The sequence below is a fragment of the Heptranchias perlo genome, chromosome 26, assembly GCF_035084215.1.
Source record: "Heptranchias perlo isolate sHepPer1 chromosome 26, sHepPer1.hap1, whole genome shotgun sequence".
NCBI lineage: Eukaryota > Metazoa > Chordata > Chondrichthyes > Hexanchiformes > Hexanchidae > Heptranchias > Heptranchias perlo.
The window spans coordinates 25,585,003-25,718,294 of record NC_090350.1 but is presented as its reverse complement, the minus strand read 5'-3'; the positions used below and the strand labels follow the sequence as shown (position 1 = coordinate 25,718,294).

At 42.0% G+C, this 133,292-nt stretch overlaps 1 long non-coding RNA gene across 2 annotated transcripts; it reads left to right on the top strand.

Annotated features, from left to right (window-relative positions):
- The first annotated feature begins 12,194 nt into the window (after positions 1 to 12,194).
- On the top strand, positions 12,195 to 81,490 carry LOC137342827 (uncharacterized). 2 transcript variants are annotated; one of them, XR_010967355.1, is made up of 4 exons: positions 12,195 to 12,598; positions 48,623 to 48,754; positions 56,603 to 58,437; positions 81,154 to 81,490. It is a non-coding gene; the product is annotated as an uncharacterized lncRNA (long non-coding RNA). The 2 variants fall into 2 exon arrangements; XR_010967354.1 differs by lacking the exon at positions 12,195 to 12,598 and adding an exon at positions 28,963 to 29,065.
- The last annotated feature ends 51,802 nt before the right edge of the window (positions 81,491 to 133,292 follow it).

Sequence of the window (133,292 nt, the reverse complement as noted above, 5' to 3'; positions counted from 1 at the left end):
TAAAGATTTTAAATTCGATGCTTGGGGGCCAGAGACCCATTGTATATCAGCAAAGACAGGAGTGCTGGACGAGCGGGACAGATTGCGGGCAGCTGCATTTTGGACAAGTTGGAGTTTATGGAGGGTGGACAATGGAAGGCTACAGAGGACTGCATTGGAGGAAATGAGTCTGGTGGTAACAAAAATGAGGATAAGTGTTTGGGTGGTGAGGGTGCTGAAGTAGTGATGGGCAATGCTGAGGAAGTGGACTTGATGCTAGAGAGAATATGGGTACAAAGTTCGACTCATTGTTAAACATGGCTGCACATGGTTTTATTCAGCCTAAGTAAGGGAGGTTATAGCATCAGTGGCAAGTGAGGGAAATTTATGGTGGGCACCAAAAACGATGACTTCAGCTTTACTGATGTTGATCTGAAGGAAGTTGTAATACATCCAACACCTAACGTTGGGTAGGCAGTCTGACAGCATGGAAGTGGTGGAGAGATCGCACTGGGTGACATCAACATACACATGAAAGCTGACCCTGTGACTGCAGATGATGTCACCAAGAGGCAGCATTTAGACCTGGAGGACTCTGGAGGTGATGGTGTGAGGGCGGGGGGGTGGAAGAGAAGTCATTGCTGGAGATGAGCTGGCTGTATCTGGACAGGTAGGAATGCAAAGCTGTCCTCTGGAGCTAGGCAATGAGGAGAGTATCAGAGGGTTCCTGTCACCTGTGGAAACCTACTCCATCTGAGGGGGTCAATGGCTTTAGGAGAGGAGAGGAATTAGAACATTAGAAAAGAAATTGGAAGGGGAAAAAATGTAAACCAAAAAAAATGATTTCCACAATAAGGTTAGAAGATTCCAGCAGCCTGTAGTGTTGTTTAGCCATGTCAATTGTTGAGAAAAATGGAGCTTTAATTTCAGACACTATATGAGGCAATTTCTTCCCGGTTACTTGGTTGTAATACTGTTGCTTCAAATATTAAGCTATGTACATTAATTCAGTGGTGCAACCATGTAGTTGGTGGCACTGAATAAAATGACATGTAATTGTAGAAATAACATTTTCTCCCTAGTGGTTAAAATACTCAGCTCTTGTGATTGTGGGTTCGTCTGATGGCTGTGTGAGGCTTTAGGTTACTAGCCATTGACAAGCTGTACCACTGCATGTAATGAGTTTGATTGGTTCCTGACTAATTCAGCAAGCAGCGCACTGTATGGAGACAGAATACCACACCTCTATGCTGGGGGAGGGAACAGATTTGATAATATTTTTCTTATTCAACAGTGAAGGTGTTGCTGAAAGGAATTAGACAGGAATTGTGGAAAAATCCACACTTCACCTTTCTGACATATAGAAGAATGTGTAGAAATAAGAGACCTTTTAATGTTTTACTGACAATATTTACCCTTCAAGGAGAGGCATGTATCTTAATTTTCTTCCTGATATTACTACCTCGATACTGTCTGAATCTTATCTTTGCCATTTGAAGAGGAAGGTGGCAGGTCTGCATTCTGACATCTGCCGATGTCCTGTCTGGGCACATGTGGTAGTGACCTGGCAATGTCAACCCTTTCTGATTTTACCTACCTGCAAGGAGTTGCTGTAACCTTTACCTCCCTACCGAGTGTACTGAGCAGAGTTGGGGATTGTACTCGTGCTCTCTCACTCCCTTGTGCTGTGTATCAGTACATCCCCCTGCCACCTTGCAACAATAGACCTCAAACAAGTGCTTCACGATTGAAAATTGACAAATATTTTAATAAAAAGAAAATCTTGATATTGATGGCAAATAAATATTAACGTTCCAGCTATCCCAACAATAGTTCACAAAGCTTCTCTTGCATACCCATCCTTATGTCTGTCTGTCTGAGATTGTTCAGCTGGTTCTGAATTGTGAACAGATTTATTCTCTGAACTTGCAGCCACTGAGACCTGGATGGAGACAGTTCATTTTACTTAAATTCCTTAATGACTGCCAGAGAGGGAAGATTGTTCTTCTCTTTTTCTGAGCTATATTTCAACTTGGGTCCCAGAGGCGAAGCGTATTCTAACCCAGTGAGCTGCCACTAGCCACCAACCTCCAACCTCCCCAACATATAAGTTCTCCTTAAACTGTCACTGAAAAAGATAAACAAAAAGTAAATCTCTCTTTTACTTATAGTAAGCAAAGTTTTACACACAAGAAAATTAGAATGCCTACAACACGAAAAACTCATTAAGCAAAAACAACTCTTTAAGGACTGCATTATATGAAAATATTAACTGTAAAGTTTTTATATGAAATGCGACTAAGATTTTTATTAACAAACACTTGTTGAGCATGCTTCCCTTGTTCACATTTATACCACTTGTCATTAGAAATGTATAGAAGACCATTGTTTTGTAGATGTCGTTACCAAAGGATAAATATACTTTGAAAGCTGAAAAGATTCAAAAAGTTCAATGAGAAGAGGTTAGTGAGAATTGTGAATAGTTTTTCTTACCCGTCTTTAAATCACCAGCAGGAAAGTTCATCACTGTCTGTACAGCTTTTAGAGATCACATATCGTTTCTTGTTAAACTTTTGTCTCACTAATTGTATCCATCAGCAAAGAGATTTATTTGATCACAGTTTATCATGTTAAATAATTCACATAATCTCTCTGGGAGCACGGTGTTGAGGATAATGCTGCTTGTACTAATGTAGGAAATCATTAAAGATCGATAGAGAGATCATTACCAGCATGACTTCCTAACAGAACTGCCTGCGCTACAGATAGCACTTAAATTCAACAGTAAAAATGACAGCATGAGCTCACTTTAATGGGTGCCAGCAAGATTGATTGGGCCGAGGTCAAAGGTTAAGAAAGCAGATTGTGACCCGTCTCTGTAATGTTTTAGCAAATGCACTTGTAATTCTTTTGAAACACTTTAGGGTAAGTTAAACACAGAGCGCCCTGCAGACCTCATCAGATCCTCTGTGCAAAAAAGAAATCACCATCCCAATTAGAGGGCCTTAGGTATACTGTTGCAGCATTAAAATTGGACAACAGCTTGTAGCTGCACAATCAGGTACAATTGAATACGTAACTGATCCAAGAATAAATTCCAATGTAACATTCCCATTTATTAATGCTGTATATAAATTCTGATCCATATAAAAACCTAATCCAAGTATAACATTTTCCCCCATTATTCATGTTTTTAAACACTCTTCTTACTCAATGCTGTCAAATTATTATTGTGTTGACTTAAAGGTAAACATACATACCAACAGTCAGAATTCAAATTAACGCAACTTATATAAAGTATTTTATTAAATTTCTGTTATAAGGCATTTTGTACTGCTTTAAATTACCTTCAGAGACAAGACAACTGATGAAATGTTTGAATGAGAAGTACTGCATTTGTAAACAATGAGCAGTCTGTCATGAACATTTTTATATCCATGAAATAGTATAACATTACTTTGCAAATGGTTAAGCAAAACTGACTTTTTTCCTAATTTGTCATAAAAGTTAATTTGTATTTTTATTGTTCGAAATTAGTCAGCAGATCATTTTAAATTCAAATCGCATTAAAAGATAATAAGTATGAAGATGTGATGACAAAAAGAAACAGCATATCAATAAAGTAGTTACAGTAAAATCTGTTGTACACGTCATGCAGTTATTCAGAGGGTGTGGCTTATGAATTATGATAAATTTGTAGGAACTTTACTAAAATAACAGCCTTAAATAAGGGTGTACTTTACATAACATGTTATGATGTTTATCATTTTTTTAACTATATGTGAGAAAAAATAATCATTTTAAGATTTGACTTCTGATACAAACTGTTTTTTAAAACAAAATTAAATGACAGAGTGACACCATTCAGAATGCTGAACAGTGAAAACATTAATAGCATTACTACACACTTTATGGTTTGGTAAGACTTTGGAGAGAATAGGGGAAATATTTCGAAGGACTGAGACTGTAAAGATAAATTCTCGATTATTTACTGCTTATTCAGATCTTGGCTATTTACTTCAAACAGCCTGAGCACTGTATTTACTGAAACAATAATAGTGCTCTGTTGGGACTTCAAAACATCATCCTGCAGGTTGCCAGGCTCAGACAGAATTTAGGTTTGAATGGTGAAATATCTACATACATTGCATTTCTCCTATGGAAGTGGTTTAAAATTCAATCCAGGCAATTCCTTTCTCTCCAGTGGGAAACAATGGGGGGAATTTTAACCCCCCACGACAGGCAGGTTAGTGGCGGGTGGGTAGGTTAAAATTTCAAAAATCGGAAACCCGACCCCAACCTTTCTCCAACAGAGGCGGGTTTGGGTGCAACCGAGTAACCCATTCTCGAGAGGCAGATCTGACATTATCATATGTTAATGAGGGTCCTTACATGGGATTTTGGCAGTGATTTGAAATTGACGCCTCCAGCACGGGTTACCCGGGACTCGGGGAAACTCTGCAGTAAAACAGAGACGAGATTCATGGGTCAGGTGTCCCGATATGAAGAAAGGCTCGGTGCTCACAGCTGCTTTCTCAGTTCCCTCTGGTAAACGGTTTGCTGAGAGTTCTTGTGCTGACAGACATATTGGTAAAGTTTGAGTTCACACAGAGAACATCAGGATGGGTTGCGCCATGGCTGCTTTAGATTGGACCTCGGACGAGGAAGACAATCGGCATCCACAGCAGCAAGATCGTGGAGAGGCGGGCAACAGAGAGGAGGAGTTCGCAGGAGGCACTACGCACCTAACAGGTTGTACAGACAGAGGCTCAGCTTCCTTGACCTTTCTGTACAGCAGTGCTTCCGGAGGGTCAGATTGATATATCAGGTGGTCACAGACATCTGCAGCCTCCTAGAAGAAGAGCTGCTCCCTGCTGGACTTGGTGGCCACGCATTACCAGTCGCTGTGAAAGTCACCACTTCCCTCAACATTTTTGCCTCTGGCTCCTTGCAGTGTGCCACTGGAGACATATCAAAAGTCTCCCAGTCGGCTGTAGATAAATGCATACAGCAGGTGATGGATGGATTGTTTGCCAGGGCTGTGACATATGTCAACTTCCCCTGCGATGACAATAGCCAGAATGAGCGGGCACTCGGATTTGCATATTGGTGACGCGTTGTAAGGCCACGAATAAGGTACCTGTCATCTTGTTTAAGACGGCAGACATGCTGGCATCCAAAGTCTGCACAGCCGTAGTCATGGCCTCTATGGACTGATTAAATTGCTGCAATTGAAGTTCCACGGAGGAGGCCACTCTGTCCACGGAAGACATTCTCACAATGGCCTGCGACATCAATCCACAAATGTTCAAGGTGGACTCCTCCATCCTCTCTGCTATCATGGACAGTTTCCGAGCCACAACTGCCAGTACTTCGCAAATTTGTTGTTGTCCCTCTATGATTCTCCTTTTCATTGATTGCACCCGGGGTTCAGCATCTGCGTCCAGCTGAGCAGAGCTTGGAGAGGAGTGTGCCCTCCGACACGGACTCTCCATAGCCACCCTGCCACCGCTTTCTGCTCGTGCTCAGTTGTGAACTGTGACTCACCAGGTGAAAACCCAACAAGCTGTCTAACAGGACCCACTGAAGTGCGAGTATTTGCGCTGGTGCTTGGTAATATGTCCTGGGACAGTGCACCCTCAGAAGGAATCAGATCCTCTGAGGAATTGTCGACAGCAAATCGACAGACTGCTGTTCTCTGCATGAAGGCCCTGGAGGAAAGAGGAGACAGATATGAATTAGTATTGGCAATGTAAAAATGTTGCCACTCAGCATAATTAAGCTTATCATATTTCACTCGTTGCTGAAATCAAGTCAACATGACTGAGTCTTGTAAAAGATGTGGGTTGGAGATATTTAATTCTGTCACTAGGCAGCTGTGCAGTCCCAGTCTCTCCATTTCCGATGGTCAGTAATGCAGAGATGCCACTGATCTCAGATGATGTCAGCTGCACAATCTGTGGCAGGCCACCTCCATTCCTTTCCCTGCTTCTCTTGCAACGGGAGAACAACAGACCTATGAGTGACAGCAAGGCATGTGCTCACCCAATGGATGCAGTGCATTCAGTGAGGGTGACTATCAGGCTGATGCATCACATTGCTTAAGGATTGAGTTGTGTGGTAATGGTGGATGGATAAATGGGGAGGTGAAGAAGTGCATAGAAAGTGAACGATGGGTGCTCTTGAAACTCAAGTGGGTGTGAAGAGTGATTCATTGAGTAACCTTGACAAGATAGAGGGGGAGGATGTACACTAAGAGTGTAGATGAATCTGCAACTGTGCTCACCTTTCCTGACCTGGTTAGGTCATTAAAGCGCTTCCTGTTCTGGATCTAGGTATGGGGCACAATACTCCTGCTGCTGACCTTCTGTTGACCTCCTCAGCCACCTCTAACCATGCCTTCTTGATGACAGCAGCAAGTTCCTTCTTCCTGTTGCTGGGGAAGATTATCTCCTTCCTGCTCCTTACCGCACCTAGCAGTACATCAAGTGATGCGCCGTTAAAGCGGGCCGCAGCATTTGAATGTCCTGAGTCCATCTTTAAACTTTGCCGTCTCTTTACAGAACCTCCCAATTCCTCCAAATTCTATCTCTGAATTGCCCCTTTAAATAGTCGAGTTGAGATTGCGTCATGTGGGTGCGCATCATGCCCGCTGTCACGGATTAGAGACGCGAAACCCGGAAGTAAAACTATAATTAGGTAGCCATGTTGAAATCAGACATTCTCAAGTGCCGAAACTTCTTCCGGGTTTTGCGCCCGGCATCCCCTCTCCTCCCCGCACCTTGCTCCGAACCCACCTCTGTGTTATTTTCGGGCCCAGTGAATCACAATGTGTTTGACAACATTCTTTTCACCTGTGGAATCTAGGTTCAAATACAGCCAAAGGAAAGAGAATGAAGATGTATCTTTGACATTGTTGGAAGGATGAATTAAGAATGCATTTTACCAGGATAGTGTAAAACCTTTGTCACTTGGTTTTCAAAACAACACCACAATAGCACAGGCCTTTGAACCCTGGATACAATCCACACAACAAAAAGAATGAACTGTGGTGATGTATTAGTACACAAAGAGCAATTAACTGGTTAGCTGAAAAAGCTTCCTCCATATATTGTAAAATTCTGTGGTCTCGGGCTTCTAATGAAAATCCTTACTATTAGATACAACCATCAGCCATGACCTCATAATACCTCACACCAGCCACATACCACAATCACATGAAGGATGAATTGAACTTTAAGCAGGATCACATGCTATTACAGTTGGTTAGCTAATTAAAGTCTAGCCCTAAACAATAATAGTCGCTATTGAAGTGAGGACAATGACTGGTGCAAAGACAATGATAGGGTTGTGCCATAGGCCAGACCTAAAAGCTATAGCAATCCCAATTGACTCAGTGTTTCAACATAACCCTTTTGCCACTGAGTTCAAGTGTAATCTAGATCAATGAAACAAAAGACTTGTTTCGATGACCTCTGTTCAGGGTCTTAAAAATTTTTTCTGGGATCTTGTTTCAGTTTCTAGCAGATGAGTCCATTGGACAAAATAGCCCCAAGATATTACATTATCAGATTGACTCCAGTCCAGTAATCTAGCTCAGGAGGGTCACAACACCAGCAGAACCTGGATCCGTTGGGTTTCTGTCCCATTTAAAATCTAGCCCAAATTCCAGTTGGAGTGAGCAAGCAAGTTTTCCACCGACCCCATACAGCCAAAGATTGCTTTTGGTTGTGTCTGGGGGTGTTCTCTAGCTACTCTGGGAATTCCACCCATTATGCTCTCCGTAGGCCTCACAGAACTCACACCAGCTGAGTGCTGGCATAAGTTTCATTGCAGCCTAGTATAGGTTTCAAGACTGCCAGAGAGAACAGTAATCAATACCAGAGGGTATCAATTACCTTATTCATTCTGCACATGTCATCCCTGCAGAGAGAAGACTAATTTTAAAATCTTGAATCATCAGCCTGTCATTGGCTTCTTGTTCCATTCATCAGAGGGGCTGAGTGTTGCTCTGATTTTCTGCCTGGCAGTCTAGGCTGTTGATGCTCCTGCACACGCGTGACTTACCCATCCCAACTATATAAATAACCCCCGTCCCTGCAATTTGAAATGGGGCCAACACTCTTGGGTGGCCAAGAGTTCTGCTACATCACCATTCCAGCAACAGGGCTTCACTGTGGTTCCACCCCATGTAAGAATCACAGGAAATTCCAGTGCGGGAGGAGCAGGTGAGTCTTCCACTCAACCATCCTATACTAAGGGGGCATTTCTAGTGCAGCCTGACTTGCCCAGCAGCCCTCCATAAGTTCTTTTCATCTTCTACTCATATATTAGATAGGGGGATTTCCATCAGGAAACCCATTGGTGCCAGTTGTGGTGTTGAGTGCAAAAAATAAATCATTTTTAACAATTGTTGGGGGAGGAGTGGGTGAGTCTTCCACTCAGCCCTCCTGCTTCAAGGGGGTGTTTTTCGGGCAATCACCGACCATCCTGAGAATTCTTCCATTTATATCGCCCCCCCCTCCAAATTAGACCCAACAGAACTCTCACTACCCAAAGGATACCAGGCAAGTCAAACTGGGCTGGGCTGAAATTCCGGAAGCCCTGTTTGGCCGGCAGAAGTGGGGTGGAACAGGACATCCTCAGTCACCAGCAGGAAAATCAAACATGAAGAAAAGCACTTACAAAAGAGCAGAAATACATTTACCTTAATATTACTGTGCTCTTTCCATGACCTTCGGGGTACTTACCTTTGTGTAGCAATCCTAAATGCTCATTTCACATGAGCATGATATACCTCTGACATCCTGCACACGTGCACAGCGGCAAATAGTGTGTAGGACCAACATTCCCCTCAACCCCTCAAATTAACATTTAAATGAAGTGATTGCTTGTTTGAGGTGGGTGTTCCCTCCAATACCAGTTCAACCCGCCAGAAGCTGTGTTGGGGTACTGCTGGGTTTCTGGTAGGGTGGGGCTTGCTCCCACTTTATGTTCCCAGCCATCTGATTTATGATGCTATAACAAATGGCCAGGAAAGGAAAAGCTAAGCCACAATGTTCAATTAATGCAGGATTACTAAATGTGATCCATGTTTCTGACCTTGGCTAGATGGACAAGGCAGTCTAGTCACTGATGCTGTTTATCATCTTGGGAACATTTTTTTTTGAAGAATCTTCTGACCTTTTCTATAAGGGTTTATATCCATCTCAGATACAGCAAATGAAAGCCTCCTCCCTTCATAAGGTTGCCAACCCTCCAGAATTGTTCTGGAGTCTCCAGCAATTAATTATTAGCTGAATCTCCTGGACATTGCTGCAAGCATCCTGGGAGAAAAATCACTGGGGACGTTAAAAAATGGTGTGTTTTTTTACATTTTCTTTGAACACTTTCATGTACTAGTGATAAAAATATTGGTGATGGTTTTAATAAAAAGCTGTCTGACTGGGAGGGGCAGTTGGAGGTGGGAGGTCATGTGATGAAACCTCCAGGAATATGTCCAACCAGAGTTGACAACTTTATATGGGAGTTGAATAGCTAAAATAAAGGGTCTCCACTTTCTATAGGAATGGAAATTGGGTATAGTTGTATGCTACAGTACCATTCTTCCAGCTCTGGAACAAGAGCTTAAATCCGTTCCAGATAGTCATAAGGAGAGTGACCTCTCTAATGTCTATTGAGGACACTAATTGTAATGTAATTGAATAGTCTCAAACCAATTTTTTGGGGGACATAAATCCACAACACAGTTTGAACATTATAGTCTACAATTTGGGAGGAAAAAAGTACTGCTAGATAACTCGATTAAAATTATTTAAAGGGTGATTTTTATTGCAAATAATTTTAGAAGGCTTTCCTGGAGGTTTTATCACATGACCTCCCACCTCCAACTGCCCCTCCCAGTCGGACAGCTTTTTATTAAAACCATCACCAATATTTTTCATAGTACTGCTTCATTGACTTCAGCAAGTGTTGTAAAGTGTATTGCTGTGACAGCATAAATATGGCTTTGTGGCTTCTATGTGCATGGCACTTGTGGGTAGAAGTACTTTGGAACTTACTTGAAACCAATCATACCTCACGCTACAACCAGTCACTCCATGTTCCATTCCAAATCACAAAGGTATTGACCACAGCCCTTAACCACCTTTCTACAAAGCATGAAGAATTGCTTTCTAGCAAATAAGCATGTTTTTCATAAATGCAACTCCCAGTTCTACCAATCAAGTGTCAAATTATTTATCATGTAATAGCCAGTTAGCTTCCAAAATTGACTTCTTGCTTGTTATGTTAGAATTAATGCACTTCATGATACAGTGACCTTTTAGGAGTATTTATTTGTTAGTGACTCATTTCTATTTGGTGCTGAATGGATAATGTATAAATTCATTTCACCGAGGACACTTAACAACTGTCAAAGAGATGAAGCCTTGAATCTCTTTATCTAGATTATAGTTGTGCACTGGATTACAATTATGTAGAGGTAAAATGGTAATAATCTAATATACTGTACCACTCTAAGATCTCTAACAGAGAGTAAAGGCCATCGGGAATCTGGGCTAGAGCAAAGCCCGTTGGTATGTTTTTTCCTACGTTAAAGGTGCCATATAAATGCAACATGTTGCTGTTGAAACTACGTGTCAGAAGTGAAAGGAATGCGTTTTAACATAGTGTCACTATGAGCAACTGGAGAACACAAGTTTCATGTCAAATCACACCAAAAGCTTATGTTATGATGGGTGGGCAATGGCACTGCAACTTCAGCATGATTGAAAGGAAAGACAATGGAAGTTACTGAAGTAAATAGTGCTTCAGATTTCTCAGTGTAACAGTGGTATTGGTTCACGATGAGTGCAGGCTTACTGTGATTGTCCCAGACTGAATCTACTGGCTATAGTCCAAAGTGATATTGCGGAAAAGGAGATGAGTGGCAATTCTGAGGTAGTTTATCTCTCCCCTTAGCTTCTGATAGTAATTCAGTTAGTCATAGCACTTGATTTGCTGTTCTGAGGCTCTATATAAGGTAATAGGTTTACCAGCCAGTAATAAACTAGAAGAGCTGGGGTCTGTTTAGTAATTTAACGCATTTCTTATTCCATCATTAACTTAGCGGTTTACTTCCATTTAGGACATAGACTGGTTTAAAATAGTTAATAGTGTTATTTATATTATTGAAATCAATATTACAACATCCAAATGTAATTTTGGCGAGTTGTTGAATTTTTTTATGCTTTAATTTGTGTATAATTACTATTTTCCGATTTTGGCTACACCTATGATTTCAGTGTACAATTTACGTGAGTGTTGTCATATTTAAAGCTGCAGTGCCCCACAGCTTAAAAAGTAAATTTAAATGTAGAAAAGGTAGAAAAAAAGGCCAACTGGAAAGGCCGGAAACAAGATAAATCAGAAGTACATAAAAGCTTCTGAAGGAGTATCTGTGGAAGTAGCCGGCATAAAAAGCAGTGATTCTAAATACCTGTGATTCAAGCTACATGATTATATTCAAGTTATTTTCACAATTGCCGCCTGTCATTACTGAGGTGAGATTTATGATACTGGATAAAAATTAAAACAAGTCAACTTTAGGAAGTTAACACATTATTTGGTAATTTTTAGGTCCAGGACAATGGTAAATACATTTTGGGGACCAACCTGAAACTGTTTAAAATGGACCATTGAATACTGAATTGCTGTGTAGTGATTGCTTATATACAGACAGTATAATATGGGTGTAAAGAAGGAGATGTTCTATTACTGGGCTAGCTGGACAGCCTGACACGGTGAATACAACAATATGTAGAAGTCTAAACAAAAAGTATAAAAAACTGCAGATGCTGGAAATCTAAACAAAAACAAAAAATGCTAGAAACACCCAGCGTGCCAAGCAGCACCTGCGGAGAGAACAGACACGCCAACGCCTCGGGTGTGGACTCTTTGTTTTGAGGAAGGGTTCACACCTAAGGTGTTGACTTGTCTGTTCTCTTCTCGGATGCTGCCCGGCTTGCTGGGTGTTTCCAGCATTTTTTGTTTTTGTAACATGTACAAGTCTATTAATTTCATTTATTGTTAGCAGAACAGCAAACAGACAGCTTGTAAGCAGCAGGTGTCAGCCTTGGCTCAGTGGTAGCACTCCTGTCTCTGAGTCAGAAGGTTGTGGGTTTAAACCCCAATCCAGAGAATTCAGTGCATAATCTAAGCTGAGGCTTCAGTGGAGTGCTGCACTGTTGGAGGCGCCGCCTTTTGGATGAGATATCACTGACTTGCTGTTCTTTTAAACACACTTTTGTGCGTTCACTTGTTAAAAACTGTGGCTTGTGTTTCGGAATGAATTATTCTGACCAAAAAAGAGAATCTAAGAACATTTTTAATGTGAAAAAGGGGTTTGTCCAGTGGGCCAGGAAAGAAACTGAAGGATTAAAAAAAGGAGTGAACACATTGAGTGAGAAATTTCTTCTGGTTGCTACTTGTTAGTAAAAATGTCAACATTGTGGGGCAATTTCCTATGTTCTCCGTTTCTAACAAATGGCGATCGGCGATATCTTCCTGCTCTGTTTACCATGTCACTAACACACAGTGGCCAGAGAAACCTCCCTTTATTGATGCTACTTGGTAGAACGTGAGTTATTTTATTTTTTAGTTCATTAAAGTTACAAAGTAATTCAGCCAAAACCCTATTGTTATAGTTACTGTTTAAATACAATCAAAAAATAAGAACAGAAAACAAAAATTAAGATCATTCCTTTTAATGGTTGAGTCTCCATCCTTACAGTGCCACTATATCATGAGCAATTCTCACCAAATTATACTAAAATATAACTAATAGTGAGATAGATATCAAAATAACACTGTACATCAGCAATTGAAACATAAGATTTACCTGATATCAAAGAATTAGATCCTTTGTACTTGTCTCACAGAGTATCTTTAAATAACGGAACACAATGCAGGGCCATAAACAAGTTTTGAGTTTGTTGGTTCATATCGAAAACTGATGGCCCTGAAAGTAACTTGTCTGGATATTGTAACCACAAGAAAAGTACTGAACTTTTCTGGTGCTATCAGGACTCTAATTTTTGGTACATTTTCCTTTGTATTTGTTCATTTTTTAATATTTTTTTTGCTTCTTTAGGTCAGTACTTGTTAATTTTGGACATAAATGAATAAAAACAAATTCATTAAACATCTCTGCACATTGAATTTGATTGCCTCTGTTGTTTGTTGGCCTGGACCTGTACTTAGCAGATCCAGGCCTTGGACGATTGGAAGTCAAAACCAATTCCTGCAATGTTTAAAAATACTATCTTAAAAATAACACGATTACTAAGAAGAAAAGTTATCTTTTAACTTTATTCATTTTATTCTATTATTATCATAAGATGTTAGCTGGGTTCATTACTATCTCAGTTAATACTGTATCTTGGTATGAGCTCATTTGAGGTGAAAAACTCCTCTGAGCCAGTTCCATCACCTTCACCTGTACTATCTACAGGATGCACTGCAGCAACTTGTCAAGGCTCCTTCGGCAGCACCTCCCAAACCCACGACCTTCACCACCTAGAAGGACAAGGGCAGCAGGTGCATGAGAACACCATTACCACCAAGTCCTGGCCAATATTTATCCCTTAACTTTCAGTGGCTGTATCCCTTTAATTTTACCCATTATCCTTTGTAAGGGCTGCTTACATCTGATTGCCCACCATTTCTCTGGTGAGCTCCCAATGCCCAGGCCCAATACGGGCTGGGAGATCATCCACATTATATGAACGAAGCTAACAATGCGAATTTATAACATGATGTAGGGTCATTGACCTAAAACGTTAACTCTGACGTTAAGTAACAGTGACTACACTTCAAAAGTACTTCATTGGCTGTAAATCGCTTTGGGGCATCCTGAGGTGGTGAAAGATGCTATAAAAATGCAACTCTTTTAAATCTGACTTGCACACAATTATTCCTCTCATGGCTAGGCAGCTCATTAGATCTGTTCAAACTCATGCCTGAACTTATGGCAATGAACTGATGGAGGAAAATTGAGTGTTATCAGCGCACTTCGAGTTTGGTCTGTCTAAAATCACTAACAGTCATTTTGACACAAATTACTTCAAAAGAGGAAAATCTATCCTCCCAGGCTGTCATTACGTGAAAATCAAGGGCTCTAACTAGACTACAAACATTGACCCACTCATTGGGCACGATTTTAATAAGGCGGCGGGATTGCAGCGGGGGGTCAACGGTTGCGCGGCAAATGTGAATAATAAAAACTTACTGTTTCCCACGCGATTGCGACTTAATTGGTGGCCATTAATCTTGTTTCCGGGTTTGCCGTCCAAAAGCTGTGCAGCGGGCAGACTGCTCATCGATAATACAGGCTGTCAGTTGAAGTGTCTAGATTTAAAGGGCCATTGCTCCAATGGATTTTGTTGGAGCAAAGAGCAAGAAGACCCAATGGAGCAGCACAGGGCAAGACTGCTCAAAGATTCAATTATGCCTCACTTCAGCTGCTACTGGCCGGGATGAGGAGGAGGAGGGAACTATTTTACCTGGCTGACAGGAGGAAGCGCCCTGCCTCTGCCACCAAGAAGGCCTGGCTCGAGGTGGCAGAGGAAGTCACGAGCAGGAGCAACATCTCCCGCACTTGAGTCCAGTGCAGGAAGCGTTTCAATGACCTTAAGTAGGTCAGCAAAAGTGAGTACACTTACTGATTCTCCTGCATTCCGTGGTGCTCATCAACCAACCCCCCCACCCCCCTCAACTCATTCTGCTCTGCCAAGGCTACTCCATCACATCACTCCTCACACCCACTTAAGGCTCATCTTCAACTTACCTGCACTTCCTGAGCACTTCCTCACCTCCCCTTTTATGACACCACCACTACCACTCATCCCAATCCTCATCCAATGTGATGTCTCTGTCTGATACTCACCCTCTGATGCACCTCTTTCACAGTCAGCCTCACCCAAAGCAATGCATTCATCAGTTGGCCACTTCACTATCACTCACTCACTGTACTTTCTCCCCTTCTAGGAGAAGAGAGCGCAAAATGCACGGGAGAGGGCGAGGACTGGAGGGGGGCCACAACAAATAGTGGTCCTCACAGAGGCGGAGGCGGAGGCCCTGCAGATCAGCCTCACCCTCGAGTGCCTGTCCATCGGGGGCGCCGCGACAGGCACCCCACAAACGTCTGGTGACACAACTTTAACATTCATCACACACAACATGAGTTGATGTTAAGAATGATTGCCATGTTGAACACCTCAGTATGTTCATCGTAACATGACAGATCTGTGATGATGCTTAATATTGCCTTCTATTCTCTTACAGGCCGTTCAGTGACCGCAGTGACGGGAGAGGGCGATTTCTCCAAGGATCTGCCAACCTCTGAGGGTGCACCGTCACATCTTAGCGAGCCATCCACCAGCGCAGGTACTCACGCCTCGGTGGGTCCTAGTGGTCAGTTACTTGGGTTGGCACCTGGTGAGTCACCACACACAAGTGAGCATGAGCAGAGACTGGGGACAGGGGCAGCTGTGGAGAGTCCGCGTCGGTAGGCGCACTCCTCTCCAGGCTCTGCTCAGCTGGACGCAGATGCTGAACCCTGGGGGCCATTGTTTAAAAGGAGAGCACCACATTTGCGAGGTACTGGAACAGGTGCCACTCTCCACAAAAGCGCAGAGGATGGAGGAGTCCAACTCCTGCATTAGTAGAATGGTGGCACGGGTACATGAGAGAATCTCTGAGATAGTGTCACAGGGACGTGAGGAACTGTCTGAGATAGTGTCGCACATAACTGCGCAAATGTCTGAGATAGTGTCGCAGGTAAGTGCGGGAATGTCTGCGATGGAGAGAAGGCTAGCCTCCATTGTGCTTCAAGCACGGCTCACAAATGAGTCCATTCAGGCCCTGACAACGGCCATTCGGTCTCACGGTGAACAACATTCTACCGCCTTAAACAGGCAGACAGAAACTTTACAACTGGACTTCCAAGGCATCATACATGTCCTCCAAACTGTTCTCCAGCAGAGTGAAAGGAGTGATGTGGGCCTGGTCCAGGAGAGGGATGATAACGAAAGGGGACATGGAAGTGGGCACGCCACTCAAAGCGCTCCCACATCTCACCCGTTGCCCCCCTCTCAACCAGTACCTGCAATGCTGCCTCCTCTCCACGTGGCTGAGTCTGCCACTACACAGGTGCAGGTGGAGCAGTTTTTGGAGGGGCCCTCACGGACTCCAAAACCCAGAGGGCCCAAAAGCATCTCAGCAGTCCCGCCATGGACATGAGCAACCTGCCACTACCTCTGCTGCAGCCACAGGGGATGCACCCACGTAGAAGCAGTAGGAAGAGAAAGGCTAAGGATTTGTGATCACGATGGGGATGCACAAGGGTGTCTGATGGACTGTCATGTTTTTCATTTATATTTGGTTTTTGTTAAAGTCACATTAAATGTTATCATTCTCACCACTACTGCCACGTTGTGCCCATTCTTGACTGCCTTTTGTGATAGCGCCCCTTCATGTGGTTCACCATGAATGGCGACACTTGATGCCACCCAGTGGATGACTTTACAATGCGTGTAAGTGTAGTTGCAGGACTGTTTTGTGCAGGGCGGGGGGTGGGAGGGTGTGTTGGTGTTGGCGCTGCTCTTACCAGGTGGCGTGAGGACTGGACTATTCTCACTTTCCGATGTTATGAAAACCATGCGCAAATCAGTGACTCTCTGGCCTCACGAGCAGCCAGGTGAGCTGCTGCTCTGCCCATGGGTTCATCGTCCTCCTCCTCCTCCTCCTCCTCCTGCTGCTGCTGCTCTTGCTCCTCCTCAAAGTTGATTGCAGATATGGATGCTGGATGAGGGCATGGGGCCTTATCAGCCGGTACCCCTCTCTGTTGTGCCATGTTGTGCAGGACACAACACACTACTATAATGCGACTCATTCTCGCTGGTATTGAAGTGCTCCCTCAGAACGATCAAGGCACCAAGATCGCAATTTCAGCAGTCCTATCGCATGTTCAATTACAGGCTGTTGCTCGCTGATGGGATTCTTCAGAGGTGTCATGAGCCACGTGTGCAGGGGGTATCCCTTGTCCCCTTAAGGCTGTTTGGTGTGCGGAAGAGGTCCGGGCTGTTGGATTCCCTTAGAATGAACGATTCATGGCAGCTGCCAGGGAATCTGGCGTGCACCAGAGGAAATCTTTTGCGGTGGTCACAAACGAGCTGAGCGTTAATGGAGTGATAACCCTTTCTGTTGATGAACAGTCCTGGCTCGTGTGAAGGTGCTCGGATTGCTATATGCATGCAATCGATTGCACCCTGTATACATGGGAAGCCAGCCACAGAGTGGAATCCCACTGCCCTCTCTGTCTGGCTGAGGTCGTCCATGGGGAAGTTGGCATATTTCGAGGCCCTGTGAAACAAGCCGTTGGTGACCTGCCTTATGCAATTGTGTGCAGACAACTGAGAGACCCCGGCGATGTCACCGGTGGCACCCTGGAATGATCCGGAGGCAAAGAAGTTGAGGACAGTGGTCACTTTAGCTGCGACGGGTAATGAGATGCTGTCAGGCCTAGTTGGGAGCAGCTCGGCATGAAGGAGCTGGCAGATGTCTGCGACCACCTGGCGACTCACTCTAAGCCTCCGTATGCTCTGCTGCTCAGAGAGGTTCAGGAAGCTGAGCCTCAGTCTGTAGACCCTCTGACAAGGGTAGTGCCTCCTGCGACGTCGGTCCCTCTGTCGCTCCTCCCTGTGCTCTTGTGCAGATGTCTGTGGCGCAGCCCTGTGTTGTGGAGCTACAAGTGGCGGAAGTGCACACTGTGCCTGGCAAGGATGGTGATGTTCCTCATCCTCGGATGTAATGGTGAATGCAACCATCGCGCCCCCCATCCCGATGGTGTCAGTTTGAGGGGGTCCGAAAAGTTGGCAAATATGTGTAAACAGAACAATTCTGAGTGAAACCAAGAAATTTCAGTCTGAACACAAAGATCTCCCAGTCAAAGGTTTGCCTGAGAGAACTGAGTGCCCTGCTGCAATAACATACCTTTTATCCCAATCTGTCAAACAGGGATTTAAATGTCCAATTGGCTGCCGGCTGAAACCCAAAGACTTCCAAATGCTGTGTTTCACACAACATGGGAAACACGTTGAGGCAGCATTGAAATCACTTGCCTTCATTCTCAATTACATTTATTCCTTTTTTAACGACTTTAATTAGGTGAATCGCTGGTTTACATATCATCCTGTCGGCTTTAATTGCCGGGGGCCTTCTGGGTTCGGGAACGGCGCGCGCACCCAAATGGTTCTGGGACATACGCGTTCTTCGGCATCTTGGAGCCGCTCCTCGCAAAGCCGATTTTCTTTGCCCTCCCCACCATCCCAATGCACCCGGACTTTTGTTTTAAAATCGAGCCCATTGTTTTCCAAAGTTTGTAAAATAAAATCAAGAAAAGTGCTCTATGGTTAAATATTTATTAGTGATTATGCAGGTTAAAAAGAAACGTTTCAAATATCGGATATCTCTGGAAATACACGGTAGGCTAGTCAGCACCAGAAAGTGAAAGGTGGGTTGTTCTTTTAGATGTTACTCCTTACCAAAAGGTTCGGATGCAGAACTACATCCAAAATTGTTGATTGTTGTGCTGTGTACTTCCAGCAATCTCTGTTTTTATATCAGTGATAGTAGTTGTCAACGCAGCTGCCTTCTTTAAACATAATTTGTGGTACTGATAGAGAATCAGTGATGACATTCTTTATGATTCACTTGTAGCCTTCCCACGTATGAGTTTTATGGTCTTTCTTGGTTACTGAGTAAATTCCTTCCATGTTTTTCCTTTGTATTAGGTACACAGTTTCTGGACTGCATTAGATGAAGCAGACTGCTCAGTGATAACTGCAGTTAGTTATTTCTATCTTCAATATAGTTGTCACACTAAAGTGCAGTAAAGATAACAAAAATGGTTTTAATAGAAATATTTTCCATTACCCACCTTACCGACCTTATAAACTATGCTTGCTTTTGAAGTTTTAATTATATATAATAATATAAGAACTGAAATGAATTACAACATAAAGTAAAAACCACATTAAGTGGGAGGAGGGAAAGAAAAGCACACGAGCACAGGGAGCCTGGAATCTAATGGAAATCAGATTAAATGTAGCAATAATTAATTATTGTTTAATTGTCTTTTTTAAATCCATTTGGTGATTTTAGTTTTAACAATCTCTTATCCTTCTCTTTCTGCACACTTCTCAGATATTTTTGTTGCCTTTTTATTTATTATCTTTAATTTCCTTTTTATTTTTAATTTTTTAACAAATCCTTTTTTTTATTATCACTATTTTACCATCATGTCACTTTTTGGTTGCTAAGCCATAACTTCTTTATTTGATTACTGTGCCATTATTTCTGTTATAAATTTGAGTCTACCATGGATTACTTCTTGGATTTAGTGGCATCAGTCACTCCCATAAGCAGCCCAAGTATCTATCCTTTATGGGAGCTGACTCACATTGCCCTACATCTACTTGTATGATACCATGTTTGGGATATAACCATGAAACTCCCATGTGACCTGAACTGGATAGCCATATCTTTCACCTGTATTTCTTCAATCTTTCTGAAGGCAGATCAAGCAAGCACTTGGTGATATTTGATATGAAAAGCTGTTTTTTTCCTATCGAATGGATATACAGAACAACAGTTATAATTGGGTTCGCTTATTTCAATCAATACAACTTGTCTTTACATAATAATATAAAAATAACAAATATGCGATACTACCCCACTTCATGTGGGTCACATTGCTTGATTTGAAGCTAATTTCCTAAGCCCCCATTTATGTTTAATTCTTCGCACAGCCCTTTGCTGCCTGACCACCCCCCTGCTTTCTTTAAAACCAAACCTCCAGTATCTGTTTTTAGTCAAACTAATTCCTCCCCCCACCACCAATGAGTGTAATCCACCTGCCGAACTTGATAATGATTGTTGTTGAGTTCAAATGAATAAAATTTTCAGAGGACCAATGAATGTAAATGATCATCGGAATGTCGAAGTATCTTTCATTGTTTCTAGGACGCTGGTCCAGGAGCCTAATCTGAAACCCAACGTAGACCTGCCAGGCCTGCTGTCCTGTAAATTTAACCCATTGAGAGCTAAGCTTAGCTTAATGGTAGCATTTTTTACATATATTGCAGCTAGGTTTCCCTCACTATGTGACATAGTCTGAAATCCTGAAATGTGACAATTTCATTATTTGGTAACTATGCCATCATTTCATTATTTGGTGACTATGCCATCATTTCATTATTTGGTTACTGTGCCATCATTTCATTATTTGGTGACTGTGCCAACATTTCATTATTTGGTTACTCGGCCATTATTTCATTATTTGGTTACTGTGCCATCATTTCATTATTTGGTTACTGTGCCATCATTTCATTATTTGGTTACTGTGCCATTATTTCATTATTTGGTTACTATGCCATCATTCCATTATTTGGTTACTATGCCATCATTTCATTATTTGGTAACTATGCCATCATTCCATTATTTGGTTACTATGCCATCATTTCATTATTTGGTAACTATGCCATCATTCCATTATTTGGTAACTATGCCATCATTTCATTATTTGGTGACTATGCCATCATTTCATTATTTGGTTACTGTGCCATCATTTCATTATTTGGTTACTATGCCATCATTTCATTATTTGGTTACTATGCCATCATTTCATTATTTGGTGACTATGCCATCATTTCATGATTTGGTGACTATGCCATTGTTTGATTATGTGGTGACTATGCCATTATTTCATTATTTGGTGACTATGCCATCATTTCATTGTTTGGTTACTGTGTCATTATTGCAGTATATGATTCCTGTGCATTTCCTTTATTCTTTGGGTACTGTGCCATCATTTCTTTAATTGTTTATTGTGCCCTTATTTCATTGTTTGATTATTGTGCTATTTTATCACTTTTTGTTTCTTATTTTCCTGTATTTTTTGCATTCATTTCTCATGTTATTTAGCTCCATTCTTGCCTTGTCTTACTGGAGACAGGAGAATTGAACTTGATGTGGGTAATTTTAAGAGTCAGTTTAGGATGAGGTAATGTGATGTGAACAGACCTCCCAATGCTCCCTCAGTTTCATCAGCTTTTAGTTGCAGTTACCCAGTTACTTCTTGCTCCATTTGCACTGAGATTATTACCTTTCATCTCACCTATTCCCCTCTATTTAACCCTGTTGGTTATTTTCTTCTTAAGACCCTCTATTCACATTTGAATATCTACATTTTCTGCTTAATTTTCTTGCATCCTGGCTTATTTCATTCATGCTGTTTCCATACTTTTGTCTCTCATCTTTTTTTTATCCATTCTGTTTCCCTCAGCTTGCACTCTGCCTCCCTCCATTTGCATCCTAGCTAGTTTTAGTTCGCACCTGATTTCTTCCATATGCTCCTTGGCTGGCTTTCTTTCACCCTGACTCTTTCCATGTGCTTCTAGCTGAATTTTCCTCCTTATGGTTGCTTTTCCTTCCTACTGATTGCTTTTTCTTCCTGACAGGACCAAAACCCAAGATCACTCTACCAGTCCTAAAAAAATGGAACAAAAAACAACTGTAAAAGTGTAAAAATATACACAGGAAAGATAAGTTAAAGTGAAGCAAAGTAAGGAGGTAATGAAGAAAACAAGAGAAATGCAATAAATAAAGTGAAAGTATTAATCCAATTAAAATAGTGGCTATAAAAAGTTAAGATGCTTTTAAAATAGATAAGTGCCTGGTGCAGATAAACATGAATCTTAAAGGAAGTGGGGGCTGAAATTAATGATGCTTCAACTATGTAAGTTTACCAAATTTAGGAGAGATTTTTAAAGACTGAAAACTGGCTAATTTTAAAAATGGCCGAGAGACAGACCTGGAAATTTTAGAGTAATAAGGTTAACATTTTTTTAGGGAATGCCTTCAAAATGATTTTGAGAACTCTAACAGGCGAGTATTTAAACATAACTTGTTACCACACAGTCAGCATGATTTAGGAAAGGAAGATCATGTTTAATTGACCTGCCAGAGTTTTCCAAAGACATCTGGGACCTGATGGGCAGGGAAAATGCAGCCAATGCTGTGTACTTGGATTTTTAGAAGGCTTTTGATAAGACTCCACATGCTCCAGACTGTTTTTTTCCTTCTTTACAGCAGCCTCCAATTTCTTCCCATTGATTGCTTTTTTATCTCCACATGACCACTACCACCAGTGATTCATGGCTAAAGTGCGGAATAAGAGGCAAAGTATAGGATTGGATAGAAAACTGTCCTAAAAGGAGCAAGACAAAGGCCCCAAAAATCCATAGAAACGCCCCGCCATTGTAAGTGCTGAGACCCTTCTGGCCCTGACCTCCATTCCTGACCTCAAGAAAACATCCAGTGTCAGGGGGAGGTCCATCAGCATATGGTTGGTGGGCACCCATGCACTATTAGTGTACCTTGGGCTTGGGTGCCCACCCGACACAAAAGCACAGAAAGCCCAGTAGACCTCATTTCAAAGGGGTTGATGTAACTGAGATGCAGACAATCTTTTGCAGGGTTCCAAGCCAGGATCCAGGGCTGGACCATCAGATGGGCCCCATCGAATTGGATAAATACTTAAAGGGGAAAAAAAAATTACAGGACTATGGGGAAAGAGCAGGGGGATGGGACTAATTGGATAGCTCTTTCAAAGAGCCAACACAGGCAGGATGGGCTGAATGGTCTCCTCCTGTGCTGTGCCTACTATGATACATACACTGATCTGAGTGCTGGTATGGTTCATCTCGGTGTACAGGGTGCTGGGTGGAAAGCAGTCCAGATATAAGGAAATTTCGGCATTGTAATTCCCTCCCTCAGCCCTACCCCTTCCAATGTAATAGGTCATGTTTAGGGTGGGGGAAAATTCTGCCCAAACACTGGAAGTTCGCAGTGTGGCCGGGACCTGGCATATCAGGGACCTGGCCAATTTCCTGCCTCCTTCACTACACACCTGTTAGACTTACTCTAGGAGTGTGCCATTAGGCCCCATAGATTTTTGGGACCACAGTATCCATAAATTTTCAGTCTCAAAACAGGTTACAAGCAGGGTACTTCAGGGGTCAACCTTGTTACTGTGCTTTTTAAACTGTGTGTTGGGGATATCATGATCAAATTCTCCAAGTTTGCACGTGACCCAAAAGTAAAGGGCAGGACAAACAATGGGCATACAAAGTAACCAGATTTAGAAAGATTTAAGTATTTTAGGTAAGCGGGCCAATAGATGGTAGGTGGAGTTCAGTATGGATCAATATAAAATAATTAATATGGGAGCAAAGAACCAAAAGAGGGAGTAAGTGTTAAATGGAACAGTGATACAGTGCATTGATCAGAAAGGAGATCTAAAGGTTATAGCAGAACAATCTGTGAGACCACTGTGCTAAACTTCACTAAAAAAGACGAATAAGGTACTAGTTTAATTAGCAGAGAGTTAAAGGACAACACAAACAAGGTTGTATCAGAGCTGTATAAGGCATTAGCCATACTCCATCTGGAATACAGGCCCCGAGAGGAAAGTCCGAGAGGTGAGCTCAGTGTAATAGGAGGCTCCGAGAGTAGAGTCCGAGAGGTGAGTGCAGTGTAATAGGAGGCCCCGAGAGGAGAGTCTGACAGGTGAGTGCAGTATAATAGGAGGCCCCGAAAGGAAAGTCCAACAGGTGAGTGCAGTGTAATAGGAGGCCCCGAGAGGAGAGTCCGACAGGTGAGTGCAGTGTAATAGGAGGCCCCGAGAGGAGAGTCCGAGAGGTGAGCTCAGTGTAATAGGAGGCCCCGAGAGGAGAGTCTGACAGGTGAGTGCAGTGTAATAGGAGGCCCCGAGAGGAGTGTCCGAGAGGTGAGTGCAGTGTAATAGGAGGCCCCGAGAGGAGAGTCCGAGAGGTGAGCTCAGTGTAATAGGAGGCCCCGAGAGGAGAGTCCGAGAGGTGAGTGCAGTGTAATAGGAGGCCCCGAGAGGAGAGTCCGACAGGTGAGTGCAGTGTAATAGGAGGCCCCGAGAGGAGAGTCCGAGAGGTGAGTGCAGTGTAATAGGAGGCCCCGAGAGGAGAGTCCGAGAGGTGAGCTCAGTGTAACAGGAGGCCCCGAGAGGAAAGTCCGAGAGGTGAGCTCAGTGTAATAGGAGGCCCCGAGAGGAGAGTCCGAGAGGTGAGCTCAGTGTAATAGGAGGCCCCGAGAGGAGAGTCCGAGAGGTGAGTGCAGTGTAATAGGAGGCCCCGAGAGGAGAGTCCGAGAGGTGAGCTCAGTGTAATAGGAGGCCCCGAGAGGAGAGTCCGACAGGTGAGTGCAGTGTAATAGGAGGCCCCGAGAGGAGAGTCCGAGAGGTGAGTGCAGTGTAATAGGAGGCCCCGAGAGGAGAGTCCGAGAGGTGAGCTCAGTGTAATAGGAGGCCCCGAGAGGAGGGTCCGAGAGGTGAGCTCAGTGTAATAGGAGGCCCCGAGAGGAGAGTGCAAGAGGTGAGTGCAGTGTAATAGGAGGCCCCGAGAGGAGAGTCCGACAGGTGAGTGCAGTGCAATAGGAGGCCCCGAGAGGAGAGTCCGAGAGGTGAGTGCAGTGTAATAGGAGGCCCCGAGAGGAGAGTGCAAGAGGTTAGCTCAGTGTAATAGGAGGCCCCGAGAGGAGAGTCCGAGAGGTGAGCTCAGTGTAATAGGAGGCCCCGAGAGGAGAGTCCGACAGGTGAGTGCAGTGTAATAGGAGGCCCCGAGAGGAGAGTCCGAGAGGTGAGCTCAGTGTAATAGGAGGCCCTGAGAGGAGAGTCCGAGAGGTGAGCTCAGTGTAACAGGAGGCCACGACAGCAAGAGGAGCATGAGCGTCAGGGCGAGAGGTGAAAAAAACATTTGAAGTGATGTCAGCACAAGGCAAGGAGCTGATTGGTGAATAACTGGTGAGTGTTCTTTTTCTGGTGAGTGTTCTTTTTAAGCCTTTAAGTTTATTTTTCCTAAGTTTAGTTAATAATATAATAAATAGAGGCATGGTAGGGCACCTCAGTCCCGTCGAATGCACATCCTATGCTATGTGGGAACTCCAGGACGCTTCCCGTGTCCTGGACAACCACAGGTGTAGGAAGTGTCGTCAGCTGGAGGAGCTCGAGCTCCAGATAGCGGAGCTTGAGCAGCAGCTGGCATCACTACAGTGCATTCGAGAGGCCGAGAGCTACGTGGCTGGCAAGTTTCAGGAGGTGGTCATCCCACAGCTTAAGGGAGTGCAGGCAGAGAGGGACTGGGTGACTGCCAGACAGACAAGGAGGACCAGGCAGGTCGTGCAGGAGTCCCCTGAGTGCAGGAGTCCCCTGAGGGATGAGGTCCTGCAGGCAGATGTTAAGGAGTTAGAAAAGAGATTAAGAAGCAGGACCTCAAATCTCCAGATTACTGTCGGTGCCACACGCTAGCGAGTATAGAAATAGGAGGATAGAGCAGATGAATGCGTGGCTGAAGAGATGGTGCAGGAGGGAGGGCTTTAGATTCCTGGGGCATTGGGACCAGTTCTGGGGGTGGTGGGACCTGTACAGGCCTGACGGGTTGCACCTCAACAGAGCTGGGACCAATGTCCTAGCGAGGAGGTTTGCTAGTGCTGTGGCGGGGGGGTTTAAATAATTTGGCAGGGGGATGGGCACCAGGATGTAGCATTGGAAAGGAGAAGCAAAGTGCACAAAGGATTGGGAGAGAAAGTTAGCACCAGAGCAAGAAATAGTATGGTAGTAGATGGGACCAAACTAAGTGGGATGAGAACAGATCTGGCCCGGGTAAATTGGAATCAAAGATTGGCAGGCAAAACTGTAATTGAACAATGGGCGGCCTTTAAGGAGATGGTTCAGGTACAGTCCAGGTACATTCCCATGCGGGAGAAAGGTAGGGCAACTAAAGCCAGAGCTACCTTGATGACAAAAGAGATTGAGAGTAAGATGAAGCAGAAAAAGGACCGTATGACAGATATCAGGTTGATGACATAAATGAGAACCAGGCTGAATATAGAAAGTTCAGAGAGGAAATGAAAAAGGAAATAAGAGGGGCAAAGAGAGAGTATGAGAATAGACTGGCGGCCAACATAAAAGGGAATCCAAAAGTCTCCTATAGGCATATAAATAGTAAACGGGTGGTAAGGGGTTGGGCTGATCATGGACCAAAAAGCAGGTCTACTCATGGAGGCAGAGGGCATGGTACTGAAGGTACTAAATGAGTACTTTGCATCTGTCTTTACCAAGGAAGAAAGTCAGAAATGGGAATGTTCGCTGATGATTGCACAGTGTTCAGTTCCATTCGCAACCCCTCAGATAATGAAGCAGTCCGAGCCCGCAGGCAGCAAGACCTGGACAACATCCAGGCTTGGGCTGATAAGTGGCAAGTAACATTCGCGCCAGACAAGTGCCAGGCAATGACCATCTCCAACAAGAGGGGGTCTAACCACCTCCCCTTGACATTCAACGGCATTACCATCGCCGAATCTCCCACCATCAACATCCTGGGGGTCACCATTGACCAGAAACTTAACTGGACCAGCCATATAAATACTGTGGCTACAAGAGCAGGTCAGAGGCTGGGTATTCTGCGGCGAGTGACTCACTTCCTGACTCCCCAAAGCCTTTCCACCATCTACAAGGCACAAGTCAGGAGTGTGATGGAATACTCTCCACTTGCCTGGATGCGTGCAGCTCCAACAACAATCAAGAAGCTCGACACCATCCAGGACCAAGCAGCCTGCTTGATTGGCACCCCATCCACCACCCTAAACATTCACTCCCTTCACCACCGGCGCACAGTGGCTGCAGTGTGTACCATCCACAGGATGCACTGCTGCAACTCGCCAAGGCTTCTTCGACAGCACCTCCCAAACCCGCGACCTCTACCACCTAGAAGGACAAGAGCAGCAGGTACATGGGAACAACACCACCTGCACGTTCCCCTCCAAGTCACACACCATCCTGACTTGGAAATATATCACTGTTCCTTCATTGTCGCTGGGTCAAAATCCTGGAACTCCCTTCCTAACAGCGCTGTGGGAGAACCTTCACCACACGGACTGCAGCGGTTCAAGAAGGCGGTTCACCACCACCTTCTCAAGGGCAATTAGGTATGGGCAATAAATGCCGGCCTCACCAGCGATGCCCACATCCCATGAACGAATAAAAAAAAATGCTGCCAGAGTCTCAGTAAAGGAAGATGTAGTTGAGATACTGGATGGGCTAATAATTGATAAAGAGGAGTTACTAGAAAGGCTAGCTGTACTTAAAGTAGATAAATCACCCAGTCTGGATGGGATGCATCCTATGTTGCTGAGGGAAGTAAGGGTGGAAATTGCAGAGGTACTGGCCATAATCTTCCAAACATCCTGAGATACAGGTATGATGCCAGAGGACTGGAGAATTGCAAATGTTACACCCTTGTTCAAAAAAGGGTGTAAGGTTAAACCCAGCAACTACAGGCCAGTTTAACCTCGGTAGTGGGGAAACTTTTAGAAACGATAATCTGGGGCAGAATTAGCAGTCACTTGTACAATTGTGGATTGATTAGGGAAAGCCGGAACGGATTTATTAAAGGCAAATCGTGTTTAACTAACTGGATAGAGTTTTTTGATGAGGTAGCAGAGAGGGTTGATGAGGGCAATGCGGTTGATGTGGTGCATATGGCGTTTGATAAAGTGCCACATAATAGGCTTGTCATCAAGATTGAAGCCCATTAAATAAAGGGAGCAGTAGCAGCATGGATACAAAATTGTCTAAGTACCAGGAAGCAGAGAGTAGTGGTGAACGGTTGTTTTTCGGACTGGAGGGAGGTGTACAGTGGTGTTCCTCAGGGGTCGGTACTAGGACCACTGCTTTTCTTGATATATATTAACGACTTGGACTTGAGTGTACAGGGCACAATTTCAAAAGAACTGGCGAAAGAACCAAAGGTGACATGAGGAAAAACTTTTTTACGCAGCGAGTGGTTATGATCTGGAAAGCACTGCCAGGTGGGGTGGTGGAGGCAGATTCAATCATGGCTTTCAAAAGGGAACTGGATAAGTACTTGAGAGGAAAAAAATTGCAGGGCTCAGGGATAGGGCGGGGAAGTGAGACTAGCTGGATTGCTCTTGCATAGAGCCGGCATGGACTTGATGGGCCAAATGGCCTCCTTCCGTGCTGCAACCTTTCTATGATTCTATGATTCATTCTGGTCACCAAATCATAGGAAGGATGTTATTGATCAATGATACAGAGATAAGCAAGAAAGATGATTCTGGATATCAGGAATTTAAGTTGTGAGGGAAGGTTAAGAAAATTGGGTTTGTTTTCTTTGGGAAAGAAGTGATTTCAAGGTTTTGTAATTAGACTTTCAAGATTTTATGAGGAATCAACAAAATTGATCCAGTTGCTCAATGCTTGCCTGACCCATTTAAATGAGCTGAATTCCGAAAACCAGTCAAAGTCAGGAAGATCAAGTTGGGCACATGGAAAATGCACATTGCCTGACTTATCCTGGGGTGTGCGGGGTGGTAAATTACCCCTCTGTATTTTATGAATACAAATATTTTCATTTGTTCGATTTAGTTTGACTTTCCCATAAGGTTCTGTATGCTTTCTCATTTCCTTTCTTCATTATTTATCTCTTTAACCATTCTTCGGTTTCTTGTCATTATTTTTTGAAAAAGGGGCAACTTTAAATCAGCAGGAAATGTTGCCAAGTTACATTTTTAAATCAACAGTTTATTTAATAAAGTTTATGAAATGAAAAGCAACTTACAGAGCTAAAGGGAAACAAACTACCTTGTAGGCAAAAACGCAGTGAGTGTTGCACCTACAGCATGTTACCAGTTCAGACGATCCAGCCTATCACTTGGTTAAAGTAAATTTATGTTGTGTCGTTTTGTGTATTAGGCAGAATAAATGTGGTTAGTTGATAAACTCCTATCGCTGTGGTTGTTACGGTTACAATTCTTCTGACAGAAAACCCAGAGCTGTTTACAGTTACTGCTCATGTTGTAGTGCAATGCATTTCTAAGGCTTCAAAGCCTCGGACCAATACCACACAAAATGGAGGCTGGTATCTGTGGAGTATAGGTGAGTTCTGTAGAAGATTGATATAGAGTTCATTTTTATTCCTTTGTACTTCCTTTGTGGAAATTACTGTTATTTTATATTCTTACATTTCAGTGTAAGATTATTTTCCTGTCATTTGGAGCTGCACTGTTAGATGTCTGTTGTTATGTCTCGCTCTTTATTGTTCTATGACAATGTTCATCATTCACAATTCACAATGGCCTGCATAGTCATCTCACCTCAACTAAAATTAGACATTTCTCATAAAGAAAGGGAAGAAGGAAAATCACCTTTGCCTGTAGTATTGATGATGAGCATTAAAATCCAGCTCTCAAAATTCAGATTTTATGGATTCAAATCCGAAAGTCATATTATTTCCTGAGCAGGGGGAAAGTCTTTGTCAGCTGTTAGGGAACTGTCCTTTCCCAAGCAAATCACAGTGAAAAGATTGACACAAGTTTACCAAACACAAAAGGCCCTTAATATTAAAATGATGCTTTCAACTGTTTTGCCATTTCTTAATATTATCTGTGATGGTCCAGCATATTTCAGACACTTAAAGAAATCAACTTTGGAATTCCTGGCATGACTATTGATAGTGGGGGCTGGGATCATGTTTTCAAGAGTCAATAGAATCACAAACAGAAAACCCTTTTAAATCTTTAGGACCCAGCTACTTTTTTGCAAATTCAGCAACTGCATATAATAAAAAAAAACTTTGAGGATCATCATTTTAGCTTTAAAAAAAGCCAAATACATTTTTTTTGTAATGAAAGTCAGATGATTCTGTTGAAATGTAATATCCGAGCCAGGAGATCAAAGTTTTATTTCACCAAAAAAACCCTATAATCAAGAGTGGTTTTATTTATATTTGTCTTTAATATGCTGATGAGTTTTGTATAAAGTTTCTGGAGATATAACATCAAAGTTTTACATCGCCACATACTCTGAAACTATTGGAGCCTCTCCCTGCTGTCCTTACTATTAGTAAATTAACAATATTTAAAAGACTTTGCAAAGAAAATGAGGAGGATAAAAAGAATTGCAGAACTCTGGGCAATGTAAAAATAAACTATTCCAGGTTATATTCTGAAGTGTAATTTCCTTCTCCTTATTTTCCTTCTGCAGAACGATAGCTTCTATCAGTTAAGGTTTTATTATAATTTTCTATTACATTCTTTAGCAATGTGCACACTAAGATTTTCTCTTGAACAGCAAAGGGGAATAGCACCTACTACTAACAGTAATGCTATTTTTTACCTAGGTAAAAATAGTTTAGTGGCAGGCTTCTGATTTTCTCTCCCAATCTCAGAACATTAATGGTTAAGGAGCTTGGGGGTTCCCAGAACACAATGGCCCAATTAATAATGAGGGAAGCAATGGATGCACTGATCAATTATTCAGATTTCTTCCATTTTGTTCAGGTTTATTGTTATTGCAGATAAGGCAAGGTAGAAACTAGCTTCATTTTTGTATCATTGATGAATTGAAGTGCAGTCTACATTTGGATGAGGGTCTACCTGTGCATCACTTGCAATGAATGTTTTTCAAATGTTTACATTTAAACAATCCTCTTACTTCACAGTTACAAGGACTACCTGTTGTCTTTAGTACTCTTTTTAGGTTACAAAGAAAATAGCAGTCACAGGACAGAAGGACTGCTTGATTGTTTGTATATTTAAACATGTATGGAAAAAAATAGCCACTGGTGGTAATTTCAGTACTAGAACATGTGGTAAATATATTGCCATTCAGTCAGTGGAAATAATGTACTCAAAAAGTTTCACACTGTGCTACTAACTGATGCCCTCGTTAAATGATGCCAAGGACGAACTCTTATCCAGGTGGAACTACAGTTCAGTGGAAGTATTGGAGCATTTCTTTTACGCCAACAAAAAGTTTTTATGAACAGGGCACGATTTCCAAATTTGCAGATGACACAAAACTTGGAAGTGTAGTGAACAGGCACGATGGGCAGAATGGCCTCCTTCTGTGCTGTAAGATTCTATGAAATGACAACGCAGACTACCATGGTGCCACATTGGGTAAGATGATTTGTGTGCTCAGATGCACGTGAAAATGTTACCCAGCTCATACCAGCACGAGCACTAACGGTGATAATAAAATTCTGTCCTATGTGTGGACGGCAGTCTCTTAGCAGAAGTTCATTCCTCATAGGGCTTGAAGGGCTTCAAAAACTACAATTGAAGAACAAATGTCATCATCAATGCCATTAACATAAACAAGATGTATGATTGATATCTTTCTGGATATGTTCTGCCTTACTGTTAGTTTTGAATATTTTTGTGCAGAAGACATCATTCAGTACATCTGAAGTAATGAGTACAAAAACCTTTTAGAGTGGCAGAAACTTGAGAATAACATTTTTTAAGGTACCATGTTTAAGAGCAGGGAATTTGACAGAATGTACCCTGTGGTAAATGTCGTGGTTGTGCACAAATACTATCTTTGATAAATAAGGGTGTTTCCTTATTAATCTTCCGTTTCTACATTCTTGCTCATTTATAAGTTGTATATTCTTGAAATTATGTGGTGAAATTGTACTATACTTGTTTCTTTTTAATAAAAAAAGTTACATAATCTATATTTTAGTTTAATCCATGAATACCAATCATTAGGGAAACAGCTTAGACAGTCATCTTTAGTGTACTCATTAATGGAGGGTGCAATGTAGATCTTATGATTTCAACCATGTACATTAATTCATTGTCCCATGCTGCTAGGCTCAATAGCCACAATAATCTCCAAGCCAGTTCTCCCATCTCAACAACAGTCCCTGTTTAAGTGAATATGTATACATACTTTTGGGTATGGAAGATTGATGGGTGATCTGATTGAGGAGTTTAAAATGTTAAAAGGATTTGATAGGGTAGATACGGAGAAACTATTTCCTCTGGTGGGGAAATCAAGAACAAGGGGACATAATAAAATTAGAATTAGGCCATTAAGGTGCGAAATCAGGAAACATTTTTTCCATGCAAAGGGTAGTAGAAATCTGAAACTCTCTCCCCCTAAAGGCTGTAGATATTAGGACAATTGGAACTTTCGAGACTGAGATAGATAGAATATTGTTAGGTATGGATAACAAAGGATATGGAGCAGGTAAATGGAGTTGAGGTGCAGGTCAGCCATGATCTAATTGAATGGCAGAGCAGGATCGAGGGGCTGAATAGCCTACTCCTGTTCCTCATGTTCCTGAAATCAATGGAACCAGATAGCTGAAGCCCCAAAGAACAAGATATTTTATCATCATTCTTTGCCACATTTAAAATTCAATCAATGAGCAAAAAAAACTCTTTTAAAATTCCTTTCGATTTCTCCTTCAATATGTTGAAATACGTTGACATGTACAAGACCAGCAGGTGACTCAACCAACAACCTTCCAATCAGCATAATTTTATACTTACTTACCTATTGCTTTGATGGTCAATGAGTTTCCCCCTATTGATGAAATAAATGTTTATTTGGAATTTGGCTTTGATTTCATGCTTCAGGTTTGATATTCCCTTAACTGACGCTATTCTTGAAAGTTGACCGTTTCTATAAAGATGGAATTACTGTTCCCCCACCACACATACTGAGCTATAAACTATCAGGAATTGTATGCAGACCCTGTCAAATTCAAAACCCACCAACACCACTAGAGAAAATGGACACATATTTAGTCTTACCATAGCAAGTCTAGGATAGTCTAACCTATTTTGTTAACCCTAACCTGCATTTTTTAAATGAAGCTTTTCTGTTCATTGAAGTGAAGGAAGTAGAATGGAACATTTTACTTCCGCTAAGTGGACTAGGGCCTGAAGAGGCCCAAAAAGATAAGTTTTACATTTTTTTTTAGCTTTACTTGTGGGGCCAGGAGGAGCAGGAGTGTTTCTCTGGGCGCCACATGGAAAGCTTAGGGCTCCCCTGCCTTGGACTCTTCCCCCCCCAAACCCCCACTCCCGATTGTGGGGGGCCCCCATGGAACAGCCTCCGCAGCCGATCCCACTAGGTACCTGCTGTCAGCAGACATCCTCTGGGCCATGCGATTTTCAGTTGCTTTCTGCCGACTTCCCGCCTGGAACGGGTGGGAAATCAGCTGGCGGAGTTTATATGAGGCCCGGACGTTAAATCCCTGAGGCTTCATTCTGGAGCAATGGGTGCCACACCACTGCTTACCCGCCGAAAACTGGCCCGGGGTTAAAATCAGGCAGTGTAAGGAAGACCCCTATTAGGACTGAGAGGTCGTGGCAGATAATATGAGGAGACAGATGCGCTAAAATATTTAAGAAGCTATTAACAAAAGCAAAACTTTGTAGAAGTAGGAAAGAAGGAGAAAATCACAAAGCCAGGGCTCAAGTGGTGGATGTAGTGCCTCCAAAGTGTTCTGCAGGTGATAGTAAATGATACACTAGAGGGAAGAATTTCCATGGGGTTCTCCCGTTCTCCTACTGTAATTTCAGCAAAAGATCAGCAGAAACTCTGGCGAATTGGCCTAACTGGCCCTTTTTAGCCCATTAAGGGATTCCTCTAGGCATTTCACTGATCCTACAGCAGTAGGTTGGGAGACACCCCATGGAAATTCCCAGGCCTCATCCTTAATTAAAGATTATCTATATATTCTGAAGATTGCAATGTCACATTTTAACTTAAAGGTAGACTATAAGAAGATAAAGTGTGGAATGAGAGAAGGTGTTTTGGTCCATCAAGCTAACTCTTCCCACAAGCCATGTACAAACTATATATCATGGACTTTACCTAAACTATTTAATGATGCCATGTAAGAAGGCAGTCCCAAAATGCCTGCACTCTAAACAGTTGTTGTAAAGCACACTTTAACGTGGGGTGACAGAAATAGGAACATAGATCATAGGAAGATAGGAACAGGAGTAGGCCATTTAGCCCCTCGAGCCTGTTCCGCCATTCAGTGAGATCATGGCTGATCAGTGACCTAACTTCAAATACCCACCTTAGACCCATATGCCTTAATACCTTTGGTTAACAAAAATCTATCAATCTCAGATTTAAAATTAACAATTGAAATAGCATCAACTGCCATTTGTAGAAGAGAGTTCCAAACTTCTACCACCCTTTCCTAACTTCATTCCTGAAAGTCCTGGCTCTAATTTTTAGGCTGTATCCCCTTGTCCTAAACTCCCCAACCAGCAGAAATAGTTTCTTCCTATCAACCCTATCAGTTCCCTTTAATATCATGAAAACTTCGATCAAATCACCCCTTAATCTTCTAGGGAATGCAACCCTAGTTTGTGTAATCTCTCCTCGTAATTTAACCCTTGGAATCCAGGTATCAGTCTAGTAAATCTACGCTGCACTCCCTCCAAGGCTAATATATCCTTCCTAAGGTGCGGTGCCCAGAACTGAACACAGCACTACAGGTGTGGTCTAACAGGGCTTTGTATAGCTGTAGCATAACTTCTACCCCCTTGTATTCTAGTCCTCTAGATATAAAGGCCAGCATTCCATTAGCCTTTTTGATTATTTTCTGTACCTGTCCACGACTATTTAATCTATCTACATGGACCCCTAAGTCTCTTTGGACTTCCACTGTTTTGAGCTTTTCACCATTTAGAAAGTACTCTGATCTATCCTTTTTAGATCCAAAGTGGATGGCCTCACACTTGCCTACATTGAAATCCATTTGCCACAGTTTTGCCAGATCACTTAATCTATTAATATCTCTCTGTAATTTTATGATTCCATCTACACTGTTTACAAAACTGCCTATCTTTGTGCCATCGGCAAACTTGGATATGTGGCTCTCTATCCCATCATCTAAGTCATTAATAAATACAATGAATAGCTGAGGCCTGAACATAGATCCCTGTGGGACACCACTAGTCACAATTTGAGTACCTGCCCATTATCCCTACTCTCTGTCTCCTGCTGCTCAGCCAATTTCCTAACCAGGTCAATAATTTGGCCTCATCAGTAACTATACATGTATCTAACTTTCTCTGATACTTAGGATTATTGGGCAACTCAGTAGAATATAACTGCTTTGCCTTTAAATGTTGAGAGAATATTGCGAATATTTTATTGATCTAAGTCAAAACATTACTTTGCAGTTTAAGATAACGCGTTGGAATATTGCAGTTTTTTTTATTTCATGACATCAGCTGTAGAACGATGGCTATAGTTTCTACTTCCTCCAGCAGCAGTTGCATGCTAGCATTGACTTTGAAAATAGGTGGGGAGCTATTTATATTGCCCGCTACGCACAGTTCAACAATAATGGTTTATTGCGTCTCCAACAAGTCATATTATATTTTCTAAAAGGGAAAGAAACGTAGACGTGCATTTTTGTATATTTTGTTTATGTTGTTGCTTTAACTCAACGTTTCAAAATTAGTCAGGATATTTGGTTTCTCTTTTAAAGTAAGCACGTAGACTACATGTGGGTGAATCTGAGCAGAACAAAGGGAGAACTTTAAAGGTTTTGGAATGACACGAGCCATTTGACTGCTGTGATGCCGGGGGTTGGGGGGGGGGGAGGTCATAGGTTTCTATGGAAGGGTAGCTCAATGGGTTAAATAGCCGCCTTCTTCTGCACTGATCTTTGTGATCTTCGTGAACAACATGAGTTGTCCATGAATATTTCCAGCTAACTTAACCAGTTTACTTCACATGCTGCAAATCTGTTCTGTAAGATTTTCAGCAGAACTTTGCAATATGCTACGTGTCAGCAGACTAGTTTCTTATTGTAACCAAATGGTTGACAGCATGAAAATCAGTAACAATATTAATCCACATAAAAGCATATTTGATTCAAGCAGATCAAATCACAGATCCCATTCCTTCATTCCCATTCTACAGAATTCCTAATTCAAGACCAACGTTCAAATTAAAATTCCTGGTTCATAAAGTAAAAGGTTCCCTAATAATCCTTTTTAATACTCTGCAATTAAATACAATCAGTCAATGTTTACATTTTGTAATCTCACATTATGGAAGTCGAAACACTATTGTATAAAAACGTTTTTGTTGAATGTTTTTGGTTTAAATTCCATTACTGAACGAGTGATTAAATGATTGTGGTACAGTACAAAGATTTCAAAATTGCTTATTTTTTTCCTGCATTTTGAATAAAGCCAATCCATGTATTCATTGCCAAGCTATCCTCGTCATATAGTTTTATCAGGATTTCATTGTGATGTGTTGTTTTTCTATTTAAAAGGATGCTTCAGCAATTTCCTTCAAATTTTTTCCCCTCTCCTGGATGGGGTGACTGCCAGCCCGCTAGTACCTTGTGCTGGTGACCATTCACCATGTGTGAGCCTGCATTGTGAGTGTCAGCATACTATTGGACCATAGGGAAGGGGAGCATCAGAGCTAAGCCTGATTGTGACCTCAAATTGATGTTCATGCTTTATCAGTAGGGATTATTGGACAGGAAATAGGAGAGGAGCTCAATTTGATTTCTTTCCTCCTCCCCTTCTTAGACTGGGGGACATTGAGGTCAAATCTGATTTCCCCCTTCACTGTCACATTGACATCAGCTAGCTCAATACAAACCAAGGTCAAACCTGGAGCCTTCCTGTCTGTATAACTAAATACCAGACAATGAAATATATTGAATACTGAGCTGCGAGGGCAGCCATGTTACTGCAATTGCTAAAAATAGAGAGGATGATTTTCTGCCTGTTGGTAGTTATGATGATTTACTGTCATGCAATAAGTGCAATAATAGTCATAGAGTTCCAGTTGACCATTCTTGTCAAGGATTCTCATTTTTTGATATTGTTTACAACGATGGTAACTGTTCTCCATAAAGCGGTTGAAAACAGCATTTAAGGATGGGGAGATCCAATTGCTTATAGTCATACTGTGGTTTCTCAACAGGCATGTGATGTGCACACATGGAGGTAAACTCTGGAATGTGCAGGCCTGAAAGATAACGTTACACTCCATCAGGCATACTCAGCAGCGCACTACACAGATGCTTCAGGCCCACAGCTTTTTCTAGTTATGTGAGTACTTTTAGCTGCTGTGACCCCTGCCCCCAGCTGGTCCTCGGCCTCCCGAATACTATTGTTTCTTTGCTGGATTTCTTTTCACCATTACATTTTTTTTGGTCTTCTGCCACATCCTTTGGTTAGTGGAGATGGTAATCACCACCTTGCCATTTCCTCCCAGCCCTGCTCCCTGGGCATGAGGCTGCTGAAGATCACTACCCCTTGAACAGTGTGTCATTGATCATGTGAACCTCCTCCAGTTCAGTAAAATGCATTGTCCAAGTTTTCTGCTCTGTTAGACTGCAATTTCTAATCACCACATCGAGAATACCACCCGGCTGGTATGTTTTTGGAGTTAAAGAAACCCAGTTCCTATTCGTTAGGATGCTAAACCATGGTTATCATCTGGCTGTGACTGAGTTCTAATTTGTTGATTAACATACTCGCCAAATGTGCTGATTAGAAAATGTTGCATTTCCATGTCCTTGCTGACCTGATTAACATGGTCCAACCTACAGACATCTCCATGGAAATCATCAATACATCAGGAGGTGTGGTTGGGCTACAGTGGGGTAGAGATCAATGGTAACTGTTGAACAGTCAAGCAGACATGCAGTGATAGTGAAGCAAGAAAATGGCAGCGTTCCCCCACATTTCCTTTTTTTTTATTCATTCATGGGATGTGGGAGTCGCTGGCAATGCCAGCATTTATTGCCTGTCCCTAATTGCCCTTGAGAAGGTGGTGGTGAGCCGCCTTCTTGAACCGCTGCAGTCAGTGTGGTGAAGGTACTTCCACAGTGCTGTTAGGTAGGGAGATACAGTATTTTGACCCAGCGATGATGAAGGAACGGCGATATATTTCCAAGTCAGGATTTCCTGGGACATGCAAGTTGAGGGACACTGGTTGTAAAGCCAGGTGAACAATGGCAGATTTATCCCAAGTTCCATAGCTCAAGTGCTTCAATATAGTGAAGTGCTTCACGTAAGACTGCCGAAAAACTACTGAGACTCATCGAAATGGTAGTTGGCAGTTTGAAGTAACTGACAGCATGAGGCTGTGACTTGTGATGTAAACTGCTCCTTATTCCTATTCTGAGAAGGATCTAAGAATGTAAAAAATCTGAATAAACTTTTCCTACTCCAGAACCAGTAGCCCTATTCATCTCAGCATCTTTAGGGAATCACTTTTGTGACACCAAACTGGTTGTTGATTTTAGTCAACTACTTTGTGGAGTTGTTTATTGCCCTGCAATAGCTGAATTAGTTAACACTTCTTGTGGTTTAATCTGAATTTAGTCTTATGACTGCTTATACTCATAGTGAAATGCTCCCAGGGAGATGGTGATCAGTCTCAGATGACATCAGCCATTCGACCAAAGTAGAGGGGAGCTTGAGGGGAGGGGAAAGGTTGGGGTGTAATTCGCAAATTTCCTTTCCTGGTTTAATTGGGTAGGAAAGTACTCACTATGTCCACTCATGTGATCTGTGCTGCACATGACTGGAGTTTCGTAGATTGCTAAATCTTAATAAAGCGGAATATATGGGGGTGACTCTCCTCTTCGGCGCAGACTTTTGATGGGCGGGACTTCCACCCATCCGTCTTTATCCACCTGATCCTGGTCAGGGCTCATTACATATGCATGTCAGGCTTCTGGTAAGATTCTCACTGTCAAGCGGGAGCCTGCTGGTGCAAGGGTGACGAATCCCACCTTTGATGCAGCGCGCACGAGAAGAGGCAATGAGGGACCTTAAAGAGGCAGAAGCACTCTAAAGATTTGATTCAAGGCTCTGCCCCTTGATGGCCTCAGCCACGACCGAGACTTTCAGCAGGTAGGTCTCTGGACTCTCCTTTTGGAATGTGCCTTTGCAAGGAAGGTCTGGAGAGAAATGCAGTGGTATCTGTCCAGGTTCGTCCCGAGCAGTTCCGTAACACAGGACTCTGTGCTGTACGGGCTGTTCCCGGGGACGCACACAGAGACAGACATCAACTGCTGTTGGAAGACCATCAACTCGGTGAAAGACGCCCTTTGGTCTGCCCGAAACATGCTGGTCTTCCAGTGCACGGAGCTGTCCTCGACCGAGTGTTGCAGACTGGCATATTCCAAGGTCCAGGACTATGTGCTCAGAGACGCATTGAAGCTAGGTGCGGCCACCGCAAAGGCTCTGTGGGGAAAGGCAACCATTTAGAGCCTTCCCGCCATTATATACCGAGGGGCTGCAATCAGGGAAAACCCCCCCCGGGCAGAATGTAAAATTCGAATTGATGTAATGTACCTGTAATGAATCTGTAATGTACCTGTAATGAATCTGTAATCTAAAATCTGTATTGAGTGTAATGCAAAGAGACACCCTAGAGTGTCATGAACTGTAATTATGTACAATGTTTTCGTTGAACTGTTCTTGATGTAACCTGCAAATTGTATAATCTGTATTGTGTATGTTTAGAATGTAATATGACAACTGTTTTGTATGTTTTTGCTATAAATTTTATGAACAAAGTTTATTTTATGAAAAAAAAAGGCCTCTGGAGCCAACTGGACAGAGAGGAAACCAGTACAAGGCCTTCACCCTTCTTTGGGCCTTTACTGCTAAATTCCGGGGCCTACTGCCACCTTCCACATGGCAGCCCTGGGGAATGGTAGAAACTAGAAAAGTCCACCGGGCATCCGGGCCTCAGACCTCACACCCACCAATATCTGCATGTGGCTGACGGGGTTGGTGTGGCCAGTGATGATTCCGATCTAGGGGTGGGGGCGAAGTCCCAGTTGGGGTGGAGAAACTGTGGTAGGCCTCAATACCCAAATTCTTACAACATTTTCCACCACGATCCCACCCAATTCCAGGCATCGATCATAGAAGAGAATTTTCCTTTGACAATGGGACTAGTAAGAAAATAAAACTTCAATTGAAATGTTCTATTTTTTATAATATCATACATTTAACAGTGATTTGAGGTGAAATTGCCAGTGCGTTATGAATAGTATCAGGTTCAAGTCCCATACCAAGACTTGAGCAGATAATCTCGGTTGGCACTTCAGTACAATACTTACGGAGTGCTTCATTGTTAGAGGTGCTATCTTTTAGATAAGACATTAAGTCAAGGCCTTATCCATCTTTTCAGATAGATGTAAAAGATCCCAATAAACAATTTGATGAGTGGGGGGTGTTTTGGCCAACAATCTACCCTCAACCAAGGTCACTAAAGCCGATTAACTGGTCATTGATCTCATTTACTCTTTAGGCGAACCTTGCTCTGCACAAATTGGCTACCATATTTGTGTACATAATTTTCTGACTTTGCACTCCCAGTGGTCAACATTGTCTGGAAGCTTGGGGGATATTTGAACCCTCCCCATCTGGTGGAAACTGGGCGGGAGTCCAGTTAAAATAAGGGCAGCGACATAACCCCCGGGATCCTGCTGCCTTCCTGGATTGGATTTTAACCTGTTTTCAGTAGGCGCATGGAACACCTGCCGGAAGGCAGTGGGGGTCATGCTTTAAATATGCAGATCTGGCCCAGATGACATTATCAAGGCCCGACTGCAATTTTAGTTTCCTCCCACCCCGAAATCCCGCTTCTGGCCACTGGCCAGGTCGTGGCTTCTACCGGGTGTATTGCACCGATAACAGAATACAGGTCTGTCGCCCACCTCATCCCTTCCACCTCACCAATCCAGCCCTGATCTAAGATTGACCCCCATATATTGGAATACCAAGCGCACACTGCGCAAGATTTTTCAACCGTTTAAAGATTTACTAGTGTGAGTGCTAAGTCAGAGAATTATCCCTCTAAAGTAATTCATTGGTTATGAAACAATTTGAGATTTCCCAAGAATGTGAAGGTGCTGTGTAACTGAAACCACTGGTGTCCGACTCAAAGTGAATAAATAGTACCATGATGTTTCCATAGATAATTTGCCGAAAACTCGGTTTTAATGAAGTCTCAAAAACTGACTACTGCCCTCTGGGGATGGGGGAGACGAGCGGGTTGGTGCGAGGGGTGGGGACTTTCAACCCCCTCCTGTCGGAACACTGTGCTGGGGAAAAACGTTTTCACTCTTTTTGAAGGAGGACTCAATTTATGCTGATGTGCAGATCCATTGGTCACAACAGTGCTTCCAAATCTCACACAAATGGGCATTCTTCATGTGTGAGCCTGGACAGTAAAGACTAGATTTTCTGACTTGCCAGAAGCCTAGTATGGAGTCAGCTTGGTGGGCTCTGTTTGCCTGACTAGACCTTGAGCAAATTTTCTGGGTTCAGGCTTCGGTCAAAAATTTCAGTGGGATCCCAGAGAGATTGTCACCTGTGTCGGGAAGCCTGTCTTGGAAGGGGTTGGGGAAGAGAAAATGGCTGCTGCTGTAGTAATGCTGGACATGAGCAACATGCTGGCATTCCTTGTGCTCAGCCTCACTATGAAAGTAATTGCATAGTCTGCTTTCATCCCATCATTATTGCACATTTTGAGTATGTCAGTCCATATTTGTGTAGATGTATTCGTTGCTTGCCGTTACTTCCAGTAAAAAATCTTGGCAGTGACGGCAATCAGCGGGGAACTGGCCTCCCGGATGACTTTCTTTCCATGCCTGCCCCAGATCCACTCAAAATCAGGTGGAAAACCAACGGAAAATCAGGCAAAGTTTCAATAGGCTGTTAATTGTATGCATGTGATTTATATCAATTAGTGTTTATTGTATTCAGGTGGTGCATATCAATTGGGGACTGTCTTGTATCCATTTATGAGAGAGCTTATCGAGGGTGTGGGTTGTGTTGATCTCTGTGAATAAAGGCTTGGAAGCAACTGAAGACCAGGCTCAGTATTCTATCCTTCACCACCTGGCTATCCAATTTTTAAGATAGGCTATTTAATTGTGAAGGATATCACAGCTGAGCTCAATCATGTAATTTTCGACTGGGTCACTGGATTGTAGTCAACCGCTGGGGACCGAGCTGCTTTTTAAAAAAATATTCTCCTCCTACTGATGGATGCAATATTTCCTTATTACATCTGCAGCTGGTGTCCAGAGATTGGACCTGGATTTTCCTGGTAGTCATGCAGAAATGCCTCATTACTGCATGACTACCCCATTGGCTATAAAGTGCTTTGGGGAGCGTTCTGAGGTTGTGAAAGGCGCCTTATAAATGCAAGTCTTTTTTTCTTTTCAAAGGATGCATTTATCCATGAAGTCATCAGGGAGCTCTTCATTTCCCAGTCTAAATAGAATTCAGTGCGAACTGACATGCTGACACCAAGCACGTTTTACTCATTATTGAGCTCAGCTCTGTCCTGCTTTTGTTGTCTGTGGCTTATGTGATAACGCTGCTTGTTGAATATTTTTGGCGCTCACTATTTTCACTGCTCCAATTGTTGGCTTAATCATGGGTTATTCTATTGGCTTCGCAAATAGCTTCTTGTAGTTGCTGTAAAAAAGCTTAGTATATCTTACAGCCAGAAATAGGGCCATGATTATAGGACAGGACAAAGATATAAACATATAACACAAAACTGATGTCCAGGCTTGATAGGGGTTGGGTTAAATGCTGCCTCTTGCGATCCCAGGACTGAGCGTGCAGGTGAATTTGGATCTCCTGAAATCTGGATAATCCAAATCTAAACCTGAAGAAAGCAAAAGAATTTATTAATGTATTATAGATTAGCAATAACATCGTGAGGCCACCAGGCAAACAGATTCCTTGGATAGGGGCCTCCATTAGGCTGGTGGAAAAATGGACTCCTTGAAAAGATGATCAATAAATCCCACACACCATCAGAAAAATAATAATCTGTCAATCAGCTGCATCTTATGAAAGAGTTACTTATTACTATCAACAAGTACTTGCAGATGTAGAAAGTGAATAAAGTGAGAATATCAAAATGCACACTACACATGCATGGTGCTAGTTTCTTAAAGGGTCAAACTTATCCAACTTTAGCCAAAATTCTGTTTTTTTACTAAACCCAAATTTGCCAAAATCCACCGATTTGGATATAAAATTTCGTTATGCCTACTACCCCCCCACCCCTCACCACCAAGACCACCACTACCCAGCTACCATCCTATTTACATTAATAACCTCACAGCCATGGGCTAAGTTCCAATTAAGAGTTTTGCAAGTTCTTGGTGCAGCCACTATATGGGGAGAAAGTGATCCCATCTGCCTCTCCTGTCTACCAATAAAATCAGAGATTAGAGTGATGTAGAGGGGTTAAACTGCTTCACCTTCCGTGTCCTATCACAACCAAAAGGCAACAAGTATGTGAAGAAGAAGAAATGGGAAAAGAAAAAGAATACAAATAAAAACCTCTTGCTGAGTCCCAAAGTATCGGTCTAGATGTTCTGGTTTTTGAGGATTTGGGATGCATCTCCAGTTGGGCAGAATTTCCTCCTGCTCCAAAGATGACCCCAGCTGATCTTCCAATCTGAAGAGCTATTGACATATTGTAGGCGGCTCCCCAGCCTCTGTGAAGGGCATGGCCAGATTGGGGACAGAATTTGGCATCAGTAGGCCTCAAAGCCCAGTTGAGTCCAAATTGCCAGTGAAAGTTATTTAAAATTACAAAAATGTAATAACCCCCCCCCCTCCGCAGCCATCAATCATTCTGGATAATCCAAATGTAAAGCTACAGAAAACAAAAGAATTTATTAATGCAGCATGGGTTAGCAAGAACATCCCAAGACCTTTAAAGTAAATAGATTCCATGGGTGGATGGCCTCCAAAGGCTGGTGGGAAAATGGAATCCTTGGATAGAGGGCCAGGCTTTATAGAGGTAAAAAATGCAACTCCACCCCCACCATCAAAGCGCTGCTGGACGCCAGGGACCAACGGGCTTACTTGGCATGCAGCGTTGCAATGGTGTAAATGACGGGAAATATGTCAAAGAACGCATTCCTCTCGTTTGCATTTGCTTACAAAACACGTGTCCATATATGGGTTGGTGTATTGTACGTCACCAGGCCTGCCTGCAGGAAATTGGATGGTATGTAAAAATGGGTGGGGATGCAATGAGCACATCCCCCTCTCTCCCGGCTCGCTCCAATTATGCTGAAAATCAGCAGTGGTAGGAGTGAGTTTTACCAGGAGCTCTATATTTGCACGGATCAGCCCCTGCTAGGAGAGGCTACCTAAACTCCTTTGCATTAGGCCTCCTACACACAGCAAAGAGAGAAGACTTTAATCTTAATTTTGTCAGTTAAATTGGACTGAAATCTTAGTCCCAGAGGTGAAAGAGGACAATTTGATAGCCACTGGGCCACCTAGCCCTTCACAAGCAAATACTTTAAATACAGCTCAGAGTTCTGCAATGAATGCTACTGTACATTTTACATACCGCACAGACAGTTTAGTACCACAGCATTTTGGTGTTCTGACATTTGAGGCATAGTGTGGCTTAACTCAGTTTGTGCTCACATTTCTCACATCATGAATTCCTGGTCCCAGCTGCAGTAATACAGCAAACCAATTCCCTTAAGGAAAGAAGGAAAAATAGGATCTGAGAGTAGACTGGTATTATTCTTACACATCCCTGAAGGCAAGCGACAGAACCACATTGATGGGACGTTGGAGCCGGACACTATATCAGTGAGGAGCTGGAATGCAATGGAGGATATTTTGTCCAGAGAAGAAAATGGATGGGAGGAGATGGAAGATGATAGCAACTCTTTTTAAAGAGTTACATGTTGCTCAATCTGCTATACTGAACGGCTGAGCTGCTCTCGCAGTTCCGGCCGATGAGAAATCTGAAAACTAAACTCTCAGCGGAAGTAACCATCTCCAGCTACCACTAGCAACTTAGGAGGTGATTTGAGTAGAACAGCCCAATTGGAGCCCGGATAGAAAACATTACAGGTTTCTGACTGTTACTAAGTTCAAATTAACTAATTAAAAAGATTCTGCCTCTTTAAAACTTCAAACGCTGCCTTTTATTATTAGTGACTATTAAAGACTAAGAACAGCTCCCTTAAATGTTTTCATTTACTTTCACACTTTTTTTTTCACATCCTTTCTCACGCATTGACATTAGTGTACAGCACAGTCATGGCGATGTGAGAGAAGTTGAAAACCACTCTGATGGCCATCAAAAACCAATGACTTCCTTATCCCCATTAGACACTTCCGTTTCAGCAGCAGAATAGATGCTTGGTGGCTTTCGAAAGCCTCTTTTACGTGAGAACTACTCTGATTTCTGATACCTTTTGTCTGCTCTTTGCTCCCAAGAAAAGTGGAGTTTCCATCTAAAAAAAAATTCTTACTTCTGCAGTTCACATGAGGAAGAGATGTTCTCTGGTGCCTTTGAAAGAAAATTAACCAAAAAAGGAACTGTTTGTATAACAGAGGAGCATTTATGACATTGAACAATTTTTTAAAAAATCTTGTACAAAGTAAGAGCGTCGTACTTGTAAAGTCATGTCCTGTTCACGGTGATCACATAATGTGCTTTTTCTTGACCTTGTTGGTGCAGTGGTCATTTCTTTTTCTGTCCTAATTACTCTACTGAAGTATAAGTCTTCTAAAGATATATCTAGTTTATGATTTTTTTTTTCTCAGGAGGGCCAAACCCTGCTAATTCATTCTATGGATAACTGTTCTGTTCAATGGCGTGTGTTTCATAGTGTCCCAACAGCCATGTTCTAGAAAACAGTGGGCCATTTTTTTGCTTCTTCCACAATGCTCATTTTTAAAGAGCTTTACTGCACTGAAAAATGATCTTGTGGTTAAGGATGATGAATCTCATTCTGCATAATAACTGCTAATTGAATCTGTGAGTCACACAAGATGGGTTTCATCAGTTACTTGGTGGGATGCTTTATGGAAGTGGTACTTTTCCAATTGGGAGCAAGCCAGCTTTATCTACCTAGTCTGCAAAGAGTGCTTTCCCATCAGCTGAAGACAGAACTACACTGGAGTCTTAGTTATAAGGGATTGTATCGGCTGTCCAAATGAAGGAGGATGAATGTACAATAGTAAATGAGTAGCCTTGCATTCAGAATGGTATACAGCTGCATTCAGAGAGAAGGACTTGTCCTGAGCTTCCAGACTTGCCTGAGTCTTGGAGAGGAGAAAGGGATGAATGGAGAGTAGGTGCTTCTGCACAGAGAGGGAGGAAAGCCCAGACGGTGAGTCATTTCAAACTACAATGTGTAACCTCCAAGCAATTAGCTACAAGAGACTTAGGCCTGCAAATAAGTTACCTATCCAGCCTTTCAAACACAAAATGACCTAAGATGTGGGCAGGATACCGGAAAGAGGGAAAAAAAAATCACTCAGGGAAAAGTCAATTCCCCTCCCACTCTGAAAATGTAACTCAAAATAATAAAGTAAATGGAAAAAGAAAATTAAATTAATGTTGGCTCTCCCTTTTTTTAACCTCATTTCATGCCCCCTGCCCAACACACGAGATAACAAATCATGAGGTTTCATTCAGCCAGAAGGGTAGAATGAGCTGAGCTGCAGTCTTCCCCATTACAGGCATCAACACCATTTCCTGATGAGCTGAACCGTAAGTAAACCACTTTCACTTTGAAAATACATGCACATGCTTAACAAGTTCCTCTGAAATTCCTCTCTCCCCTATTTTTGTGGAGGTATTAATCCATTCATTTCAAATAGTTTAACTACTTAAAATAAGATAGCAGAAAGAGAATTTTCAGATGAACATGTTCGGGCTTTGCGTGTTATTATCCAACAATGAAATTAGAAGGATCTCATTTCTTCCTCTTTCAGGATGAAGCATATATAAAAAGGTATTTTATCTTTCAGTCTCCGCAAAAACTGACAATGCTCAATTCTAACAGCGACTAACTACCCTGGAAATTATCCTGGATCATCTACTTGAGACACAGGTGCCCAGTAGCCTTGCATTCAGAATGGTATACAGCTGCATTCAGAGAGAAGGACTTGTCCTGAGCTTCCAGACTTGCCTGAGTCTTGGAGAGGAGAAAGGGATGAATGGAGAGTAGGTGCTTCTGCACAGAGAGGGAGGAACATAGGAACAGGAATAGGCTTTTTAGCCCCTCGAGCCTGTTCCGCCATTCAATGAGATCATGGCTGATCTGTGACCTAACTCCATATGATCCTCTTAAAAAAATAATGAATCATTGCCTCAACATCCCCATGGTTTAATACAGGGCTGTGACATAGAAGTAGAAACCTTAAAGGTGCTGTGTGATTTTCTGATTGAATGATCCTATCATAATACATCTGCAAGTTTCCCAATGTGATGTTCCTCAGTTACAGTTCTTCTTCATGAATGTTTTTCAGTGATTCCTACTGAAAGTGCAATGCGTGTGGATGTCAGTTGAAAACAGCATCAAGTTGAGATAAAATGGCCCCAGTTGGTGGAAAGCCCACCAGTGTCCACTATCTGGGCTTGTACATGATGAATATCCAGTTCACCAATAACTATCAGCATCCCTGAATTTGTGCCCCAGGATAAGTTATTATCTTTGTGCGATAGTGTAAAACAGGTGATAGCGAGTCAGCAGCCCGTTTTACATCTCTCCCATTTTATATTTCCATTGATTTAAATGTAAAAGTCAAAATCTACCCTATTGACTTCAGAAGAGGAAAACGTAAGATAATTGGAGGGAAAAATTGGAGGAGGAAAATAAAACTGATCAGTTCTCTACAGAATCAGCTTCTAAGATAGCAATTGGTAGCAATACCACATAGATTGTGGTGTATTTAATTATTTTTGTTTCATCCATTCCAGGCAGAACCAATAAAATAGTAATAGGTTATTTTAATCAGTCATATTATTGTAAAGAGAAGTTCATCTGAACATTTAAGAGAAGGAACTATTAAACTTTCTGGGAAAGGTACCACATATAACTCCTTGGAGGATATCACGTGCATCTGTTCTGTTCAGGACAATTATGTTAATTGGCACAATTGAAAGTCAACTTGAACAGAGCAGCTGTGTCCTGAGAGGAATATGTGATTTGTTATGGGCGCTAAGTTTCTTTTTAAAAAAATCGATAATATATTAAAATGCACATCCTGTAAATGTCACACTTTCCCCATCACACCTTGTTGATAACACCCCTGTTGTTAAGAAAACAACATATCCTCTCACTCGCTGTGAGAAACCCCATGGGTTGATCTGCTAGTATTTTTAAATGATCTCCTTATTGGTGTTGCAGAGGGAATTAAAAAAAAGACTAATAACGCTCTTAATTTTAATAGTAGTGCCAATCTTGATTGACCAGTTCTTTTAGCAATCAAAACAACCTGCCATAGAGAACATTGATGCTACAAATAGAATAAATTAAACAAATTTGTTCTTAGTGATCTCTCCGTATTTGGGTAGTCAGCTATAGAACCAGAGAAATCAATAAAAAGAAGTATTAAAACAGCAGATTGGACTCCTGTTAAGGATTTATGGATGGACTCATAGATGATGTAGTGTTATAAGTCATGGGCTATGAGTAAAGTAACCTGAGGATGGACATGGTGGGTGGAGAGGGGAGGTTCATTAAGACCTGAAAATACTAATGCAAGAATAGATTCAAAAGAAGTACTCTCATATCCTAACTGATGGTAAGATCTGCTCTATGATGTGTCAGAAATATCAGTAAGAGAAGTTTTATTTATTTTTATACAGATTTTTAAATATCTCTGGGGGAAAAAAACACTAGCCTTTGAAGACCAGAAAAACCAAGTCTGCTGGTAAATTGGTTGAGCGTACTTCTGAAACCACATCCTTATTTCAGCTTAAAAGCAACATCGACAGCATGTGAGTAAATTTCTGTGTTAAAAGAATCTAAAGCGGACATATTCCTTTAGAACTAAAAAGAATGACCGTAAACGTGGAATCTTTGATATTTCCTGTTCTTATGGCTAAGTCCCAAGTAGTTCTTTTTGTTGAAAATTTTTGAGATCAAAGACCAATTAATCTTTTTTCTAAGTACTAGTGAATCACCAACCATGGGTAGTTGGGGGCATGCTGTACTGAGCTGATGTTGCTGTTTTGTTCCTTGTTGAGGTCTTGCAGTTGTCTCTTTAGGTTTTGCTTTTCTGTGAGGGCAGGCTTGGGGGCTAGGAGCACTCCCTGACCTTTGGGCAATTCAGACTGAAGACTAACTAGTTTTACTGGACAGATACTTGCAGATGAAATTTAAAGCAGTGAAATATGAAGTAATGCATTTTGGTAGGATGAATTAGGAGAAGCAATATAAACAAAATGGTCAATTTTAAAAGGAGTGTAAGAACAGAGAGACCTGGGGGTGCACATACACAAATCTTTGAAGGTGGCAGGACAAGTTGAGAAGGCTGTTAATAAAGCATATGGGATCCTGGGCTTTATTAATAGAGGCACAGAGTACAAAAGCAAGGAAGTTATGTTGAACCTTTATAAAACATTGGTTAGGCCTCAGCTGGACTACTGTGTTTAATTCTGAGCACCACACTTTAGGAAGGATGTCAAGGCCTTAGAGAGGGTGCAGAAGAGATTTACTAGAATGGTGCCAGGGATGAGGGACTTCAGTTATGTGGAGAGACTGGAGAAACTGGGGTTGTTCTCCTTAGAACAGAGAAGGTTAAGGGGAGATTTGGTAGAGGTGTCAAAATCATGAACAGTTTTGACAGAATAAATAAGGAGAAACTGTTTCCAGTGGCAGAAGGGTCGGTAACCAAACGCCACAGATTTAAGGTGATCGGCAATAGAGCCAGAGGCAACAAGAGGAAACATTTTTTTACGCAGTGAGTTGTAATAATCTGGAATGTACTGCCTGAAAGGGTGATGGAAGCAGATTCAATAGTTGTTCAATAATTCAACTTTCAAAAGGGAATTGGATAAATACTTGAGGGTAAAGATTGAAAGGGCTATGGGGAAAGAGCATTGGAATGGGACTAATTAGATAGCTCTTTCAAAGAGCCAGCACAGGCACGATGGGCTGAATGGCCTCCTCTTGTGGTGTACCAACTATGATACTGGTGCTGCTTGGTGCAGCTTCTGAAAAAAGTTCTGATGAAATACCCCACCCTAAGTGTCAACCTATACCCCTCTTTCAGGTGCTGACAGGCCTACCGTATATTTTCAGTTTATAATTTTAGACTTCCAACATTTGCGGTTTTTCTTTTTATCTTTCCTTTTTAAGTGGTGTTTCGTAACTACGATATGTGGTCAATGAGCACAGCACATAGGACAGGGATATCATACTGTAAATCTCTATAAATTTTGGGGTTGAAATAATGAGCAGAGGAACTTCATAATGGATTTATTACTAATATTGGATAGTATGATTTCAACCCATTTTTGTGTCAGCTTGATTGTAAGCTCCCTCACCGATTGTGACCATTCAGATTGCAGAAACAGAAGGCAAACAACCATGACACTGTGGGGAATGGTAACATGGTAGGGAGATTGGAGCAATTGGCAGGGGTTATGTGTTGTGCCTTCAACACGAGCAGTAGTGGCAGGATGTCAACGAGGGGCAGCAGCAAGGGCTGAATGCCCATCAGAGATCTCCACTGCTGTATACATTAGAAACTACACTATAGCCCTCAAAACTATCTGCTGCTATTTCATAACATTTTTTAAAGCTGCAAACAAAAGGACACATCACAAGTTTCACCACAAACAAACCAACATCCATCATAAGGTATGAAAGAAGCATGTGAGTGCAGCACAGTGAGCCAGTGACAAAGACAAGGGATTTCACTGCTAAATGGTCACCATTTTATAAGGCATACCATCAGATTTTGTAATATGATTTACTTCATGTATATTTATGGTTTATTAACCAAGAAATATCATTTTGATTCAAAACTTTGTTTCACAAGTCCTATTTAATGGGCGGTGGGAGAATTAGTCTGTAAAAATCTAGTATTAGATTATATCCTCAAAAAAGTGGTTGATAGAAGATAAAAGATGGTGAGTGTTCTAAGAGTTGCAGCAGGATTAATGCACTTAAGTAAAATCCAAAGCATACAGATTTTTTAGATCAGACTATACTATAAATTTAGGATTCTCTGTGGTTTTAAATGTTTCCCTAATTCTACTTCATAGCATTCAGCCGTAGAAATATAAAGAAAATCACTTGCATGTTACATGAAACGTTAGCACAAAGCACATTCAGTTAAAATTATTAGTGCTTAATTTTAGGGTAGGTTATAACTTTCCGCCAGAAAAACAATCAAATCCTTTCAAGTGGACATATCCTGTACTGTATTAGGAGTTTCAATTTTTTAACTTCATATTGTAGTTTTGAATTTTTAAAAATAGGTTTTAAGAAATAAATGAGGGAAGTTAGATGATCTTTTTAAATGTTATTCTGCAACCTGTACTTTCCTGAGTTATGAAAATGATTTTATGGTATATTGATATACCTTTATCCACTATGGGCTGAGGGTTTTCTGATTTCTCTTACATACACTTTCTGAAATAATATTCCAAAAAGTGTGTCATGTTGTTTATTGCATAACACAGTGGGGTCAATTTCACCAGTCGGGTAACTGACGAGATTGGGTGCAACGCTGGTTTTACACCCCGCCCAATTTTACTCTCTGTTGAAGTCAATGGGGAGTAATATTGGGCGGGGTGTAAAACCAGCATTCCACCCGATTCTGTGGGTTTCCCACCCAGTGTGTTAGGTTAAAATAACCCCCAGTGAGATACAGAAACTCTACAGTGTTCAGTCACTATTTCTCAGGAGGGGGACGGCCACACACAGCATGCTGTACACTGAATTATTTTGTTGTAACGACGTGACTATGTTTCACATATAAATAGAGATCATTTACAAAATTTCACTATTTTGTAGTGTAGATCTTGTTTTTACTCTGAAGAAAATAGAAAGTTTGAATCTTGTATTATTTTGAAATGTGACTGCAACTATCAACACAGAAAGCACAATGTACAGTGCCAGAGACTGGTGGGGCACAGGCTGAATCTCTCTCATAGCTGGTTCCCAGTCCTCACCATGTCTGCAGCAGGCAGATGCTTCTCTACAAGAAAGGAGGGAAAATTAGAAAGACTGATCTGCAGGCTGCTCTCGCATATTTCCAATGGCTAGATCAGACCAACATTGATGAAAGCTTTGAGAGCAGAGTGCCAACCCTTAGGTATAATTGGGGCATCGGTCAGGATGATTAAGGGAGAAAAATAGGGAGGGTTTGGGTCTTTGGAGCTGTGTAAAATTATCATAATCAAAAGAATAGACTTTATGAACAACCATCTTACATACCCATAAGTTGACCTTGCAGAGTCGAAGACTGAGTTGAGGAATTTCTTCACTCAGAGGGTTGTGAATCTTTGAAATCCTCTACCCCAAAGAGCTGTGGATGCTGATTCGTTGAGTATATTCAAGGTTGAGATAGATACATTTTTGGACTCTAAGGAAATCAAGGGATATGGGGAATGGGCAGGAAAGTGGAGTTGAGGCAGAAGATCAGCCATGATCTGATTGAATGGTGGAGCAGGCTCGAGGGACCATATGGCCTACTCCTGCTCCTATTTCTTATGTTCTTATGTTATTTTTCTGATGGTATCTGTCCTGAAAAGTAAAAATATCTTCTCTGTTTGAAGGTGTATGTGTTTATTTTAATTTGATCATTTTTCTTCTGAGCTTTGTTGTAATTGAATGCAACAATTCTCTTCCTACATTAACCGTACATCATTGATGGACAGTCTGAATTTATGGATCAGCCTTGAATTTCACTGCTAGCGATGGATTAAAGGGCAACTAAACTGAAAACAGATTGACGCTATGTTTATTTTTTATAAAATCCTTTATTGATATTTTAAAAGATTTTAAATAAAAGCCCACAATGACTCTGCACTTGGAAAGAATGGTCACATGGTTCCTTGTCATACATTATCATTTGCCGTTTATTTGGAGCTGAGTTTCTGACCCCATATCTTCTCCATCACCAAGACCGCCTGCTTCGACCTCCATAATATTGCCTGTCTCCGCCCCTGCTTTAGCTCATCTGCTGCTGAAACCCTCTTCCATGCCTTTGTTACCTCCAGACTCGACTATTCCAATGCTCTCCTGGACGGCCTCCCGCCTTCCGCTCTCCGTAAACTTGCGCTCATCCAAAACTCTGCTGCCCGTATTTTTACTCAAACCAAGTCCTGTTCACCCATCACCCTTGTGCTCATTGTCCTACATTAGCTCACTGTCTGGCAACGCCTCGATTTTAAAATTCTCATCCTTGTGTTCAAATCCCTCCATGGCCACCCCCTTCATTATCTCTGTAACCTCCTCCAGCCCTACAACCCTCCAGGGCCTCTGTGCTCTTCAATTATGGCCTCTTGTTCATCCCCAATTTTTATTGATCTACCATTGGAAGCCGTGCCTTCAGCTGCCTAGGCCCTAATCTCTGGAATTCCCTTCTTAAACCTCTCCACCTCTCTACCTCTCTCTCCTCCTTTGTCCATCCTTAAAACCTACTTCTTTGACCAAGCTTTGGGCACTTGTCCTAATATCTATTTATGTTGCTCGGTGTCAAATTTTGTCTGATAACGTTCCTGTGAAGCGTGTTGGGATGTTTCTACTATGTTAAAGTTGCTATATAAATGCAAGTTATTGTTTCAAATTCTGATGTTCTGGAACTAATAGTGAGTTTCATGCTCAGTAGTCTTAAAAAAAATTCAAACGGTTACGAAGTGATATATTTTCCTACATTTCTACAGCTCCCTTCATGTACAGATTTTTACAGGGCAATGGAGTGAAATGGAAATCATGCAGGAAGGAGAATGGGAAACAAAGGTTGGGAGAAGGGGGCAAAAGAACAGTTGAAAAGAAGGGTTTCTTAGAGGATTTTGAAAGCAGGGAAAGAGTTCCAAAGGAGCAGGTGTAGTGGCTATAAGAACGGTGGAGCAGAGAGTGTTGGGAATGAGAGTAAATCGGAGTTGGAAGAGCATAGGGTAAGTCTGGGAATGTATAGCAGCAGGAGATAATTGAGGGAGGGTTAGGCCATGGAGAGATTTGAAAGTGAGGACAAGGATCATGAAATCACTTTACTGGGCCTCATATACATATGAATATTTTTGTTTAAATTATGAGCACAAATAATCATTGGGGGAACTGGCTAGAAGAAGTTACTGAGTTCAATAATGAGAGAGTGCCGAATGAAATACAGTCATTACCCTATCATGCAGTTGGACTTTATATGTTACTCTAATTCTCCTCCTATTGTAAGACATAATTATTCACCCGGGCTAACATCAGGAAAGTAATTTAGTAATTGCTGCTTAAACAAAATTATTTAAAACTAAACAGTATATAGAAAGGAGAAGCTTAAAGGATGCTAGTAAATCAAAATTGTTCATAGCTAATTTCTTTAAAAAGATTATTGATGACAAAGTCCTTTGTAAAAAATTCAAATTTCCTTTCTCAAAGATTCAAAGAAAATTGGAAGTTCTCTTGGAGGGGAAGTAGTTTGTTTCTTAAATCCTTTTTTTTCTTGTTACAATGTTACTCATCAAAGTACTTCACAATTTATTTCTGTGACATTTTATGCTCCATTTGAACATTTTCTAAAGGACAATCCAATTTAGATCAATTGCAGAAAATAAAATATATATATATTTGCTCCTGTTACTAATCTTAAGGCCCATTTAGTCTGGACTCTGGTTGAGTCAGTGGGTTCAATGATGGTAAACATCTTCATGGTATATACCAGCACTGATGTTTGACCAACAGATAGTGGGGTGCTGAAATGTGTCCTGAATGAAATCTTTACCATTTCGTTCCTTCGGACTGGCTAACCCTCTTGCTGCCAGCTCTATAGCTGATGACCCCATTGCGATTAGAAACTGGAGTTTGAGTGTGGATTTTAGCTGAAAATTATAGAATAAGTTGTTTGGATGGAGGTCGAGTGAACTTCTGCAGTCAGCTGCAATTTTGTCTGGTGCAGAGCATAGAGATCAGCAAAAGATCTTCCAAATAGCTGATATCTTGGTTTTTTTCAAAAAGATCTGTGATACTTACGCCCTTCTTTTCCAATGGAAAATTTTAAAAAAGCAACAACACATTACAAGAGACTCAGAGACTACTGGATAGTTGAATATCAATTTAGAAAATTGCAAAAACTAACCGTAGCCCGGTAGCTGCTGTGCGTCACTGCATCATGCACTTGCTTGCTATTGCCATGCATGCACAATGCACTTGTTTACATCACACTGTCTCACTGACATCCTCGCTAGGTACACCAACTTGTTTTTCCAACAGTAGTGTTACAAGCAACATCTTTGGCTCCAGTCTCGCACATTTGCACCTAAACCTGCTGAGTTGCTTCAGACCACTCGAGCTCACGGGTATGGTGTAAATTATTTCAGCTTAGTTGAGTTGGTCAGAGTTGACCAGCAATCACTATCTCCATTGCAGTCAACTATATTAATACTGAATTTGTCCATTTTACATTTCTATAGAAAAACAATATTTCATTGCAAATATATATTTAGCGGAGAGATACCACTCATCTCTAGAATTGTGTTATTGGTTTTCATCTTGTGTGGGTTAAGAGCGCTGGTAGCAAATATCATACTATCCCCCAATGATACCGTGTGTTATTTTTATAATTATTGCTGTTGTGTTGCTGTGTCACATCAGTTAATTATATAAATCTGTCAATGTGCCATATCTCCAGTAGAGGAAGAATGGTTGGCCATAGTGGAGGTAAATTTGGGGGCTGCTATTTCCTCTTGGTTTCTTTAAGATTTGCTAACAGATTGAGTAGAATGGGCCTACATTCCCTGGAGTTTAGAAGAATGAGAGGTGATCTCATTGAAACATACTAGATTCTGAGAGGGCTTGATAGGGTAGATGCTGAGAGGTTGTTTCCTGGCTGGAGATTCTAGAACTAGGGGGCATAGTCTCAGGATAAGGGGTTGGACATTTAGGACTGAGGACATTTAGGACTGAGATGACCAGGAATTTCTTCACTCAGAGGGTTGTGAATATTTGGAATTCTCTACCCCAGACGGCTGTGGATGGTGTCGAGCTTCTTGAGTGTTGTTGGAGCTGCACTCATTCAGGCAAGTGGAGAGTATTTCATCACACTCCTGACTTGTGCCTTGTAGATGGTGGAAAGGCTTTGGGGAGTCAGGAGGTGAGTCACTCGCTGCAAAATACCCAGCCTCTGACCTGCTCTTGTAGCCACAGTATTTATATGGCTGGTCCAGTTAAGTTTCTGGTCAATGGTGACCCCCCAGGATGTTGATGGTGGGGGATTCAGCGATGGTAATGCTGTTGAATGTCAGGGGGAGGTGGTTTGACTCTCCCCTGTTGAAGATGGTCATTGCCTGGCACTTGTCTGGGGCGAAGTGTGTGAAGCCCCTGACATCGAAGTAAGCAATAGGTATCAGACATGTTTGTTTGAATATTTTAATATATTTAACATGAATTGATGAAGTTGAAACACAAAGGGAAGTTATCAACATGATTTAAAACTAGTTTAGCAGAGCAAAAAATGTACAACCTCGAAAGATGCAACTGAGAAAGATTGAAGATTCACTGTAATTATGCACACATAATAGTTGACAATTACAATGATCTCAGCTCTGTCGGCAAAATACTTTACTGCTGTTGCCTAAAATATCTGCTCATTCAAACACACATTTTTCCTCTCTTTACAGAAAAGGACCACCTTCAACATAAGATACCAAGCACAATGGGGAGGGGATTGATGGAATTCAAAAACTTTTGAACAAGTGATTATGGAATCATCAGCTGGGAGCCTGTACATGGCATGGATGATGCACAAACCAGGGAGAGGAACACTCTGCTTCTTGTGCTAATATAGATGCACAGCTTATGTGTGCGAATGTGTTTCAGCAAGTGTAAAGCAATGACAATGGTGCATCACAAAATGTGTCCTTTACCCTATGTGCAGCAACAACATGCCTAACAATGCACATGTACTTATTGTGTGCCTTTTTCTTCTTGCTATTTATGCCGTAATCTCTTAAGCAGAGTGTCAGACCCTTTTAGCCACAAACCACGCTGCAGTACTCCACATCATCATCACTTGAAGCAGCTGCCAGCCCAGAGACGCCGATTTCAGCAGGGTTTTGTCATTTAGTACAGAAGGCAAAGTGCGTCACTTTTCATGGGTGTAGAAAGGACGGAGATGGTAATGATGAATTACTAGCTGCTGTTGAGTGGAAGCCTTGTGTCGCCATTGTCCCTGTTGAATTGTGTTGTAATTCTGACCTCAGGGGAAGGGCTGTGAAAAGGAGGATATTTCAGGAGCGTGAATGGGCACACTAGTCACTTGACTCCTTTCATAGCATGCTGCAAACTGGTTCAGTGGAATTGCCAGCTAGTTGGTAGAAACCATGTAGCAAAGGTCTGCTCTGTAGACTCCCATTGAGCAACATTCAGCATCTCCAGGGGAGATCTCAGGCATACGAATGTTGAGCACAGTTGCAGCAATTCTTGGAACAAGGCATTAACACCTTCCGGCAGTGAAACTCTCTGTGTTTGAACAGTTGAATGGCTGACTCGTTCTCCAGGAGGCCACGCAGGCAGAAGCGCGTGTACCGGTGGGTGGCTCTCAAGTTGCTGCCAGTTGCTTGCTTGCACCTGCCAAGTGACAGAAGAATTTCTCTAAAGCAAGCAGGATACCACAGAACATGGGTACAGGCGCTGACTGGTTCCACCGAAGGGGCGCAGGATTCTTCGGGATTCCCATGGAAAAAGGGGGCGTCAATATTGGAACCATAGCGGATGGTGGAACCATTCACAGGGACACTCGGAAAATCTCCCAAATTCCTATATAGCCAGTCCGTCCCTGCATGGGCAGAATGCTTTGGGTCTGCTACATGTCAAAGTAGGAGGCCAATAAATCTCCAGTTGGTCCACAGTAGATGTCGTAGGAAACCTACATCCTACTTCTTCCAGTAGGACATCACTTAGGAGTACAACAGTATTAAGTCCACCAGGTTGCTCTAGTACACACAGCACAAGGAGACAGCACATCACATTACACATACAATGGGGGTTAAATTGTATAACCGCTGAAAACGAGTGCGGGTAGTGCGGTACGCGATTTACTTACGCCCGATTGTTGCGATGCAGGCAGCTTGTTACATTAGCAGGGGGCCCCAATATCATGGGTGGCTCGGTCTTCTTAAAGGCAGCCTGCACCTCATAAAGGGGAGGTGCATTGTGGCTGCAAGAAGTGGTGGGAATCATTTGTGAAGTGATTCGGTGCTGTGGTACTTTGAAGAATGGCTGCATCTGCGCGAGAGCGTCCACCAAGGTTCTCTGATGATGCACTGGAGGCCTTGGTGCAAGAAGTGGAGAGAAGGAGGGGCATCTATATCTACAGGGGGGCAGGAGGCTCTCCAGACATATGCTCAAGAGGCAGTGGGAGAAATTAGTGGAGGAGGTAAATGCCAGGAGCATAGCTCCAAGAACATGGATGCAGTGCAGGAAGAAGTTCAATGATTTAACACGAGTTGTCGAGGTGAGTGAGTTTAAGTTTCAAGCGGCATATCGTACCAGCTGCATCACTTGCTTCATCCACAGCTCAATTCACTACACCCCCATCACCCACCTACCAACAATCTCTTTCAAACAATACTCAACAGTTCAAATCATATACTTTATCTCACCCTCACATACTGAGCACTGTTGCAAGCCTCACACCCACAACTCACAGTTCACACACACTGGCAGCTATTCAACCATGACAGCCACATCACCCAAACATCCTGCAGGACACTCACTGACGCACTTCCCTCTTTCTTGCAGGAGAAGCTGGTGCATAACAGGAGGCAGCAAGTGGCAGTGGCTCCATGGAACACAAACCTGCTGACCTCTCTCAGGATGACAGCATTGCTGCTCCCACCCCTGCCACTCTACCAGTGCCCTTGCTGTTGCCTGTCAGCCAGCTAGCCCACTCCTTGTAGATTTTTAAAACTTTATCCAAAAACATGTACAAATGCACCAGCAGCCAGAAGAAATAATTCAGCAATTAACCTGTAACTCCTGCATAATCCCTTTAAATACTTCATGTCCCTTAAGTCCTGTTCAGCTGTGCGAGGTTATGACAGTGCGTTGGATGAAGTGTGGAGTTCCAAAATAGCAGGCGATCCCTTTAAATCAGCATTTCACATTGATTCACCTCATAATCCCCCTACTCCCCATGCTGCCGGTGGTCGTTAGGTGCACGCATGCAAACCCCTTTACCAAGATGGTGTCCTGCGCACTTCCCTTCGGAAGCGTTCGCACCACTTAGTTGGCCCATAGAGCCTAAAAAATTGGCGCTACACGGCCCAATTTCACCTCCATCTTCACAATCCATCACCTTAAACTATGCAGCCTGTTCTTTTTTTTACTAAGTTTGTTTTCTACCTAAACAGAAGTAATAACGATTGATTTTTTTTTAAGAAAATCACCCCCATAAAAGCATGTCCAACTAACCATAAAGGCAGCTCTCAAGGAAAGAACTTCCCAATCAACCTGGTGAGCTCATGCTGTAGTGGCTGCTCATCTTCTCCTGGGCCTTAGCTTCCTGCTCCACCTCCTCCTCCTCTGCCCCCTGTGCCATAGCTTTTTGCTGCTGCTCAACAAAGAGGTGTACACCTAGTTCCACATCTGAACTTCAAATAGTCAGCAACATAGTAAAACATATATGATGTATTATATTAATAATGCAGTGGTGAACTACAAGCTATCTGATCATTGGCTGTAAAGATCACTGCCGGCACAGACACAATGGTCCAAATGGCCTCCTTCTGTGCCGTAACTTTCTATGATTCTAAGAGCTTGTGACACAAAAGTTGAGTCTCATGGTCAGTGTTAGCTCCATTGGTGGGACAGTGCTTATGTTGTTCCTTGGTTGCAGATCTGGATCACAGGTCTACATGCATGCTAAACAGCAAATCTCTTCTGCGCCCTCTCTAAGGCCTTGACAGCCTTCATAAAGTGTGGTGCCCAAAATTGAACACAATACTCCAGCTGAGGCCTAACCAGTGTTTTATAAAGGCATAGCGCAACTTGCTTTTGTACTCTATGCCTCTACTAATAAAGCCCAGGATCCCATATGCTTTTTTAACAGCTTTCTCAACTTGTCCTACCACCTTCAAAGACTTATGTACATACACCCCCAGGTCTCTGTTCCTGCACCCTTTAAAATTGTACCATTTAGTTTATATTGCCTTTCTTCATTCTTCCTACCAAAATGTATCACTTCACACTCTGCGTTAAATTTCATCTGCCATGTACCATTCCACTAGTCTGTCTGTGACCTCCTGAAGTCTGTTACTATCCTCCACGTTGTTTACTACATTTCCGAGTTTCGTATCAGCTGCAAACATTGAAATTATACCCTGTATACTCAAGTCCAGGTCATTAAAAAAATAACCAAAAGAGCAATGTAGGGAGTTAGTGTCCTATAGTCTGTGTCTGACGTGCTTCAGCTCTCTGGGCATCACGTTAGCAGTGTTTGTATTTCTGTTGAGGTTCTGGTAGAAACTATACTCAAGCAGAAAGCAGAGATCTCCACTGTTTATTGCCCTGATCTCTACTGTTTATCGCCCCTATGTACTTCCAGGTTCATAGAAAGAGGTGTTTTTTTCTGTGCGATTAATTTCCAAATGCCATTCTCAGGATCCATGAAAGTTGGGTTGTGTTTAGAGGCACCAACTTTATACGAGAAAGCAATGCCAACATTGGCAGTACCTCAATAACTGTTAGTGTAGAAGTGCCTTAAAAGTTTCCTGGGGAAGTAGTCACCATTTGATTGCGAGTACGATGGGGGTTGTGTTTTTATAAGGCTTTTACATACCTATAGGAAATTTGTGTTTCAATGGGGCAACAGGGTGGATCGATTAAAAACTTGAGAAAACATTTCTAAAACTCTTCTGACGTGTGCTAATTTTTTTGTTAAAATTGGTACAACTGTATTTAAAAGTCTGTTTAAAATGCAAGGTTTTTGCTACTGCATAAAAAGAATTATCAGGATCATAACACAGAAACAGCAAGTAGGAGTATGTGAGTTTAGAGTTAATGCTGAAGACTTGCGATATAAAAATATTTCTGTTAATCGGTCTTTAAGAACTTTCATTTTTCCATTTTTATAAAAAGTAAATTTAAAAACTGTATCGTGCAATCACTTTTTGCAACTGCTTTAGTCTTGGGACTGTCTATGTAGCAATTAACTATAAAATAACAGAGCCTAATATTCAGATATGGAAAGCAAGTGATTTTCAAATCTCTATCAGTTGAGTCATTTATACCAACTGCTCTACAAATTATTCATCTGATATCTATGGGAAAGTAGAAGACTTTTCAGTTTCAGTCACACTCAAATATCACTCGTTTTTTTTTCTCATTACTGTTGTTTCTGAACTTCTAGAACTCAATCAGCACTTTTCACACATTCCAATGAACCACCTTAATAAAGGGCCTTTCTCCCAGAATCACCTTGGGGATGATATTGGTCTCGGGCAGGAATGCAAATCGAGTGATAGTGAATCAGTAGCCCTCTTCTACATCCCGCGCGGTTTTCTTAAGTCAATGGAAAAGAAAATTTGGCAGGGAGTAAAATGGGCTGCTGATTTGCTATCGTCTGATTTGCACCACCACTCAAGGCCAATTTCACTCCTCCCTTCCCCCGTTTCTCCATCTAATTCTGTCCCTTTTACCCCTCCCACCACCTCCTCCTCTTGACGGTAATGAGCACCAGCAGGCCACCGTTACCCTGTATTAGTGGCCATTCATCATTTATGAACTGAGAAAGTGAATGCTAACAGGCTGTCCGACCATGAGAGCCATCAGAGCTGGGCCTGCTCCTGTCCTCAGCTGCCATTCACATATATGTCAGTTCCCATCAGGATAACATTCAGAAGCAGCAACCCTGGCTGATGCTTTACCAAGTCCAGGGACACTGAGACTAGTTGTTACACTCTGACCACTGCCCCAGTTAAGATCAGCTGACTTAACTCAGAACATGGATTGATCCTGGGACCTGCCTTGGCCTGTATGACTCAGTATCATACCACACAGTTCATCCACTGTCTGCGACATGTGGTTTCTAATCAAATATATCAGCAGCTGACATTACCTGGCATACGCTGCTAGTCTCTACTGCTCTTCGTAGTAATGTGGATGTGTTCGCAAATGATAAAGATTTCACATCTGTGTGAAGCTCTAAAAATTAAATAGATCCAGAGCAGCTGCAGTTTCATGAAAACTTTTTTTTAAAATGTATTTTAAAAATGAAGAATTCTGGATGTAATGAGTGGCGCCAAATCATAAACCCACACTTTAAGTAATCCCAGATCTAGCAAGAATTCCCCTTCAAGAATTTTCAAAATGCATTCAAAAAACAGTTTTAGTTCTGAACGCCTCCCCCACCACCACTTTTTGTTTTATTTAACCATAAAATTCACCCCCACCCCAATAACTGGTCAGTAGAAATGGAAAGGCCGGTTTGAATTCCCCGCGGGAAGCTGATGAAAGCAGACGGCAATCCCGCGTGGGAGTGGGAGTTGGAGGCCTGGCAGATTTTTAATGCCGGGCCTCATTTCAATCCCACTGATCAGCTGCTCAGTGGAAAGAAAATTGGGCTGCCAGGAGGCTGCCCACCAGCAACGGAAGAAGTCCACCAGCAGCAAGGTAAGACGGGAGGGCTGGAGGAGTTTGGAGGGTTTAGGGGCTGGGAGCTGGGGTTGGGGGTGGTGCCGAGTCAGCAGAGGCCCAGATTTTCCTTGTGGGGCCCGGAAGAGCACTCCTACTCCTCTGGGCAACACGAAGGAAAGTTTTTTTTTAAACTTATCTTAGCAGGTTGGCTTCCTGAGAGTTTTGCCTGGCAGGGCGACCGCGGTGGGCACCCCGTTCAGGAGCGGGTTCAATGTCGGGGCCCCATGTACATCATTGGACTGCGATTTGCATTTATTGATGAGACGCCCGCCAGAATGCGGTGGGAACTTCATCTGTCGACAAAATCAACGGTGTTAAAATTGGGGAACGGAGCGGGTAATGGAGCCGCATCATTTTAATTGCTCCCCCTGCTCTGTTCCCGCTGGTCAGGGAGAGTTGAAATCACCCCTCAGGCCTCTGAGCATGTTGAAAGGCCACAGTTTCTTTTACAGAGTTACTGATAGCACAGAATGTCTTTAATAGCAGCGACAAATCCCCACTCCTCCACACAAACTTTACGCTTCTGTGAAACATTTTTTGGCGGAAACACTGGGCCCCATGGAGCATGGTGCAAAATGCAACTAGGTTTTGGTGGTAAAGTAGATGATACATATACTCATTCACAAAGGGGAACTTCAAACAAATTGCTTTACTGCAAACAGAACTTTGTGCCTTGTGAAGGACTTTCCATTAACTCATTCATCAGACATTTTTTGCATTGCCAACAAAGGTTGTTTGTTGCTTGCTTTATGTTACTTTGTTTTTTAATCACAGGTGTTTTACCAAATTTAATGAAATTACTTCATTGTCTGTACATTTAATTCACAGAATGCCTACAAGATGTGAAATTATATTAGCTACATAATAATAAGAAAAGAAAATTGTCTCTTTGAACTACATTTTGAGATTCTTTGTGACCATTTTTCCACAGAAAGAATTTGGAAGTGAATTACATTTGAGTGGTGTGTTTTAAATCAAAGTGAGTCCAGCTAGATCTGGAGGGGAGATTTGCCTCGTGAGGGAAAACTTGCTCACCAAGTGAACAGGAAATTTAAGTGAGCCCACGACTAGGAATAATGCGGCACATTTTTATAATTTTTCTTGTTCAAAAGGAGAGATCTGAAGTAGTTGGATTAAGGTGATATATCATTACAGCTGTTACTCGGTACATTCAGTTGCTGTCTGTAAAATAAAACAGCTCAATGATTTGCATCAGGCCTCATGTCGAGAACGTGCTTTACATAAGAACGTGAGAACATAAGAAATAGGAGCAGGAGTAGGCCTTACAGCCCCCTCAAGCCTGCTCCACCATTCAATAAGATCATGGCTTATCTTCGAACTCACCTCCACTTTCCCGCCCGATCCCCATATCCGTTGATTCCCTTGGAGTCCAAAAATCCAACGATCTCAGTCTTGAATATACTCGACAACTGAGCATCCACAGCCCCCTGGAGTAGAGAATTCCAAATATTCACAACCCTCTGAGTGAAGAAATTCCTCGTCATCTCAGTCCTAAAAGTTCTCAGTCCTAAATGTCCGACCCCTTATCCTGAGACTATGACCCCTAGTCTAGACACTCCAGCCAGGGGAAACATCCTCTCGGCATCTACCCTGTCAAGCCCTCTTAGAATTTTATATGTTTCAATGAGATCACCTCTCATTCTTCTAAACTCCAGAGAGTATAGGCCCATTCTGCTCAATCTTTCCTCATAGGACAACCCTCTCATCCTAGGAATCAATCTAGTGAACCTTGGTTGTACGCCTCTAAGGCAATTATATCCTTCCTTAGGTAAGGAGACCAAAGTTGCACACAAGGTGTGGTCTCACTGTCGACTGAAAAATTTGGGCAGTGCACATAAGGCATTTGTGATAAACAAAATATCCAGTTTAGATCACAGGGGGGTCCTACTGCTACACTGTTAGATTACACAATCACACCATCATAATACAGTAGAGAATCAGGCTGAACACAAAAGGTACAGAGGAGATCTAAAAAAGGGAATAAGAGGGGCAAAGAGAGAGTATGAGCAGTTAACATAAAAGGGAACCCAAAAGTCTTTTACAAACATATAAATAGTGAAAGGGTAGTCAAAGGAAGGGTGGGACAGATTTGGGACAAAAAAGGAGATTTACTTCTGGAGGCAGAGGGCATGGCTGAGGCATTAAATGAATATCCTGCATCGGTCTTCACTAGACAAGACGATGTTGCCATTTAGCAGTAAAGGAGGAGGTAGTAGCGATATTGGATAGGATAAAAATAGAGGAGGTATTTAAAAGATTGGGCTAATAAATGAAAGTCTGCATGGATTAGTTAAAGGAAAATAGTGTTTGACCATCTTGATTGAGTTCTTTGATGAAGTAACGGAAAGAGTTGTGATGAGTAGTGTTGTTGATGTTGTCTACGGACTTTCAAAAGGCATTTGATAAAGTACCACATAATAGACTTGTTAGCAAAATTAAAGACCATGGGATTAAAGGGACAGTGGCAGTGTGGATACAAAATTGGCTAGGGGACAGAAAGCAGTGTGAACGGTTGTTTTTCACATTGGAGGGAAGTATACAGTGGTGTTCCCCAGAGGTCAGTATTAAGACCACTGCTCTTTTTGATATATATTAATGACCTGAACCTGGGTATAGAGGATATAATTTCAAAGTTTGTAGATGACACGAAACTCAGAAATGTAGCAAATAATGTGGAGGATAGTAACAGGAGGAGAAACTGTTTCCAGTGGCAGAAGGGTCGGTAACCAGAGAAGGCAGATTTAAGGTGATTGGCAAAAGAGCCAGAGGCGACATGAGGAAACATTTTTTTACGCAGTGAGTTGTAATGATCTGGAATACATGCCTGAAAGGGTGGTGGAAGCAGATTCAATAGTAAGTTTCAAAAGGGAATTGGATAAATATTGGAGGGAAAAGATTTACAGGGCTATGGGGAAAGAGTAGGGGAATGGGACTAATTGGATAGTTCTTTCAAAGAGCCGGCACAAGGAGCTGTGCTGTACCTACTATGATATATTGGGCAGTTCGGGTGCAGTCCTGAACGTAGGACATTCAGACCACTTTTGGGAGTGACCAGCACTGCTATACCTGAGAGAATATCTAAGGCAGACCTAACATTTTTAACAATTGGTGGAAGCTTCCTGCGATACTGATTAATGCTGGTGATGAATGTAACTCAGAGCATATAAAAGATAAAAGTGAAGACAGCAGAAACTGTGAGATTTAAAAATGTCCAAATCAACTGAGGTCAAACTTGAGTTTGTGAGGTTAGTGGCCAAAGAGAAAACAAATAGAGCATGTTTCAGTTAAAAGAGCATGAGTTTCGACTCGAGCTTGAGCAACATGAACTGGAAGAAGAGCAATGCAAATGGGAAGAGCAGTGAGAACAAGAGCAGTGAAGACTGCAGGAAGAGAGGGAATTACCCAAATTTGAGATCAACATAAAAGAGAAAAAAACATCATTGTGCTCTCAGGCTTCAAACACATAGCTGTCCCTCACTTGAGCTTTCCTCATTAGCTCACCAGGAACCAAAGACATGATTTGTAATTAAAATAATTTTGCTGCTCCCACCATTACATTGTAAATACCAAGATGGAGGGAACCTTTTGGCAAAATGGTGAAAATGGTGTTGCAGATACGGACACATCAACTTTAAGAGGGTAGGCACTTTGGAACCCAACTACGTCTAAACTGGACTAAATTCAGATTTTGATGAATAGATCTGAATTGGTCCAGTTCAGAGAAACTTGGATTTTCAGTATGGGTTCAGTGCTTATCTCCAATTGCTTTGGTCATAAGTGACCCTTGCCCTTATGAGAATGAAGTTACTCTTACAAGCAACATTCCATTCTTATTCCCAATACAGACACTGCTACCTGGAACTGAAACAAAGCACTCTGTTAATAATTGGTTATCGTTTTATACTAAAAGTTTCTATTAAATTCAGAGTTTATACAATTGAGAAAAATGTTTACTTTAAATGTTAAACTCAATTTTTAAAGGTTTTCACAGGGACAAGTGAGAGAGAGTCCCTTTTGAATTTTAAAATACTCATTTCCTTAGTTTGCTAACTTACACATGGGAAGCAGTTCTGCAACAGTGATTTTGAAATGAGATCATCTTGTACAAATGTAGGAAAAGTCACGACTTTGATGCAGCCTTTAAAATATTTAGTTTATTATTAATTGTGTGAACATGAGGGATCTTGGAAAAAGTTCCAGTTGCAATTCAACAGATAATTCAGTATATGAAAACATTCTTTCACAATATAGGCAGTAGAATTGACCCGACATAGCTCCACAATTGGTTTTATTTCCTCCTTTCTACCTCCGAGACAGAAATTACACCACAACTGAAGGCAGTTTGCCCCATTGGAACACATCGGCTATCCACTGCTGGAAGTAATGTTCTCAAATATACCGTGGTGGGTTTTCAAGTGAAACTGAGCGGAAAAGCCGACTGTTGAAAATAAATCTAAAGGAAAGAAAAGCATAAACCTATACAGTGTTGCGATTTGGATTTCAGTAAAGCAGAATGGTTAATGTATGAAATGTTCACACATGCCTACTTGAACTGTGAAAAATACCCAGCACCACAATTATAGATTTTGCCCATCAACTTGGGTTGTGTCTACAGAGAGCATTTTAAACCGTATAACAGGTGAAGCATTAATGGTTACAGGGTGGTATTACTTGTGGTAGTAGTGGTGAGAACATTTTGAGGTAATGAATTAAGAATGTCACACAAAAAGCATATTGGCACAACGTAAAAGTGTACTGGCTTAGGTGCAATCTTTCCCATTGTTTACAGGTATCTATCTATACACGAATAAGTCTCGCCATAACACTACTTACCAGACAGAAAGCCTGTGCAAAACAGCAGCAACAGCTTGACTGTTTTATTCTTTGATATGTGTACATATGTGCGCATAGCATTTTATGTAAATTATCTGCTATGTGCTTTAATTATCTGACAGTTTTCAGGACTGTGTACAAAACAATATCTTCTGGTGTTGTGGGTTTGGTTCAAAACTAAAGTTAAAAGGTAAGGGTAATCACAATAGTAATTACATGGTCATCTCTGTGTTATCAGTCGTTAATAATACAACGACTTCTTTTCACATCAATTACGAGTTGCACAGATCTATTACTCGCTTTTAAGGAAACTGGATTCATTTAATAATTTATATTTCTTGACCCATTTTTAGCATGAACTATCCTGTCTGAATAACATGAGCTCTTCCCTGACACACCACTGAAAGAAGGGCAAGGGATCTCAGTGCTCATTTATACAAGTCACTGGGAGGTACCTGGAACTGATTCACCTCCTCACTGTGAGGCCCATCACAGGGGATAGAACTTTAGCCGTACCACTGCATAGGAAACTCTATTAGTACAGTATTACCATCCCCAACCCAATCCAGGTTGAATAAGAACCTATTGTTTCAGTCCCAAGTTGTATTTAAACCAGGACTACAATTAGACCAACAGGACAGACTTTTGAACAGCAGGGTATTTTCTGCAGTGCTGTGTGACAGTGAAGGGGGTACGCAACAGCGCAGGGTAATATTATATTGAGAGGCTAGGCCCTAAGCCCATTTCCTGCAATTCTGTGATCTGCTGCACTTTGTGAGCTGAAGTGCTTGTACCCATTTGGTGCCTTAGACCCCAGGTTTGTAGCAAAAGTATTTAAATGAGCTACCAGCTCAATTCTGCCGCTTTTGTAGCAGGTTTGCTCTTTTTTCATTGTGTGCACATTCAGATTGGGAACAAGAGAAGTTTCATGTGTAAACAAGTTCTTAACATACAACAGGTTTTGCATGTTTTTTTTGTTGCAATATCTTTTTTAGCTATTTATATTGGAACTTTTTCCACATTTCTGATGATTTTTATTAATATATACTTTTTCAATAATGTTTTAGGGGTCAATTTTATTTACTCCTTAGGGTAAGTTTGTTTTAAAAGTGTCTCAAATACAGTATTTCATAGTTGAAGAGGTACAAGATGAAAGAAGGCATGACAAGAAGATAAACAGGCACCAGAATGTAGGGCTGATCAGGTGCACTCAGTGAGAAGCAACATTCATGGGAAGTGCTTGCCTAGACATCATGAGCCTACAGCTCCTGATTTTCTGCCCATTAATTTAAATAGATGGAAAAGCAGGAGTCATAGGCCTCTCAACCAGCATCCCTTGAAATGAACGCACAAATTAAGAGCAGGAGAAGGCCATTCGGCCCCTCGAGCCTGTTCTGCCATTTGATAAGATCATGGCTGATCTGATTGTGATCTCAACACTACTTTCCCGTCTACCTACTATAACCTTTGACTCCCTTGTTAATCAGGAATCTATCTAACTCAGCCTTAAAAATATTCAATGACCCTGCCTCCACCGCTCTCTGGGGAAGGGAGTTCCACAGACTCACGACCCTCTGAGAGAAAAAAATTCTCCTCATCTCCTCTTATTTTTAAACTGTGGCCCCTAGTTCTAGTCTCTCCCACAAGGGGAAACATCCTCTCAGCATCTACCCCTTCAAGTCCCCTCAGGATCTTATATGTTTCAATAAGATCACCTCTCATTCTTCTAAACTCCAATGTATACAGGCCCAACTTGTCCAACCTTTCCTCATAAGATAACCCCCTCATCCCAGGAATCAGTTGAGTGAACCTTCTCTGAACCGCCTCCAAAGCAATTCTGTCCTTTCTTAAATAAGGAGACCAAAACTGCACACAGTATTCTAGATGTGGTCTCACCAATGCCCTGTACAACTGTAGCAAAACATTTCTACTTTTATATTCCATTCCCCTTGCAATAAATGACAACATTCCATTTACCTTCCTAATCACTTGCTGTACCTGCATACTAACTTTTTGTGATTCATGTACTAGGACACCCAGATCCCTCTGTACCTCAGAGTTCTGCAATCTCTCTCCATTTAAATAATATACTGCTTTTCTATTCCTCTTGCCAAAGTAGACAAGTTCACATTTTCCCACATTATACTCAATCTGCCAAATTTTTGCCCACTCACTTAACCTATCTATATCCCTTTGCAGATTCCTTATGTCCTCTTCACAACTTACTTTTCTACCTACCTTTGTGCCATCAGCAAATTTAGCAACCATACATTCAGTCCCTTCATCCAAGTCGTTGATATAGATTGTAAATAGTTGAGGCCCAAGCACTGATCCCTGTGGCACTCCACTCGTTACATCATGCCAACCTGAAAATGACCCAATTATGCCTACTCTCTGTTTCCTGTTAGCTAATCAATCCTTTATCCTCACCAAGAGAGCCCAATCGGGGAACAAGCCCTTATTCTGCAACTCTTAGTATGCCTATCTGATAGTGACCAAGGACAACTGCCTCAGCTTGCTCTGAGTCAGCAGGGTGCAAATTGTAGAGCTCTGCCATCTACAGCAAGGGCATCTGCTAGCAATTTGCAACATAAGGATGGTACTGCTAGTGGCTGCCAAGGTTACCATTGCCCTTAACTGTTGTGCTGCTGAATCATTTGCAGTTAGTATCATATATCAGCTAATCAGCTCCCTACACATGTATCAAACAAATGGCTGATGTGTTATTCAGCATAGCCAGCACTTTCATTGACTTTCCCAATAAATAGCGTGACATGACTGCATAATATCATCAAACAGCTCATTTCCCAAAGTAAAGGGGGTCATTAATGGCTGTCATATGCCCAAACCACAACCCATCCTGGGTGTGGTTAAATGACCAAGTTTGTGTTACAACGATTTGATTGTGTGAAGCCATTGAAGATGTGAGTATGGCAAGGCCATTCAATTCTGTATTACATCTTGACTGTTCCCTACTGAGGTATGGGTATACATGAGATGTAGTGGAAGAGCTGTAAGGTTGTGTGAGGACTTGGCACGGGTGAGCGGTAAACGTGGAACAAGTTGACAGTCAACATTACGTGGCATGGAATCTCGTGTCACCTAACTGGTATACGGTACTGTAGGTTAATCATATCTTGCCAGATTCAACAAAGTGTGTAATCTTGTCCCACACCTGCTCCTGTGCCTAGTAGGTATTGTAAACAGTGTTGAACCTGGCCACCACCTCCCGCCAGACATAATGCACTGCTATCCTTTGGGGAGGGTGCCTTGGAGTGTCAAACAGGGTATTCTTCATTTCACCATTTCATGCTGCCATATGTCCAGCTTGCCAGCCATTAAAAGGGTCAGCAATGTCTTTTTGGAAAAAAAAATGATAAATGGCAACATAACCAGGAAATTCAATGGACCGTTTACAAATGAACACATTCTTATCTAGAATTAGTACAGGGACGTGAATGCAATTTATACTTCATGTAAAAGGAGAAAGCTAGAGTTTGAAAGATAGAAAATTTACCCTACATTCCAAATTGGTGGGTGAGGCTCTGAGGTGGTAGCATGCAAATGGGAAACTTGCCTTTTAGTTATCAACTTGGCCGTGTATCTCTATGTAATACACTCTGTGGTGCTGCTCCACTACAAACTTCGATTTCTGCCTCCATGTTAGGTTTCCCATCCTTCCGTTCTTGCCTGTCACTTTTTGGTTCTCTCCAGCCTTTACATTTAAAAAAGTTTTGTACCCGTGTGCAACAATTTACCTTAAAGTGGCTGTCTCCCTTTAAGTTCAAATAGCAGCCCTTTAAGGCCTGCCTGGTGTGAGATTTAGCTACCTCCCCGGTCTTGCTCCTAGTGCAAGTGCAGGCAGCACACTTAGATTCGATTCATGAGCTTGCTTCGCAAAACTTTGCCAATGTGCACCTTAAGAAAACTTCATTCAGAACTCAAATTTTACAAATTTAAAACTTTGCTTAGTTTTAAATTAATTTTTAAAAAGTTGTGATTGGCAGTTTTTTTTAGCTTGCAATCTTAGCAGCCATTTTTGATGAAAGTAAGGTTGACACTATTCTTAAAGCAAGGTTGCCAAGTAAAACCCACATGCACGCAATTACTGATAAATACATATATTAATTTAGTGAAAACACACATTTTAAACATAATGGAGAAATAATTGAAACATATCTTTATATTGTATGTTGCGAAAACATGCAGGAGCTGGGAAATTGGGCAGCAATCGGCTTCTCCAGTTTACTACTGAAATTGTGCTGTATTTCCTTTTTAATGGACAAATATATGCTAATAATATGGTGAACATGATTTCTCACTATTTCCAATGGAATCACACAGTGCTCACAGCGTGCCCATATATAGTGGGTGGTAAAGGCCAGCGACGTTCTGACCTTCCAGGAAATGGCTTCTTAAAGGGAAACTGAGCTAATTTTGGTTGCTGCAACAAAACTTGTTGAAATGCATATCGTATCGCGTATAGTGTTTGATTGTTTTTGGAGGAAGAAGAAGAGTAGAGAAGAATGCCAGGGAGATTTGCCTATACCACGGATGGCTCATCCTTACCCATGCAGCCATGTGTATGAACCAGGCACACTTGCCTAGGAATGTCTGAGTAGAACTGCTTTTGCAGATAGTGACAGTTATGCCATCTGCTGGAATCGGACCTGCAGACAAATTTAGCTAGAGAGATGCCACTGCCAGTGGCAGTGAAGGTGACCACCACCCTGAACTTCTATGCCACTGGGTCCTTCCCAAACTACCACAGGGGAGCTGTGCAACAACAGTCATTCCACCATGCACAAGTGCATTAAGCAGGTCACTGATGCTTTGATCATCAGGACAAATATCATTACCAATTTCCCAATGGAAAACCAACAGCCAAATGATTATGTAGAATTCTTCCATATTGCAGGATTCCGCAAAGTCGAGGGTAATTGATCGTCACTCGAGCTTCTAAACAGATCCCTATGGTGTTCATGGGGGGGTGGGGAGAAAGAGCTTGTCTTATCGCATCATTAAGCACTTTACAACCAATTAATTACTTTTTGAAGTATAGCTAAGTCAGGAAATGCAGCAGCCAATTTGCACAGAACAAGGTCCCATTGAATGACTCAATAATCTGTTTTTGGAGGTGCTGGTTGAACGATGACTATTGGCCAGGGCACCAGGAGAGCTCCCTGCTCTTCTTCAGTTAGTGCCATTTAACGTCCACCAACAAGCAGAAATTTCTCAGTGTAATGTCTCATCTGAAAAGCAGCCTCTCAGAATTGCACTCCCTCAATGTTGCACTGAAATGTCAGCCGAGATAAGTGCTCAAGTCTGCAGTGGGGCTTGAAACCACACCTTCTTACTCAGAGACAAGAATGCTACCCTAATCCATGCTGAACCACAAGAGATTCCACTTTATTAATAACCAGGTATTCAGTGACCAGCAGCAAAAGATCATGCAAGTTAATGCCCGGTTCCCAGACAGAACTCACATTTCTTTTATTTTAGGGCAATCCCCTGCACCTGGTTTATTTGAAGGAGAAGCCAGATTTGAAGGTTGATTCCTAGGAGACCAAAACTAAAATATACAACCCTTGTTAATGAAACAATTGCAAGGGTTCATGGACAGAGGTTGAATTGAAAAGCAAGTCCCAAGCATCCAGTAGGATTACAATAGAACAAATTATTGGCATCTTCAGAGGCCTGGACAGGTCAAGGGGCATCTTGCAGTACCAACCCCTAGTTTCTCCAGGATCATCATTGTCTGCAGCACTCTTCATATCTTAGCCATCTAAAGAAGCCTAACCGTACAGGAGGGAGGGCTCATCCACAGCCAAGATTAGAACAGGATAATGATAACTATCATGGTTGCACATCGTTTGACCTATTGCTACATTATTCTGTACCATTCTTCACTTTGACTTTTTTTTACTTTATCTTCTGATGGCAGTTTTTATATGAACAGGGTGCCAGTGAAATGCGTACTTTATGAATCACTTCCAGAGTAAGAAGGATTTGAATCACTCTTGTTTGAACATGTAAATGATTCTAGAGAACAACAACAACTTGCATTCATATAGCAGCTTTAATGTAGAAAAACATCCCAAGGTACTTCACAGAGGCGTACTCAGACAAAAATGACTACGGAGCAAAAGAAGGAGCTATTAGGACAGGTACGCAAAAGCTTGCTCAAAGAAATGGGTTTTAAGGGTGCTGTTAAAGGAGAAAAGGGAGGTGGAGAGACATAAGGGTTTACGGAGGAATTTTCAGAGCATGGGGCTTAGATGGCTGAAGGCATGGCTACCAACGATGGGATGAAAGCACAAGTGGACAGAGTCAAAGGAACAGAGTTTTGGGGGGATGATTGTAGGGCTGGAGGAGGTTACAGAGATAGGGAGAGGCAAGGCCTTGAAGGAATTTAAACATTTCATTAGCCAAACCAGAAACCAATGTATTTAGCAAGTGATGGGTGAGCAGGACTTAGTACAGGATAGGATACGGGCAGCAAAGTTTGGGATGAGCTGAAGTTTACAGATCTTGGAGTATGGGAGACCAGCCAGGAGAGCATTGGACTAGTTGAATCTGGAGATGACAAAGGCATGATTGAACGTTTCAACAGCAGATGGGCTGTGGCAGGGGCAAAGATGGCCGATGCTACGGTTGTGGTGTAGGCAGTTTTTGTGATGTAAAGGTTGTATGGGGAACAAGTAGTGACAGGCAAGAGAACTGCACAAAATCAGAGATTTGTAAATTATTTATAATTTGAGATACACTATGCTGTACATATACATATATATATATGTATTAGAGGTGTGTGTGTGTGTTTAGTAATTGCCGGTCACTATTCATGGCCCTTTAAAAGTCTGTTTTTTTTTAATTCATTCATGAGATGTGGGCGACACTGGCAAAGCCAGCATTTATTGCCCATCCCTAATTGTCCTTGAGAAGGTGGTGGTGAGCCGCCTTCTTGAACTGCTGCAGTCCGTGTGGTGAAGGTTCTCCCACAGTGCTGTTAAGTAGGGAGTTCCAGGATTTTGACCCAGCGACAATGAAGGAACGGCGATATATTTCCAAGTCAGGATGGTGTGTGACTTGGAGGGGAACGTGCAGGTGGTGGTGTTCCCATGCACCTGCTGCCCTTGTCCTTCTAGGTGGTAGAGGTCGTGGGTTTGAGAGGTGCTGTCGAAGAAGCCTTGGCGAGTTGATGCAGTGCGTCATGTAGATGGTACACACTGCAGCCACAGTGCACCAATGGTGGAGGGAGTGAATGTTTAAGGTGGTGGATGGGGTGCCAATCAAGCGGGCTGCTTTGTCCTGGATGGTGTCGAGCTTCTTGAGTGTTGTTGGAGCTGCACTCATCGAGGCAAGTGGAGAGTATTCCATCACACTCCTGACTTGTGCCTTGTAGATGGTGGAAAGGCTTGTGTGGGAAGTTATGTGGGAACATCACCCATTACATACTTGAGGATTGGTATTTTTAGGAGAGACAGGAAGGAATATTCTTTGAACTCTCTGGACCTCTAAACTACTTGATTTGAAATCTATAATGTTTATTTTATTTCTTGCTTTTTTTTTCAAATGAATTACTAATAGATTGATGAAAAACTCCAATACTGAAACTTAAATGGCCAGCTAATCACAATCACTCTTAAATTTCTTATGATATACACCGACAGCTACTAAATTTGCATGCCCTACAGTACACTTCCTACAGATTTCCTGTTTTCTCCTTATTTGTAGTTGAACCAAAGTGACTCAGAGAAATTCTATTACTATTGCTAATAAGAATTGTTTACTAGTACAGCCTACTCCTAATTTAAAGTTGATTTCAGATTTTAAAATATTTCAATTAAGCAATATAACATAGGAAAGTAAGAATTTTGTGCTTAAAAGACTGAATTATGAAATTATTCGAATTGAGTAACTTTGAATTAAGAGAGTACACTGTACCGTTGACAAGGTATGATGTATGACTCTAGAAGGCACAAACAGTTAAAAGATTGCTACAATGGGCTCAATTTTAAAATGAAAGTCCGGGTGCATTGGGCACAAAAGAAATTGTGGTTTTTTTGGAGCGGGCAGAAATCCCGGCTCCAACACCGCTGAAGAACGTGCATGACCCAGAGTCATCTGGGTGCGGGCGCCGTTCCCGAACCCAGAAGTCCCGTCGGCAATTAAAGCCGGCAGGACAGTATTTAAACCAACAATTCAAGTACTAATAGCATTTGAAATGTGCATCAATGTAATTAATTATGCTGGCAAGCAATTTCAACGCTGCCTCAGTGTGTTTCCCGTGCTGTGTGAAACACGCCATGGAGAAGGAGTCGTGTTTCAGCCGGCAGCCATTTGGACATTTAAATCCCTGTTTGACAGATGGGGATAAAAGGTGAGTTATTGCAGCAGGGCACTCAGGCAAACTTTTGGCTGGGAGATTTTTGTGTTTAGACTGAAAATTCTTGGTTTCCACTCAGAATTGTTCTGTTTACACATATTTACCAACTTTTCGGACCCCCTCAAACTGACACCATCAGGATGGGTGGTGGGGGGGCGCGATGGCTGCATTCACCAGTACATCCGAGGATGAGGAACATCAGCATCCTCGCCAGGCACAGCGTGCACTTCCGCCATTTGGAGCTCCACAACACAATGCTGCGCCACAGGCACCCGCACAAGAGCACAGAGGGCAACAACAAAGGGAGCAACATCACAGGAGGCACTACGGGTCCACAGACCGAGGCTCAGCTTCCTGGACCTCTCTGAGGAGCAGTGCATACGGAGGCTCAGAGTGAGTCGCCAGGTGGTTGCAGACATCTGTAGCTTCCTAAGCTGTGGCTGGCTTCCCATGTCTACAGGATGCAATCGATTGCACCCATATAGCAATCTGAGCACGTCCACATGAGCCCGAACTGTTCATCAACAGAAAGGGTTATCACTCCATCAACGCTCAGCTCGTTTGTGACCACCGCAAAAGATTTCTTCACGTGCGCGCCAGATTCCCTGGCAGCTGCCATTAATCGATCATTCTGAGGGAATCCAACATCCCGGGCCTCATCCACTCACCGAACATCCTTAAAGGCTGGCTCATCAGGGACAAGGGATACCCCTTGCACATGTGGCTCGTGACACTTCTGAGGAACCCCGTCAGCGAGCAACAGCGTCGATACAATGACAGCCACATCGCCACCAGGTCTATAATTGAACATGCGATAGGGTTGCTGAAGATGTGTTTTCGGTGCCTCGATCGTTCTGGGGAGCGCTTCAATACGCACCAGTGGGTCGCATTATAGTAGTGTGTTGTGACCTGCGCAACAGAGAGGGGTACTGGTTGAGGAGGCCCCATCCCCTCATTCACCATCCACATCTGCCATCCATATTGAGGAGGAGCAGGAGGAGGAGGAGGAGGAGGAGAACGAACCCATGGGCAGAGCAGCAGCTCACCTGGCTGCTTGTGAGACCAGGGAGTCACTGATATGTGAACGGTTCTCGTAAGATCAGGAAGTGAGAATAGTCCAGTCCTCACACCACCTGGAAAGCGCAGCGCCAACACCAGCACACCCTCCCACCCGCCTTCCCCGCTCCCTGCACAAAACAGTCCTGCAACTACACATACACTCACTGTAAAGTCTCCCAGTGGGTGGATCAAGTGTTGCCGTTCATGGTGAAGAACATTAAAGGGCCCTATCACAAAAGCCAGTCAAGAATGGGCAAGATATGGCAGCTGTGGTGAGAATGATAACATTTAATGTGACTTTATCATAAACCAAATATAAATGAAAAACATGAGTCTGTCTGATACCCTTTTGCAGACCCATCGTGATCACAAATCCTTAGCCTTTCTCTTCCTACCGCTTCTACGTGGTGCATCCCCTGTGGCTGCAGCAGAGGTAGTGGCAGGTTGCTCATGTCCATGGCCGGACTGTTTAGATGCTTTCTGCCTACGCCCTCTGGGATTTGGAGCCCGTGAGGGCCCCTCCAAAGACTGCTCCACCTGCACCTGTGCAGTGGCTGACTCAGCCACCTGGAGAGGAGGCAGCATTGCGGGTACTGGTTGAGAGGGGGCAACAGGTGAGTCGTGGGAGTGCTCTGAGTGCCCCACTTCCATGTCCTCTTTCGCCAGCATCCCTCTCCTAGGCCAAGCCCACACCACTCCTACCACCCTGCTGGACAACAGTTTGGCGGACATATGTGATGCCTTGTAAGGCCACTTCTAAAGTATCTGTCAGCCTGTTTAAGGCGGAAGAATGTTGTTCACCCTGAGTCCGCATGGCCATTGTCAGGGCCTGAATGGACTCATTTGTGAGCCGTGCTTGAAGCTCAACGGAGGCTAGCCTTCTCTCCATCAGAGGCATTCCCGCACTTACTTGTGACATTATCTCAGACATTTCTGCAGTTACCTGCGACACTATCTCATACATTTCAGCAGTTACGTGCGACACTATCTCAGACATGGCTCACATCCCTGCGACAATCTCTCAGAGATTCCCTCCCGTACCTGTGCCACCATTCCACTAATGTAGGAGTTGGACTCCTCCATCCTCTGCACTATTGTGGACAGTGTGCGTGGCACCTGTTCCAGTAATTCATAAATGTGCTGCTGTCCCTCGATCACTCTCCTTTTAAAGGATAGCCCCCGGGGTTCAGCATCTGCATCCAGCTGAGCAGAGCCTGGAGAGGAGTGCGCCCGCCGACGCGGACTCTCCACAGCTGCCCCTGCCACCAGTGTCTGCTCGTGCTCACTTGTGTGTGGTGTCTCACCAGATGCCAACCTAACTAACTGATTACTAGGACCCACTGAGGTGTGAGTATCTGCGCTGTGGATGGCTTGCTAAGATGTGACGGTGTACCCTCAGAGGCCAGGAGCTCCTCTGAGGAATCGCCCTCTCCCATCACTGCAGTCGTTGAAGGGCCTGTAAGAGAACAGAAGGCAATATTAAGCATCATCACAGATGTGTCATATTGAGATGAGGTGTTCAACATACCAATCACTGTTAACATCAACTCATGTTGTGTGTGATGAATGTTAAAGTTGTGTCAGCAGACGTTTGTCGGGTACCAGTCTCAGCGTCCCTGATGGTCAGGCACTTGAGGGTGAGGCTGATCTCCAGGGCTGCCTCCTCCAAGTCTGTAAGGACCACTATTTGTTGTGGCCCCCCCTCCAGTCCTCGTCCTCTCCCGTGCATTTTGCACTCTCTTCTAGCAGGGGAGAAAGTCCAGATGTGTGAGTGAGTGATGGTGAAGTGGCCAAGCGATGAATGCATTGGTTTGGGTGAGGCTGACCGAGAAAGAGGTGCATCAGAGGGTGAGTATGAAACAGAGACATCAAATTGGATCAGGATTGGGGTGAATGGTCGTGGTGGGGTCACAAAAGGGGAGGTGAGGAAGTGCTCAGGAAGTGCAGGTAAGTTGAGGATGAGCCTTAAATGGGTGTGAGGAGTGATGTGATGGAGTAGCCTTGGCTACGGAATGCAAGTGAATCAGTAAGTGTACTCACTTTTGCTAACCTAATTAAGTGATTGAAACGCTTCCTGCACTGGACCCAGGTGCAGGAGATGTTGCTCCTGCTGGTGACCTCCTCTGCCACTTTAAGCCAGGCCTTCTTGGTGGTAGAGGCAGGGCGCTTCCTCCTGCCGGCCGGGCAAAATAGTTCCCTCCTCCTCCTCCTCATCCCAGCCAGTAGCAGCTGAAGTGAGACATCACTGAATCTTGGAGCAGTCTTGCCCCTGTGCTGCTCCATTGGGTCTTCTAGCTCTTTGTTCCAGCAAAATCCATTGGAGCAATGGCCCTTTAAATCCACACGCTCCAGCTGACAGCCTGCCACGCGAGTGCGCAGTCCGCCCACTATGCAGCTTCCGGACGGCAAACCTGGAATCAAGATGAATGGCCACCAATTAAATTGCGATTACGTGGGGACAGGCAAGTTTTTATTATCCGGGTTTGCCGCGTGCCCATTGACCCCCCCCACCTTCGCTGCTGCCATCCTGCTGCCCTTTTAAAACTGAGCCCAATATCTTTGGAATTAGAAACAATAAATCAACATTAAAGAAGACCTCTTTGCTGAAAAATGTTAGACAGCATTTCTTCTGTATTTATTAGACAATATGATATGATATACTTGATAATGGGGCAGATTTAAACTTTCCAAAATCGGCATTAATGGGTAGTAATGACCTAAAAATAGGGTCGGTAGACTTAGCGCCCCGTTATCGGCCCACAATTACTTTCAGAGGGGAACTGCTTGTTCAGGCGGTAATATGCTCTTTTATTATGCAAATTGGGGTCCCGTGAGGTGCATAGGACTCCGATTGCTATTTGAGGTTAGAGTCTGTCAAAGCATGCGCTGTGCACCCACCGACCAGCTTCACTGGAAATCGAGCCAAAGAGGCCCTGGAAAAAGTAATTTTGATATTATTTTTGTGCAACCCGGAGGAGCAGGAGTTCTTATCTGGGCCCCCAAAAGTAATTTGGGCCACGACTGCCTCAGATCCCACCCCCGCTCCCCCAGACTTACCTTGCTGCCTTGAATCTGACAAGTTGCTTCGGGACATCGGATGGTGCCCGCAGCTCACCGGTCACACTTAAAAGCGGCCAGGTTCTCAAAATAGCTTCGTCCTTTTCGTCGCCAGAATGGGCGAGCTGCCAGCACAATTCGCCGGTCGGTCGCCCAAAAGTCAAAATCGAACTGAATGTGCAACCATTCAGTTGTTCTTCCTCTTCAGTGATCAAGACAATATCTCTTTAATTGGTTATCAATTTAAATCTCATGGTTGGGTTTACCGATACACTACTGAGATCATTGTGGAAAGATTTAAGCAATGGTTTCAATTTTGACTTGTTGTTTTGTGTGTTTCTTTGAGGAGAGAGGTTAGGCTGGTTGGTGGCTTCATGCCACTGATCCTTTTAACAGGCTGATTGTAAGATACTCCTCTTACAGCTGTGGCCACATTTCTGCCTCTCTCAGGGACTCTGAGGCTTGAGGTTATCTCTATACCTTTACTCTGTGTACATTAGGTTTTACTGTAAAGAGCTTGTGTTTAAGCCCTATTCCATGTATCCCCAGTGACAAGAGATAGTAAAAGCTTGGATCAGGCAGCCGGTATTGATAGGAAATAACACAAAGGTTAATGGCTTTTTTTTTATTGAGAAACCAGAGTGAAGGGCCGAGGCCCATAGTTCAGGACACCATTAAGGTTGAAAAGAGTAAAAGAGAAGACAAGGTCAATCAGGAAATAGTGATTAAGTGACGCTAAGCTTGTATTTTTAAAAGCTTGAAGATTGTAGGAGTGAGGAAAAACTGAGTGAGGTAATGATTTCCGCTGCTTTCATTACAGTGAGAAATTACGATACGAGAAATGGATCTTATATTTTTAAAATTATGCACCAAGTATTTCCACGTCAGGCATACAACATTGGTCGGAGAGAATTCAGAACTTTCCTTGAATTACCCTGGCGAGGTGTCTAACCCTCAACCTCAGAAGGCCACAGCCTACTAAACCATTGTAACATTGAAATTCTCCACATCCTCTTATCCCTATGGTTTCTCTAAGCGTGGCTACCTTTGACTTTTTGTGTATTTTGTGCTATGGTTCACTTAGCTTTGGGGTTTGGGTTGAGACTCTGGCCAAACTTATCTCAGGTTTATCTTTGTTCACATTGTTTTTCCTGAGTGTGTTGTCTTTTCTTCCTCTAGGTTGCTAATCTTGTTTCAGCCAGAAGATTGGAGTGAAGAGAGGGAGGAATTCTCTGTGAAATCACCACCAGCGAGTGATGTTTTTGTTAACCACGTTAAGTGCTCCTCATGTTCGAAATACATTTAAATAGCATTTGTTTAAAAATTTTATATGCTAAGTGATTCCAAACATACAAATGAAGATGGTAAATTCATTTTCTTCGCAAATGTTATGAAGCAGAAGCCAGCTGCAGGCACCACACAGGCACAATAACCGAAGATCATTGAAGTTACCTACATTAATGCGTGCTTATATAAAGAGATACTTATGATTATTCAGGTAATAGAAACTGCAAGAAACCTACTTATGAGAGATATAAGGAGGTATTGTCACTTCTATGAAATAAAGAATTGACTTGAAAATCTACCTCAGTGTTGTTAGTGCAGAATGGAAGTCTGATACTTATTTTGGCTCTTAGTGGTTTGCAATACCTTCAAAATAAATAATAAAGTTTAAGGTCTTTTTGCTTGTTGAGCCACCCCATAACCTGACCGTTAGCAGCAATTCAGTCTTTTCTGTAAATCTCTAAAATCACTGCCAGTGGCAATTGGGTGCTTTCTACCTGGAACCCAAAGCCCCATAACTGTGGCATCTGTCTCAAGATGGTAACGTTAACTCAGGTCGTTTTTTTTATAAAAGATAAAGTCCCTGATGGCAGAGAAAATACTTCATTGGAATTTGTTTCACTGAGCACAAGAATCAGCCATTTTGAGGGGGAGAGGTGGAGTTTTAAAAGATCAAAGTAAGTGGAGCAGTGTGTAGTCCTGAATTCAAATCAGCCTTAATGCTACAATGAAACTAAGGTGAAAATAAAACCAAACTTGTTTATGCTACTTATCTTTCAAAGAAGTTCACCTTTGCATCTGAAATAGTATAAATTACTTTTGCTAATTATTACAAATGAACATTAGAAATATACATCAAATTTCAAAACAGTTCTTAATTAAGAATTAGCATAAAACTAAAAAAGTACATCTGTAATTTTATTTCAGTATTGAAACCTGCCCACAGTACCGAAAAGGGTAAGGCTGCCACGTTGTGGTATTGTTTGCAAGTTTTCATTTTTGGCATGAAGACAACTCAATCTGTAAAGAAATGATCAATTTTTTTTTAAACGTAGGCCAGGCCAGATCGGTCCAAGTGATGACTCACCCTTTGTTACAACTCTCTTACATTTTTTTCATGAGTGGGTTAAGGTAGTGAATTCGAAAACCAAAATATTTTGAGAAATGTGTATTCCAGGATGGTACTACTCTCTGGGGAAAAGAAGTAATGGTCCACTTACAGATATGGAATTGGCAAAAGATATAGGGGACAAATATTTCCCTATAGTCTCCCAGCACAGAACTTGATGCAGCAGGAGGGCATATTGGGAATTCAGACACAGCCCAATTTATGGGCCCATGGTTTTCCATCTATTAAAGTGAATGGAAAATCATGGGCCCATAAATCGAGGTGGCTGGGAGGGGGGTTGCACCTGATTTCCTGATATGCACTCCCAGCCAACAAAGCTCTGCCCCAAGAGCAGTAAGGATTAACATTTACCTCAGTGCATTGAATATCAGGATCAGGCTCTGTACTTAGTAATAGGAGTGGGATCAGAGTACAAAACTGCTCACAATTCAACACAAACTGGTAATCTCACTTGAGTCCTTAAGGCTGCCTGGTGTGGGAGAACTGAAAATATTTGCTTAGTGTAGTAGGGACTGTTCTTCCGAGGTTCAGGTTAAAGCTTTGCTCTGCATGTGGCGTATGCAACAGCTGACCTTGGACTGCTTTAATGCTGACGCTGGGTGCCCAAAGTGGAAAAGAATTCCATTTCCATCCCCTTGAGAAATTATAACATGAAGTTTAACTGAATTGAATATGTTGTGGAGTCTAGAAATACTATAAGATATAAGGGTAGGCCTGCCAATTGGCCAAGTTCACATATGAATACTTAATGCTTAAATTGGTTAACATCTATGTTAGAATTGCATACGCAGTAATGTAATATGAATGCATTAAAAACTATTATGTGAACTTTGCCGATCAGAAGGTCTAATCTATAGTTTTAAACAAACTGGAACAGAAAGATCTTTAATATGTAATTAAAGAATAATGAATCACCAGGAATAAATTCAAGGCAGAAATCTCATCCAGTGAATCACATTAGCTGAACCCCAAGATTAGGCTGTAGCCTTGAAACTACTGTCAAGTATCCACTACAATATACTGTTAATATTGTTTATAATATATCATTAGGATTACAGGCACATATTCTGCTTTGAGTTTATTTTGTTGTTTCCGTTGATAGTCGATATCTTTACCAGCCAGATTCTCTGTGTCTCATTGTTATAATGATATCCACTCCGAATGAGTTATAATTCTTACGTAAACACTGCAAATTTATTAAATGATAATCAGCAGTTGGTCTATAGGACCAATTTTAACCAGGAGTGAGAATGTACAATTTTGAGGTTAACAGATACACCTGGAATGAAGACCCAGTACATTGTGAACTTTATGATGTGTATATATACAGATAAAACTTCAATTTGGAATTATTTAAAAGAATAATGCAGTCTCTAACTAATACTGGTAAAGATGTCTTTTTCAGTAAAGTTCTCAATCTGAGGAATTTTACCCCCCTCCCCACCAAAAAAAAATCATGTGTTACGGTCATGGCTTTGAAAGAAATTAAAGTTTGAAGAAATTAAATATTTCAAAATAGTGAAGTTCTAAAGTATTCAAATTGACCAACTGCTAATAGGTTTAATGGCTCAGGAACCCTATTTTACTCTCTGTACTGAGACATCTGAAGGGCTAATAGTTCTCTGGTGACCCTGCTCATAGAGAAGCAGGAGGAGCTGTCCTGACAATCTGATTGATAACCTACAGGGACAGCCTGCTGGGGAAAAAATATTTAAGGAGGCAGTTTCAAACTTGGTCTTTTCATTTCTTCTGCAGCCAGTCCAGGCTGCTCCAATCTTTAGTTCTCAATGGCTGCTGGGAAAATCAGTGACTATAATGTTAACCTCTTATGTAGCTTCAGTAAAGTACAAATTACTTGATTTAAAAAAAAAATCCAGTCCAGTTTTCTCCCCATATCTCCTGAAGGTGTTGATGCTTGCTGGGGTATGGTTCCATGGCTGGCCACATTTCAATGCTCAAATAAACATTGTTCATATGTAAGTCTAGAGAGCCTCTATTTGCACTGTAAAGTTCATTTGAGATAGATATTGCTAAGAAACCATAATGAATGTTCATGTGCAAACTCTAGTGCCCTGAGTACTAAAACATCCCTGCTCACCTACTGGCTCAAATCTTTCATTGTAAACAGTTTTATGGTATGATTCTGGTTTTCTTATCTCATAAATCTTCTTGGGAAATGCTACTGGGAGTCAAATCAAGCCTGGTCAACAAGCACAGAGTCCTCCGGTCAAGATTGGGATGACTTGAAACAGTTTTACCTCATTTGCAAGTTCCAAGTTTCACCTGGGACTTTGTTTTTAAGAGATTTATTTAAAAATGTATAAAAATTAAATTTTTAATATATTTTTATAATTCTCGACGCAGCAACTCTTTATCCAAAATATTGAGTTCACGCTGTCAGCAGTGCAAGTATGAGTGAACTTTTGGGAGGGTAACGTGGGTTTTAGAGGCCACGCCTGTTCTATTATGTGGTTTGGTTTTGCGTTATCAGAATATAACAGTATTTTTTTAATTGCTGTTTGTGATTGTAATCAGAGCAGGTTTAGTCTACTTACTGTTCAGCAGATGTTGAACAAATTTTCATGACTTGATTTATAATCCATTATGTTCATGCGTTTATAATCATTGCTTTTATTTTAACACTTCTGCATCTTTACCATATTTCCTGCATTGTTACAGAAACTGTATCCAACCAAGGCAGAAATACATATATGGTGTATGTACGTATGTCTGGCAAGGAATGACATCTGCTTGACTTAGCGCTTGAAAAACAACCAACCGAAGGAATGATCAGGGATGTGACACACGTGTCTAGATTTTTGGATCAAGCACAGTCCTGACCAGAAGTGGGGCAGTGGGAGAAGAGCACCCACCTGACCAATAGTATGCTGACCTCGTGCATATTTTGGAGTCAGTATCATTTCATAATCTCAGGGAGCTCCCAGCATGGGAAACATCAACGATTGGGACCTTTCCCATTGTTGTGTGAAAAATTGCATGCTGCTGCAGGATTTAAAGGCCTGCAGCAACTTAAAGAATCACGCATGATGACTTGCAAGCACCTAGAACATGGGGCACAGAATACCCCAGTTCTCTGATCTAGCACAAAATGTGTTCCTTCACTCACATCTTTGCATGCATTGAGTCTAAAGTAATTGTTCCATATAAAGGAGTAATATGATGCATGAATGTGCCATCACACCAATAGTGGGTTGCATGCATCATCATGAAAATTTTAGCCTCTCGCTTCTTCTACTCTATTCTGCACCTCTAGCATCTAACATCTTCCGTCACAACCTTTCTTCTATTTTATGTTTCATCAATGTTATTATGGTCAGTGCTCCTCTGAACTTTCTCTTTTGTTTTGCCTAATCTTCAAAAACATCATGCTAAATGGTCTTTCTCCTGACTTACATACTCACTCTGTTAAAATCAAGACTCATCACACAGTCTCCTACTCTAATTAATTTTTTCCTCGGGATCTCAAAACCGTGGAACTCCTTGCCTCCCTCAAGGTTTTCCCTCTTCAACGTTTTTAAAATCCAAGTTCACTGTTGTCTGATCATGAATTCCTGACTTACCTCATCTCTTTTACTTGTTTTCAACCCTGATGGTGTCCTGTACTTGACTCTTCATCTTGTTTTCTCAAGTTAAAAATGCGCCATCCCGTAAGAACCCCTTGTTGCACAGAACATCACCCTTAAGTGCCTCCTTGCAAAATAATTCCAACAAATACAGAATGAAGCAAAACTAATTTTTCAAAATGATTTTCACAAAAGCAACACAATTGAAAGAAAAAAATAGTATAAATAGAATATGTTACAGCAACAAGGGTGAGGCCCATCTATACAACTCACTCATAACGATAACACTCATGTGTTCTGTGTTGCCTGTGTGATAAACGTAATGGGGTAGAATTTTCGATTTTCCACTGTAACTTCCAGCAGGTCAACATGTAGGAAACCATATTGAGTATGAAACTTGAATATTTAAATGCAGTGTTAAAATAGACAATGTTGAAGGATATATTCAAGTACACTGGGGTGGGGTGGTGGTTGATGGCACCAATTATATCATATTAAAATTGGGCCCTGGGTGTCCTCTGGAGCTTTCAACAAATATACATCCTCCCGGCATGTAACATATGCAAAAATCTACTACATTCTAATCCACAGGTTTTCAAACTGGGGTCCCAGTTCCATGAGACAATCCCAGAGGGTCTGTGACGTTATCTTTCTGTCCATCCTTCAGATTTCTGCACTTTTCTGTATTTGTTGACTTACAATGGAAACATTTGCTGTGATGAAAGGACTGTTTTCTTGTCTGAGGCTGTTTCTCGGAAGTTTGGTTTGGAACTGTGTCATTACTTTCCTGGGGTCTCCATCACAGAAACTGCTGGTCTAAGTCACTGAAGTGTAAACATGTAAAGTGTATTTTTTTTAAAGCTTTTCCTTCATTTATTTCTTCAGATGTTCATTCTATTAAGCTTCTAGGAGTAAATGTTAGTAACATGTAGTGCTTTATAATTCATATTCAAAGTTTTCAGCAAAATAGCAGATTAATTGCCCCCACTTTAACCTCTGAAAAAGGTGAACAGTTCACTGTTTATCTAAACCGACTGTCTGATTTGTATTGTCCTACACTTTCCTTTCAAATTGTGCACTGTGTTAGAACATAGAGTTAAAGAAATGCACAGAAGTAGAAAATATTTTTATACTTTGTTGTACACCCCACCCTCATTATCAGGTTTTCAGTTATTTCTGTTATCCACTCCGCCCTCTATTACACCCCTCCCTTTTATAAGGTTCTCAGTTATAATCATATCTAGTATACACTCCAATCTTATTACAAGGCTCTCGATTATATTTACACTGTGGACAGTTCCCTCAGATAAATGCGCATAAAGATAGTGAACTGATCGGAAATATGGGCGGAGATTAGTTACACCAGATCCCCACCTATTTAGCGCCTCACTTAATTTTCTGGTTGGGTTTACAAATGCACCAAAAGCTTCCACTAGTTTCCCAGTTGCAATACTTAAAAGAGATTCCAATTATGTCACTTAGACATCCATGCAATTTCCCAGAGTTTGCACTGGAAAAGCACAGTGAGTCATAAACCCCCTCATATAAAATGGGTGTCCATGGTTGCTGGGAGCTGTACTCTATGCAGAAGTGCATTTAAAGAGGCATATTAGAAGACTTATTGCTGCATTTCGAGTATGGTTTTCCAGATTTTTTTAATAGATTTTTATTCTTTTTTTCCTTGTCAGCATTTAGTGCTCAGGAAGCTTTGTGCCAAATGTTTTGCCACTCTGATTTTTTTTGTAAAAGCTTCACAATATTAGTGCGACAGGTTGCTCATGCAAATCTTCCTTTACTTATGCTTTTTGGAGCAATAGAGGGATGCATCAGAAGCACAGTGGGCTAGAAATTGGACCATGTAGCGCCCGTTTTTCAGGCACTCCGCGGCCGCCTAAGGTCCCAAAATGGACCTCTAGCGTGACGTGCGGCGGTTGCCATTTTGATAAAGGCGTTTGCGCACGCGCAGATAACAAACGCCGGCATCATATAAAGTAGGGAGAATATACATTAGGTCAGTGTGCAAAGCTGATTGAAAGGGATAGACACCAGCTACCAGACAATGATCCAGCCAACGAACTTTCTTAACCACAAACAGCTGAACATGTCTTAGATGGCCTGGAGGACCCCCCCCCACCCCATCAGCGCTATTTAAAGGGATCATGCAGGTGTTGCAGGTTAGTGGCTGGATTACTGCTTCTGGCTGCTGGTGCACTTGTACGTGTTTGTTGAAGCTTTCTATACTTGGATAGGGTTGCTATAGTATATAAAGAATGGTTAGGCAGGTCCTGCATTACTGTTGGTGTCATTTACAACAGTGTGCTGAACAAGATTCCTGACAACCATGGGTGGCTTGCTAGGGCTCCCACTGGGCATAGAACATGACTGGGAGCTTGCTGAGAGGCCACTCAGAGCAGGTCAAGCTGCAAGGAGAGGGAGGAGGAGGAGGTGCAGGGCACTAAGCAAGAGGCTATATCCCATGAGTAACTTCAGGGAACAATACTCGTACCTCAACATGAGCGAAGATCAGTGCATCCGACGGCTGCAGTTCACCAAAGAGGTCGTGACGGAGATATGTCAACTGCTGCAGCCACAACTGCAGCCTCAGAGCGGGGCAAGGACAGCATTGCCTGTGGCTGTCATGGTAATCGTAGCGCTGAACATACGGCTCTGGATCCTTTCATGCCTTTGCTGGCGATATATGTAACATCTCACAGTTTGAAGTGCACTGCTGCATAAGGGAGGTCACAGAGCCATTGTATGAGCTGCACAACAGGTTTATCACGTTCTCTCTTGACAGAGAGAAGCAGAACAAGTGAACACAAGGGTTTCTCGCATTGCAGGCTTCCTCATGGTGCAGCGTGCCATTGAATGCATGCATATAGCCATGCTCCACATCTCAACTCGCCCATCGATGTGAACAGAAAGGGGTTCCACTCCCTCAATGTGCAGCTGGTGTGCGACCACATGCAGCACATCACGCAGATCAATGCCCCGCTATCCTGGCAGCAGTCACGGTGCCTTCATTATGCGGCAGTCCAATGTCCCAACTATCTTTGCACCGGCTCGGCAAGTCGAAGGCTGGCTACTGGGTGACGAGGGCTATCCCCTAATGAGGTGGCTCATGACCCCAGTCAAGCATGCAGGCACACGTGCAGAGCAGGCATACAACGATAGCCGTGCGGCCACACGGAACGTCGTCGAGCACACCGTGGGCCTCTTAAAGCAGTGCTACCGCTGCCTGGACCGTTCTGGTGGATCCCTGCAGTGCTCCGGAGCTGGTGTCAAGATTCGTTATGTTATGCTGCATGCTGTACAACCTCGCCCTTATGAGGGAAACGCCCTTGCCACCGCCCATCCGCCAAGATCCTGAGCCAGAGGAAGAGGCTGAGGAGGAGGACTAGATGGAGGAGGAAGTGGAGGAAGACGCAGGGAGGCAACAAGGTGCACAGGCCCTGTCTGCCAGGGCTCTGCGTGCTCACCTTACTCGTGATCGATATCACTAACCTCAACGACACCTCCCATGTCAACAACAGTCCTACACTCCCCACCTGTCCTCTTCCGCATGACCATCTTATCGCCCTCCATATGATTACACATTGTCTCCTCCCCCAGCTCATCGCATAAATAAAAACCACCATCGACTGCAGGCTTTCCAGTGCACCAAGCAATTGGTGTGGTGTATGCTCATCAGCCATCTTCTGTAGCCTGGCCCATCAAAGTCATCATCTGACGGCTTGGTAGCAGAACCATTGTGTGACCTCGCCCTCTGGCGAGCTGGCACCTGTGCTATCCGTTCCTCCCGCCCCGGCTCCTGCACACATGTGCCCGGTGTCTCACCATGTACAGATCCCTCCTCTAACCTAGCCTCTACAGTATGCACAGTGTCAGTATCTGAGCTCCACCTCGGACGGTGCCGGCTCCAGTTCTTGGGCACCTGCAATGATAAATGGAGACGGGTTGAGTTGTGGAGCAGGGCTAGGAGTAAGACGTGCATGCTAACACCATCTGCAGCACGTGCGTCAGAAAAGATTGTGGGATGAGGGAGTTGTGGGAAACGAGAAGGATAAGGTATGCAGAGACCCCCTCGTCAGGACCTCCAGCGCCGCCAGTGGCCACGGCCGCAGAGACGTCCCACCCAATGATGAATAGTATGATCTCCTCCAGGGAGGTGAGGACGTGTAGGCGTGCCTGTCCTCCTTTGGGTCTTTCGGTTTGCCGGCTGTTATGTGCCACGTTCTCCTGAAAGACAGAGGGAAGTGTGTCAGTGAGTGTCCTGCAATATGTTTGGGTGATGTGCCTGTCATGGTCAAATAGTTGCCAGTGTGTGTGACCTGTAAGTGGTGGGTGTGTGGATTGCAAGTGTGCCACTATGTGAGGGTGAGATACAACATCTGAAGTACAGATGGGCAGTATTTGTTGGTGGGTGGGTGAGGGGGGTATCGTGTGTGGAGCAGTGCTGTAGTTGGTAGAATATGTCACTCGAACTTGCATTCACTCACCTTGACCACTCGTGTCAAATCATTGAACTTTTTCCGGCACTGTACCCACGTGCATGGTGCTATACGCCTGCCATTCACCTGCACAGCCATTTCCTCCCACTGCGTCCACAGCTGGTGTCTGGAGGGTCTCCTGCCACCTTGTGGGTACTGGATGGCTCTCTATTCCTGCACTCCTTCGACTAAGGCCTCCAGTGCACTGTCGGAGAACCTTGGGGCATGCTCCCTTGCCACTTCAGCCATTCTGCCTGCCATCCTGCACTGCTGCCATTGACAGTGCACCTCCCCTTTAAGCGGTGATGGCTGTCTTTACATAGTGCTGGCCACGGCCCATACCGGGCCTCCTGCAGGTGCTTCAGCTACTCAACGGCGCAAGTAGCGCTGGCTGCATGTGGGAATCATGATAATGAGGATGCAGCGTGGACGAATCTCACATGCTGCCCGCATCGCTAACACCAGGCAGGGGTTAACCACAACCCCCGCACCCTGTATCGGGTTTTATCGAATTTAATCCCCAATGTGTCCAGCCAGCGGTATCCATATTTATAGACAGATGCACGTTTATCTGGATTTGGCAGAGAGCTCTGCCTACAGCTGCTCTGAATTATCAGGTAGGCAGTGACATAGCTGTGTCATTTGCTGCAAAGACACTTGCAGTTAGCATGCGCCATAGGACAGGCATTTCCAATGGCAATAATGATCAGCCTTCAAATTCACTACCTCCATCTCCTTCTTCACATGCTTTGGGAAGGGTGCTCTTGTTTGGCAAACAGGGCCACCCACCTCATGAAGCACCATCTTCACCAACCATCAAACTGTGGGTTTGACTATTGTGCTCCTGGAACTCTTGGCCAAAGATTCTGTTTCCTGCCTCTACAATTATTGTGCCAAATATTGGGTTTTACCAGCCATGTTTGTTGCCCAGGCAAAGAAAGAATTTGCATTTATATGGCACCTTTCATGTCCTCTGGACTTCCCAAAGTGCTTTACAGCCAATTAATTACTGTGAAGTGTTGGTAAATGTTTTGTTGGTAAATGCAGCAATTAATTTGCGCACAGCAAGGTTCCACAAATAGTAAATCAATGAATGACCAGATCGTCTGTTTTTGTGATGTGGTTGAAGGATAAATACTGGACAGTGCAACCTCCTCATTTTCCACAAGATTATTTATATCCACCTGAGAGAGCAAAAACACAGGTTAATGTTTTGGGTGTGACCCTTAATCAAAATTTCTAAATCATTGACCCATCTTTGTCTTTCAGGTACTGATTGAACTGCTGTGTATTTTCTGTTTTTAACTCACAGCAATGGATTAAGTGACTAACTGTAAAAAGCAGAATGGGTTAGATGATGACTGAAAACAGGAGTAGAACACACACAGAGATCAGGGGCTTTAATTATATTCACATCACAGCTTTTCACTTCAATGATGAACAACGATTATTCTGGTTGCTTTTTAACATCTCATTCTGTACAATATAGTTTTCTACCTGATTTGATCATTTTTAATCTTTGCAATGACACTGTCCAAAATAGCTCTAATAACTAGTATAAAAAAGTTCCTAACTTCAAACAATTGAGAAAAGAGTGAGAAAATTGAAAATTGATTTAGTTCCAAAAAAATTGATTTTTCTTACGATCAGACCCCAGATTTAAAAATAAAGGTCCTTCAGTTCCAGTTAGATTGGAACATGGGCTCAGTGTTTTCACAAAGCTGGTGGGTTTGATGTATAGTGCTCCAAAAATAGAAAGAACAGGATCGATCAATTGATTACTTACTAATGATGCATGTGAAGAACAGTTAGTCCCTGTTAAATGAATAGCCCGTTTACCACAAATGGTATTTACTTATCAGGAGTTCATCCTCAGAGTGGGGCTTGGTGGGGGGGGGAGGGTTCCTTTTGCTATCATAAACATATTCTTTATTTTAAAAAAAGCTTTGCAATTCCATTACATATGGCATATATCTGCCTCTAGTTTTAGTAAGAATGTTGTATGGTCCTGACTCTTAATTGGAAAGAAAGCCTTTTCTGGAATGTGAGATGTTTCATACTTTGAACCTTATTTCTCATCTTGAGATTGGACAGTTATTTAACAGTAAACATATTCACTTACCACACAGGTGAGAACATTGATAAACAGTATCTGAATTTACTGTCAAAGGCAACTTATCATGCCATCAGATGTCCGGTTGGTATTTACTGGCTGAGTGATGCATTTTATATACGTTCACAATACAAAATGTAAAAAATGATGCGGCAGTATGGAGAAGTAAAGATTAACAATGGAGCCAAAGATGAGATATGTTTTACTGAATCCAGATTGTTTATTATCAAACAATTAATTAAATGCAAAGATCTGTTTTTCAATATAAATCCCTGTTATCAGCTTCAAATGGTGAATGTGTGCATGACCTAGAATATCAAAATAAACTTAATTTCCAAAAAACAGTGTCACAGCATTGAAGAAAGTCAAAATTTATTCACAAAGATCCCAGGAAATTCACAGTGCCTTTTAAAAAAACACTCATGTGGCTAGACCACATTGTTCAAAATAGTCCACGATGATGAATGTTCGTCAATTGAGTCTGAGCAGTCTGAAATACAATGATTGTTTTCCAATCATTATAAATAGTTGGAAAGGACTGTACATAATGTCTGTCTTTGTTAATGTGTTAATATAATTTTGCAAGATCCTTTGTAAATATTCCTCAGCTGGACTTGAACTCCATCAATTATTCTCATTTCTTTCCAGCATCTGGAGCAATTTTTCTTTGCTTCCAGGGGATGTAAGGAGCAATTTTACAAATATTTGCCTGTCGGACATGCATAATGGGAATTATCCCCTTGCCCACCTATGGTTTTTCTGTCTAGTAAAATTAATGGGCAGGCAACCTTGAGGACCATGCAATGTCTTCCAATCTCAGAGCACCAGAGTCTCCAATGCTTGCTAGGCCTTCACACTGGAGAGAGAGAAGTTGAGCCTACACCATAACAAAAATGGATGAAGAACATGTGGAATATGTCTGAATCAGAATGAGTAATGTTCAGCCTCCGCTTGGAATTGGAGAAATACCAAGTAGTCTTGGAGACCCATTCTTGGAGGCACACTCAACACAAACTGCCCACCTCCCAACCAAACAACCCACTCACTGACCAAGAATGGCAATGATTCCAACCGACAAGATCCCTAGTATGTTGGGCGTACTCGCCACTCTCTTCCCCAGAGCTAACTAATCTCCAGAAATCAACACCAAACAAGTTGCTTCACCTGTTGACCCAGATTATTCCCAGTTCAAGCAGTCATACCAGTCTTGAATCAATGCACCCCTCCCGCAAACACCATACAATCAAAATGTACAATGGTTTTATAAAATGTTTGTGTCCCCAATAGCCCCAAATTTGTAAAATTAATCCTGTAGCATAGCTAGTTATCAGAAGTATCATCTTCGCCCAGTTCTGCTGTACTCATCCATAAGGCTATAGCTATGTCAGTGGACAATAATGAGGCGTGGGAATGTGGAGAATTGAAGGGCACACTAGCTAATCAGAGAGGGGAGTTCAATGTACACTGCTGAATGGTGGTAAGGTCTATTACTGGATTCTCCTCAGGACCTTCTCTAGAGTATGATAAACTTGGGAAGGTTTGGGACTGTAGACTAAGGGACATGCAATCAACCATACACTGACATCCTCACCACCATCCATGACCCCTGCAGCTGAAGGTATTTTTTCCTACTTAATTTGGGAATTTCCTTGACAGTGTGAAATCTCTCAACACCCAGATGTATGCTGATATGGTCACACAACATAATGTTATGCAATTGCAATGGACACAATTGGTAGAGTAGGTTGGCTTCCTAGTCAAACTGCTTACCATACGGGTTTAAAACCAGTAACTCCAGCTCCACACTGTTGCAGGATGTTGCCCACTCAGAACTCTTCAACCTCTACTGAAGGCCTCTTGGTTTTACAGAACTACCATCCAGGTCACCTGTGATCCAGAGTTCCACCCAATGAGCACTCACTGACAAATAGGTCATTCAATCATCATCCAGCATGCCTCCTCATCCACTCTTCCTGCTCAACCCTAGATCCCAACTGCCCCCCTCCCCCCACCGCTGAGGGCTGACCCTAGACCTGTCAACCCTCAATACATGGTGTTGTGAAAATGTATAGCGCTATTTTATATCTTCAATTTTGTATCTGGAAATACTTTGTAATGTGTAATGTATCATGACACAAGTACGCATTCAAACATTGCTGAATTCAATAATTTAAAGAAGACTATTTATAGTTAGCAAAGTTAATTGGACCTAATCCTGGATAATTGATTAAACTTGACTGATGTAAAAAGATTTAAACTTGTAAAACTTACATCAGAATTGAAAATCTCCACCTACTCCTCTACACCTGGACTGACATTTGCCACAGAATAGTAAATCAGTGTTAAAATTATTACCAGGTAGAAAATTATTGTCATAGGAAGGTAAGAATGAGAAAGGCCATTCAGCCCATCCTGCTCACCCTGTCATGTAGATAGCGCCGTTTTCATCTCCATACTGCCATATCCCTACATTCAAGTCATTAGGTGGATAATAGAAATAAGAGATGTCATGAAATGCGATATACACAAAGTAAGTAACGTGATCAAATGAATGATTTGGGAAAAAAGGATTGATTTAACAAGAATTGACAGCTTCTGTTATTCTATTAACGGTAATGGAGATAATAAATAGATTTGGATTTTCAGTTTCTATTCACTTAACAGAAGATTTATCAGAAATGTAATTAATTGGAAGTGACCATTATTCTTTGAGTACAGATGGTGCATCATAGATATGCAGTTTACAGCCAAAATGTTTTGCAATAGTAAAAGTCTACGTACTTAAATTTTTTCATATTTATTTATTAGCTCACAAAGCTTTATCGTGCAGCATGCAGCAGTTTTCAGTTTCTCAGACGTGTGTTCGATCTGTTATCACTTGTGATGCACAGCAGCTGTACTCATTTACTGGAAAGGAGCTAAGTGCGCAAGCACTGGTTCCTTTCTCACAGCTCGTTCCGTACTCCGACAGCGTGTACCACGTCATCAGTGCTTCTCGCTCCGGAAACTGGCCCTTGCTGCCTTGTCACGAAACTGGGCCACTAGTATCAGGTGACCTGAATCGAAGATAGCTGAGAAAAAAAAAATACAGCTCAGTACCGAGCTGCTGCACTGCAAAAACGAGCTGCTTCCTTTCTAGTCTGCAAAAACGATCAAGCCTGCATTATAACCACATCCTTGACCGCAGGACTGAAGGCCTGCACGCACCTGGAGGCCCCAGTACACAATAAACAAAACTTCTCTCTGCAATATCTATCTTTTTTGTACCAACCCACAATATTTGTTGAACTCCCAAAGAAATAAATAAAACTACTTTAGTAGCTTTATGTAGGAGAGCTAATTTCAACCTTGTTTTATAAATCGGCCTGTCCATTATAATTAACGATGTGACCAAGATTTTTTGATACACATGGACTCACCGCTGCTACATTGGTCTATTTTAAGTACAGATCATGAGAAACTACCACCATTGCGGTCAGGGACAAAAAGAAGATACCGTTGGTTTTTGGACTATCTGTTGTCTATCAAAGCCTACTAAATAAATTTGCACTGTTTAAGGAATTAACCTCTTCGCCGACATAGCCTTTTACAAAACCCTGCAGTGCATCATTGAAATTCAGGCAGTGTGTGCAGCACACACAAAAAGTGCACTGTATCTGGTTAGACACTAGTCAGTATACTATGAGGCATTAACCATTTTTATTTGGATGAGCAAGGTACAACTCAGCTGGCTGAAAATGAACAGTTTTGCTCAGATATGGGTTGTGTGCAAAGCTCTACAGAGCTAAATAATATTGGGTAATTTTCATTGAAATACGAGCCCCTTTCCTAAAACAATAAATGATAGCTGAAAAAAATCTAGGGTGTACAACCAGAGTCCAAGTAACTTCTCCCAGTCAGAATTTCTTTTCATTATGTTCATGTTGCCCTTTCTCATTTTTGTGCAATAATTAACATTTATAACTGTTACATTCCATGGACAAGGTCAAATACAAGATGCAATTCAAGACCCAAATGGAATGATCTTAAATGTTTAAGGGAAAACATGGGAAACTGGACTTTAGAGACACTTGTTAATCATTGTTTGATAATAGAACTAAGTATCACTGTAGTTGAGCGTGCCCTAAACTATGACCGTGATTGGATGGAGTCATTGTTAACAGGAGAATTTCAATGCAAAGCAATTTGGGGATTGAAAATGCAGTGGTCATGGCACTGGTCACACTTGGGTAAATATGGCCATTATTAGCCTAGCAAGTACTGTTTGCGATATTAATGGACAAAAGTTGAACATTTGACATGTTCATGTGATATTCCTCTGTCTGCCATTTTAATGGGGATGTTAACCCAGTTAAAATAATCAGATTAATATTTGCGATAAAATAGAAGACAGTGAAATATTTCATGAACGCATTTAATATTCATCCAGTACTATTGCCAACTGTACTTCCTCATCTCAATAACTTGCTCCTTAAGCCCAAGTGGCTTATTGTTGGGTAAGGTGATATCATAAAGTCACTGGGCCTGAAATTGCTGCATTGGTGTATTTGGCAGCAAACGCCTTTAATTGGACCTTTGAACTCCCTGTTAAAATCGCACTGCAAATTGCTGGAATGTCGATCTGTTATCGGTTAATGACAAATCAGGGACTTTGTGGACACCATGCCCAATGGCTTGTCTTGCAGACCAACCACATGGCACTCTAAAAATCTGAAAACAGGGGCCATAAGGCAGATTGGGGGAGGTAAACAAGCTGCAACCTCTGAAATCAACCTAAATCAACTTGAAAAAGTTAATAACAGTTAAAAAAAAACGTTTTAAAAGGCTGTAAAAAGTAATCTCTAGTGTCTGCACATCCCCGTCAGGAGCACTTCCCATGAGACTCATGCAGCATCCTCAGTTGGGCATCGCAGACAATTAGTATATTTAGCGAGTGATAACCCTTCCTGTTAATAAATGTGACAGGTTCTTCAAGTGGAGCCTTCATTGGCACGTGGGTCCCATCGATAGACCTCCTGCAACCTGGGGAAGTCAGCAATCCTGTGGAAGTTGATGGCCCTGTCTATTTGCTGCACGGGAGAAATGTTGTATTTAAATGACGTCAGATGCCCTGTGGAAGATAGCATCTGTTGAATGCAGGTCCTCGCAGCTCTTTGGCTGATGTCACAGAGGTCTCCAGTGCCTGACTGGAAGGAACCAGTGCCATAGAAATTGAGGGTCCTTCATCACCTTCAGGGCCACTGACTAAGTGACATCCATTCCCTGTACACTCTCTTTGGGGGGGTAGTGGAGAGATCAGTTCAGTCTCCGACCATGGTGCTAAAGCGACACGTCTGCTCCTTCTGCTCCTCCTCCAGGCCGTCCATAATGATCAGGAACAGGGGAATGCCCAGTGGATAGGCCATAACATTGCTTTCACCTTCCTTACATGTAGAAATAGGTGGAGACCCTGAAAGTAATTGCCTTCAGACACTAACAGCACTCTGGATGGCAAAGCTGGCAGAATAAACTGCCAAATATGAGAGATTTAGGAAAGAAATGCTCAGAACAATTTCCAAACTGCTGGGGTGAGGCTCCACAACTTTAATGGTCCCTTTGTTGGCCTCCCAAGCTGAGAGTCACGTGTTGGTCATAAAGCATGTCATAACCAGGTCACCTGCACCATTATTTTTAAGTCTAACTGGCCACGGTGCAAATAATGGTGTAAATCCAGCAAATTGCCAATTGCCATTAACTACAATGGAGAGCTGAGTGGTGAGAATGGACTTTTATCGGCTTTAGCGAGGCTAACGGAAGAGTGGCATAAATGGTTCAGCAATTTGTGGAGGATTGAAACTCACGGCATATCTCAGTCACTCCGCAAATTGCTGGATTTTTTACGACTTAATAATGGCGTACAACATTAATGCGTCATTCAAATGACAGGACATCCCAGCAATTTCAGGCCCAGCATGTATGTACATATAATTAGTCTTTAGTGTTGGTCCTAAGTTAGGTATTGCTAGCTGGTAAAATCTGTCAAATATTAAATAAAAATTAGAAGACCGCATTCTAGAAATGGTCCTGCTGCAACACATTTAGTACTTGCTGCTATGCTAACTGATCTGAGCAGCAAAGAGCTGGACAATTAACCCAGGGACAGGATGTTCCAGGAAGTGATTTGATCTAAAAACTCTATTGTGAAGTTGGAACATTCCATTAAGATAAAATTAGTTGTATTTTAAATGTTGCAAAGACATTTCAGTATTACCAGTGACCATATGCAGCTTTGCCAGTTAACTCAGCTTAATACACTGTTGTATGTACTTGCAAGCCATTGAACAAATAGGAGTGCACCATTAGCAAACCCAATGTAGTCATACAGAATACTTTTTAAAAGATTTTGTTTAAAAATAAAGTTACGAATCTGATTATATATCAGAGAGCGGGGTAGGGATGTGCAGGTATATACTTATTGCTGAACGTGTCAGCAAAACTATTTTATGTTTCTTTTGTACTTGTTTTCTCCTGCCTCTCCTGAAGGTGCTGGAATATAGTTCTACAGTTATCGGTAGCTTGGCAGCAGTTCAACCAAGCGTTCAGTCTTCATGTGTGAACCTAGACATTAAAAGGGTAAATTTCCAACTTAGTGCTTCTGGCAGAGAGCCTCACCTTCTAGGAGTTCATAATGGAAGTTCAGGTGTGTACTGTGCATGATTTTCCGATCATGTAAAGTTTCCAATATGCACTGCTGTCAGGCAAGACTTCCCACTGGCAGCGTTTTCTGTGGGAATTTCTGTATCCCGTACACGTTGAGTATTGTACTTAATTCTAGGCCGACCTCTTTTTTTGTTTCCATGTTTTGGTTCCTCTTTTGCTCCAAAGGAATGGTCAGTATGTTTCATCCTTCTATACTTTATTACTGTTGTTATTCTGTCTAAGTCTCTATGAAGTATCTCATTGGGGATGTGGTCTTTCCAGCTGACATCTAAGGCTTTCTGAAGTCTTGTGTAGATGCCATCTATTTTCTTTTCCAGTTTCTCAGTAAATGTCCAAGTGTCAGCATTTGTGTTTAGGTACACAAATCTCTAAAAGCTAGTGCACGGGTATAAAAACGAATCAAAAAGACTAATAGAATGTTGGCCTTTATCTCAAGGGATTGGAATACAAAGGGGACGAAGTTATGTTTCAGTTGTAGGGGACCATGGTCAGATCCCATCTGGAGTACTGCGTTCAATTTTGGGCACCACACCTCAGGAAAGATACATTTGCCACGGACAGGGTACAGCGCGGAGTCACCAGAATGATACCAGAGCTTAAAGGGTTAAATTATGAGGACAGGTTGTATAAACTTTAGTTGTATTCCCTTGAGTTTAGACGGTTGAAGGGCGATCTAATTGAGGTGTTTAAAATGATAAAAGGATTCAATAGAGTAGATACAGAGAAGCTATTTCCTCTGGAGGGGAATTCAGAACATGGTAGCACACTTAAAGTTAGAGCTAGGCCATTCAGGAAGCATTTTGTAACACAAAGGGTAGTGGAAATACTCTCCCCCAAAAGGCTGGGTCAACTGAAATTTTCAAGACTGAGGTTGACAGATTTTTATTAGATAAGGATATCAAGGCATACAATCAAAGTCAGGTAAATGGATTTGAGGTACAGATCAGCCATGATCTAATTGAATAGTAGAACAGGCTCAAGTGGCTGAATGGCCTACTCTTGTTCCTAGTTCCTATATATCAACAATGACTCCTCTGTGCTTCTGAATATCTTGATCTTACCCTTCCTGTCCAGCTCTTTGCACTTCCAGATTCTACCAGTTTGATTGAAAGCTGACCAAGCCTTACCTGTTCTAGTGTTAATGTCCTTTTCTGTTGTTCAGGTATTAAACTCATTAAACTCCTCATATACTTCATTTTGCAAACCTCTCAGTTCTCTTTACTTTTAATGGACATAAAATCATGGAGAAGTATACTTGTGATTTCCCAATATTGGGCATTCAGAAAGTCAGCTCTTATAACTTTTTAATGCCATAGTACAAAAATGATACTTTCATTTAATTATATCATTCCATGTCTCTAATGCTGCCATTTTGTTTCAAGGAGTAGGGCCATTTTGGTTGAATTTATTATTGGGTTTTTCTTTTAAAAATGTATAAAGAAATGATGCCACAGAATGTTAATTGGCATGTTATTAATGTTGGCACACAATCCTGGTGAAAATAATCAAAATTTGGCAGTTGGAGCACTGATACTCATTGTCCCATCCCATAAAACATTCCAAACCAGTGAAGAATATTAGTGCCAAGAACAGCAATAACGCATCAAGATAGGGCTTGTGTGGACATAAACAATAAAATGGAACCCTAAAGTCTCAGATTCTTCTGGAGGTGTTATTAAGACTACAAACTACAACCTCCAATTATCCGCTTTCCCAATTATCGACCAGACTTTTCACAGGACAAAGCCTTGTTCAAGATGTTGAAACTACATAATGTTTCTTTTGTTATTTGCATTGTATTTATCTTCATTCCCATGCCTAGGGTGTTGCTGTACCATACATGTAAGATTAAAATTTGGGGAGTCCATTATCTGCCAATTTCTACTATCCTCTGGAGGGTTCCCCTCCTTTATGGTGAATAAAGAAATTCCACTGTACATTGATTGGTTGATTTACTCCTATATATGTGCCTCTTGATGTCATTTCTGTAGAAAGTCACTTTTTCTGAGAAAACCCCATATGTATAGAGTGAATGTGAGCTGTGGCAAGTGAGTCACAATGATATTTTTAGCAGGGTTTGGGTTATAAGCAATATGTGGTTAACAACAAGTTTAATCCATATTATAATTTTTCCTAGTATTCAATGGGACTATATTTCTGATAAGATTGCACAGTTTTACTATGAAACTTTTTTTAAAACTTATTTGTACCACAATTGTGATCTAAGCTGTCTGCACCATGTCCTATGGTCTGCAAATTAATCAACCATGGCCTAATAACAAGTGTCTCAGAATAATGATCTATTCTTAATAGGTGTCATCTTACTTCAATGTTATTCAGTACGTTGGATTTTCCATGATGACTTTTCTAACTTACAATAGAGCATCCTTTGATTTTTCTTCAACTATATTTAAGAAGTTAAATTCTTGGACTAGGCACAATTTCATTTACATTTCAAGTTTAAGTTTTGTTCTTAACAGTGGAAAAATGTCCTGCTTATAATAGCAGTTGATCCTAGCAGTTTGAGGAACTTACTGTGTTAAAACACACCAGTGCAACAATGATCCCTTTAAAACATGCGGGGGTGCGGGGATGGGGAATCATCTTTATGGGGATGCTAAAGCACTTATAGCATTAAATATGGGCTGTTCATGCATGCAATTTATTGCTGAAGAGTACGTTAGCTATTTAATGACACGTTATTTGAAAGTGCACAAACTTACTACCTTAACAGTCAGAAATAAGCCTCATGAATTTTGTTATAATGTCAGCTGTGGTAACACTCTCACCTCACACACATAACTACAGATGAGGAAGGCTATTCATCCCATCTGGCTAATCTTTACATACAAACCTACAGTTCCAGCATCATGGTATCCACTGCTTCGTGAATGATACCAGACGTTTTCCCTCCACTATTCTATCCAAAAGACCACTCATTAATCTGTGAAGAAGTGCTTCCTGACATCATTCTTGAATTTGCCTTTACTATTTTGTACCAATGTTTATAATTTAACTTGAAATAGTGCACAGGATTAAAGTTTTCTATTCCATTTACTATCATATATATTTTTATAAGGTTTCCTCTCATTGGTCTCCTTTCAAGGTGAAAGAGTCTGGTCTTTCCTAACTTTTCCGTAAAACTCAGACAGTAGGGATTAGCCTCATGCACTGCCTTCAAATCTTGAATGTTGACCTTGTGCTTTGGTGATCAAAACTGAACTCAATACTCAAGGTGCTCATTGAGCACTGTACAGCTTCAGTGTGATGACCTGAAAGTTATCTACTGATTTTCCAATGTAGCAGTGTTATGTTTGCTTTTTTGAATTGCTGCTCTACAATAACTGGACACGAAGGGCTCCCAATGGATTCCTGCCAACAAGCAGAAGCTGACCAGTGGTGCTGAGCAAAATCTGAGGGGTGTTGCAGGGGGACTCCCGCTCCAGTAGCAGCATCATGTGCTAGTGTTATGTCTTCTGCCATGTATGCTAGTGTTATATCTTCTACCTTGTACTCTATTCCCATGTGAAAACCTAATGGAAAGGGGAGGTGCTGGGATTATTAGGCACCAAGTAGCTCATTGAAATTCTGCTAGCATGCTACCTTTAGTCATCCGTGCCCTTGAGGATCCAGCAATTGTTTCAGTGTCTGTCTGTCATGTCAGTGCCAGTAACGTGACAGCCAGTAGCTCTATGTATATGCCCACTGATGCTCCCTAAAGCATGCCAAACCTCCTGACAGCAGTGCGGGATATTGCTGCAGCAGATGCTGATTTATTAAGAGAATGAGTAGCATGCCATAAAAAGCACAAATAATGGGAGACAAATCAAAAGGCTCAAAGTATGGAACGGAAGCCTTAATAGATTTTTCATGGCCACTTAACAAGCTAAACAGGCATTTCATCAGAAAAAAAATGTTACTTTGCAGAACCCTTCCTAATGCTAACCAGACTTTCTGTAGAGGTGTAATGAACAGCAGAGAAAAAACTAACCAGTACTCCCCAAATTGTGCAGCAATAAGACCATGTTAAATTGATTGGTACTGATAATGCCTTGGGCAATCTAGACCCTTTATTTTGGTGAGAGGTGCATATCCAGGACTGGAAAATTGAAAAGACATTTCTTAAAAACATGGGAAAGGAGGGATCATTCTATTAAATTTTTATTCTGCATACCATGTCCTTGCCACATTCTAACTCTCAGAAATTGTAGAGAACAGAATGTGACATTAAGAAGGCGACTTTAATATTTGGACTGTTAAATTGGACATACACATGAACCTGATATTTCTTTTCCCATTCAGGAAACCTGCCATTGAATTATTTTCTTTGAGAATCTGAATATCGCACTGTTGACAAAAGGAGGGAAGTAGTAGAAGGGACAAGAGACAATTAATGACTCCTTATAGGGAACTTACTGTGACCAAGCGATCCGAAGGAATGGAGAAAAAAATACAATGAGGGTATTTTACACTGTAGATTAACCAAGAAATGACCTGCTTTGTTTTCTAAAATGATAAGTTGAGATGATTTTTCTGATGTGACCTGATCTAAAGTTGAAAAAAATACATAAGAACATAAGAAATAGGAGCAGGAGTAGGCCAATCGGCCCTTCGAGCCTGCTCCGCCATTCAATAAGATCATGGCTGATCTGATCCTAACCTCAAATCTAAATTCATGTCCAATTTCCTGCCCGCTCCCCGTAACCCCTAATAAGAACATAAGAAATAATAATACAGTATTACCTGTTTGCAATAAAGGAAAGCTCAGTGTAAATACTGGAAACTGGGCTACAAATGAGTCTAGAACCCTTACACCTTTTAAGTGAGGTAGTTGGAGGTCATATGGGTTTAAATTGAGTATCAAGTATAATGCCTAAGGACACCTCTATGGGATAGACTGGGAGTGGTAACCATAGAAAGGGAAGCTGTCCATTGAGGATGAGACGTGTCCACTTTAACAGTCCAAATACTAAAGTTGTCATCTTAGCATCACATTCTAGTCTCCATACTTTATGGGAGTTAGAATATGGCACAGATGTCATATTCAGAATAAAAACTAACAAGATGATCCCTCCCTTTTCTACATTTTTAGGAAAGTTGTGTGTGGCTTTCCAATCCTGGAATTGTGCACCTCTCATCAAAACAAGGGGTCTAAATTGCCCATAGTGTTAGCAGTACCAATCAATTTAATGTGGCTTTATGCTGCACAATCTGTGCGGTTGTGTTTATTTTTTTCTCTCTCTGCTATTCCTACCACCTGTACAAAAATTCTGGTTGGCATTAGGAAGGGCTCTGAAAAGTAACATTTTTTTTCTCTGCTGAATGGCCTATTGAGCTTGTTAAGTGGCTGTGAAATGCATACTTAGGCTCCATTTCTGTACTGGTGTCAGAGGCTGTTGGAGAATTACTTCTAGTAAAAATACATCTGAACAGTGGAGGGCCTTGAAAAGGAACCTTCATAAGGGGAAGAAATTGGATGATAACTGTACAGGGATCACTGGTAATCTGGTGTCAGGTATAGACCATATATCTGAGAATCATTCCTTTACAGTTTGTTCAGCTCATTTGAAAACTCTAATAAGTATTTTTTTTTTAAATGTAGTTATGAGAGAAATAATTATTGGCTAGAACTCAGCCCATCCAGTCTATCAGTTATATGATCTGGGAAATCATATCTCGATTTACTGACAGATAAGTAACAATGCTGGTGAGGTTTTGTGTTATGTCAAATATTAAAGGTTAAAGTAAACTGCCTTTTGATTAAGATGAGATAATACAGAACATGCTGAAAATCAGGCCTTCAGTCATGCAACATCAGGATGAAAAGTCCTTTGTACTAGGTGGGATTCTCTCATAACTTGGATGTTATTTCACCTCTATATCTTAGTTACTTTTTTCTTCTTTAGGATCTACCTTCCCTCTACCCATTCTGCAGCCCAAAGACAAACAATGAACCTCTTCCTAGGCCTCTGCCTATTTGTAGCAGTGGCCAGGCGCTGCAATATGCATGTGAATGAACTTTAGCTATTTGTCCTGTGATTGTTCCGTCCCTCCCCATTGATAAATGCATTCAGTGCTTCCTCCTGATGACTTAGGGAAAATCAGGGCTATGCCATTCAGCAAATGTGGGCACAAATCTATATTCTACATAGTGATACACTAAGGAGCTGCACTACAGACCACTAGGTCATTCCCTTTATAATCAAAAGTCCTGGAATCCTGATGTCTCTGCACAGGTTATCCATTTTTTTTGTGCTTTCACATGATGATTATAACAGAAATTGTGTCATGTTAGAAGTAAACTGACTGTACTCAGTCACAAAGGACTTGCTTCTACTGGTTGGCCATATGGATAGAGATGCCACAGGGGAGGGTTACAGGTGCTCCTTCAGTACATGAAAAACACTTTTAAAGTCTATGTGAATATCAGTTAGACAATTTTATTGTTAATCAACAGCATACGTTACGCTACATATACAGAGACAGTTGTATCAGTCTATGACTGTCTGTTTCCTTTCCTTCCTATCAAGATGTTATCCACTATATCTCTAACTGTCAGTTACTCCTTTTGTTTCAGTTTTATATAGTGCATATATGTCTGTTTAAGAAAGCTTTATAAAGGAAATCGGAATATATATATATAAAATTCTCCTTATTGCACTCTTCCAGAACCATTCAACAGTGATTATAAAGCAGGTAACTTATAAATGTATATCGGCTATTTGAAATTAATTGGGCCAAGAAAGTCCACATTACGTCAATGCTGGTTGTCCATCAGAGACTCTACCATATGCATCCGTGGCAACCTCGTTATAAATCTGTCAATTACGATCCTTTTTGTTCTAAGGCTCCTGAATGTGTGTTCAATGTTATAGGACTTTCATTGTAATACACAACTTGTTATCACACACAAAAATGCCATTGCTCTCAATTACCATGTAATAATGAGCAGAATTTACATACTTATTATTTAAAATTTCAATAAATATGGGGCTGGAGTTTCCTCCACATTTGTGCCCAGAGAGACATGTAACCTGGGCGCAAACCAATTATGTGGCGTAAATATCGCAGAATTTTGGCCATAAGTGACTACAATACAGCCAAGTCTCCTCGATCTTTTACATCCGTCAAACCCTTCATCCAAACGAATCTGCGGCCCACAAAACTGGCCACGCACCCAACTCTCAAATGCGAGTATCCTCCAACTGCACTTGTTTGGAGGGGGTCTCCTAACATTGTGACCAGGTTTTGAGGCACAGCAGGAAAGAAAGTCATTCTTCTGATCTTTAAATTGAAGTTTTTTGAGCGTTTTTTAAAAATAAATTCCTCACTGAGACCTGCTCTGTATATTCTGTTTCTTTGAATGGATTTGTATGGCATAAGTGTAAGTCACATTAAAAATTGAAAAGCTTCCCCGATTGCAGGTTCCTTCCTATACATGCTATGCCTGATGTGCATGAATGATGGTTAAATTAGTTGAAACTTATATTTTAAAACTTAAAGAAGAAATATATGGTGTGGGTTCAATGTTTGCTTGGCATTGTTTATGCTGATTTATGCCCATTTTAAGTTGGATGTATTCTAATGAGATTAAGAGGATACTTGGGTGTAACTTGACATCGGAAAAATGGACATGACATTGGGCGCTTTCTCAGGTCCAACTTTCGGGCTCCGCCCAAAGGAGGAAACTCCAGGCCATGCAGTGTAAAGCCATAATTAAGATTCTTAGGAGGTAAATATTGACATGTCATTTTCCTTTCCTTTATGTGATTTATATATGAACATGGCAGGTTTCCTTGATGTCTGTTTTGTTTTCTTTCTCAGCCCCTTTTGGATTATATCAGTGAGCAATTGTCAGCTCTGGTTACCTAATGCGTATTTATTGAAAACATTAAATAAAGTCTCATATAAAAAAACTTGGAGCTCCACCAGTGGTGCAATTTGTAAAAGCAGCTTGTAACTGAGCCACACAACCCAGAAGATCTTTGGTTCTACTCCCAATCTGTGCTGAATTAAGTCTTAGCAGGGGCGACAGCAGGGGCACTGCAATTGGCCTCTGTGCCCTAGGGAGGGAAAATTGGCAAAGATTTTTTACCATTCAGTCACCCCTGCTGGAAAGCATCAGGTGAGGATAGAATCAAGCTCATCTGTGATGTATGTCATGGCTGGGTTGCTTGCCAACATTCACTGTGTAGGCTCAGACATGAAGAATAGCCAGAAAGCAGCTGACACCCATGGAACTGAACTGCAGCAGGGAGTCAGCATCATTAGGTGAGGAAAATGGGAGCACATTGTGGTTTAAAAACTGTTTCAATCTCATCTTCTCTCTCTCTGTCTGTGATATGCGTATCAGAGTAGATTTAACTCAGTGGGAAATGCCAAGTAGTATATTGTTAATCCGAATGATTCAAGGGTTATACATCTGTGCATGTTGGTTTATTTGCCTATATATGTATATGCTACAGAAGAAGTGCAAGAAATTCCAACAAAAACTAAAGTTCTGCTTTATTGATCTATTACGTTGTCAAATGGTCATAATTGTAGCCTATATTCCACAACTTTCGAACCCTGTACCAAATCATCATCATCACTCTAGAGCTTTGTGGGGTGATCTAGCTCAAGTAAAACCCTGTCAAGAAAGTGGTTGTCAAAGACACCCTTTGTTTCAAACCCTTTCAAACATTTGCGTGATCATGCTAGGCAGGGATAATAGCAACACTGAAGAAAAATGGAATACTTTTAAAACCATCTTTATGCAGAAGAAAGCTTGTATGTCTCTAGGGTTAGAAGAAGTGCACGTGCTAAAACAAAACCTAATTAGCTAACTGGTCATGGCCATAGACCGATTAGACTAAAGCAGAAATATTTTTACAAGTTTAAGGAAAATAACTCTCAGGAGAACAGGAATAGGTAAACTCAGCTGAGGGCAATGAAAGTGCTATCAGAGCTGCCAAAAGGACATTGGAGAAGAGGATAGTGAATCGTTATGGTGGTAATGGCAAGCCCTTTTTCAGCTATGTTAAGCGTTAGAGGGCCATTAAGGACCCAGGATCTTTTATACCCACATGAGAGAGCAGTATTTGCTCTCTCATATGGATTTAAAAGCTCCCACGGCACTATTGGAAGAAAAGCAGGAGATTTCGCTTTTTGGCCTGGCCAACAGTAATTCCTCAATCAACATCAGTAAAACAGATTATCTGATCTTTATCATATTGCAGTTTGTGTGATCTTGTTGTGCCCAAATTGAAATAAACTGTACTTTTAGTTTTAAAAAATTGAGTTGAGCTTCCCCAGTACCTGGTGGGTAAAGGCATGAATAGTATGCCACTATACAGACCAGAAGGTTACAAATCCAACTTCTGGTATGTACTGAATTAGCTGATCTCAGCCAGGGCAGCAATTGGAGAAACACACTGGCCTCATCACTCTTTTTCTAGAGAGAGGAACAATCAGCCAGGGTTCATGCTCCTGTCCAGTCATTCTAGCTGGAAAATGCACTTGTATGGACTTTGGTTGAGGAGAGAATGGGGTCCAGCCATGATGCCCTTCATGATTGAAAAGCTTGCTGATATTTTTTTTATCTCGGTCACATGTGAAAACTGGCCTCACTTGGGTGAGATACTTAAGGGTGACATGAGGAACTATATTCCAGGATAAGTCAGTATCTTCTGCAGGGGAGGAGAGAAAACTGGTTAAAAATCACAAGCTTGGGTTTGATCCAGATTAAATGCACATCAGATCTCTCGAGGAGCACCGCAGTTGCTGTAATGAAAGCAGGCCCGTACCTGGCAGTGCATTTTTATTTAACATGCTTGACTCTGTTTTCCATTTGCAAAGGACTCTGCTCACTTGCAGCCCAATTGCAGTTTGAAGACACCCACGACGGAGCATAAGGTCTCTTACTGCTGAGTGTCTAGAGCAGTACCGGTAGCTGTGTTGTGGAGAAGTCTTGTTCTCACAAACCTTTCTTCTCAACGGCAGTGATCTGTGTAAAAGTGAGACTCTTTGAAGGGAAACATGGGGATAACTCAAGGTAGTAATGGATAGAAAATAAATCACAAATTATTTGAGGTTTTTATTTGAAATATGAATATGATTGCATATTAAAAGCTCAAATAAGACTCCACAAATTCATTTCACTCTTAACTGCTTGAAACAAAGGAAGTCATCACGTCCTCTGCCTGGGTCAAATTCAGGTCTAAGAGGTGAAAAGGACAGTGCGACACATTGCTCCACCCAGTTCCTTATTAGACAGAAGTGATATCTGCCTTATCTGGGTTGGATGAAGAAGTATGAAGAAACCTGTTCCAAAACAGCGTGCTGAAACACACAGAATTGATAAATGTACGTCCCAACTGCCTGGTTCGCACACAAGTGAGAATCAGGCAGAATATAGAAAGTTCAGAGGGGAAGTGAAAAAGGAAATAAGAGGGGCAAAGAGAGAGTATGAGAATAGACTGGCAGCCAACATAAAAGGGAATCCAAAAGTCTTCTATAGGCATGTATACAGTAAACGGGTAGTAAGAGGAGGGGCGGGGCTGATTAGGGACCATAAAGGAGATCTACTCATGGAGACAGAGGGGATGGCCGAGGTACTAAATGAGTCTGTCTTTACCAAAGAAGAAGATGCTGCCAGAGTCTCAGCAAAGGAAGAAATAGTTGAGATACCGGATGGGATAAAAATTGATAAAGAAGAGGTACTTGAAAGGCTAGCTGTACTTAAAGTAGATAAGTCACCCTGTCCAAATGGGATGCATCCTAGGTTGCTGAGGGAAGTAAGGGTGGAAATTGCGGAGGTACTGGCCATAATTTTCCAAACATCCATAGGTACGGGGGTGGTGCCAGAGGACTGGAGAATTGCAAATGTTACACCGTTGCTCAAAAAAGAGTGTAAGGATAAACCCAGCAACTATAGGCCAGTCAGTTTAACCTCAGTGGTGGAGAAACTTTTAGAAACGATAATCCGGGATAGAATTAACAGTCACTTGGACAAGGGTGGATTGATTAGGGAAAGCCAGCATGGATTTGTTAAAGGCAAATCGTGTTTAACTAACTTGATAGACTTTTTTGATGAGGTAACAGAGAGGGGAGATGAGGGCAATGCAGTTGATGTGGTGTATATGGATTTTCAAAAGGCATTTGATAAAGTGCCGCACAGTAGACTTATCATCAAGATTGCAGCCCATGGAATAAAGGGGGCAGTAGCAACGTGGATACAGAATTGGCTAAGGGACAGGAAACAGAGAGTAGTGGTGAACGGTTGTTTTTTGGACTGGAGGGAGGTGTGCAGTGATGTTCCCCAGGGGCCAGAGCTGGGACTGCTGCTTTTCTTGATATATATTAATGAGTTGGACTAGGTGTACAGGGCACAATTTCAAAATTTGCAGATGACACAACAGTGAGGAGGATAGTGATAGACTGAGGATATCGACAGGCTGGTGGCATGGGCGGACATGTGGCAGATGAAATTTAATGCAGAAAAATGCGAAGTGATACATTTTGGTAGGAAGAACGAGGAGAGACAATATAAACTAAAGGGCACAACTCTAAAAGGGGTACAGGAACAGAGAGATCTGGGGGTTTATGTGTACAAATCGTTGAAGGTAGCAGGGCAGGTTGAAAACGTGGTTAAAAAAGCATACGGGATCCTGGGCTTTATAAATAGAGGCATAGAGTACAAAAGTATGGAAGTCATGATGAACCTTTATAAAACACTGGTTCGGCCACAACTGGAGTATGTGTCCAGTTCTGGGCACCGCACTTCAGGAAAGATGTGAAGGCCTTAGAGAGGGTGCAGAGGAGATTTACTAGAATGATTCCAGGGATGAGGGACTTTAGTTACATGGATAGACTGGCGAAGCTGGGGCTGATCTTCTTGGAACAGAGACGGTTGCGAGGAGATTTGATAGAGGTATTCAAAATCACAAAGGGTTTAGACAGAGTAGATAGAGAGAAACTGTTCCCATTGGCAGAAGGGTCAAGAACCAGAGGACATAGATTTAAGGTGATTGGCAAAGGTGACATGAGGAAAAACTTTTTTTACACAGCGAGTGGTTATGATCTGGAATGTACTACCCAAGGGGGTGGTGGAGGCAGATTCAATCATGGCCTTCAAAAGGGAACTGGATAAGTACTTGAAAGGAAAAAATTTGCAGGGCTACAGGGATAGGGCGAGGGAGTGGGACTAAATGGATTGTTCTTGCAAAAGAGCTGGCACGGACTCGATGGACCAAATGGCCTCCCTCCATGCTGTAACCTTTCTATGATTCTATAGAAAAAGATGCTACTAATTTCTTGAGAAGATTAAACATGCACCCTGTTTTTCAAGGCAGCTGATGATAATTAAAGACAATATTGAGATCAAATTATTTTTGGCGGTTACGGAAACCTACATACAGACCAACAAAGTGCACGTTATATTTTTAGATGAAACACAGACCTTTGTAATATTTCAACCTTGCATCCTTACTGAAACCACGTGCTTTGTGTTGGGGCTGACATGGTAAACAATTCAGAGGAGAATTTGGAAATCAGACCCTCTCTCCTGAAATTCTACTGTAAAGTACAGAAAAGCCTTGATGCTAAGAAAAGAACAATATTGCAAATACTAACAAAAGTCAGGTACCAGACCTGGAATATAGGCCAAGACTGTATTCGGTAACCCTCCCAGAATTCTTTTAGCATTTTCACACCAAACTATAAAAGAAGTCATCATTGTTCTGGCTTTCTAAGTTTCTTACATTTCTGTGGTTCATATTTCTATCCCTCGAGGAATAAACCTAGAAATGGCAATATAGATGAACCCACTAGATAATCAACATGCAAGTTCAAATAAAAGGATCACATTCTTATATATAAGGATAAATTCAGAAAGCCAATGCTCCCAACAGGGAGCTTCGCTCAAAGGGAATAATGCTGGAGAATCAGGTAGCAATGTTACATATCTCTTTCACCCTCAATCCTCTTCTCAAAGATATTGATCCAACTTCTTTGCAAAGATAGCAATTGACTCTGAATCAATTCCCTTCTCTGGAATCTGTTCCACTATTCTGCGCAAAAAAATGATTTTCCTAATCTCTATCCTTCCTTGAGGTTTGTGAATTTTGGTACTTGTATTCTTCTGCTTGTCCAAGATAAATAGTGTGTTTATTTCCATTTCACCTATACGTATCATTATTTTGAAAGCCTGCATCATGTCTTCTCTCAGTCTTCTTTTCTCCAACCAAAATAAGTTTAGTTGCTTGAGGTGTCCTTCATAACTTAATCCCTTAAAACCTGGAATAAACCTGCCCACTCTTCCCTGAACCCATTCAAATACATTTATATCCTTCTAGATAGGATGGCCAAAACTACACACCATATTCCAAAATTGCCTCACATTAATCTGTAAAATGTTAGTGTAACTTACTCTGAATTTTAGTCTATTGCCTTCCAGATGCACTCCAGTACTGAATTTGCCTCATTAATAACTGCATCACATTGACCAACTGTTGTTAGACTATGATCAGTGGTCACTTACAAATCCTTCTCCTTTTTAGCCTATGTCAGTAGAAATCTTTTCATGTTATTCCCTGAAATTTGAACAGTATTGCCCCGTGAAGGGGAGGGACATGATGAATCCCTGTGGATTGGGTTTAGCCTAGACATACAATTCCCACTGGACTATCTTAAAATATTATCTTTCTACTCATTATTGGTCCACAGAGCTTTGTGTCATTGGCAAATGTAATAGTGCTATTACTGACACTCTGGGGTAAATTTCATCTTTGTCACCTGAGCAGTAATCTGGCAGAGTGGATTAATGGAATCGGAAAATCAGACCTGTTCTATGATAAGCGTGCGACCCACTCCATCAGATCACGGTCCAGGCAGTGAAGATGAAAATTTACCCTCCCTGGTTCATCTCGTTCTCAAATATTGTAAACAGCAGGGTCTCAGAACAGACCAGTGTAAGATTGCATTGGTTATTTTCTATCAGATTACCCTTGTCCACCAGGTTAGCTGCCTCCTCACTGAATTCCAGTAGGTTTGTAAGGCATGACCTTTTTCTCCTGGAAACACGCTCTCAGGAACCTATGGGACTTTTCTTTCAAAAACTCCCACAACGGTAAACAATCTTTCTATTTCTGATTTTTTAATAAACTCTTTTAAACTGATTCCCTGAGGCCCTGTATCTTATTATTTTAACCACTTCATAAAACATTAGCTGATTGATTACTTTGATTTATTGCAGATTGTTCCCTATTGCTGGCTCACTGAGACTATAAATTTCTGTCAGCATAAAGCATTACATTGGTGGCAATTCAGTGTTACAGGCCAGCAATGACTTTCTGTGCCATTCCTGCTCACTGGAGGCCTGTCAGATAATTGTAATAGCACCTGTATACTGTGTATTGCCTTGTAATGCTAGTGAGTTTCTGAATTATTGCTTCTAAAGGAGAGATCACACAAGATTCCAATCTTCACACATTGCACAGATAATATGCTAAATGAGCATTACAGCTGAGGCACACTCTCCTCTGTCGGAAACTAGAAGGGAACTGTTGCAATTTCATACTGTTCGTGCAGATTGAAAACTCATCACAGTGGCAATTGCTTTCAGTGCTCCTTTGTTACTTGAATTAGTGGGGAAGGATAAGCAAGGGGCAGAGAAGGGCTGCCTGAGGTGTATGGAATCAAAGGTGCACTGTCCAGGCACAGCTACCCAACAATAACAAGAGTATTGCAATTGGAGTCTTAGATTTAGCAGTGTCATCTGTTTGAAAACATGGATGGCACTGCCAGTGGCCATCAAGGTGACCACAGCTGTCAATTTTATGCATCCAGCTCCTTTCAGGCTAGTGTAGGGGCTACTAGCTGTATTAGCCAATTTGCTATCAATAAGTGCATTAAAAAGAAGGGCCAATACCTTCATCTGCTTTCTTACTGACCAGCAACAGTAACATGGCAGGGTTGCCCAATTCTACTGGATTACTGTCTTTCTAAAATTCCAGGGATTGATGATAGCTCACAAGTGGTCAATTAAATGGCCTACCTGAACAGAAAGGGCTTTTATTCTGTCAATGTGCAGCTGGTCAGTCAGATCAAAGATTGTTTCCCAGATAGCATCCACAATGCTTTCATTTTGCACCAATCATCTATGTCAGGTTCCTTTGAAGGCAAAGGGAGACTAAAAGAACAGCTCTTTGGAGACCAAAGCCATCATCTTCATCCCTGGCTAATGACAGTTGTGGCAGCCACAGATAGAGGCACAGTGCGGACATAACAAGGCTCATGCAATTACCAGGATCATGATTGAGTAAGCCAATGCCATTGCTGCATGCTCCACAACTTTATATACAGTGACCTAACAATGGAGGACAAGGAGGAAAATCTAAATCAAGGCTAGAGCAGGAGCCTAACACTGACCAGGAGAATATAGCTTCCAAAGCATCATTGCAGCTAGGATGATTGGTGCTCATCTAAGATACATTTAGCTAAGTGTCCGAACTGCCCCTTTCAAGAACCCGTTCATCAATATGTTACAAAGCACCTTTCGCAACCCTGTTGTTTGCTCCTTCTCAACCACCATTAGTTCGACCGTTGTACTTTCATCTTATTCTGTAATTTTGACTAGACATTTTTGACAACCTACCAAACAATGAGTTGGCGTAACTAACAGCAAGAAATTTCAAGATAAGAGTGGTCAGTGTCGAATCATCAGCAAGAAATCAAGGTGAGAATGATCGTCCATTCCGTATTTATCTGCACAGTCTTGAAACTTGCTAATTAACTCAAATATAAGAGGGCAGTTCCAATCTAATGAGAAGTCAGTTAGAATTTCTGATCCAAGTAAAGCTTTCCTTTATGTACTGTATTTTGATTTACCCATACTAGGTTTAAAACCATATATTCTGCCAGACAGAATTGAAATTTTTTGTTCTGATTAATTAAATTAAGTTGCATTTTTTACATAACTGATAACCTTGAAACATGTAAGTGTGAACAAGAAATATTTGAATGCAGTAATATTATTTAAGGAACCAAAGTGCTGTTGTATACATCATTGCAGCATAAAAGTTGACAATTATGCAACAACAATTTGCATTTATATAGCACCTTTAACAAACGAAAATGTCCCAAGGCGCTTCACCGAAGCATAATCAGACAAAAATTGACACCAAAGAAGGAGAGATTAGGAGGGGATGACGAAAAGCTTGAGTTGCATTCTGGGAGTTGTAGTCCACCAATGTAAAATGCACAGAGTTACACAAGTTCATTGCTTGGTTAAGTCCCCTCATTCAGAGAAAGCCAAAATACACATTGAAAGTTGGAGAAAGCAGTACAACTCAAGTCCCAGGCCATAGAGAGGGGGGCAGACCAGTGCATTTCTAACATACAATGTCTGACTTTATTGGTAGTGTTTTTACAGACTATATTATGTTCTGAATGTTATTTATATGGCTGTTTATTCAGGGGGATCAGAAGTCACAATGGCAGCTGAAACCAATTTGAAAAAATAAATTGAGCTGTGTAATTGGTTACTTTGTTACTGCTGCCAGATTGATACATTTAAAAAAATGTGAGCAACTTAAATGTTTGGTTTTGTGGAGGTTCTTCATTTCTGACTGGTAGCTTTTTGTGCCTGTCTATATTTGAGCAAATCAGCATCATTAACTTAACAGATAACAGTTATTTGAGCCAATTGTAAAGTGTTACAGATGATTTTTTTATGCTACAGACAGATTTAAGTGTTACACACACATTTAACATGTGATGTGTGCTGCCCGCAAGACTTTCAACTATATTGATAGATTGCTGTTGTCTGCAAATGCTGTCCCTGACAACCGTAATCGTATATAGCAACAGTGATCAATAATGCAGTTGTACTCCATAACCAGTCAGGCTGGAAGCAGGTCAGAGGCTGGGTATTCTGTGGCGAGTAACTCACCTCCTGACTCCCCAAAGCCTTTCCACCATCTACAAGGCACAAGTCAGGAGTGTGATGGAATACTCTCCACTTGCCTGGATGAGTGCAGCTCCAACAACATTCAAGAAGCTCGACACCATCCAGGACAAAACAGCTCGCTTGATTGGCACCCCATCCACCACCCCAAACATTCACTCCCTTTACCACCGGCGCACTGTGGCTGCGGTGTGTACTATCCATAGGATGCACTGCAGCAATTTGCCAAGGCTTCTTCGACAGCACCTCCCAAACCCGCGACCTCTACCACCTAGAAGGACAAGGGCAGCAGGCACATGGGAACAACACCAACCCCTCCAAGTCAAACACGATCCCAGTTTAGAAATATATCGCCGTTCCTTCATCGTTGCTGGGTCAAAATCCTGGAACTCCCTTCCTAACAGCACTGTGGGAGAATCTTCACCACATGGACTGCAGCGGTTCAAGAAGGCGGCTCACCACCACCTTCTCAAGGGCAATTAGGGATGGGCAATAAATGCCAGCCTTGCCAGCGACGCCCACATCCCATGAACGAATTTTTAAAAAGCACAGAAACCTGTGACATCAATGAACCATCGAAAGATGAAACTTTCAAATGTTGAGGGGCATTCGGAACCTTTGGGACCAAAACAGTCAAATATTCCAAGAGCCTGTCTACTGCAACCCCTTGCATGAACAACAGGCCTGCAGCTGGCAGTGTTACTGAAGTTTAAGATGAAAAAAAGAACAGAATACCACAATCTACCCACACGCACAGAAACACAAAACTAGAGAAACTTTACTCACACTATCGCAAACTTTTTTTTCTGCACAATTCGACAATTAGCGGCATTGTTCTCAGGCAATTTCCTGTCTCGCTTATCTTTCTCATCTCTGGCTATCTCAGTGCTTATATACAGCTGCCTGGTTTCTCATAAATCATATGTGCATCAGTGCTGTTCATATCTGAGTGACTGGCTCTGTGTGCTCTCCCATCTTTATCATCTTGCTGCCAACAGAAAAAAAATGCACATTGTTATGTGCACTTTTACCTCTTTGAAGAGTGCAGCATGTCTGCAGCTACATGAAAATACAGAGCACGATTAACATATGGAGGTTTATTCTGAGAAAACTTCAGCGGTAATGAACCAGGAGCTGTGCTCACTATGGGGTTTTTGCACAGGACAAAGCCCAAGTGCTAAGGAGGGTCAAATTAAGGTTGCAGTTAAGGTGGAAATGTAACCGTGGCCTTTGTGCTGTGACCCAAGCACACTGCTAGCATCTGCATTTGAGAATTTCAAAATACACAGATCAGTATGAATGCATGACATTGGAATGAAACAGCGTGCATCCTGTGCTTGCCTCCAGAACAATAATCACCGCACTTAAAAACAAATAAAAATAAAATAAGTATGTGTGAGGCACTCTAAGATGTTTTGATTTGACAAGACACTGTATAGATGCAAATATTATCTTTGTAGATCCTTAGCGAAGTATAGTCCTTTGAGTTTGTTACTATCTTTAGGTCATGGATATATTTATCTGTTTATTTTTGTTGGTGTCTGAATAGTTTCGTCCTAGGAAGAACATGCTGTTCTCAACTCAAGAATAGAGTGCAGAATAGGTTATTCTCAGCAATCCTCATACAACATTCTAGCCACCGAGGACTGACCAATCCTTTGCTAATGTAACAATTATGTCTTGCATTCAACTGTTACCATCATGTCTAACCAGTAGTCATGGTAAATAATTCTGAGTCAGACTAATGATCTGTCAACGTAAAAAGAGACTTAGTTACCGAAACAACTCAGAGCATGACCGGCTGGATGTTAAGCAGTGGAAGAAATAATAGGTTGCCTCCTGCCATTAGGCACAGAAGAAAAGAAGGATCTGGTTTATATGGGCTGGTAATGAATTTTGCCACCTGAGCTGCCTTTCAATTGAGGGCCATCCATTAGAATAAAGTCACATTGAAAGTGATTTGTAGTGAAACATTGATTGGAATCAATTTCCTGTTATGAAATCACTATTCCTACGTAGCAAAAATCTGAATGCTAATCTTCCATTGTTTAACCTATAAGGAACAATGGAATGTACCTCATAGCACAATTGAAATTGACACATCCAGGCATTTAGGTGGTCAGTTTGTGTTGGCACGCTTACAGTGGTTCCATTTATCCCAATTCCAGGGCACAAAAGGTGATAAATAAACATAGCCAACAGCATGCTGAGCAGCTGAAGTGTTCCTACCCCTGACCACAAGATAGTTACAAATGGGGAAGGTCATTCTTAGTTTATCAATCCAGAAATACCCTAAAGTCATCCATTGCAGTATCCAATCCCTGTTAGGTAGGGAATTTCAGGATTTTGACCCAGCGACAATGAAGGAACAGCTGTATATGTCCAAGCCAGGATGGTGTGTGACTTGGAGAGGAACTTGGATATGATGGTGTTCCCATGCCCTTGTCCTTCTAGGTGGTGAAGTTCAAGGGTTTGGGAGGTGCTACTGAAGAAGCCTTAGTGAGTTGCTGCAGTGCATCCTGTAGATAGTGCACACTGCAGCCAACGTACGCAGGTGGTGGGAGGAGTGGATATTTAAGCTAATGGATGGGGTGCCAATCAAGCAGACTGCTTTGACTGCTTTGTCTTGGATGGTGTTGAGCTTCTTGAGTGTCGTTGCAGCTGCACACATTCAGGCAAGTGAAGTGTATTCCATCACACTCCTGTGCCTTGTAGGTAGTAGGGAGGCTTTATAAAGTCAGAAAATAAACCACTCACTGCAGAATACCCAACCTCTGACCTGCTTTAGTAGCCATGGCATTTATATGGCTATTTCAGTTGAGTTTCTGGTCAATTGTGACCCCCCCCCACTCCCCCCATGATGGTGGGGGTCTCAGTGATGGTACTGTCATTGAATGTCAAGGGGAGGTGGTTAGGCTCTCTCTTGTTGGAGATAGTCATTGCCTGCCACTTGTGTGGCATGAATGTTACTTGCCACTTATTAGCCCAAACCTGGATGTTGTCCAGGTCTTGCTGCACATGGGCATGTACTGCTTCAAAACACTACTGCCCATTTCTCTCAGGCGGGAGGCCTCAAGATTCAGCCCAACCTCTCAATGATGAAAAGCTAATGTTTCTCCAGTCTTTCCACATCATTCAGACCTTTGACACTATGGATCAGCATTGTGGCTCTTCTCTACACTGGCTCCAGCACTTGAATGTCTTTCTTGTATCTCAGTAACCAGAACTGGATGTCGTGTTCAAGGTGCAGTCTGACCAAAGCATTAAGCAGTTTGATCATGAGTTCCTCTGACTTGTATTCTACTGTTTGGCTACAGAGTTCAACATTCTATTGGTTTTGTTTATTGCTGCTCTGCATTGGTTGGACGTTTGGCCTGCACCTATTGAAACTCCTAAGTTTCTTTCAACGTCACAATCAGCTATTTTGACACCATTCGTAGACTGTATTTTTCCTTTTCTATGTGCAGTACTTTGCACGTCCACATTAAAATTCATTTGCCATTGTTCTGTTCACTTACGTGAGTTGTCCAAATAATTTTTTAAGGAAGTGAAGTGCTTTCACTACCACTCACATGCAGTTTACTAAACCTTGGGGAAATTACAACAGTTTAAGAAAGATTTTAAAATAATTGCACGTGCATAATCAGCATTGCCTTGCACACAGGCACTTATTTTGGACAAGTTTATGAAATTGTTTCCTTTCCCTCTGGTAACTTCCATAATAGCTGAGAACACCCTGTAAACGTAAATGATTGTAAAACTGTTTCACTACCTGTACAGAGGGAAGTGGAGTTATATCAGCTGCTCAAACTCCCATTATCTATATTTATTTGTTGCCTCTAACTGTGAGATCAGTACCATTTTTTGCAGGTAGCAGTAATACTGCCATCAGACGATTGAACAGCTTTGGTGAAGCTTACTACTCTGACTTCCCCTACTTTATATTATATGTTGTTGACTTTAGCAGTGCTGTCCCTGCAGCTCATCATTCAGAAGGTGGCACAGGTTGGTGCCCAGTGCCCTGGACAAGCTCAACTTTTGTACATACTGTTTCTCCAATCAGGATAAATAGCTGCCTCCTGATCTGTTCACACAGCCCTGGAGATAGTTGGTGCTGGTGTTCTGTGAAGCCTTCGCTGCTGTTCTGCTCTTTATACTCTGCAGTGATGCAAAATGGCATATTTTTAGTTCCAAATGGACATCTTGTTTGTAATCATCAATATAATCATAGAATGGTACAGCACAGAAGGAGGCCATTTGGCCCATCGTGCCAGTGCCGGCTCTTTGGTAGAGCTATTCAATTAGTCCCACTCCCCTGCTCTTTCCCCATACCCCTGTAAATGTTTTCCCTTCAAGTATTTATCCAATTCCCTTTTGAAAGTTACTATTGAATCTGCCTCCACCACCCTTTCAGGCAGTGCATTCCAGATCACAACATCTCGCTGCGTCAATTTTTTTTCCCTCATGTCGCCTCTGGTTCTTTTGACAATCATCTTAAATCTGTGTCCTCTGATTACCGACCCTTCTGCCACTGGAAGCAATTTCTCCTTATTTGCTTTATTAAAACCGTTCATGATTTTGAACACCTCTATCAAATATCCTCTTAACCATCTCTGTTCTAAGGCGAACAACCCCAGCTTCCCCAGTACCTCCACATAACTGAAGTCCCTCATCCCTGGTACCATTTTGGTAAATCTCTTCTACACCCTCTCTAAGGTCTTGACATGCTTCTTAAAGTGTGGTGCCCAGAATTGGATACAAGACTCCAGCTGAGGCCTATAAATGTTTAGCATAACTTCCTTGCTTTTGTTTTCTATGCCTCTTTTAATAAAGCCAAGGATCCCATATGCTTTTTTAACCAGCCTTCTCAATTTGTCCTGCCACCTTCAAAGATTTGTGTACATACACTCCCAGGTCTCTGTTCCTGCACCCCCTTTAAAATTGTATCAATTGTATCATCTTTCTTCACAGATGCTACCTGACCTGCTGAGTATTTCCAGCATTTTCTGCTTTTATTTCAGATTTCCAGCATCCGCAATATTTTGTTTTCTGTTTGGTTTATATTGCCTCTCCACATTCTTCCTATCAAAATGTATCACTCCACACTTCTCTGCATTAAATTTCATCTGCCATGTGTCTACCCGTTTCGCCAATCTGTCTATGTCCTCCTGAAGTCTGTTACTATCCTCCTCATTGTTTATTACATTTACATTGCCACCCAACTTCCCTTCCTGGCCCCCATGTTAGCTGACATCAGGTGCCTTCATCCTCCCCTTCAAATCTGCTGGCATCGTCCCCCTCCTCAAAAACCCATCCTTGAACACTCTGTCCTTGCAAACTACCGCCCCATCTCCAACCTCCCTTTCCTCTACAAAGTCCTTGAACGTGTTGTCGCCTCCCAAATCCGTGCCTATCTTTCCCGCAACACCATGTTTGAATCCCTCCAATCAGGTTTCCGTCCCAGCCACAGCAACAGTACTGAAACGGCCCTTATCAAAGTCACAAATGACATCCAACGTGACTGTGACCGTGATAAACTATCCCTCCTCATCCTTCTCGACCTGTCTGCAGACTTTGACACAGTTGACCACGCCACCCTCCTCCAACACCTCTGCTCCGTTGTCCAGTTGGGTGGGACTATGCTTGCCTGGTTCCATTCTTATCTATCCAGTCGTAGCCAGAGAATCACCTGCAATGACTCCTCTTCCCACACCCGCACCGTTACCTCTGGAGTCTCCAAAGGATCTATCCTTGGCCACCTCCTCTTTTTCACCTACATCCTGCCCCTCGGCGACATAATCCGAAAGCACAATGGTTCCACATTATGCTGATGACACCTAGCTCTACCTCAGCACCACCTCCCTCGCCCCCTCCACTGTCTCTGTTTTGTCACACTTCTTGTCCGATGAGCAAAAATTTCCTCCAACTAAATATTGGGAAGACCAAAGGCATTGTCTTCAGTCCCCGCCACAAACTCCATTCCATAGCCACTGACTCCATCTCTCTCCCTGACTAGTGTTTGAGGCTGAACCAGACCGTTCGTGACCTTGGTGTCCTATTTGACCCTTGGCGTCCTATTTGATCCCGAGATGTGCTTCTGACCACATATCCACTCCATCACCAAGATCACTTACTTCCACCTCCATAACATCGCCCGTCTCCGCCTCTGCCTCAGCTCATCTGCTGCTGAAACCCTCATCCATGCCTTTGTTACCTCCAGACTTCATTATTCCAATGCTCTTTGGTCACTTGTCCTAATACCTTCTTGTGTGGCTGGGTGTCAAATTTTGTTTGAAAATTATCCCTGTGAAGCACCATGGGATGTTTTATTACGTTTAAGGTGCTTTGTAAATGCAAATTGTTATTGTTGTTGTTGTTCTTTCTGTCCCTTAGCCAATTTCGTATCCACGCTGTCATTGTCCCTTTAATCCCATGGGCTTTAATTTTGCTAACAAGTGTTATGTGTACTTTATCAAAAGCCTTTTGAAAGTCCATATACATAACATCAACCGTACTACCCTCATCAACCCCCCTCCGTTACTTCATCAAAGAACTCAATCAAGTTAGTCAAACACAATTTGCCTGTAACAAATCTGTGCTGACTTTCATTTATTAGCCCATTAGCCCAAATGCCAATTAATTTTGTCCCGAATTATTGTCGCTTAAAATTTTCCCACCACCGACGTTAGGCTGACTGGCCTGTAATTTCCCATTCATCCCTCTCCCTTTTTTTGAACAGGTGTGTAACATTTGCGATCCTCCAGTTCTCTGGCACTACCCCCAAATCTAAGGAGGATTCAAAGATTGTGGCCAGAGCCTCTGCAATTTCCACCCTTACTTCCCTCAATAACCTAGGATGCATCCCGTCTGCACCAGGTGACTTTTCTACTTTGAGAACTACCAACTTTTTAAGTACCTCCTCTTTATCTATTTTCATCCTATCCAATATAACTACTGCACCCTCCTTTACTGCTACATTGGCAGCATCCTCTTCTCTATAGTGTTTTAGTGGCTCTCCATGAGCATTTTTCAGTGGCTTTAATGCAGTTGCTCATGTCCAGCCTGCCCCATTAGTTGCTTTTCTAAAAGTGTTTGAACTTGAACTTGCCATTTTCACTGTCAGTTAGCATTGTCAGTTGGCTGGCTTCTGATACAGTCAATCTCCTGAGGTAATGTCCATTAAACCTGTTATTTTCATAGATCATGCAAATTCTAACCTATCATGGACTTATCCCATTTATCCAATCTCCTGAGGAAATATTCCCCAAAATATCCATCCAACTCATGAGTCCAGCACGTGAGTGCAAAAGACAAGGCTGAAGCGTTTGCAACCATCTTCAGCCAGAAGTGCCGAGTGGATGATCCATCTCGGCCTCCTCCCGATATCCCCACCATCACAGAAGCCAGTCTTCAGCCAATTCGATTCACTCCACGTGATATCAAGAAACGGCTGAGTGCACTGGATACAGCAAAGGCTATGGGCCCCGACAACATCCTGGCTGTAATGCTGAAGACTTGTGCTCCAGAACTAGCTGCACCTCTAGCCAAGCTGTTCCAGTACAGCTACAACACTGGCATCTACCCGACAATGTGGAAAATTGCCCAGGTATGTCCTGTCCACAAAAAGCAGGACAAATCCAATCCGGCCAATCACCGCCCCATCAGTCCACTCTCAATCATCAGCAAAGTGATGGAAGGTGTCGTCGACAGTGCTATCAAGTGGCACTTACTCACCAATAACCTGCTCACCGATGCTCAGTTTGGGTTCCGTCAGGACCACTCGGCTCCAGACCTCATTACAGCCTTGGTCCAAACTTGGACAAAAGAGCTGAATTCCAGAGATGAGGTGAGAGTGACTGCCCTTGACATCAAGGCAACATTTGACCGAGTGTGGCACCAAGGAGCCTTGTAAAATTGAAGTCAATGGGAATCAGGGGGAAAACTCTCCAGTGGCTGGAGTCATACCAAACACAAAGGAAGATGATAGTGGTTATTTGAGGCTAATCATCTCAGCCCCAGGGCATTGCTGCAGGAGTTCCTCAGGGCAGTGTCATAGGCCCAACCATCATCAGCTGCTTCATCAATGACCTTCCCTCCATCACAAGGTCAGAAATGGGGATGTTCGCTGATGACTGCACAGTGTTCAGTTCCATTCGCAACCCCTCAGATAATGAAGTAGTCTGTGCCCGCATGCAGCAAGACCTGGACAACATCCAGGCTTGGGCTGATAAGTGGCAAGTAGCATTCGCGCCAGATAAGTGCCAGGCAATGACTATCACCAACAAGAGAGAGTCTAACCACCTCCCCTTGACATTCAACGGCATTGCCATCGCCGAATCCCCCACCATCAACATCCTGGGGGTCACCATTGACCAGAAACTTAACTGGACCAGCCACAAAAATACTGTGGCTACGAGAGCAGGTCAGAGGCTGGGTATTCTGCGGCGAGTGACTCACCTCCTGACTCCCCAATGGCTTTCCACCATCTACGAGGCACAATTCAGGAGTTTGATGGAATACTCTCCACTTGCCTGGATGAGTGCAGCTCCAACAACACTCATGAAGCTTGACACCATCCAGGACAAAGCAGCCCGCTTGATTGGCACCCCATCCACCACCCCAAACATTCACTCCCTTCACCACCAGTGCACTGTGGCTGCAGTGTGTACCATCCTCAGGATGCACTGCAGCAACTTGCCAAGGCTTCTTCGACAGCACCTCCCAAACCCGTGACCTCTACCACCTAGAAGGACAAGATCAGCAGGCACATGGGGACAACACCACCTGCACGTTCCCCTCCAAGTCACACACCATCCTGACTTGGAAATATATTGCTGTTCCTTCATTGTCGCTGGGTCAAAATCCTGGAACTCCCTTCCTAACAGCACTGTGGGAGAACCTTCACCACACGGACTGCAGCGGTTCAAGAAGGCGGCTCACCACCACCTTCTCAAGGGCAATTAGGGATGGGCAATAAATGCCAGCCTTGCCAGCGACGCCCACATCCCATGAACGAATTAAAAAAAACTCCACATCTCTTAATTAATCTGGCTGACTACTGGGCATAAATGATGTCTCCGCAGATCTGGTGGTTTTTAAAATACTATCTCCGTAACCTTAGCGACACAGGGACCATCGTGTTTGATTATCTCTGCCCACATTCATTCCCATAACCTTCAATTCCACTCCTCGCCAGATACATATCCGGTTCCTTTTCAAAGGAGTTAGTCAGCATGGCATTATCCCTTTCACTACTCTGTAGGCAGGAAAAATCTTTTTATTTCCAGCAGTTTTATTCTCACTACAGTAGTATTACAGTCAATTATTTGCACATTTTTAAGCTTGGTAATTATGAACAGTGTACAGTAATCTTCTGTGTTGTTGGATATTGTTAGAACGGCTGCAATGCTGCAAACCCTGACATTTGCATTGAACAAACTGCAAACTTTAAGTGAAATACGAGGCGTTAAACTGACACATTTGAAAAGACGAGCATTTGCAAAGGTGAGAACGGGGTTGGTAAACTGCTATTTATTTATGCATTCTACCTATAAATTGCAAAAATACACATTAAACGAGATTAATTAATTGGCATGGATTCAAAAGACATCAATAATCCAATCTTGGGGAAGCAATCCTCACAGGTTAGTGGAAATCAAAATTGGGAGAGATGTAAAATAGGCTGCTGATTCGCTATCGTCCGTTTTATACTATAATCAAAGTCAAAATTACCCCCATCATGTAGAGTTGCCTTGTTTACACTGCTTGTCTATTATACAGACATATTTATTTACTTAAAAACATCAATATGAACGTCAATATGAATGGTTGCACATGTTCACTTCAGATGCTTTTCTCCAACAAAATAACATTCATAACAGCCAAGGCTGAAATCAGGGGATGGGTGGGTGTGCTGGGTGATGACATCGGTTTGAATATTCAAACCGATCTCATCAACCAGCACACCCACCCATCCCCTGAGGCTTATGAATACGTCATGTAGTCAATGTGTAGTATCTTATACAGATCGGATTTTGGAAATAGTGGGCATTAGTTTGACCTCCATTTACCACTATAAATTGGTAGACTGAAGCCTGAAGTTTGATCCTAGTCTTGGCTCACATTTTCGTTGAGGATTATGGCACAGGATGAGCTCAGCAGGTATCAGACAGGCCGTCCAAGAGCAAAAGAGGGAAAACTTTGAGAGGTTCCTTACATTCCTGTTCAACCCAATAGTGAGATGACTGGAGAGTGGCATTCACAGCAACTATTTTACCTGCCATATCAAAGAGAGCTGTATATGTATTGTGTGTTATTTGTGAGGGGGCAGGGTGAAGAGATTCCAAATTATAGCACTGACAAAAAGTGAAGTAGAGTAATTTGGTTTCTTGAAAGAAAAGTCTTACCCATAAACAGGAAACTATATTCACATCAATTATTGAGTAGGTTGTTGTACAAGATATCTATCAGTCTCACTTGTTTTTCACATAAATCAAATGTAAGACTTCAGTGCCACCTCTGTCACAGTCTGTCACAGTGCAATGCAGCAATACCAGTAGGCTGGGCTGCAGCAGTGATACTATGTGATGCAGTAAGCATTTTTCTTGCTCGCTAATTATGTTTTTTTTAAACCAAGCTGTAGGTAAGATACAATTAAGTGGCTAGCCAGAGAACTTGAGGAAACCACCTGCTCAAACCATGCAGAACTCAGCTGGGATTGGAGCTGTGTCAGACACCTCACCGTGGTTCCGAATCTGGTTTTCTGTAATGACAGTGGATTGAGGTCTAAGATTTAGTGGCTTGGACACTGGTATCGAGAGATATTAGGGTTACAAACCAAATGAAAAGCATACTCCCACAAAAAAACTCTCACCTCTGCCCATCAAACACACCAGATTATGCAGTCAGGGCACAAATTCAGCAAAAGCCTTTCTTTCAAAATATTTTTCAGACAGTAACAAAAGGAAATTAGTAAAATTTAAGTGCAACAAATTTTGTACTGATTAAAACATAGCTGTATTATGGGATTCCCATTTTTATTTCATTCGATACGTCTTGTTGCATTTTTTTGCTATTTGATGCATATTTCTAATTTTTTTCTCATTAATATAACTGATAACATTTTTAGCAGACTGTGTGCTGATTATTATCTGCTCAGAGGATGTCTTACAAGATGAAAACATTACACAAGGGCATTAATTGCACAGCAAAGTCTGCACTTTTTTTCTGTCTTTCACTGCTTTTCACTTGAACATTCTTAATAAAATAAAAGATAAATGTCAGGAGCCATTCTGAATTGTGATTCATTGTGACTTGTTAGCAAAATTGAAGCCCTTGGGATTAAAGGGTCAGTGGCAGCGTAGATATGAAATTGGCTAAGAGACAGAAAACTAGGTGGGATTGTAAATTGTAAGGAGGATGCAAAGAGGCTTCAAGGCGATTTAGACAAGTTAAGTGAGTGGGCAAATACATGGCAGATGCAGTATAATGTGGATAAATGTGAAGTTATCCACTTTGGAAGGAAAAACAGAAAGGCAGAGTATTATTTAAATGGTGATAAATTGGGAAATGTTGATGTACAAAGGGACCTGGGTGTCCTTGTACACCAGTCACTGAAAGCAAACATGCAGGTGCAGCAAGCAGTTAGGAAGGCAAATGGTGTGTTGGCCTTCATTGCAAGATGATTTGAGTACAGGAGCAAGGATGTCTACTGTGGCTATACAGGGTCTTGATGAGACCACACCTGGAGTATTGTGTGCAGTTTTGGTCTCTTTACCTAAGAAAGGATATTTCTTGCCAAAGAGGGAGTGCAGCGAAGGTTCACCAGACTGATTCCTGGGATGGCAGGAGGAGAGATTGGGTCGACTTGGCCTGTATTCACTCGAGTTTAGAAGAATGAGAGGGGATCTCATTGAAACATATAAAATTCTGACAGGGCGAGACACACTGGATGCTGGGAGGATGTTTCCCCTGGCTGGGGTGGTCCAGAACAAGGGGTCACAGTCTCAGGATACGGGGTAGGACATTTAGAACTGAGATGAGAAGAAATTTCTTCACTCAGAGGGTGGTGAACCTCTGGAATTCTCCACCACAGAAAGCTGTGGAGGCCAAGTCACTGAATATATTTAAGAAGGAGCTAGATATATTTCTAGACACAAAAGGCATGAAGGGGTATGGGGAGATAGCAGGAATATCGTATTGGGATAGAGGATCAGCCATGATCATATTGAATGCCGGAGCAGGCTTGAAGGTCCGAATGGCCTACACCTGCTCCTATTTTCTATGTTTCTATGAAAGCAGAGAGTAGTGGTAAATGGTTGTTTTTCCCACTGGAGGGAAGTATACTGTAGTGTTCCCCAGGGGTCAGTATTAAGACCACTGCTCTTTTTGATATATATTAATGACCTGGACATGGGTATAGAGGGCACAATTTCAAATTTTGCAGATGACATAAAATTTGGAAATGTAGTAAACAGTGAGAAGCATAGTCGCAGACTTCAGGAGGACATAGGCAGACTGGTGAAATAGGCAGACACATGGCAGATGCAATTTAATGCAGAGAAGTGTGAAGTGAAGCATTTTCGGAGGAAGAATGAGGAGAGGCAATATAAACTCAGTGGTATAATTTTAAAGGGGGTGCAGGAACAGAGAGACCTGGGGGTGTACATACACAAATCTTTGAAGATGGTAGGATGTTGGTAATGCTGTTAAAAAAAAAGCATATGGGATCCTTGGCTTTATTAATAGAAGCATAGAGTATGGAAGCAAGAAAGTCATCCTAAACCTTTATAGGTCACTGGTTAGGCCTCAGCTGGAGTCTTGTGTCCAATTCTGGGCAGCACATTTTAAGAAGGATGTCAAGGCCTTGGAGAGGATGCAGAGGAGATTTACCAGAATTATATCAGGAATGAGGGATCAGTTATTTGGAGAGGCTAGAGAAGCTGGAATTGTTCTCCTTGGAGCAGAGAAGGTTATGAGGAGATTAATAGAGGTGCTCAAAATTATGAGGGGTTTCAACAGGGTAAATAAAGAGACAATGTTTCCAATGGTGAGTGAGTCGAAAACCAGAGAACACAGATCGAAGATAATTGGCAAAAGAACCAGAGGGGAGATGAGGAGAATTTTTTTTACAGAGCAAGTTGTTATGATCTGGAATGCATTGCCTGAAAGGGTGGTGGAAGCAGATTCAATAGTAACTTTCAAAAGAAAATTGGATATATACTTGAAAGGATAAATCTGCATGGCTATGGGGAAAGAGAGGGGGAATGGAACTAATTGGATAGCTCTTTCAAAATGCCAGAAAAGGCACGATGGGCCAAATGGCCTCCTTCTATGCTGTAAGATTCTACGATTCTATGACTCTGCAAATGTCAGCTGCCCTCTGGTACCTCATCCAAGTGGCCATTCTTTATAGGGTGGGAGCACCAGTAAAACAGGAGCACAGCTAGACCGGAGGGAGCGGAGGATTAGGAGTAGAGTCCCAGTGCCAATTCATTTCAGGGCTGCAATTCCTAACTATCCTATTATTAGGGAGCTGAAATGCTTTTTCACGTGAGACTCTTATTAAGGCCCTAGATATGATGCAAAAATATTTAACTAAAAACCACTCACAGTACCCCAGGATTAGTGCCCTGTTTGTTCCTTTTCCTTTGTGTGCCCATTTGGAATGGTTGCAAGGGAAGCTCCATGGTTGCAGGAGCTCTTTAAAATAGCTATTGGAAAGGGTTTTTTTTGTAATTTTTACAGTACCTGTTAGTGCAGTGTTTTTATTGAGACATTTTTCCATATTTTAGACATTTTTAAGCAAATATTAATTTGGGGGGGAAAATGGCAGCCATTTTTGCTCCTTCCTTAAGGTTAAGTTTGCTTTTAAAGCACCTCATTTTCTTGGTAAAGGACGTACAAGATGAATGAAGGTATCCAGGGAGATCACCAGGCACCAGAAAATTCTGCAGCCCTTAGCGCACCAATTACATAGGTCAAACTGCATCAGCTTGCTCCGGGTCAGCAGGATGGAGTCTTGTCATCTCCAACAAGGCTGCCTGCAGCAACATAGGGAAAGCACTACCTGTGGTTGGCAAGATCACCACTACTCTCAATTGTTATGACTAAGGCTCAGTCCTGCCTGGAACTGCAATATCAGCTATTGTGTTGGCTATATGTGCATCAAAATAGTGACTGATACATTGATCACCACAGGCAGCTCTTTTACCTCCTTTCTCACTGAATGACATGACATGCATGCCTAATTTCATCATATTGGTTCAATTCTGAAAGGTCATTGACTGTTGCCACATATCCAAATTGAAGCCTTTGATAGATCTATGTGTGTGGCAGGTTTTTTTGTACATTTCATCTTGACTGTGTGCCCTGATGAGGTATGGGTATGCGTGAGATGCAATGAAAAAGCTATAAGATTGTATGAAGGCTTGGCAAACATGAGCAGTAAACATTGAACAGGTTACACTTTGCAACATGTACCATCTACCTGGTACTTACATAGAATTATATAGAAATTACAACATGGAACTAGGCTGCTCCGCCCAACCAGCCCACGTTGTTGTTTATCATCCATAGGAGCAGTAGTTCCAATCCCATGTGACTGCCCTATTCCTATATCCCTTTATCCCACTTTCCTTCAACCACCTATCTAACCTCGTCTTAAACGTTGACATGGTGTCTGCTTCAATCATTAACTCTGGTAATGCATTCCACAGCCTCACAACCCTCTGTATAAAAATGTTTCTCCTGCTTTCTGTCCTAAATATCTTACATTTAATCTTATATCTATGTCTCCTCATTCTAGATCTCTTAGTCACTCTAATCAGTTTGCTTCTAGCTAGTCTGTCCATCCTTTCATAATTTTAAACACCTCTATCAATTCACCCCTTAATTTCTTTTGTTCTAACTACAACAGCCCCAATTTTTCAAGATGTGGAGATGCCGGTGATGGACTGGGGTTGACAATTGTAAACAATTTTACAACACCAAGTTATAGTCCAGCAATTTTATTTTAAATTCACAAGCTTTCGGAGGCTTCCTCCTTCGTCAGGTGAACGATTTTTCAAGGCTTTCTTATTTGAATTTCCTCATTCCAGGCAGCATCCTAGTGAATCTGCCCTGTACCCTCTCTATTACCTCAACATCCTTCCTATAGTTTGGATCCCAAAACTGCATACTTTACTCCAACTGTGGTCTTACTAAGCTTTTATATAGACTCACCTTTTATATTCTATACCTCTTGCCATAAAACCCAGTATTACATTTTTTTTATGGCCTTATCCCACATGAGGAGCTGCTTTTAATGTTTTGTGAACCAGAACCCCAAATCCCTCTGCTCTTCCACCTCATCTACCCTTCCCTCATTCAAAGTTTACTTTAATTTTTTTGTAACAAAATGTACCACCTCACATTTACTGACACTGTAGTCCATCTGCCACCTTTTTGCCCAGCCCCATGCAGCTTCCTTTGGTCCTCAGAATTATTTACTATGCTTTCTATTTTAGTATCATCTGCAATTTGGACACCACTCCCTCTAACTCCATATCCGAATCATTGACATTCACCGTGAACAGAAGCAATCCCAGAACAGAACCCCGTAGGACACATGCTACTCTGTTTTTGATGGTGTTAGTTGAGGGAAAAATGTTGGTGCAGGACATTGGGAGAATTCCCCTGCTCTGTCACATAGTGTCATAGGATCTTTTACAGCCACCTGAACAAGCAAATGGGGCTTTAGTTTAATGTCTCATCTGAAGATGCCACCTCCAACAATGTAGTACTCCCTCAACACTGAAGTGTCCCTGTCTTGGATACATATATTAGAACTCATTATTGCAGGATTTCTTTAAGGTCTAAAGTGCTCACCACTTGATGCCTGTCTTCAACTGCCTGAGTGAGGTCTATAAATATTCACAGCCAAGGATTGACTGCTACAATGTCCCTGTCCTGTATCTCCGTCAATGAATGAGATTGACAGCAGGTGTAATATGGCACAACATGGACACAATTTATTTAAGTACAATTATCAGTACTATAAACGTATATGCTACAACAAATTGGAGAAGTTCCTTACTTCAGGAAGAAAACAGAATAAAATGTTTAAATATTTCCCATGTACTTTGTTATTTTTATGACATCACAATTGTATCTATAACAACAGATTTAAAGAAGGAACTTTTATGACCTCATTGCTTGAGCCACTAATTACATTTTCTTCAGCTTAGCAATAACATTCTCTAAGTAATTATAGACCAATTCTTTTGCTAAACCAATCCCATCAGCTCGTTCTGCAGCCAGGGTGAGGTACTCTGTTTCTGAGCAAGCTGCCTCTATAAGTGTCAGCAGCCATGGAATCAAACATGTGCCAACAGGTCTGTGAAATAAACTTAACTGCTGCAGAGACAAGCTGGCACTCAAAACAGACAATCTTGAACATTTGCTACATACCAGTTTGGATTCTCGGGCTCTGTCCCTGATTGCTTGCAAGTCAATTTGTGCCATCAGGGGAGACCCAAAGGTCAGTTGCTTTCCCGAATCAAAACTTCAATGGGCCAGATTTTGCTGTCAAAATGATGGTGAGGCTAATGGCACTCGCCATTATTTATGCATAAATGGTACAACAACATCAGGCAAGGAGCAGATGTGTGGTTAAATACCAATATCCAAAATGGCGAAAATGGCATTTCGCTGTCTACCTCACCATTGAAATGCATTGAATGGCGTGAAATTGCTGTGTTTGCGCCGTAGATACGAACTAAACTCGCCATAGAAAGTTAAGTCTTGTAATTTCAAACGTAAATACCCTTTTAGTGATGTGATAATTGTTAAATACTACCAATCAACCTCTTTTGACACTGAAAATTAATTATTACAAGTGAGGAGTCTCATTCCTTCAGGTACTAATTATTGTTGGAGATTTTAAAAATGTCAAATTTTAAATTTCAAAATTGTTCTTTTACTTTTCCTTTCCGTCTCTTTTTTTCTCTCTCCCTTAATCCAATCTTTCTGAACCACTCTTTATTTCTCTTTATGTACCTGATTTGACATTGAATTCACCCACTCTAATTTACAC